Source organism: Hakea prostrata, chromosome 5 (assembly GCF_041222555.1).
Source record: "Hakea prostrata isolate BN-2017 chromosome 5, UWA_Hpros_2, whole genome shotgun sequence".
Lineage (NCBI taxonomy): Eukaryota > Viridiplantae > Streptophyta > Magnoliopsida > Proteales > Proteaceae > Hakea > Hakea prostrata.
In genome coordinates, this window is record NC_142604.1 from 57,445,325 (window position 1) to 57,589,503 (window position 144,179).

The window sequence follows — 144,179 nt, forward strand, 5'->3', positions numbered from 1 at the left end:
ATATATATTGAACTGCCTCCTTTAACAAGTCACATGATAAATAACTAAGTGTAGACTAATAGGACTGCATGTTCCTTGAAATCAAATTCTTCACCCAAATAAAATTAGAAAGTAACATTCAACTTGATTAATTAAAATTTTCTTTTATATCAAGGTAGTACCGATGAAGACATAAAGTACAATTCAAACCCAATATAAGTTCTTTACAAGATTTTATAATCAAAATGTTTTCCTTAAATAATTTTTAGTTGACAAATATAAAATATATTCTAATGATATATAGCACCAACCTTCTTACCCAAAAAAGATAAAACCAATTAAACTACGCAGATATACATGAAATATTGATTAATTATAACAAAGTCATTGTAATCCTTGCATTGACTTTCTATCCATGGCTGAAAACATACAACCCAGATGAATGAAATCAACAACAATTTAACCACGAAGTGAACTACCCCAAAGGCTAAAAACCCAGAGGGAAGAAGATTGCTGCTTTGTCGCATGATTATTCCTTTGCATCAATATTGCATCAACAGTGTCTTGATCTCCTGCCTTCTTAATATTGTTAATTTTCATAAGAGTACTATTAATTGGTACAAAAGTATTATTATTTTTTTGAGAAAAAAATTCGGCACAAGAGATGATCGTGAAGCCCTCTCAGAGATTTTGAAACCTCAGGGCTGTGGCATGAAGATGAACATTATGAGAGTCAAAAGAGTGTGTGTAACAGCAGGGGAACTCCATGCCGGATGAATTTTCAATTTTCACACTAATGTATGCATGGTTAGTGTTTTTTCAGGATTTGGAAAGTCAGATTATAGTCTTGCTTCTTGATTTACGAGATGTACCCTTTAGAGTTTGAAATGGTTTAGGGGTTTTGGATGCACAAAGTAATATGTGACACCAGCTAATAAGTTTTGGATTATGTTTGGGAGCAGCGCTGTCCCGAGCAGTTGACCACCCAGATGAATTTTTAGGTCCATATCAAAGCTGGACTGTTAACAAAACACTTAATTAAATGGTCTAGACTTGATCTGGACCCAAAAATTCATCTAGGTAGTCAGTTGCTTGGAGCAGCACTGCTCCCAAGCAATTTGCATAAGTTTCCTCGGAGGCCGATCTCCTCCAACTCTCAAGGGGAGTCTGGCAGGAACTTCGTAAATCTATCAATCTTTAAATAGTGGTAGTAACCTTCTATATAGACAGGGCGGAGGGCGGGCCCCCCCCCCCCGGGGCACCCCCCCATGGCCTCGACCACAAACACGGCCCAGAAAAAAAAATTAAATCAAAGGTTTCACCGGGGCCCCATTGGGGCGTGGGGAGCACTGTGCTCCCCGCGGGTCGCTGACCCGGCTCTTAGGGGCCATGCCCCCCCCCCGGATTTTTAGAATTTTTTCATAATTGCTTATATTTTCTCATTTTTTATGTTAATTTCTTTTATTTTTCCGGTTTTTTTTATCTTCTTACATGTGAAATTTCACTATTTGCCCCCCCCCCAATATTGAGAATAAATTTTAAAGGTAAAATAATGAGTATAAATGTCATCTCTATCTAAAAACTAATTCCTCAATCCCTATTTATTTTCCCCTCTTATCTCTCTCACATTTTTTCTTCCTATTTATTCTCTCATCTTTTTATAAAGTGGGTTAAAGGAAATTGTTTTTATTAAATATTTAAAATGTCATTTTTAATTAGAAACTCCTCAATCTCTATTTATTCTCTCATATCTCATATCTCTTCTCTCCTCTCTTTTTTTCCTATTTATTATCTTTAGTTTATTTTTGCATATTTATTCTTCTCTTTTGATAAACGTGTGTTAAGGAAATTTTGGAAAAAAATCTTCTCCACAATTAGGTACTCTATCTCTTTTTCAATTTATTTATTATTTATATTTTTCTCATTTGTTAAATATTTTTTGATTTTATATTCTCTATTTCTTTATTTTTTCTGTAATTTTATTATTTGATTTTATATTGTGAATAAAATGTCTATAATTAATAAATTAACTAACTACCACTAGTTTGCATCTCTTACCTTAAAAAAAAAATGGTTTGCATCTAACTTTTTAGGGTTGAATTCATGTGTAATTTTTTTTTTGTGCATTCTTTAATTTACCTATTTTTGTCAAATATGTGTGGGCCCCACAAAATATATGTGGACATATTCCTTAATATAGTAATATAATTCATAGGTGATATCCCCAATGGGTCTTATAAGTGCCAACACTACATGTGTGGCGAAAAAACATTGGTGCTTCCCTAATCCGAACTTCTATTCTTCGCCTCCCCAATATTGAATCCTGGTTCTGCCACTGTATATAGAGACAGTAGACCCAAGGAGGTCTTGAGATTTGAACTTCCTTTCTACCACACCTTTTCACTCTGATAGTATCCTCTACCCCATAGATGATTTTACATCACTTACACCTTCACAGCCACATGTTTTGGTGCGTTCATTTATAGTTTATTAATAGTTAAAAATAGACATTTTTTTATAACATATGATAAGAAAGGTGTGAAGAATCCTCCCCCAAAAAAAAAAGAAAAAAATCCCCCTCCTCCTGGGCCGGTTATTAAAGGTCAACTAATACAAATATAAGTAATTTAGATCCTTTTCACCCAAGCAGGTGTTTTCCCATCCTCCAAGGAGGACTGCACTATGAGCCATGTATCAGCCCAACTCAGATAGCGAGGGTACAAAGGAATGAGGAGTTTTTCAAATCCCACGCATCCTTTCCAATTAATTGATTCCAAAAAACCAGTTTTTGACAAATTACCTCGATCCATTAGGGGCAGACTTGAATGTTATGCGTTAAATGTGCAGCACTGTGCTGCCAACGGTCGAGATTAAAATCTATTTAATGCGCAACACTGAAGTCGATTCCCTGTAAAAGGATAAAATATTTTTTCTTGTTTTTAGTTCTCACCTCGTCACCCAAAAACAAGACAAGAATAAATAAATAAAATAAAGATTTATCGGTGAGATTCTCATGATCTCATTAATTAATTTAAAAATTCATTAGATTCCTTTTCTTCTTCTTCTGATTCTTCTCCCTTGAAATGAACCCTTTTCACCCTAACGGCCTTTTAGAACTTGTGTCACTCTCATCTCATCCGCTCTGAAAAAACATTAAAAATTTCATGATGAAAAGCTCCAACCACGGTTGATACCACAATGGTCCTATTCCAACCTCAACTTCATTTAAGTATTCACTGCTGTAGCGTCCAAAATCGAAACACTCGCCCGTCTATATACTCTCCTGAGCTCTCGATCCATTGCCTTCGTTTAATTATAGACCTCGATCTCTTCTACCTCTGTAGAACACAGCTAGAGAAGTCTACTTGTCTTCTCAAGCTGCTGCTGCAGCCATGGCGAGCGCTGTTCCTGTAGCTTACTTGAACAGTAACACGTCTCTATCGACGCCGGAATGGCTGAACAAAGGCGATAACGCATGGCAGATGATATCAGCCACCCTGGTTGGGCTTCAAAGTGTGCCGGGTTTAGTGATCCTGTATGGCTCTATTGTTAAGAAGAAATGGGCAGTTAACTCTGCTTTCATGGCTCTATACGCCTTTGCTGCAGTTCTCATCTGTTGGGTCACCTGGGCTTATAACATGTCTTTTGGAAATCAGCTCTTACCATTCTGGGGCAAAGCTGGTGTGGCTCTTGGGCAGAATTTTCTGATCGCCCAAGCAGTATTGCCAGCATCGACGCAGTATTTCCCCGACGGCAGGCTGGAGACGGCGATGGTGGCGCCGTTTTATCCGATGGCAACGATGGTGTACTTTCAATTTGTGTTCGCTGCAATTACATTGATTCTTCTGGCTGGTTCTCTGCTAGGGAGAATGAACTTCACGGCTTGGATGGTGTTTGTTCCTTTGTGGCTCACCTTTTCCTACACCGTCGGTGCTTTTAGTATTTGGGGTGGTGGTTTCTTGTTCCACTGGGGTGTCATGGACTACTCCGGTGGATATGTCATCCACCTTTCATCTGGAATCGCCGGCCTCACTGCTGCTTACTGGGTTAGTTTCTTTTTTCCTTTTTTCCTTTTTTCCATTTTCCCTTTCAGCTTTGACCAACAATGATGCTATGATTCACGCCTGTCCGTCCGTCGTATCTTTTTATCACGTATTAGGAGGGGGACCATCTCTGAGTTTTTAGAAGATAAATTAGAGATGGGACCCGAGTAGCACCCCTAATATGTGCGTGGTAAAAGGGGTGGGGGAACACAAAAGAACTTTACCTAAGAGTCTGGATCACCTTTCCGTCAATGGAGAAGTATGTATGTGTTTTCTTGATGTTTCTCCAACATATGACAACGGTAGTGCCCATGTGGGATCCACTAGGGCTCACCTCTAAGGACTAACAAAATAAATAAAAAATAGAATCCTAATAGATCCCATGTTGTTTGGCCCACTTTTATTGTATGGAAAAGAAATAGACTATAGATCCCCTCCACCCAATTGCTGGTCCTCCTATCTCCCCTCCTTTACACAGGGCCTGTACATGTAATACGAGCAAGCTCGTGCTAGACCAACTATGAGAGTGGGAGGATGGTTGGACAGCCGGGCTAGGTGGAGATGATTTGGATACTTACAAAACGTCAATGAAACACATACATTTCTCTCGTGGAAAGGTGAGTCTTCTACTGATTAGATAAAGAGTGTGGATTCTTCTTCTGCCCATTAGGTAATTAAAGAGTGTGGATCACCTATACTCATCTTGATGTTTCTTGATGTTTTTTTTCACCAAACATATAAGGGTGTCGCCCACCAGTAAAGGCTGAGAAAATGCAATTGAACTCCAGTATTGTGTATTTAATGCATAGCATTGTGTTGCTGCTCGATCGAGCATCAACACTGGAGTTTTTAACACTTTTGAAATGAAAACAGCACATGCTACACATTAAATGCACAACATTGAAGTCCGATTCGAGAAAATGAAGAAATAAGAGAGTCAAAAAGATGATTCGATTTGTTTTTGACTTAGTGTTTGTATTTATTTATTTAATAATAAAAGGTGGGACCGAGGTTGACAAAGGACAGAGAGAGATTTCCGCCGAACAACGTGTTGCTGATGTTGGCCGGTGCGGGTCTTCTGTGGATGGGGTGGGCCGGATTCAACGGTGGAGATCCGTATACGGCAAACACCGATTCCTCAATGGCCGTGCTGAACACCAACATCTGTGCTGCAACGAGCTTGTTGGTGTGGACAGTTCTCGATGTGCTCGTCTTCAAGAAGCCATCGGTCATTGGTGCCGTTCAGGGTATGATCACGGGGCTCGTTTGCATCACCCCTGGTGCAGGTATATATCTTCTTTTCGAAACTCACTCACATTTTTCCAGATAATTCTTTTAGCTTTCGTTTCCAATCTGTCGATCGAGTTCTAGGCAAGCCATTTCCATGATGTGATTTTTGACTTTCCTCACTGAACTGAACTGCTTTCTTCAATCATTAAATATGCATGAGAATGGGGTTGGGACAAGTTTGAAGGAATCAAGATGGTATTAATTGGACCACTGGTCGTTCCGGAATATAATTTTGAAAGATTCTGAATTGGATTTGGCTATCTTACCTAGAATTTTGATCCAGCATTTATTGTTGACACATGCAGCACTAGATATATATAGAGAGAGACCTAGCTCTCTCTAATTACCAGAAGAAAAGAAATCAGGTATGGTTTGGAAAGTGTTCTGAATTAAGCAGATGTGTTGGGGACTGATAAACCTAAACCCTAGTTTTAGACGGGGCCTTGTGAGATTTTTCCATTAGGGTTGTGCTAGAATTGTACGAGGTGCTAAAGAAACATGTCAAGGTTGAGTTCAATTAAGTGAAAAAGAATCAAATTCAGAAACCAGATGGAACTGTTGAACTAGATTTCCTTCCTTGTCTTCCCAAAATTGCAAAAACCCTAATTTCACAACATGAGTAAAATCATTTGCTCTTTCAACTAGTAGCTTCCATTTCCAATGTTGGCTAGGAAATCATCATCATCCTCAATAACAGCATTGGTTGCCGAAACAAGAATTAATCTCTGTGATAGAACCCTATATATAATTAAACATCTTTCATGCCTGCTAGATACATTCTTAAGGTGCGTGTATTCTTTCTCGACTTGTGAAAGTGTAAGTTGGAAAGATCCTAGCACAGTTTTCTTGCATTGGTAGAGGCGTTGGTGTTTCTATCTGTCGCCATAATGTTAATATTGAGCTTTGCATACTTGAACATGGAAATTGAACAAGAAGAGGAGGAATAGAGCTGGTGTGCACATATTATCTTTTCTCTCTCTCTCTCCTCAGTTAAGACATGCATTCTTGCATGATCCTTCCATAAACCCAAGTTCCCATTTTCCCAAAGTCAATGGGAAATTTAAGAGCAAATTACACTACACTTGCTATATTTGGGGCAAAACTCTTGACCACTCACTGTTGCCTCAATAATTACATGGCACTCACATGTAAATTACAAATTACCCACAATTAACCGGCATTGCTGTTAAAATAGATTATGAAATTATCCAAATGCCCTTACTTTTATTTAAAACATTTAAAATAAGCAATCTACACCCATTTTAATTCTCTCACAGCCAACCCTTAGGTGGGTGAAGGAAGAATCCATTCACTACACCTCACCGGACCACCATCGCTGAAAACAAAAATGGCTATGGCAGCAAACAAAAATTCAATCTTCTTCCCAGATTGATTTTTGTAACCAAGAGCAATCACATTGAGATGTCGAGGAGGTGGAGGCTTAGAGTTTGTAGAATTTGTGACCTTAGGGGAGATGGTTACTTCTTGCCATCGGGGCAGTGGTGGAGGCTGCAAGGATGACTATGGAGGTGGCGGCGGTGGTGGTGAAGGTGAAGGTGGTGGTGAAGGTGAAGATGGAGGAGGAGGGGGCTGCTAATTTCATGGGCTCACTCTCTTCCCTCTCGTGCGGTTCATGTCTCTCTCTAATTGCAGGCTCACCACCACTTTGTGGGAGATGAATGAGAGAGAGAGAGAGGATTTTCAGGTAGGGATGGTTTCCGGTGGTGGTGGTCCGATGAGGTATAGGTAGAAGATGGGTGAAAAGGGAATTCCTTCACGATTTTTTGAAAGGGACGGTTTTCAGCAGTGGTGGTTTGGTGAAGTATAGGTAGAAGATGGGTGAAGGGAGTCACACAACTAAGGGTTGGCTGTGAGAGAATTAAAATGGGGGTAGATTGGTTATTTTAAATGTTTTAAATAAAAGTAAGGGCACTTATATAATATCATAATCTATTTTAACAACAAGGTTAACTGTAGGTAAATTGTAATTTTAATGTGAGTGCTATGTAATTTATGAGACAATAACGAGTGTTCAAGAGTTTTGTCCCAAAAATAATGGGTGCCCTGTAATTTACTCATATAATTAAATTAACAATCACTCCAGTCTATAATTAGTAACCCTTGCATTGAAGAAACTATGAATGCTTAGAGTGCTTCTACCTTCTAATGGAAATCAATACCAATATGTGATGATAAACCATGAAAATTAACTGATACCTAATTAATTGATTCTAACTGGTTTAGTCTCTTTTTTATTTTTGTTTTTAGGTCTTGTTCAAGGTTGGGCTGCAATAGTAATGGGAGTTCTATCCGGAAGTATTCCCTGGTTCACCATGATGGTGATCCACAAGAGATGGACTCTGCTTCAAAAGGTAGACGACACTCTCGGCGTATTCCACACTCACGCCGTGGCGGGCACTCTTGGCGGTATTCTCACCGGCGTGTTCGCCGAGCCGGTGCTGTGCTCCATGTTCTTGCCGGTCACCAACAGCAGAGGTTTAGTCTATGGAGGGACCGGCGGCGTCCAAGTAGGCAAGCAGATCGTCGGAGCCCTTTTCATCATCGGCTGGAACGTAGTGGTGACATCTATCATTTGCTTGGTGATAAGGCTGGTTATTCCTCTGCGAATGTCCGAAGATCAACTGATGATAGGAGATGATGCCGTTCATGGAGAAGAAGCTTATGCTTTGTGGGGTGATGGTGAGAAATATGATTCCACCAGGCATGGATGGTATGGTGATGCTAACCATCCAGCTACATTGGAAATGGGAGCAACTGGTGTAACTCAGGTAGTGTGAGAGAATACATTGATGATCGAAGAGGATATGAGATTGACTACATGTCTATTTTGTATAATGCATTAATTCTTCGAAGGAGAGGATTGCTTGTTCATTATCAGAGATCGTAAGCTTATTGTTGCAATGGCTGATTAGTTTGTATTAAGACATTAATCATATAAAGTAAGGGAAGTCAAATTAATATATCATTAATTACAGTGTGAACTTGTTCAAAATGAATAGATTCCAGTAACTGGTGTGGAAAAGGACAACTGACAACTTCCCCCTAGTTGCTACATACCTATCAATGAAATGAGTATATAATTATCAAAATTAAAAATTAATTAACCATCCATCGAATTATTAATTATATTAAACTTAATTACGGAAAAATATCTTAATCCAAACCCTCTATAATTCACAATTAACCATTAAAAATGTGATATGTGGCAATTTGCAAATCAAAAGATTGAGGTCCATATACAAGTCACATAATTTTTCTTTTAAATTTAATCACAATTCTTTGATTTGATTTATAAATGTATTTCAAACCATTTGATGTGATGTTTGGGATACATGTTATACATTTATAAGAAAATTGATAAATTTTCTATTGAGAATTTGTGACTAAGTTGGAAGTCTGAACAGAAACCATTCGGTCAGCGGGCTCTTGTCACGTCTGCAGATAGTCACATAACTTTATCAATATTTAGTATAAAAATTAAATTCTGAGCCGAATTGAATAATTCGAATTATGCACATCAAAATGTGCAACATCATTGTTTATGGTGTAGTCCACAAAGGTGGCTGCTTTAAAATCAAAATAAATACTGTGCCTATGTATAAACTCCCCTGTTCTATTTTTTTTTTTTTGAAGTCAACTGCTCAACCCAATTTGAGAAAATCCATCCACGCACGAAAAAAACAAAAAAATCAAGTCATATGATCCGCCGATCTGTACAAAACACAACCCATGGTCAGCCTGCCTTAATAGACCCTTCTTTCAATTTGATCTTTGAGTCCTTAACCAAACAAAACAAAAGACAAATTCCTCTTTAGCAAAATTCTTAGTAAAAGAATAAGGATGATCAGATTCAGACCCCTGTGAGAACTGAGGAGAATAACCAACTGGAAATCAAAGCAATGTTCTTCAAGTTCGTGGTGCTTTTTCTTCTCCTTGGAAGAGCTTCTTTGTCATCACAACAAGATGATATCAGCTTCACCTATAATGGATTTCAAGGAGTTAACATGAGCATGGACGGCTTGGCTCAGATCACAAACAATGGCCTCCTTATGTTGGTAAACACCACCAAGCAACAGAAGGGTCATGCCTTCTACCCTCAACCACTTCACTTCAAGAATTCTTTCACAGGTAGTGCTGTCTCCTTCTCCACTACTTTTGTATTTGCCATGTTCTCCAAGTTAAGCGCAGTTGGTGGCCCTGGTATGGCATTTGTGATTGCACCCTCCAGAGATTTCTCAGGTGCCTTGCCAGGTTCTTATCTAGGCCTCTTCAATACCAGCAACATCGGCAACGGGATGTTTAAAAAAAATATATAATATAATATAATATACATTTAGATAAGTTCAAAACAAAAACCTATCTCCCAGTGTTTAGGACCGTCTAAGGACCCGGAGAATAGGGAAGATACCAATGCGTAGCCCACACGGATGGAGCGAAGATAAGAATATAACGATAAGCTCCAAGGGGGGACGGAGAGAGCAGGGGATCACGCGAGCAACGAGGACCAAGCGGGCGGGGCGGAGGGCCGAGACCCAGCAACCAAGCCATGGGGCACCAAATTATATAAAAAATTAAGTGCAGAGGGTCGGGGCAGGACAGAAGGGGCAGGACAAAAACCCGGCGGGCGAGAGAGGAGACACGACAACCCGAGAGACACGACAATGCAGCCCCCAAGGTGCCCACGAACAAGAGGCTACCGGGTGAAAAACAGAAGAAAACAGTGAGAAAACCTGCCATCGGGGAACCCGGACCGCAAGAGACGGAGGCGCCGGACAAGAGTGGATCTGGAGGAAGAACGCCAGGCAAACCCGAGCTAAAGGGGCGCAATACCAAGGAAAAGACGACACCCACCACCCCGGAAGTGACACACGGGAGGATGACAAAAGAATATTTATATATTTGTTTCTTCTTGATTCTGTAATTGGTCTGTCTGTACTGTGCCTCTGGTCTCTTGGTTCTAACAGCAACTCATCAAACCATGTCATCGCAGTCGAGCTGGATTGCATTAAAAATATGGAGTTCAATGACATCGATGGTAACCATGTCGGAATTGATATAAACGACCTCAAGTCTAATGCATCTGCTTCGGCATCTTATTTTAGCGATCAAGAGAATCAACATGTTAACTTGACCCTCTTCGGTGGTCACTCTATGCAAGTCTGGATAGATTATTCTGGTGCACAAAGGCAACTTAATGTAACTTTAGCTCCCATAACGGTGGTTAACAAACCAAAGAAACCTCTCTTGTCTTTGAAAATTGATCTCTCTCCGATTATGGTAGATCCTATGTTTGTGGGTTTCTCTTCTGCTAGTCATACCTTCGATATAAACCATTATGTGTTGGGTTGGAGTTTTAAGATGAATGGGAAAGCAGAAAACCTAACACTTTCCCAGCTTCCCAAGCTTCCTCGTTTTGGAACTAAGAAGAAATCCAAAATTTTCAGTATTGGAATACCAGTGATTGGTGTGACTTTACTGTTAGTCTTAGTCTTCTTCGTCCACCATATAATGAAAAGGAAGAAAAAGTTTGCGGAGGTGCTTGAGGATTGGGAACGAGATTACAGACCTCACAGGTTCAAGTTTAGAGATCTCTACATCGCCACCAAGGGTTTTAAGGATAAGGAGCTTCTTGGAGTCGGTGGTTTTGGTAGTGTATATAGAGGTGTTTTACCAAAATCCAAAGCAGAGGTTGCCGTGAAGAAAGTATCCTACAATTCTAGACAAGGGGAGAAAGAATTTGTTGCAGAGATCGTTAGCATTGGTAAATTGCGAAATCGAAACATAGTATCACTCTTGGGGTATTGCAGACGCAAAGGAGAACTCCTACTAGTCTATGACTTCATGCCCAATGGGAGCCTGGATAAGTTCCTCTTTCATCAGACAACAACAGAGATGACACTCAGTTGGAGTCAAAGATTTAGAATCATAAAAAATGTTGCAGCTGCGTTATTGTATCTGCACGAAGAATGGGAAAAGGTTGTGATTCATAGAGATGTTAAGTCTAGCAATGTGTTGTTAGACAAGGAGTTCAATGGAAGGTTAGGAGATTTTGGACTTGCAAGACTATATGACCATGGAACAGATCCTCATACTACCCATATGGTAGGAACACTTGGTTATCTTTCACCAGAACTTTGTAAAACTGGAAAAGCAAATCCCAGTGTTGATGTTTTTGCATTTGGGGTCTTTTTGCTGGAAGTTGCTTGTGGTAGAAGGCCTATAGAGTCAGAAGCACCAGAAGAGGGTGTGGTGTTGGTGGATTGGGTGATCTCATGTTGGAATAGGGGTATGATTCTTCATACTGTGGATCCAAAACTGGGAATGAATTATGATGTGAAGGAAATGGAGCTGGTTTTAAAACTTGGGCTGCTTTGTTCTCACTCAATTCCAACCGTAAGGCCTCCCATGAGGCAGGTTGTGCGCTATTTGGAAGAGGAAGTCCCTCTATCAGATCTTACACTGCTTGTTCTGAACAAAATGAGTAATAACACAACTATTGTGACTCCAGGAGGTTCTGGTAGTGCTGCTGCTCTTGGGTATCCAGATCTTGGGAACGCTATGACTCGGTCATCATCAGTTGCAGAATCAGTATTATCTGGAGGCAGATGACTTGAACTACAGTTTTGATAATTACCCAAGTGAGATATCAAGTCATTATCAATTTCTTATTGTATGGTTTTTGTACATGTAAGTTGTAACTATCTTTTAGCGGAAAGAAATTATTAATTTTTTCTTGCAACTCCCATGTTTAGCATCTGTTTCTGACTTATGTGTCAAGTATTTGGTGGTCTTTTCATTTTAGAATCATTTATATGTTTTTCAACACATACGAAATAACTATTTAACCATGGAAACACGATTGACCACTTACCAAGAAAACAAAAATGATGACCTACTATGGAGATTGGTGTAAACAATGTCATTTGACCTTCTTTTTTTTTTTGGAGAAAACAATGTCATTTGATCGGTTCCAGTATTTTATCTTCAATCATGGAGTTTCCAGTGGCAAATAGTTTAGTCTAGAAGGTCTGCGAATACAACTAAATGGCCAATCCAATTCTTGGTTGAGAGATATATACTTGCTCTGCTTGATTAAATAGATTTTTAACTCTAAAAAAAAATATATAAAGTTTCCACTCAACCGTCCTATTGTTTTCCTGACTAAGGTCCAAGACGGCAACTAGCTGTTACCATCCAACAAATTTTTCCAACACTTAATTCTTTAATTCCTTGGTAGCTAAGAGTCTAAATCAGCATTCTCTAACTAGAAATTTAAATTAATATCTTGAGGGTCAACAATTATGAGAATACCAGGAATTTAATTCCAATTTTCAAACATAAAAAATCAAACTATAATGTTTGATAGAAGGAAAGTTATGTCTTCCCTCTCACAATCTTATACAAAAGCAAAGCAAGAAGCTAGCTAACATCCAGAACAGAGGAGAAATCAAAGAACAGGGAAAAGATGTGCACAAAATACATCTTTCTACTGCTTTTCTTTATTAGATTTGTGGCATCACAACAAAGAGATGTAGACTTCACATACAATGGCTTTCATGGAGTCAACATGAGCATGGACGGCTTAGCTCAGATTACAGACAATGGACTCCTGACGCTGGTAAACACCACAAAATCAAAGGTGGGTAGTGCCTTCTATCCTCACCCAGTTAGCTTCATGAATTCTTCAAGTGGTAATGTTCTCTCCTTCTCTACTAGTTTTGTATTTGCCATGTTCTCCCAGTTGACAACCGTAGGAGGTCCTGGAATTGTGTTGGTGATCTCACCCTCAAAAGAGTTCCCTGGTGCTTTGCCAGGAAGTTATATTGGACTCTTCAACACATCTAACCTCGGCAAATCATCCAACCATATAATAGGAGTTGAGTTGGATTGCCTCCAGAACAAGGAGTTTAATGATATCGATAATAATCATGTTGGTATCGATATAAACGACTTGAAATCTGCTCAATCTGAACCTGCATCTTATTTTAGCGACCAAAAAAACCAGTTTCTTAACCTAAGCCTCATCAGTGGAGACTCCATGCAACTCTGGATTGAATATGATGGTTCAGAGAAGCAACTTAATGTGACTTTAGCTCCGATTACTGTCCCTAAACCAACCACCCCACTATTGTCGATGAACGTTAATCTTTCTCAGACTCTTGTGGATCCCATGTACGTGGGCTTCTCATCATCTTCTTCTGCCTTGGAGGTATCTCATTATGTGTTGGGGTGGAGCTTTAGAGTGAACGGGCGAGCGAAAGATCTCTCACTCTCCCAACTTCCTAAGCTTCCTCGATGGGGATCTAAAACAAAATCTCCAATTTTCAGGATTGGATTTCCTGTGATCGGTGCTAGTTTAGCTTTGGCGTCGATCTGCATCATCATATTTATTGTACAAAGGAAGAGGAAGTTTGCAGAAGTTCTTGAAGACTGGGAACTTGAATATGGACCTCACAGGTTCAAATATAAGGATCTCTACCTTGCAACCAAAGGATTTAATGAGAAGGAACTCCTTGGCATAGGTGGGTTTGGGAAGGTCTACAAAGGTGTATTACCAACCACAAAAGAAGAAGTTGCAGTGAAGAGAGTATCGCATGATTCAAGACAAGGGGTGAGGGAATTCATAGCTGAGATTGTCAGCATCGGCAAGCTGCAGCACCGGAACATAGTGACCCTCTTGGGGTATTGCAGAAGGAAAGGAGAGCTTCTCCTAGTGTATGATTTCATGCCCAATGGAAGTCTAGACAAGTTCCTCTTTGATCAGTCGACAACAAAGACAGCAATATTGAGTTGGAATCAAAGATTTCAAATAATCAAAAGCGTAGCATTCGCGTTGCTGTATCTTCATGAAGATTGCGAACAAATTGTGGTTCACAGAGATGTCAAGTCCAGTAATGTCATGCTAGACAAGCAGCTAAATGCGAGACTGGGAGACTTTGGGCTTGCAAGATTATACGATCATGGAACTGATCCTAAATCCACACATGTGGTGGGAACTTTTGGTTACCTTGCACCAGAACTTTCAAGAACAGGGAAAGTGAACCCTGGTGTGGATGTGTTTGCGTTTGGTGTTTTTATGCTGGAAGTTGCTTGTGGTAGGAGACCCATAGAACCACAAGCATCTGAAAGATTTCTAACGTTGGTAGAATGGGTGCTCTCAAGTTTGAATAGGGAAGCAATTCTTGACACTGTGGATCACAAATTGGAAATGAATTATAAAGCGAACGAAATGGAGTTGGTGTTGAAACTTGGATTGCTTTGCGCTCACTCTGTTCCAACTGCAAGGCCAACCATGCGACAAGTTGTCCAATATTTGGAAGGAAAGATTTCACTACCAGAGATCCAATGTTTGAGTTCGGAAGATTCTGGTGAATTCTCTCTTTGGTGGAGTGCTTCAATGACTACTACATCATCGATTGCAGATTCCCTACTCTCCGAAGGACGTTGACTTCATCCAATTTTATGTGGTTTTGATTTTTTTTTTCAATGAACATCAATTTGTTTCTAAATAAAAAATATTTGAGAGGAAATAAAAAATAAAAAATAAAAGATCCCCTGATGAGTGCGAAACCCTACATTTATGTATCTTCAATGAAAATGAAACTTCAGCTGTCTAATTGCATTATACTTAAAAATACATTTTTTCCTAAAAATACGATAAAAAAAATTTGTGGAAGAAACATATGTGAACTCAATTTTAAGTTTGACTTTCACCTTCAAAAGCTATAGACCAGTGGAAAAGGCCAAATTTGGTTGGGTGGTTGCTAATCAATTACTAGTCAATAAACAAAATTGACGGGAAAGTGTTCTTCGTGGTCCACAACAGGGACTTCAAGCATCGGTTGGAAGGTTCAATGGTTACAATGATGGAACAGTCTTGATTTCAACCCAAATAATTCAAGGATTTTAAATTCAATTTTCTTGAATAGGTACACTTAGAGAACATTCAACAAAAGTAAGGATTCATCAGGTGACTTATTTTCGGATTTGTGCTAATCATTCTTAGGGTCACAGCCTGAAATCAAGATTGAAATTTTGGCCATTCGTTATGCAAAAGTGAGTTTCAACATTTTGTAAAACAGACGATCGAAATCTCGATTGTACGCTACAAACAAAACATGTCATTCTTAAGTGGTTTATCTCGTTGCTTGTAGTGAGATCGATATTTTACTATTGTGTGATTACACCAGATGTATTGTAGTCAGTTGGTCTCTTGGTATCATTGTCCAAGTGGCCTCTAGTAATTGCTGGTGCTCTCCCAATTTGAAATTCTTGAATGATTCCATTCCAAAAGAATCCTAGGGTCCATCTGTCTCCATCTATTTCATCAGATACACCCTGTTCACATAATAAGTAATATTATTATTATTATTATTTATTTATTTTAGTATTCAATTCTTACCACATTTTTCAAAATTTTGACTAGAAAAATCAAATCCCAGTTTTCAATCTTGGGAGGGGCTAAATGAGTTTTCGTACATGGATTGATTGAACTTACATAAAGAAAACAAAGTCTCGTTGCCTCCTTGAAGTTTTTGGTTCAAAAAGCATTAGATATTATATTTCCGGTCTTCTAACCAATATCAAATTAAATGAAATACACGATATCTTCATGAAATTAATCAAGTGACTCATAAATAGTAATTCTATTTCCAAGGCATTTGGTTCCATATGGTTGACTCATTAAGGGTCTGTGTACAATTCAAACCCCAGTTTCCAATCTTGGTGGAAGCCAAAAAAAATGACTTTCACTCATGGATATGTCATTTTGAATGAAATTAGTTTAATGTGGTTCAACTCATGGAACCTTTTCAATGATATTAGTTTAATGTAGTTCAACTCATAGATCATTTTCAATGATATTAGTTTAATGTGGTTCAACTTTAGTGTTGTGCTTCCAATGGAATTTTGACTACGACTATCCGTCTCATTTTTAATCACCTGCAAGACGGACGGTCTAGATCGACATCTGTCTCGACCGTTGGTAGCAAGAGTTACACATTTAATGCGCAGCATTCAAGTCTAGAACGGTTCAATGCCTATGCATTTTGACAATGAGATGTATTAATAAGGCTAATTCTAAGGCTCTTAATTAGGAGACTGAAGAGGGATTGAAAATGCTTCTCAAGTTCAGCCTGGTGTGGTTGCTTCTCGTTGGGAGATCTGTTGCATCATCATCAGAACAAGAAGATGTTGGCTTCACCTACAATGGATTTCGAGGAGTTAATATGACCTTGAACGGCTTAGCTCAGATCATAGACGAAGGCCTCCTCATGTTGGTAAACACCACCACGCAACACACCACGCAACAGCAGGGTCATGCTTTCTACCCTCATCCTCTTCACTTCACAAACTCATCTACAGGTGATGCTTTATCCTTCTCTACCACTTTTGTCTTTGATACTTGGAAATCAACAAGATTTGGAGGCCCAGGAATGGCCTTCGTGATTGCACCCTCAAAAGAGTTTCCAGGTGCTTTTCCAGGAAATTATTTGGGCCTCCTCAACACCACAACCAATGGCAACTCATCCAATCATCTCATTGCTATCGAGTTGGATTTCCTTAAAAACCCGGAGTTCGACGACATTGATGGAAATCATGTTGGAATCGACATCAATGACTTGAAATCTATTCAGTCTTCACCAGCTTCTTACTTCAGTAGTGAAAAGAACTCCTTTGTGAAGGTAAACCTCACCAATGGACAATCTTTCCAAGTCTGGGTGGAATATTATGGTGCAGAGAAGCAACTTAATGTGACTTTAGCTCCTGTTAACATTCCTAAACCAAAGGTCCCGCTCTTGTCCTTGAGAATTGATCTTGCTCAGGTCATGGTGGATCCCATGTTTGTCGGCTTCTCTTCAGCTACGTATAGCTTGCCATTGTCCTACTATGTTCTGGGTTGGAGTTTTAAATTAAATGGGGAAGCAAGAGAACTCAATCTCTCCCAATTACCTAAGCCTCCTCATCACCACGGAAGACAGAAAATGATGCCTAGGCCATTAATTGTTGTATTTTCTGTAGTAGGTGCTACTTTAGTGTTGATTTTCAGCTTTTTCACTGTTGAATTTGTAATGAAACGGAAGAACAAGTACACCGAAGTTTTGGAAGATTGGGAACTCAATTATGAACCTCACAGGTTCAAATACAAAGACCTATACATTGCCACCAAAGGGTTCAAGGACACTCAGCTTCTTGGAACTGGTGGATTTGGTAGTGTCTTCAGAGGTTTCCTGCCTACAACCAAGACAGATGTTGCAGTGAAGCGCATCTCACACAATTCTAAACAAGGGGAGAGAGAATTCATCGCTGAGATAGTCAGCATTGGTAGATTGAGGCATCGAAGCATAGTAGAACTCTTCGGCTATTGCCGTCGCAAGGCAGAGCTTCTTCTAGTCTATGATTTCATGCCCAATGGCAGTCTTGATAAATTCCTCTTCAATGAAACTAAAACAAAGACCGTGCTGGCTTGGGATCAAAGATTTCGAATCGTCAAAGATGTTGCAGCAGCACTATTATATTTGCATGAAGATTGGGAGCACATTGTGGTTCACAGAGATGTAAAGTCCAGTAATATTTTATTAGATAAGAAGCTAAAAGCAAAATTAGGAGATTTTGGTCTTGCAAGATCATATGATCATGGAAGTGACTTGCATACAACCCATGTAGTGGGAACACTTGGCTATCTTGCACCAGAATTCTGTAGAACTGGAAAAACAAATCCAAATGTGGATGTGTTTGCGTTTGGAGTTGTTTTGCTCGAAGTTGCCTGTGGTAGGAGACCCATAGAAACACAGGCATCTGAAGAGTGCATTGTTCTGGTAGATTGGGTGATCTCATGTTGGAGCAAAGGCAATATTCTTGAAACTGCGGACCCAAAATTGGGGATGAATTATCGAGTGGAGGAAATGGAGTTGGTGTTAAAACTGGGACTACTCTGTTCTCACTCAATTCCAACTGCAAGGCCTCATATGGGACAAGTCATGCGTTACTTGAATGGAGAGGTTTCTCTACCAGAGCTAAACTTGCCTGGTCAACAAACAGGTTCTAGGACAATGACTCGGTTGCCATCAGTAGCAGAATCCCTACTATCTCAGGGTCGATGAGTTCAATAAGTTCTGGTTCTTGTAGCACTCCAAGTAAGGCTCAATTTACTTGTTTCATAGATTCTCTTGGTACTTGTTCGATGTCAAGAACTAAAATATTGCTCTGCATGTGTTTTTTTTTCTTTCTTTTTTCCTCCTGTAGCTAATGAACATACACCTGAGAATGAATCATTTAACTCCAATACTCAATAGCAGGAGACATTTGTAATTGATTTTTTTCTAAGGATAATTGTTCGAAATCCAAGATGCATGCCCTATAAAATAAAGGAGCGTGGGGATCTCATATTCACTCATACAGTCATGCTTTAACAATTACTGGCTTGTAAACATGGCATGAAAGCCAAAATTTGTGATCAAGGTTGATGTCGACAAATTCTTTTAAACCTTAAACTCTCTCTAAGGCAGCACCATAAGGTTATCTCTTCCAGATGAAGCTGCTGCCCTCCGACTTGCCTCATTCAAGCATGCTTTTCAATTGAATAATAAATATGCTCTCAAGGTTTTTTGCTTTCAGTTCTTCTCTATTTGCTGATCAATTCTCCCTCCCTCGAGAATAAAGACTCTTACAATCTGAGAGGAGTCTAAAAACAGTATTCAACATAAAGAGTCTTAAAGAAAATTCAACCATAATTTGATTGCAGCAAGCAACCCAGATCAAAGAAATGAAAATTATGTCATGCAGAATTACAACCCAAACCAAAGGCCTTGCTTCTGAAAGGGCTTCAACAGCCATGGAAGAAAGATCAATTACAAGCAAGGGAGGAAGGAAGCCATCCAGTCATCATTTTACCAAATGTACTGATGATTATAACACCAAAGGACTTTAGGAAGAAATGACTTGGGTTGCCAGATGACTTCCCATAATCTTGAGTTGAAGTTGTCTGTCCCCTCTGGATCAAGGTGGTGAATCCCAGTGAAATTGATCCCCTTCCATTCTGTCCCAAAAAAAGCCTTCTCTTTTACAATTCAACCCAAAACAGAGCTTTCAAAGTACCAAACAATAACAATAAATAAATGAGAAAGTTGTAATACAATGACCGAAGTGCTAAAAAGTATGAGAAATTTTCTAATGGAAACGGTGAACAATCATCAAACCAGTCACAAGGAATTACGATTCGTAGGCTTAGGATATAGGGCCTCTCTACATAGAAGTCTGCTATAAGTAAGTATAAGAGAAAAAAATAGTAATTGAATTGTACCATTTATAATTACAATCTATGTTAACAATTAAGCCCAATCTAACCCTAATTTATTTGAGTAGAGATAATCAATTTATAGGGCGGGTATAACTAAAATGGGTATTAAAATTTTCAAATGACTTAAAAATTACATGTTTGATCTTAACCATTTATAAGGTATAATCCAAGTGTCATGTTGTAATAGTGCACTGCTGTGTACAGCAGGAAGATCTATTCGACCCGTGTCTCATAAATTACTTATCAAGGGGTTAAGATTTAACATTTTATTCTGTTAAAACAAGGATTTTAATGATAACTATTAGATAATGATTCAAAATAACATTTATACCTATCATTTTTATCATAAATTTTTATTTTTAATTTTTGGAAGGAGGACAAATAGTGGTATTTCACATTAGAAGTGATTAAAAGATTCCCCGGCTCCAACGTGGCTCCGCCACTGTGCGTAGATTTATTATCGAATGGATGGATAATCTCGATTACATTAATTGCAGAACAAAGAACAACGAAAGAAACTCATGCAGCTAGCTAAGCCTTGTTCATTTTATAATCAAAATAAGAACAGAAGCTCAACAGTAGTCTTCTTCAAGCTTGATCCTTCATTGCAAAGGTCTTGATCCAAGCAGGCCTAGCCAAGATATCCTTAGCCCAAGCACTCACATGAGGGCGAGCATCGAACACCTCTTTGACCGATGGGATTCCCATCATGTACTGGAGCGTTGGCAAGTGATAAAGATCTGCCAAAGTGAATTTGTCTCCACCCAAGTACTTGGATTCTGATAGTCTGGTTTCGTATTTGTCAAGAACCTCTCCCAATTTTTTCATGTTCTCCTCCACCACTGCCAAATCTGGCTCTGCATTCATAAAAAGGGGCTTCATTATCTGCTGAAAGATCAACTTTGAAGCAACTGGATCGAAATGGTGAGATTCCACTTCCATCCACACCGCCGCCAACGCCATCTTCTTCGGGTCGAGTTCAACCAACTCGGTTCCCTTTCCATGGTATGCGTAAGCAACATAACCAGTAATTGCTCTTGATTCTACAAAATCAAATAAATAACGGGGACTAAATTTTAAGAATGAGTTCGATCAATCTATTCAAGATAATGAGAAGGGAGGTGATCTATAAATATATCTATACCAAATAACTTTAGATCTCCGTCTTCAAAAGCTGGAACTTGACCAAATGGCTGCAAATTGAAGAGAAAGGGTTGATCATCAGGATTGATTCGAAAGTTTGAATTGAAATGGATATATATATATAAGATTTTGAGACTTACGTTGAGAGAGAGGAAGGATTCCTTTTTGTGTTCTCCGGCTTTCATGTCAACAGGGACGACTTCGAATTCTATACCTTTCTCGTGGAGGGCAGCAAAGACTCTCATTGCTGCAGTGGACATGAAGGGTCCGTGGACCTTGAGCACCATGGCTGCTGATGGAGAAGAAGGTTTTGACGAAGACAATTAATGAAGACGAGAGCGACTATGGAAAGACAAGTTTGGCTTGGAAATGAATGTTGCCAAAGCTCTTCAAATCTTTATATATAGGAAAATCATGAGGACTGTGCTCAAGGTTTAAAGTATCCCACGATACCATATGATACTAGCCTATACATATCCATATTTGACTCAACCAATACAATACATCTTGATACACTTTTACACTAAATGCATTCGCTACAAAATCAACGATACGTCTCTTAAAATCACCTGACCGATACGATACTCGATACCAATACTTTAAACCTTGACTAGTCAAGATTTAAAAGTATCCCACGATACTATACGATACTAGCCGATACGTATCCATATTTGACCAATTTGATATGATACATCTTGATATGTATCTCCATTGAATTACACTAAAATACATTAGCCAAAATTATACAATACTTGATATAGGACGATACATCTCTTAAAATCACCTGACCGATACGATACTTGATACTGATACTTTAAACCTTGTTGACTATGCTACACTTTGCCTTCTCTTGATTTTTTTTTTCTTGGCCCAACAGCTATCTCTTGCTCAAGAATACAAATCACCTCTCTGGATGGGAGACACATGGTTGTTTGGTACTCGTACAGTCACGTGTAGCTCATCCTAAGAGGTGGGTGGATCAGTGAACACTCTCCTTAGGTAGAGAGGATATTTATTGCTTGCCAAACATTAGGTCAAGTTCAAGGACCTTATAATGCACTTGTTTAGGTTGATGTGGTTCCCGGCCATTTAGTTTCCATGATAGAGAAAGAATAGGTAAATATGTGTGGGTATTTGGCTTGTGTCTTTCCGGAGAAATTTCTCAATGAATGTCTAATAAGTTATATGATTCAACTACGTTTAATATTCTAATTTAAGGGTATTCATTAAATTTATCTAATTATTTGAATTAAGATATGCTACATATGACTGAATCCTATATATTTTATTAGACACTCATTGGCAAATTCCCTCCAATGAGATGCTTTGAACTATAGGGAGGTGAATACATGCTTTACACTTTCTTTTCTTTGTATATACTATTAATAACTTGAGGTTCATATATGGAGCAAATTCTTGGAAAATCTTTTCTTGATTTTTCTAGTAACATACATTTAGGGGGTTGTTGTTCCATTTTATTAGAGTTTGGAGGTGAACCTGTTTCAATGTGGGGTGAAAAAGGGCATTAAGGAAGAATTATCCTTTGCACGATAAGATTAAATCAATTAGTTTATGTATAAGATAGTGTTTTTGTGATAACATTTAATGTTGGATGGTTTGACCTTCAATAAGATTTGTTTTTTTTTTTTAATTTTTTGTAGAAACCTTGAATGAGGTTTGATAAATCATTTATAAATCATCAAGGCTCTACCCACCAAAGTGAATTTTCTAAGCATCTATATTGACTTTTTGAGATTTTGAGAGATTTAACAACTAGTTTTTATGGAATCAAATGGTTCAGTATATACCTTTAACAAAAGTTTAGGATATAGAATTTTTTTTTTTTTGATTAAAAAGGATATTCCTTCAATAAAAGGAGGTACGAGCAATGGTATTTACGATCCAAAAGCCAAGGTTGGGACATGCCAAACTTTCGAAAGCTCCACCAAAAAGGCAAAGTTACAAAAGGAATATGCCAAAAAAAATTGAAGTCATTTGGAAAAAATTAAACACAAATGATTCAAAAGCATTCTTGATGTGAAATTTTTTTTCAAAAAATAATTGAAAGTCTAACAATAGTAATTTTTTATACAGCAGAAGAAAATACCTTGGTATATATTTCATATGGAGAGAGAGTTACAAGAATATTTGATGACTATAGATTAGAAGATTTCACATTGCTATCGTGAAACTAATACAGTGGCAGATTTTTTGACAAATTCGGCAGCTAGGACAAGAAATTCTAATATTAATATTCTTTGGTCAGCTTCAATCCTTAATGAACTTGATGTGGATGCATCTAGACGTCCTAGATTTCGTTTATGAATTAGTGGTTTTTTAATCTGAGTAGGAACCAGGGTATATTGGGGGCAACAGTTGTTGCGGGTAAGGGAGGTTGGTTCCTCATAGGGAAGTTGGTTCCTCATAAGGTATTAATTGATGTATTTTTAATATTTCTTCTTCGCTTAATATAATGATCCTTTTAGCGAAAAAGTTATTTCTTATTCCAAGATTTTAAATGAGAAACAAAATTTGACACCAACAATTAAATTTTATTTTCTATTAGCCCTATAAATTTTATTTCTTGCGCTAATCTAGTCTTGAAAATGCAATTTGGTATCTATAATTTATATTTTTCTCCTCTTGATTTTAAGTGAGGAAACCGATTTTAAATTAATCTTCGCTAAGCAAGAATAAGTCTACAAACATTATAAACTTTTCTCAGACTTCAAAAGTAATGTCTTACACCCAACAACCTCGAAAGTTCAGATCTCTTTGGGGTTGGGGTCTCATTCCTTAATATATAAGCTCACCACCTCACCCTAAGATGAGTCAAGTGCACATATGTAGACAGAAATTTTTTATAAAGTCGAAGAAAAATAAAAGATTCCAGATCCTCTCCGTCGCATGTCGCTCTCTCCGTCTTGTCCGTTTAATCGTCAAATGGGCGATGCATTGACCGGTAAAATTACAACAGTCCGATGGAGAGAAATCACATATTTATTTGTTTTGTGATAGAACCGAAATCAGATATTTTAAAAAAGTCTCTCAAAAAAAATCTCTCCCGGGGGGGGGGGGAAAAAATTTTTTATAAAAAAAAAAGGGGGGGGGGGGGGGGGGGGGGGGGGGGGGGGGGGGGGGGGGGGGGGGGGGGGGGGTCTTCTCTCTTTGGGGGGGGGGGGGGGGGGGGGGGGGGGGGGGGGGGGGGGGGGGGGGGGGGGGGGTGGGTGGGTTGTTTTGATTTTTCTTTTCTCCCTCTCCTCCCCCCCCTTCTTCCCCCCTCCCCGTTGGGGGGGGGGGGGGGGGGGGGGGGGGGGGGGGGGGGGGGGTTGTGGTGGGGGGGGGGGGGGGGGGGGGGGGCAAGACCCATCCATTTTAGCCATTTCTAAAACTTGAGTACTATTTGTGATTTCTTTCTTTTTTTTTGTTTTTATTTTTTTTGGTGGGTGTGTGTTTAAATTGAGGAATAGAGATATTACATGGTACATCATTGGGAAAAAAATCATCTGTTGTGCACAGTGCACATAAATGCCAAACAATAGGCTAAAATTTATAGCATGATTTCAAATTTAAAAAGTTCAAAATAAACTTATAATTTTTTTGCATTTTCAGCCTATCATTTGATATCTATGTGCAGCAGAGTATTGTTTGTGATTTTCTAGAATAGAAAACCATATGAAAATCTAAAAGAGGCTGGAAGATACTTTTATTTGCAACCAAAAGCTTCTTACTCAGTCGGTCACAAGACCTGAAGACCAACTTTATTTTGTAAACCAAGAACGCCCTTTAAGCTTGCTTCTGCATCGCAACTGTCTTGATCCAAGCAGGCCTAGCCAAGATATTCTTAGCCCAGGCAATCACATGTGGGCGAGCCTCAAACACCTCTTTAGTTGAAGTTCCCATCAAGTAGTGAATCGTTGGCAAGTGATGAAGATCTGCTAAAGTGAAATCATCTCCACCCAGATACTTGGAATTCGATAGCCTTGTTTCGTACACATCAAGAACCTGACCCAGCTTCTTCTGGTGTTTTTCCACAATCGCTGGGTCTGCTTCCATGCCCATTAAGTAACGCTTCGTCACTTGCTCCCAGACCAATTTGGTTGCAGCTGGGTCATATTGATGGCCTTCCACTTTAATCCACACAGCCATGGTTGCCGCCTTCTTCATGTCACGGTAAACCAGTTCAGTTCCCTTTCCCTTGTACTCATACGCAATATAACATGTTATTGCTCTCGATTCTGCAGAATCAAGGAAGGACCCAGATCAGAATCAGCCCGAATCGTTTGATTCACTGAACTAGCAGTGTTGATTACCTACCGAAAAGCTTCAGGTCTCCATCTTCGAAGGCTGGAACTTGACCGAATGGCTGCAACAAAACAGGGGATTTTGGAAACACAGCTTTGAAGTAAAACAAAGTAGGAATTGAAAATGGGTTTTAGACTTACGTTGTAGGAGATGAAGGGTTCCTTCTTTTGTGCTGTCTAGACTTGATGTCAATGGGGACGAATTCGAATTCGACGCCTTTCTCGTGGAGAGTAGCGAATGTTCTCATTGTTGCAGTGGAATATACGTTTCCGTGGACCTTGGGAGCCATGGTCGTCTGATACTGATTAGGTTTTTTGAACAAAAGCAGAACAGGTAAGACTACGAGAGTGAAGTGGACGAAGAGGATGCAAGAAGAGAACTTCATGTTGGCTTTTTATAGAAGAAAAGATGAGGGACAAGTATGTCAATTTGGTACCGAAACAACCGGGCCCCATAGTCAAATGAGAGAAAGTGAAGTGGGGGATGTTAGGATTAGAGCGATCAGTTACACACAATTGAATAGAAAACAAGGAAGAAGGAGACATGGATTTTATCTTGGTTCACCACGTCCAGCATTAGGTTTTTTACTATATTCTTCTAAAAAAAAACCTATATACAATGTTCTGTTACAAGAGATCATAAATATGCGCTTAGAAACCCTATGCCACAGCTATTCATGGACTCAATCTCAAACTGTAAAGAAATTTCGAGGCCTACAAAAACATGGACCCTCTATAGGCTATGGGAGCGTTGCCCCCACACCCCCTCCGAGGCGGCCTCCTAGAACCCCGCCCGCTCACTAGAGAGTGGTACCCATGCCCATCAGCAACACAATGAATGAAGCATTAGCCATACTCAACAGGAAAGATGTGGAATGATTGATGGAGGTTTGATATCCAAAATTTTCTTGATCTTACTGTTTCTACACAAGAGGTTGATAGGGTGAGGTGAGCCAAGGTATGAAATGACGGATGTTCGAATTCAAGACTTTCTTGATGCTACTCTCTCTATATAAGGGGAAAAAATCCTCTGCTGTGCACAGCAGTGCGGCACCACAATTTGACACGTGGTGTATTCTTAATAAACGGCTCATATTAGAAGGCAGAGTTTTAAGTGAAACTGACCCACCTTATGACCCATTTAATAAAAAAAATAATCCGTTTTAGTAACCTAGTTAAAAGTAAGAACCATCCTTTGACTCAGCCAAGCTTTCCTCCATATGCTTATCATCAACGAGTGTTACTGAAGGATTATCCTCTGCCTTTTCTTCTTTCTCTGTCGTCAAGCCTGAATCGTGCTGATCAGCATCGACTTCAACTTGGGATTTATTTTCCTGCTCCAACTCATGTTTTGCATTCTCCACATGCTGACTATGAGTCATTGTTTCAGACATATGGATCTTGGAAACAAGAATTGGGGTTCATTCATATGTTTCTAACTGTTTCTTTTGCTGCTCGTTTTCTCACTGTTTCAGAAACAGAGTATATATATATATATATATATATATACAAAAACAAGTTACAAAATTCAGATTACATGGAGTTCTAACAAAAATCAAGATAGGGAAACTGAAACCCAGATTTTGAACAAAATGGGGCTTAGAGGAATAAAATAATTGCAACCAAAACCTCAGATTTTGAACCCCAGATTCACAAACAAAGGAGAAGAAGAAGAACGGGTTAATCAATCAGAGAGCTTCTAAGAAACAAATTCCTCCCAAGGTACCGTCCATTAGCCATATCAACTAGTGTGGCGGAGAGGAAGATCGATCAGCGAGTGTGGCAGAGAGGAAGATGAGAATCAACCTCGAGGGAAAACAGATTGACCGCTCCAAACCTAGAAACACAGCAAATCGATCTCTCTAAAGCTCTTCTTCCACCTGCAACTGCCACTGGGGCGACAGAGACAGAGAAGGAGGAAAGGGCACATCGCACGGTAACACGATGGGAGAAAAATGGGAAAAAAAATCTTGGCATCCATATTTAGAAGCGGGTCACGAAAACGGGTTTTTTTTTTTTTAATGGATCATAAGGTGGGTCAATTTCACTTAAAACCCTTATTAAGAATACGTCACGTGTCAAATTGTGGTGCCGCATTACTGCGCACAGCAGAGGACTTTTTTCCCTATATAAGAGGTTGTCACCTGCGCCAGAAGCATATGAGCATATCCACCTTTCAATGCTATACTAAAAGTCTAAAACATGAAAGATAATATCCTTAAAAGAATTTACCGCAAACTAAATAATAGTCAAATCTTTGTAGAATGGAGCGTGTCAATTCATTTACTTCAACATAAAAGATTAAAAGGTAACTCCTTATTTTAAAACGATGACGAAACACTCCACACAGGAATGAGATCATAAGTTTGAATTGAATAGAGGAACAATCTGTTAGTTCATCTTTGTTAAACAAGAATGAGATCATAAGTTTGATTTTCATTACATGTCAGGTCGTAGCATCAACCCGAAATCAAAACTCCCATGCACCCCAACGACGCAAAAAAATAAAAAAAAAAAAAAAAAAAAAGAGAGATGTTTAGAGGGGAAAAAAAAAAAAAAAACTGGATGAGTATGAATATTATTAGATAAATTTAGCAGCATGTTGAAAAATTTCTCTTTTGTTAAATTCAGGTTTATTATCAAATCTTCAAACTCTGCTGCATATAGTATTGTTCATGGAACAAATTTGTTTGTTCTTTCTAGGTTTTGGTGGTTTGTCCCACCTTATTTTATATGTTTAAACAATAACTTTTCTTCCAGGTTTATTACCAAGGAAATGTTAATATAAGATTAATAGTTGTTGGGCAAAAAAAAAAAAAAAAAATGGAAGGTTTGTTAGGTTAGGCTCTTTGGTGTGCATTGTTTGAACAGATGCAATTCATGTGGAGGGTGTAGGAATTAGGATGCTTTGGGGGAAAGGGTAATAGGTTGTTTGAAAGATTTGTCATTTTTGGATTAGGTTTTTACTTTTATATAGTAGATGTTAGTATGATACGATATATGTTGAACGGATAACTTGTTGTTTGAATATGGAGCTACATTGGGGCTAGGGGGATCATCACCCCTCCCCCTCTCAATTCTTAAATTTAATTTATTCCTTTCTTAAAATTTTGAAAATTTTCTTCTAGTCCTGTTTTATTGAAGAAAATTTTAACGATAAATATAATGGTGGAAAATTCATTGTGTTATGTGTAAAATATTGATACTTGACCTCTCTTGATATTAAATCTTGGCTTCCCTCCTGATGAAGTGGATGTTAGTAGAGAGTTATCCTCTACACGATCATATGAATTCAATTAATTGATGGGGTAATTTTCATCTGGACCCCATGAGGTTTGGTCAATGTCATTTTTAGTCCAAATAAATTGACACTTTGCATCTACCTTCCCTGAAATATCCAATAAGATCAACTAAGGACAAATTGTGATTTTTATGACGAAAATACATTTATGTCTATTCTATCATAAGATCTGCATCATGTCTTCACAATTAAAAACAACGGTAAAAATCGAAAGAGTGGGGTATTTGCTCCATTAAGCTCTCCATCAACTACAGTACTGCTCTGCTTTGCAATACAGATCACAACCTAACTCACAAGATTCGTACAAAAAAAAAAAAAAAAAAAAAACCTAACTCACAAGATGGATAGAAGGCTTCAGAGACTCAATTACAAACAGATGAAACATAGCCGGTATAACCTACCCTTCATTCGCCGTGAACTTCTACAGAGACGGTGACGGAAGATTCTGTCTTATTTTCTCCGGCAACGCGAGGAGGAGATGGAGAGGCAGAGGGAGAGGGAGTGCAGGAAGAAGGTGAAGCACACGGCGTCATAAACGGAGTACTCTCTTTTGTCTGTAGATTCTCCACATCGATTGCGTTGAGACCATCTCCACCGACGGCTCTTCTTGGGTAATTTTGAAAACACTCCCCAAGAGAAACCCTCTTCTTCTTGATGGTGTTGGGTTCCTCTCTGTCGAAGAAGATTTCTTTGACTCCAAATCCTCTTTGTCCTCTTCTTTGATGGTGAATAGAAGCCTTGATTGCTTGTACAGAACATGCCATTTTAATGGATTATCGTTTTCTTCCTGCTCCGCCGTGGAAGTTGTCGGAGCTACCGCGGGCTCAATGCGGGATTGTTTTTTCCAGCAGATGAAGTGTACTTGCTCCTTATAAGAGCAGCTACTGTTGGCAGTGGTGGTGGTGGTGGTCATCGTACGAGGTCCCCTTGAATTGTCAGACTCTACGGTGGCATTCTGCTGTCGAGATCTCGCCTTCACCAGAGAACATGGAAGATGCAAATACCCTTCACTCTTTTGATTTTCACCATTGGATTTAACTGTGAAGCCATGATGCAAATATTACGATAGAATAGATGTGAGGGTATTTTCATCACAAAAATCACAATTTGTCCTTAATTGATCTTATTGGATACCTCAGGGGAGGCAGATGCAAAGTATCCATTTAATTTTATTTGGACTAAAAATAACATGGACCAAACCTCAAGGGGTCCAGATGAAAATTACCCTTAATTGATGTGCAACTACCCAAATAGAAGTGATTGAGTTATATACGGTTACAACTACCATGAGAAGTGGGCAATCGTGTTAATCATGGAAATCGCTTCCACCCTTGAGAAAAGGGGAAAGACTCTACAATCGGATGGCCACCAAGAAGGTTCATGAATGAATCTAACGGTCGAGAGTGAAAGGTAAAAACTATATAAACCACAACCTACGTAGAAAGAAGGTAACTGAATCATATTCCAATTAATCGTATTCATACTTTAGCTCTGCAATTAGCCAGAGCCTTTGTAATTAGTTCATCAACTGACTTAGCCTTCGGAGGTGGACTCCTGACCCCCACGGTTGGGCCACATCTGACGATTGTTTTGCAGGTCATTCATTAATAATCTATATAAGGGTTGAGAAGATTTTGAACGCATCAATACCAAAATCATACCGTACCATATACCGAACTGTTCCGTTTTTGTTGTACCGATTTCATACCGAAACCGTACCGAACAGTTTTTAAAATACCGTTTTCATACCGTACCGTTTAAATTCGGTACGGTACGGTTTCGGTATGACGGTTTGAAATGCAATATCATACCGTACCATACTGACACCCCTACAATTGGGTGGTTAGTTTTGTAAAGAAAAAACTAAAAGTGGCTAATCCTATAGTTTTCCCAATGTTTTTAAGGTTGGGTCTCTTTCCTTAATATGTAAACTTACCTTGCAGATGAGTCATGCACTTGTATGCAGACAAATTGTATGAGTTTGAAGAATAAAATCTCCAATTGGAGTGGGATTTTGATGATCTCCAATAATATAGAAACTAATGTTGAGTACTATTTTTAACTTTCTAAAATGAAAAACCACAGGAAAATCTAAAGAGGCTGAAAGATACTTTTATTAGCAACGAAAAGCTCACAATACTAACTTTATTCTGTAAACTAATTAAGAACACCCTTTAGTTAGTTTGCTTCTGCATCGCAACCGTCTTGATCCAAGCAGGCCTAGCCGAGATATCCTTAACCCAATCAATCACATGCAGGCGAGCCTCGAACACCTCTTTAGTCGAAGTTCCCATCAAGTAGTGAATCGTTGGCAAGTGATAAAGATCTGCTGAAGTGAACTCATCTCCACCCAGATACCTGGATTTCGATAGCCTTGCCTCGTACACATCAAGAACCTGACCCAGCTTCTTCTGGTTTTCCTCCACAATCGCAGGATCTGCTTCCATGCCCATAAAGACAGGCTTCACCACTTGCTCCCAGACCAGTTTTCTAGCAACTGGATCATACTGATGGCTTTCCACTTCAATCCACACAGCCTCGATTGCCATCTTCTTGGTGTCATGGTAAACCAGTTCTGTTCCCTTTCCCTCGTACTTACGCGCAACATAACATCCTATTGCTCTCGATTCTACAGAATCAAGCAAGAACCCAGATCATATCAAAATCAGCTCGAATCATTTGATTCACTGAACTATCTATCATGCAGAGTTGATTACCTACCGAAAAGCTTCAGGTCTCCATCTTCAAAGGCTGGAACTTGACCGAATGGCTGCAAAAGAACAAGGAACTTTTAAGTAAAGCAGAGAAGGAATTTATAATGGGTTTAAGACTTACGTTGTAGGAGATGAAGGGCTCTTTCTTGTGCTCTCCAGATTTTAAGTCAATGGGGACGAGTTCGAATTCGACGCCTTTCTCGAAGAGAGTAGCGAAGGTTCGCATTGTTGCGGTGGAGTATACGTTTCCGTAGACCTTGGGAGCCATGGCCGTCTGATACTGAGGTAGACTGCGAGATTGAAGTTGAAGAAGTGGATGCAAGAAGAGAACTCCCAGTTGGCTTTTTCTTATAGAAGCAAAGATGACGGACTGGGCCCACGGTCACAGAGGACGGGAGAAAGCGAAATGCTACAAGGTGAGGAAGCACGAAGCTTTGAATTCAAAATTTTCTTAGTTTTACCGATTAAACATAAGAGGTTGTCACCATCTGCGACAAATATATTCACCAAATTAGGGTATCAATCGGTATGGTACCAATTTTGAATACTAAAAACCAGAACCGAATTTAAACAATACTGTACGGTTTCAGTATTTGTAAAAAAGGTTTGGTATAGTTTCGGTATTAAACCGGTGCGGGAAAATAGTTTAAACACAACATTCAATGCGGTACAATTTTGGTACGAGCGGACCCATGCCACTTTTGTTATTAGTTCATTAAGATCTCAGTGAAATTCAAACAATGGATAAAATTCGATATTAATAGAGACAAAGCAAGTAAATCTAATTAATAGAGACAAAGAAAGTAAGTCTAAAAAGAGGAGTGAATGACGAAACCAAAAACTAAAACAGGGAATCAAGGTAAAGATAAAGTATTTTAGTTGTAAAATTACATTTATATCCCTTAATTGGGCACAGTATCAATACGGTATATACCGATGGTATGATTACTGAAACCGAAAACCGAAACTGTACAGAAGAAATTCAGTTTCGGTATGTATCATACCTAATTTTGAACAGTGCAATTTTAGACGGCGTAGTTTAATACGGTTAAACGGTTTCAATACACAATTGACACCTTTACATCCACCTTTCGATACTATATACTAAAACCATTACGAATACCACCGCTAAATAATTTTGGCTTAAAATAAATAATAGTCAAATCTTAGCCTGCCAATATTTACTTTAACAAAACAGATAAATCCTTATTCTAAAAGGATGATGAAACGTTTCACACAAGAATGAAATCATTAGTTTGAACTGAATGGTGGAACAATTTTTAAAATCATCTTCGTTGAACATGAATGGGACTGCAAACCTAATGATTTTCATTTTATAGTCGCACGAGAAGCTCACTAGCTGCGTAATCAAGTTCTATCGAAAAGATTTATTCAAACTAAATTATCTATCTATTTTAATATATCTTCCTTCCATTGTTTCATCTTCCACAGCTGACTTTGCAAAATAAGTCATCTGACATGGCTCAGCCCAAGGTCGGTGAAGAAGATATTGTCAAAACCAAATCTGTTCAAGGCAAAAGTTAGGTTCTATCTCTCAGTATTCTGAGAATAATTTCCCAACAATCATCACTACAAAATCGATTGGGAGGAGACGGACAATATAAATAGCAATGGTGAAAGTATTGAATCAATGCACACAAATAAATGAGCAAAAATTCAAGAACAATTCTAAGAAGAGAGAGAGAGAGAGAGAGAGAAGAAGAGGGGGGGGGGAAAACAAACAAAGAAAGAAAGAATACCACAACTTAAAGCAGCTATTTACAGCTTTAACCTATATGGCGTACGGAATCCATGCCATGGTTACTGAGTTGAAGCACTAAATGCAGCTTCCATTGGAAAATGAACAAGCTACAAGTTCAGATGAACCCAGTTGAATACTGAACAGCCTAAATGAAACTGCGAGAAATGAATAAATGATCAGTCTTGATCAGCAATGCTGCAGGTGCTGGAGATGTTGTGGCGGTCCAGATCGAAGGATCACAAACAGGGTGGCTACAGAAGGGGAGGAATTGGGGCCAAAACTGGCACATAAACACAGATCTAAGGAATCAACCCCTATCATTTGAGGTTTCTGCAAGTGATGGGATCACTGTTACATCTTATAATGTTGCTCCCAAGGACTGGAATTTTGGGCAGACTTTTGAAGGAAAACAACTCCAATGATAGGAAGGGAATACTTGCAGCAAATACAAACACAGCACGAAAAAGGAGGGGAGTTGTTTACTGCTACAAATGGCGATTCTGCATCAACATTTTGGTCTGGCAGAGACTATCAGGAGGGATTATAGTTTAGAGTTAGTCTAGAGGGAAAAGCAACAAACAAGGTAAGAGGATATTTACCTATGGTTGAATATTAAGTGGATGGGCTTGGGAACTGCAATGGAAATGAACTAATTTTGGGGCGGAATATTAACTGGAAGAAAGGAGCCCCGCTTAATTTTCTTGGTTGAGTTTCTTTATTCTCTCCCAGATGTTATAACTTCCTCTGTTTTCCACAAATATAGAAGGCATAAAATGCTCTACCCAAAATAATTTTAGTATTCAATAATTTGAACTATATAAAATAAAATTAAAAGGTATTTATATCTTCTTAAACCTTCACATAAGTCAGAATGTTCTTTGTGGTAATCTGCAACAGGTCAAAATAATCAATGTGGAAAAATCAGTGGCATTCTGCACGTTGGCACACAGCATGGCAAGAAGGAACAGTATTGAAGACACCATGCATGTATTCTACCAAAAAATAGTAGTCTATGTGGACTCACATGGCAAAGCATTATTGACAGTGCAACCTGAGCAATTTTGGCCACAATATGACTTTCTTCTCATGAAGCACATTTGGTCCTCCAAATTGCTTTCCACAGGGATGTACTCTGCTCCCAGGTTGACCACCATCAGAAAATTCAGACTGACTTCAAGATTCTTCAGATTACAGTGGTGAGGTTGGACATCCTTGAGGCTCTAGCTCCAACAACCATTTTGTTAAGAACCAAAGAGTCAGATGGAAATAAGGAAATTGGAGAAAGAAAACTAGGAAAAGACTTCCACATAAAAATGCATTGATAAGCAAATGGATCCAGATACAAAAATATAGAATTACAGATTTTGGAATCATTGATGAACAATACTACTTTCCACGAGTAAGAACAAACAGTAGGTGCAATAAAGCAATTGGAGAAATAACAGTCGGGAAAGGGCCTTCATATGGTACACAGAAACATAAATGCACAATGGTGTCTCCGCTTTGCAGTTTTTTCCCCCTTTTTCATAAAAAGGGCAAGAAAGAACCCCATCCCACAAAAATAAAGGTTTATCTATGGGGGTGTACATCAGTTTCAAACAAAAAGAAAAGGGTATCTTCCCCAAACACAGCAAAGTTTACTATAAACTCTAACCCAATTAGCCAACATTTTCATGGATTCTCGGTGCCTTAAATCTTCATAAATTTATCCAAAATAAAGATCAGATCTTCAGCTTTAGTAGCTACCCTATATGTAAGCACTTGGCAAAAAAGTTCTTTAACCCAAAGAAAGAAAGAAAGGAAGAAAAAAATGAAGAAGAAGATAAGTTTTTGACTGTTTCCACTGGAAAAGAAAAACGACAGGGTTGGCAAAACGATTCCCATTGGAGAAGTAAGTGGGCATTAACCACCTGATATTCTAAGCCTAAAATAAACCAATCCAATATTCTTCTAATTTTGTCACCAAAAAACACAACCTGCAAATAAATCACTACGGATTTCATAGGTTAAGAACCATAAGAAACATCAAATCAGAAACACCTGATCCTCGGACTACTCTTAAGTAATTTTGCATAGGCTTACTAGCAACTCAGCATTTCAACCAATAGATAACCCAACATATCAGCTAACAGAAATGCGAACAAAAACATATTATCAACAGTCAAAGGAAGAAGAAAAAAATTGAACATAGAAGCTCAGTTTTAATATATCACACTATATTCCAGGCACCAATCAAAAGCGGACAAAGAGAACACCATCAAAATATAATAAAATGAACTGGTTTTTCAACAGCAAGATTAATCAAGAGATGAACCTCTGGGCGTAAGACAGAAAGATAACAGTTCCTTCGTAACCAGTAGAGAAAATATTTCCAAAATTTTCTTCTGTCCTTTACGTGAAGAATAGGGAATTTTACCCGAAATGAGTAGAAGTGGAATAGGAGGGAATCAAGGGATCAGGAATTCAGGAGGAGAGAACGTTGGGTGATGCAGGTGCCAATTTCGCCAGAACTTTTCCATCAGGATTATTTTAAAGTGTTGGTGAGCAGAATGCATTGACAATTGAGATGACCGAGTTGGTCCAAGGTGCCAGATAAAGGTTCTGGTCTGAAAGGGAGTGGGTTGAAATCCCACTCTCAACAAAATAAAATAAAATTTTGGAATTTTCAATATTTAAAAGCTAAAAATTCAATCTTCTATGTACAGCCAACCCACCAAATTAGGAAAATCATATAGGAGATTGAAATCATTTTTTCTTTTCCAAACTCAAGAGCAATTATCTCGAAGAATATCATTAGTCAGAGCAACTCCAAGTCAGCTCTATAGTCTTCAACTTTCCAACCAGAATAGGAGAGGAAGAAGAACAAAACCAGCTTCAAAGGAGAGAACCCTACCCATATCTATTTGAATTAGCAAATGATTATCATTGTGAATCCAACCAGTTTATCCTTTAAACCAGCAGTACAAGATTTAACTACAACTCTCTGATACAGGACCTAGTGGAACTAGGCCTAAGATTAATGGACTATTCAGTTTAAAAAGGATTAACTACGCAATGCCAATACTTAGATGACTATCCTCTAATCAACCAGAGAAACAGAAACCTACACTGGAGGAAGTACAAGACTTTGGACTGACAACAAACAATAATATCAAATGACTGATCACAATACATAGTGCTGATAGAAAAAGCCTCTTGTCAATCAACTCCGAAGAATAATGAATAAATGAATAGTTGATAGATAGTCTTAACCAACTGCAAAGGAAACAAAGAATTCTGCATATAAAGAAGTATCTCTATGCTCGAGTATGATTAGCATCAAAGTACCCTCTCTACTCAATTACCATAAGAAGAGGAATCCTCAATAAAAATATCTGATCGCCAAGAATGTTAATCTGAATCCAATGTTTGCAAAAATGAATGAATTGTTGAGTTAAGTAGCCCACAAGGACAAGCTAGGGTTTTCCCCCCATAGCTGATTCACCAATTTAAGTCGGTTATCAGGAGGCAGTATTGTAATTTTCTAGCCCTCTGTTATTATAAATAAAGGAGCATGGTGATCTCATACTCACTCATGCTTTAACAATTACTGGCTGTTAACATAGTATCAGAGCAAAAATTTGTGATCTAGGTTGATGTCAACAAATTCTTTTAAATCTTAAACTCTCTCTAAGGCAGCACTATAAGGTTATCACCTCAGAAAATGAAAAGATTAGCAACATTTTGGTGATTTTTTGAACTATGGTTAAAACATCCCTAGAAAAACTGTACCTCCAACTCATATACCACAGAGTTCTAACTTCTAAGAAGGCTCGAAACCTTCGAGAAATAAGGGTATGTTGCAATCCTTGGTTTGAAAACCTAGTCTGGCATCGTATGGGCTCACTAGAGAAATATAACCCAATTATAAGGTAGTGATGGTAACCTGATTATGAACTAGAACTTTCAGAAGGCAACTAGACAGGATAATACAAAGATGGATATCAGAGGGATTTATAATTATTCAACAGCACAAATTTGGAACAGATGATAATATCAGGACAAACATGGAAGGGATAATAAAACCAGGACAAAAGAGAAAAGAGAGAAAGGGAGTGGCAATTTTTGGAAATTGAAGAAAAGGAAGTTCAGGATAACCTCTGGCCCTGACAGATGTTGACTTCAACACTCATGCATGAGCTAGGCAGGAAACCAACAAGAATTCAAACAATTCCCTCCCATGATTATCAGTGAATCTGAAATTTTAGGAAGCTAATCACAACATGAAACCCTGTTGACAGCACCATCCTATTCCTAGCAGGTGAGGATAATGATTAAATGGCCTACAGCCAAACATGGCAGATAGGGAATAAAGAGGTTGAATCTCAAACTTTGATTGCACAACAAAAGGAATCCAGATATGGCCTTCTCAGGTTCTGACTCCGAAGGAGATGTAGTTTGTGCCTCACGCCTGGTCTTCTTGGGCTGTCTTAACCAAATCTGAAACTACTGACACAGAAACAAGTTGTGGCAAAGGGCAAGCTTAGTACGTCAAGTGAGAGAGAAAAAAATAAAAAGAAAAAGAAAAGAGAAAACAATTAGGATGAAATAAACTACAAAAGGAGGAATTAGAGGGAGAGAGAAGCTCGTACCTGGTGGGAAAAATTGTGATAGAGGAGAGCGAAGGCCTGAACTGCTGTAAACAAAACTCAACTAACTTCTTCCATTTCTGTATTCTCGTCGACCATCGCAAGTTACATGTAGAAATTTAATGAAAAAGAGTCTGCGAGTAGCAACTATTGGAACAACTTTATTCAAAATAGGTCAAGCAAAATAACTAGTACATTATACCCAACTAAAACAGATGATTGCATATTATCCCAATTAGAAATAAGCCTCCACCAGCCCTTCCTGGACCAAAAGTGGGATGAACAGGTTTCATCTCAGATTAGGGTTCCACAACAGGTTGCTCCATTCATCCATGTCAACACCACCACATCAAAGTACACCCTATACTTTGAATTTTACAGAAAATCCTGCTCACCTGGACTAAATCATTACTTTATTCCACAAAGAATTGTAGGTGATTCGGCCAAATCTGTAATTTTTTGGAGTCTATTCCCCTCTGATTGGCTAAACCACTCAAAACTCATAAAACAGCTGAAATTTCGATCCACTGCGACTGAAACAGCGCTTCTATATGCATTTCTTGTCCTGAAACTGAATCCCAAATGAAATGCCAAGCTTGCACAAAATATTATTTTGTTAAAGTGACCACTCCTTGTAGTAGGAAGAGAAACAAGGATACAAGACATTCATCCCCCCCCCCCCCCCCCAAAAAAAAAAAAAAGGGATACAAAACATTAAAGTTTTCTTCTCAAAAGTCTTTTTTTTTTTTTTTGGGTAAAAATATTTCTCCTCAGAGTCACCACCCCCTTAAGCCAGATAAGTCCAGTAAGACCCTCCAACTAATGTAGATGAGCAACCACATTTGGTTATGATAGTTCCAACTTCTAAGAGAGAATTCATAAGAAGAAAAACATCCACGTAATGCAAAGCTACTTCTACTATACTCCATTAATTATTGTTGGTTAAAAATAATACTCAACCGTGACTCCCAATATCTTCCATCAATAAACACGTGTCACCATAGTAAATATGTGTAATCCAAGACGTAATAGAATTAAACATGCTGGAAAAAAAACACATGAAATAAAGCTACCAACTTGAGGATATTTTAACATCGAACAACTATCTGGAATAGCTATAAAACATGCTGGAAAAAACACATGAAATAAAGCTACCAACTTGAGGATCTTTTAATATAGAACAACTATCGCCCGCTAATCCTCTATAGAAATGAAATAAATACTAGCAAATGAAGGCTTTCATCCACTGAAAAGCCTGAATATAATGTTCAGAGACATACTTGGTCATTGTGAATATAACTTGGAAACAAGGTGCATGCATTTTGAACATCCGTACATGGAACAGAATGTTAATTTAACATGAAGCTTACAGGCAAAGTCTAACAAGACCAGCAAGTATTCTAAATTACCAACAAAAGATGAGAATAGGTGTTCCCAAACTACAAAATTATGAGGTTATTTTCCTTATTCTTTCTTTTAACATAAGTAACTTCTTTTGAAAAGAAGCATAGAATCCCTCTACTAGATTTCAATAATGAAAAAGAAAAACAAATATAAAAAAGGAGTCAGCAAAACTTGCAGATACCAATATTGCTCTATAGTATTGCTACAAAACCTTGAACTGCAACTCAAAAAAAAATTCAAACAGGAGAGAAGCAAAATATATCCACAACTTCTGAATTGAGAAACATGTATGCTATAGGTACAATTTTTCAAACTATTCACCTCAAAATTGAATGTGTAAATATCCCATCCCCCTCCTCTGAACATAAAGTACAGATGAATATGAGCACATATCAATACAAGGGGGAAAAATCATTTCCCTTCTCCTTTTGCTATTATCCAGCCAAAGAAAGAAGGAAAAACAATTGGGGGAAAAAATCAATGCTAAACTACCTAACTGCTGGGGAATAGATGAGGAAACAAAAACTACGAGGTCCACCTCTTACAACAATCAAGACCTTAAAACTGAATGGTCACCCTCTAAGTGGAATTATTCATTGCCGAGGAAGATGAAAAGAATAGTTGAAACAAACAAATAACCATCCTCTTCATAGCTGGCTGATGAGTCACCCCCTTCAAAGCTGCTGATGAGATTCAATAAGCAATGCATTGAATATGATGTGAACTACAGCTTCATAGACTGCTTCATCATAATGCATCCCATCAACTGTACACCGAGGCCCACAATTTCTACTCAAAGATTGGACATCAAGTAGCAACAATGGACCCCCAGACTGACGCAAAAGCCTACTTTCATAAAGCTCTGCCTCATAAGCATCCTGCATCGCCGTATTCATCTTCAGCCTTTTCTCCTCTGTATTCAACATTGAATTCACCAATGTTGGCAATCCAAGCCAAAACATGTGAGATGATCTTATGGAAATGGAACCTGTGATAGACCCATCATTCACATAATCCCGAGCTATTGGCATTAGTGAACCCACTGATTTCCTCACCCATTCTAAAGACGCACCATAATCAGATGCATCAGTGATGTGCAGCATATGCCAAAGACCAGAACCCATAACCAAAACATCAGGATATTGCCGTTTGCCCTTGAAATCCATCAAAAGGTTAGTCAAGTTACGGTTATAAGGAGCCCATACGAAGTCCAATTTCACCCCAATTTCATCAATCACAGCATGGTAATCACTGTGCCGCTTAAAAAGATCTCCCCTAACTGATTCCAACTCTTCGGGATTCATGATCAAATTCAGCAGCGACAGAACAAACAGACGTGCTTGTGAATCCCCAGCTACAACAATCCAAGATCCATTAAGCAGATCAGAAGCATCAGAACGACTCAATTTCTGGAATCCACAATCAACCACATGCGCAGCTTTTGCCCAAGCCCATGACTTCTGATAACTATAGTTATTCATCAAAGATTCACTAACCCTAACTGGTTTCACATCCCAGACAATCTCATGTAGGAAAGAGATACAAGAATCACGATTCGCATTCACAGCAGACGATACAGATAAAAGAAAATCAGAAATTGAAGGGAAGTATGGTGTGAGATGGACACCTACAGCAAGTGTAATAAAGAGGGCTCCGCTGAAGAAGAGCATCTTGTTGCGACTCAGATGCCAACCCGCCATCCCCATGGGTACAAAAAGGACTATGCACGCTGCCAAGAGGCCAAACTGAACGGCCCCCATCATTGCCTTCGAAGCTCAGCCTCACATCTATAGGAAATCAGAAAAGATACACGAAAGAATACAGAAAACAGGAAAAATGAAGAACCAGTTTAGGGCTAAGGTTCTAGGTGTTCTCAATTGTTGTTGTGAGTAGTTACTTTCTCGCTTTCATACCAAGGTAGCATCAAACTGAAAGCAACAGGACAGCTGAAACTTTTATGTATGAGACTGAACTACAAGACAGATTGGAAATTAGAGAGAAGATGAACAGATTTAGCAAGTCCCGGATCATGCTAACGTGCGCCAGGTTTCTTGTTTCTCCAAACAAGGCTATAGTTGGAACTCTCAAAGGTGTACCATAAAACCCCCATATATATATACCGATCAAGCTGGTTAACTACCACATCAAGGATCTCTTGGAGAATGTCTTCACCTTCTCCAGCAATGGACAGCAACGGTGCCTACAATAGAGGGCTTGCCCTAACTGTGAACCACTCATCTGATCAGCGGGACAGTGTCACTAGCTCCTCCAAGCATGGAAAGAAGTCGAACTGGGATTCGTTTGCCCCCGGCGAAACGAAACCAGGGGCGAAACCGACATTTACCAGATATCGCCGAGAAATCGGCGATATCTGGCGATATATCGCGAAATATCGCGAGATATCGCGATATTTCGCGATATTTCGGAAAAAAATATTTTTTAAATTTTTTTTGTGTATGCTTTTTATACTATTTCTTGCACTTTTTAGGCGATTTCTCGCAATTGTATCACAATCTTACCAATTTTATCACAATGATTCAAGACTCAAAAGTTAATGTGTTAAATGTAATTCGGAAGAAAATCTACAGAGAATAACTTATAAATAGAAAAACTTTTTATAGTAAAATCATCAAGATTAATGAGCAATCTTACCAACTATATTCTAGTGATCTAGTCCTCAAAAGTCAACATGCCAAATGTGGTTAGGGAAGAATATATACATGAAATAATTTATGGAAACAATTTAATTATGAAGATATTTTGTAATAGAATCGTCGGTTAATCTTTTCAACTATGTCCGAATGATTTAGGCCTTAGAAGGTAACACATTAAATGTGGCTAGGCAGGAGATTTAAATGGAAATATATATTAAGAAATAATTTAAATTATCAAAGTCAACATGCCAAATGTGATTAGGGAAGAGTGTATACATGAAATAATTTATGGAAACAATTTAAATTAGTAATGAATCTTATAAAATAATCTTCAGAGTGATTTGATAATCGTTCCAATTATGTCCTAATGATGTAGGCTTTATAAGGTAACATATTAAATGTGACTAGGTAAGAGAATTTAAATGGAATAATTTTTAGGAAATAATTCAAATTTACCACATATTTGCATCAGATTAGGATAGGCATCAAATTTACCAAAATTATTGCCTAAAAATACTCAAAAAAAATTAGGGCGAAATTTCTATAGGGGGCGAAATATCGCCGAGATATCGGCGATATTTCGCCAGTTCGCCCCGTTCGCTGGGTAGCGAACCGGGCGAAATATCCGAAATGTCGTTCCCTGCCTCCAAGTACATGAGATTATTATCGGCTCCAGTTCTCACAACGTCAAGTTTCCATTGATCATTAGATTTTCACCACGTGGCTTATTCCAATCCAATGAACGAAGTTTCTTCAGAAAAGACAAGGAAAAAAAAAAAACTGATCTGTCGGCGATTGCCTCTCTCACCCGGCTCTCCACTCGTCCACCTTCTCCATCTTCGGCTCCGGCAGCACCATGTCTCCACCACCACCACTGCCTTTTTCTTACACCAGCAGCATTTCAAAGAAAAAATCGAAAGAAGAAAAATCACAGATGATAAACACAGGGAGATGCCCTTTGATGAACCCTGAACGACGATGATTCAAGCAAGTAATAAATAGTAACCTGTAAAACCCTAGAAAGTTTAACTAAACATCTCATTGAGACCCACTCTTCAAGTTTTGGGGCTCATGGACGAATTAAAAAGGAGAAGGAGAAAAAGGATTAAAAAAGAAAAATAAACAAAACCCTCTTAGCAATCTTTCATATCCTCTAAAATCCCTGTTTTTCTTTTACTCAGAAATCGTATAAGAACCCACAGCAGGAGTAGAACAAGATCTTCATCATCATACCCTAGCTTTCTGCAACAGGGGAGAGAATCCACATGGCTGTTTCCTTCCTTGCACGATTCAAGACCGACTTCAGAAAACAAATTCAAGAACTCATCCAATTCCAAACTCCTAAACCTTTGTTCATCCTTCTCGAGAACCTTGAGAAGTTGTTTAAATAACTCAACTTCGCAAGGCAAAACAAGTCCACCATGTGCTTGATACCCGAATTCCTCTTTGGCTTTTCGGAGAAGAGAAATGACGATCGGAAAGTTGAAGAATCAGGGTTGCCGGAGTAGAAGAGGGAAAAGGCAGAGAGAGCCCGAAGTGGAGAGAGAATACTTCAGGAATGAAATGGTTAAAAGATGGTAAATTTTCAATCATAGGATTAGAATAAGACAGGTGTTTGTCATCTAACGGTTAACTGATGAAACATGAAGGTGTCAGTACTGGAGGTGATAAAAATCAGTGCTGGAACTCGCTGAATCAGCAACCCAACCAGGTCAGTTACTTCGTCCTCATTTGGGCCCAGAAGTCCAGGAGACACACATTGGCCCATTCGGATCTCATACTTGCGGGCCGTGAAACGCTACTAAATATTTTGGGCCCAGATTTGTGTGTAAATGTTACACGATGTAGATTGTGAATTCCAGAGAGGAGAGAAAAGAGAGAATTAGAAATTGAGACAGGTTCGAGAGAAAACTTTTCTCTGGCTACCATTTCCTTTTCATTCCTTCCTTTTATACGATTCAAAGAACATCTCCTTCTAGAACTTGCATAAGCGACTTACTTAGGAACAAATCTCTTTCTTGAAAGAGCAAAACCTAAATCTTTACAATTCACCCTCCAAAAAGTGCAGGAAAAAATGGCTTCTTGAATAGCGACGAATCTGTCCTATGCCATCAAGAGAGTAAAAACACAACCATTTCCCCCCCCCCCCCCCCCCCCCCCCCCCCCCCCCCCCCCCCCGCGTCATACCCGAATGCCCGTGGGGGTGATACACCGCAAGATCTAGGTTCAGTGACAAATCCATACAAAACATGATATAGTATAATTAAATGGACAAGAATAAATCAAGTTTATCATACTAAGTTATCAAAACCGAAATAATGGTTACAATCATCCATTACTTCAAAATAAAAATATAACATCAGAGTTTTTAAAAGAAAAGAGAGTAATTTTCAACGCAGCGGAAAACTAAAGTATACTAGTTCTCTAATGGAATCCCACCCAAAAGAATAGTCTTGATACTGGCATGAGCTCCATGTGCGTCAACTTCTTCTTCGGTCACTCCTTCAAGAAGATATACTAGCAACGAATCCTCCATTTGGAAGAAGTCCTCATAACCTGCAGATAATCTAATAGAAAAAGACATATAAAAGGAATGAGTTCAACGGAACTCGGTGAGGTCAACTCAACATCATATCACACATTCATTTTCAAGATTTCACACCACACATATAACATGAATATCAATAATGTAATTAATGACAATGATATGATATGTGAATAATTATGCTCCTAACTCTATCATGAAGTCTCTATGGTAGACACGCATTAAGTCAAACACCAGTCTTCTTTGGGCAGCCTCATCACTCTTCCCTCACGGCACTTAAGCACGTCGTTGGGTTCTCCGCGGTTGTTGGGTAAAGTCTCATCGAGCCATGGTTGGGGATTAAGTCACCACTCTCTCACATCACCATTGGTATAAGATCCGGCGCGTGTCGGGGACAAACCTAAGCCCGGTGCGGTGGTCATACGGCCTCGTACTACAATGGTCCGGATATCTCCCCTCACGCCTAGTGCTCGTTGGTTCAATACCTTCCCACCTATGAATGTAATCCTCAACGGGAGGCATCCGCCGGATTACATCCCTTAACCCAGTGATCATCCACATATAATAGACAGGATGATCTCCATGTCCTCTCACGGGTCGTTTCACCGGTCTTGAGTGCCCATGAGCCCTTATCTGTTATATGCAACCCTACCTCTCAATGATGATAGTGGGCCCGCTCGACACGGGACCCAGCCACTACCATCACGGGTTAACCGGCTTCAATACCCCCGCCGGAAGAGTAGTAGTACTCAAGAGGTCACCTAGCCCAACACTTCTAGACATGCCCTAAATATGCCAACCAGTAGTTAGGGAAAGCGCCAAGGGCACCATAGGAATGCGTCCCATACCGCCTCCTCTGGTATCCTATGGCAGAAATGCCAAAAGGGCATTCCCCATTCTCCAACCACAACTAAGCAATCATATAACTAGGGCGATGGGCGAACCCACAACCCAAACAGATAATACAAGGTAGAAGAAATAATAATATTTCTCTTCTCCCTTCACATACATTCACATTCCATATCATAACAACATTAATATATTTCACAAGCAAGAAGCAACATCATAAGTAATAATGATAAACATATATTATGACAATTCATATTTATCAAAAGATATAAAACAACAACAATCAATTCAATATAATGGGTTGGTTATTCCTCACCTTTTACTTTGATATTTCTCCACAGATCAATATCTCTTCCCACAAGGAAATAACCTTTGGGTAATTTATCCTAATCATGCAAAAGGATTAACCAAATAAAAATAAGAGTTAATTTGGGTTTAGTAAAATATGTAAAAATATTCCCGTAACAACCCCAAATAGAACTCTAGGTTTTAACTCACCCTTTTAACCTAAATCGGCTAAAAGTTATAATTTTGTCTTTAATTGAAGTCGAAATGAAATGAAATTGTGGGGAAAAATTAATTGGAAATAAAGAGATCACAAGGGTGTTCTCAATTTAATTTAATTTGACCTAAATCAAAGTGCCCCAAATTGGCTCTCATAAATCACCCGTGGGTAACCTAGAGAGTCAAAATGAATCACCCTTATCATGGGATTGCACCAATAACTCATTTATTAGAAAGCGACATTAAAATGAAAATTGAGAAATAAGCTATCAACCTAAACATGCTTCCCTTTCAAGATTCCTCAAAAGGGAAGGAGAGAAAATACTCACAAAATTGTGAGGAAGAGAAGGATTAAATAAAACTAACCTTTCTTGAAATTTTCTTGAAGATTCGAATCACAGAATGCCTCCGGAAGAATGGAAATCGCCCCCTCTTTCGTTTCTCCTCTTCCCGCAGCCTCAAAGTCGTTCTTGTAAAATAAAATGCGGCTACGGATGAGTTAAAACATAAAATAGGGTTTAAGAATCCGAAATTCCGTTTTTGCCCCTAAATAGAAAATAGGGTGGGGGATTGGTTCACCCAACCGGCCCAACTTTCCGTCCATGGTTGGACCCCCAAACGAACTCCGATTTTGATGATCTTTGGCTCGTTGGAAAGGTCTTTCAACGATCTTCGATTTGATACCTTATTTACGTCAATTGGATTCTCCATCACTGATCTACAGATATTCCAAAATTACCCTTTTTACACTATCGAGACTAATCTTCTCTCTTCACTTAAACTTTAGGAGAGTTTTTGAGTCATTATAAGGGTCATCTACTAACATTTGTTTAATTTTCAATCCTTCGGGCTCGAATTGAATGGTCCACAATTGTCGCCGAATCAAGGCCCAGGTTCTCGGTCTTAAAACCATGGGTTAAAGGGGTAGAAATCTGGGGGATTTCACATTCCTCCCCCCTTAAAAGAAATTTCGTCCTCGAAATTGGGAGAGTACTAGGCTTCCAAAGAGATGAAGATACATTGCTTTTATCTTGACTTTCTTCTCCCAAAATCTACGGGAAACAAATAAAAATAAGTCTTTTGTAATAAAACAAGGAGTAAATCTGACATGCTTTGAAATCAAATCGAAAGTATGATCATGGCTTCATGAAGATTTCACAAGGATCATGGCTAAGATTAATATGAAGATCACAAAACTTTAAGAATGAAAGGAGATTGTAGAAGGGATGGTTGCAAGGATCAATATGTTGCAAGGATGCAACATCTACTTCATAATCTCAATCTCAAAGAATAAATCATAGCAAGAGTAGATCAATACAACACAAGAAAGATTAAAATTCTTTGATTGAAGAATAGGAGATGAAAAGCTTGAAGTCTTGAAACAATTAGAAGGAATAACAAATCATGAAGATCACACTTGATTTCTTTTCAAAATCATCGTGTGGAGAATTCACAAGGTTATAGAGTGTATGGAGATCCACTTTAGAACAGCAGGGATACAAGGATCAATCATGGGAATGACTTAAGATCACCCTCCTATCAAAAGGAATGGAAGGCACAAGAAGAACTCGAAGAGAGAATATGTCAAGTTTGGGGTAAACTTCTACTAAACGAAATTATGCAACTCATATGATAGAGAATAAATCGAACAATGTATATGGTAGGTATGCATTCGGCACAGCAGCAAGGTTAGGGTTAGGTGGGATTTTACAATCTCCCCCCCTTAAAATAATTTCGTCCTCGAAATTGAAAGCATACTTGAACTCCCAATAAGATGAGGAACTTCTTCAGGGGTGTGATTGTTCCACCGAATTTTTACAAAGGGGATGGAAAGTACAATGAAGAATAGGTCTAATGGGTAAAGAGCGCTGGACTCTAGGCTGACTTCTTAAACAGCTAAGAGGAACTCAAAACAACACTCATAGACACTTCATACAGATTATCAAGATCAACAACACAAGAAAACATTCATTCTTACCTATCTTTCTTTTCAATTTCATTATTAACAACATGATTTTCTTAAGCGGGAAATGCTTGCGATATTGGTTAGAAACATGCCTAGGGGTGTTTAGAAACATACTCCAACCAATTTCCGCACAAGCCAAGCTTCAACAAAAAGATTTCCCACACTTTGCACCAATTTCACTATTCACTTTACCAAAATCCCAACTTCACAAACACTTGTCCCATACATCCATCTCTTGTAATAACCACTAGCAAACCAACCAACCATTTGAGCTTAAGACAAGAATAAATATCAATTGAAGCGCTTAAAAGGTCCCCCCAAAAATTAATTAATTTTATATTATTATTATTATTATTGGAAATCAATAGAAGTGCTTGAAGGATTCCAAAATTTTCTTTTTAATAAATCCCATGGGGTCTTTGGAATAAGAGGGCCAAAAGAAAGAAAATAATAATAATAATAATAATAATTTCAAAAAAATTTTTTTTTCAAGAGTACTAGGGGTTTCTGAAATTAGGACCCAATTTTTTTTTTAAATAATAAATAAACACCCAGTCTTTGAAATCAAGGGCCCGAGAAAGAAAATGTTCTTTTTATTTTATTTTATTTTTTATTTTTAAAGGAATCAAATGTGGTTTTTGAAATCACATACCCAAAAGAAGAAGAAAAACTTTCATTTTTTTTTTTTTTTTTTTTGGTGGGACCCGGGAGGTTTTGAAATAAAGGGCCCAAAAAATATTTTTATTTTTTATTTTAAAAACCCAGGTGTCTCTAAAAAAACAGCGTCCCGAGAAGAAATTTTTTTATTATTATTATTTTTTTTATATTTAATATTTCTTTTAAAACACAGGTCTCTAAAAACAGCGTCCCGGAAAAAAAAGTTTTTTTTTTTTTTGAAAAACCATGGGGGATTGGGCCGGTGGCTTCAAGCGCCCGGCCACCCGCCCGGTAGGTCTCTGGAAATCAGAGACCTGCCACAACAGAAAGTTTTTTTTTTTTTTTTTTTGTATTTCCTTTCTGTGCGCGCGCGCGCGGGGCGCTGGAGTGGACGTGGCTGCTGCGCGCGCGCGTGCGCCCACATTTTTTTTTTTTTTTTTTTTTTTTCTCCATTCTTTAACCTTTTTCACATTCTCTCACCCTCACTCTTGCCTTGGGGGTGGTTCTACTACACTTCTAGGTTAGATCTAACCCCATGCGACGCTCAAACATGATATTTAACTACATCTCCTTCACGAAATCAAATGCAAACTTTCTCCACACACCATCTTCGCTTATATGTGAGGTATCCTCATTGATCTCACATATATCATTCAACATGCATCATCTCAAGGTACCCAACCTTGGGTACGGGTGTCGCTTGACCCGTATCTTCAGACACTTCAGAATGGATTTCACTAACACGGAAATTGAGGGAAAAATTGGAGAACTTCCTTCGTCCAAAATTTCTCAACCTCCACCCAAGCGTTAACAACCTTGACTCCACCTTCTACTATCACAGATGCCCAGAGTTACTTCACTCGGCTTTATTATGTTTCAAACATATTTTATTATGCGTGTTTGTCCACGCTCTTTCACTTGATATTGGGTTGTAATATTTTAGAACCTAAATATTTTATAAATTATGCACTTTACTGTTTCATATGCTTTATTGTGTTTTATGCTTTTGTTTAATTAATGATATTCATGACTTTGTGTTTCATATACTTATTGTATCTTATTCAAGTTGATTCATTATGCAACATTACAATAAATTTTCTAAGTTCATGTTGAGCCTATTATTCACTTCTATTTAATAGAGTCATTTTTGGATCGATGACTCAAGATGCCCCTACTGTATCATATAATGTTAGGACTTGTATGAACCTAGGCTCTGATACCACTTCTGTCACACCCCACCCAGCCGGATCCGGTCATACCCGAATGCCCGTGGGGGTGATACACCGCAAGATCTAGGTTCAGTGACAAATCCATACAAAACATGATATAGTATAATTAAATGGACAAGAATAAATCAAGTTTATCATACTAAGTTATCAAAACCGAAATAATGGTTACAATCATCCATTACTTCAAAATAAAAATATAACATCAGAGTTTTTAAAAGAAAAGAGAGTAATTTTCAACGCAGCGGAAAACTAAAGTATACTAGTTCTCTAATGGAATCCCACCCAAAAGAATAGTCTTGATACTGGCATGAGCTCCATGTGCGTCAACTTCTTCTTCGGTCACTCCTTCAAGAAGATATACTAGCAACGAATCCTCCATTTGGAAGAAGTCCTCATAACCTGCAGTATAATCTAATAGAAAAAGACATATAAAAAGAATGAGTTCAACAGAACTCAGTGAGGTCAACTCAACATCATATCACACATTCATTTTCAAGATTTCACACCACACATATAACATGAATATCAATAATGTAATTAATGACAATGATATGATATGTGAATAATTTTGCTCCTAACTCTATCATGAAGTCTCTATGGTAGACACGCATTAAGTCAAACACCAGTCTTCTTTGGGCAGTCTCATCACTCTTCCCTCACGGCACTTAAGCACGTCTGTTGGGTTCTCCGCGGTTGTTGGGTAAAGTCTCATCGAGCCATGGTTGGGGATTAAGTCACCACTCTCTCACATCACCATTGGTATAAGATCGGCGCGTGTCGGGGACAAACCTAAGCCAGTGCGAGGTCATACGAGTCTCGTACTACAATGGTCCGGATATCTCCCCTCACGCCTAGTGCTCTGTTGGTTCAATACCTTCCCACCTATGAATGTAATCCTCAACGGGAGGCATCGTCGGATTACATCCCTTAACCAGTGATCATCCACATATAATAGACAGGATGATCTCCATGTCCTCTCACGGGTCGTTTCACCGGTCTTGAGTGCCCATGAGCCCTTATCTCGTTATATGCAACCCTACCTCTCAATGATGATAGTGGGCCCGCTCGACACGGACCCAGCCACTACCATCACGGGTTAACCGGCTTCAATACCCCTGCCGGAAGAGTAGTAGTACTCAAGAGGTCACCTAGCCCAACACTTCTAGACATGCCCTAAATATGCCAACCAGAGTTAGGGAAAGCGCCAAGGGCACCATAGGAATGCGTCCCATACCGCCTCCTCTCGGTATCCTATGGCAGAAATGCCAAAAGGGCATTCCCCATTCTCCAACCACAACTAAGCAATCATATAACTAGGGCGATGGGCGAACCCACAACCCAAACAGATAATACAAGGTAGAAGAAATAATAATATTTCTCTTCTCCCTTCACATACATTCACATTCCATATCATAACAACATTAATATATTTCACAGAAGAAGCAACATCATAAGTAATAATGATAAACATATATTATGACAATTCATATTTATCAAAAGATATAAAACAACAACAATCAATTCAATATAATGGGTTGGTTATTCCTCACCTTTACTTTGGTATTTCTCCACAGATCAATATCTCTTCCCACAAGGAAATAACCTTTGGGTAATTTATCCTAATCATGCAAAAGGATTAATCAAATAAAAATAAGAGTTAATTTGGGTTTAGTAAAATATGTAAAAATATTCCCGTAACAACCCCAAATAGAACTCTAGGTTTTAACTCACCCTTTTAACCTAAATCGGTTAAAAGTTATAATTTTGTCTTTAATTGAAGTCGAAATGAAATGTAATTGTGGGGAAAAATTAATTGGAAATAAAGAGATCACAAGGGTGTTCTCAATTTAATTTAATTTGACCTAAATCACAGTGCCCCAAATTGGCTCTCATAAATCACCCGTGGGTAACCTAGAGAGTCAAAATGAATCACCCTTATCATGGGATTGCACCAATAACTCATTTATTAGAAAGCGACATTAAAATGAAAATTGAGAAATAAGCTATCAACCTAAACATGCTTCCCTTTCAAGATTCCTCAAAAGGGAAGGAGAGAAAATACTCACAAAATTGTGAGGAAGAGAAGGATTAAATAAAACTAACCTTTCTTGAAATTTTCTTGAAGATTCGAATCACAGAATGCCTCCGAAAGAATGGAAATCGCCCCCTCTTTCGTTTCTCCTCTTCCCGCAGCCTCAGAGTCGTTCTTGTAAAATAAAATGCGGCTACGGATGAGTTAAAACATAAAATAGGGTTTAAGAATCCGAAATTCCGTTTTTGCCCCTAAATAGAAAATAGGGTGGGGGATTGGTTCACCCACCGGCCCAACTTTCCGTCCATGGTTGGACCCCCAAACGAACTCCGATTTTGATGATCTTTGGCTCGTTGGAAAGGTCTTTCAACGATCTTCGATTTGATATCTTATTTACGTCAATTGGATTCTCCATCACTGATCTACAGATATTCCAAAATTACCCTTTTTACACTATCGAGACTAATCTTCTCTCTTCACTTAAACTTTAGGAGAGTTTTTGAGTCATTATAAGGGTCATCTACTAACATTTGTTTAATTTCCAATCCTTCGGGCTCGAATTGAATGGTCCACAATTGTCGCCGAATCAAGGCCCAGGTTCTCGGTCTTAAAACCACGGGTTAAAGGGGTAGAAATCTGGGGGATTTCACACCTCTACCATCTGCAATTTTCAAATTCCCCATTACTTTTTGAAGGAAAATTGACTCCTTATGCCATAAATTATGGCTTGGGCATCTTGATAAACAAAATCAGCTAACACTCATATCATAGAACCAATATTGTCTCCCTAAAGAACATGGAGGCCTGGGATTCAAAAGAATGGAGGATGTCAATATTGTTCTTCTTCTGAAACAAGGATGGAGAATGCTTACCAACCAAGAAGCAATGTGGGCCCAAACTCTCAAGGGTAGATACTTTCTAAATACCTTCCTCTTCGATCTGAAAGTACAGTCAAAAAGGGGCTCATGGACTAGGAACAACATCTGCAACATTTTACCCTTCCTAAAGAAAATGGTGGCAAGGAAAGTCGGCAATGGAAGACAAGCATCCTTTTGGTTCGACCCATGGATATAGCTTCATGGCAATCAACAAATTTTCGCACAAATCCAAGAACCACATAATTATGATGTTTGGGCGAAAAATGCTACGATTGCACAAGTCATAAACTCGGATCAACTAAAGGAGTATCTTCTTACCCACAATCAACCTTACCTTACTCTACACCTTTGAGAAATGACTCATGGCTTTCATTTCTTTCTTGCAATGAAAGCTTTTCGGCCAAGCTGGCAACAAAGGAGCTATCAAAACACAGAATCCTTGACCGAAATGGCTCTCTGTGCCCTTGGTGGAAATTCTTTTGGAAGTTGCCCCTACACCCTAAATTTAAAAGCTTCTTTTAGCGGCTGATACAAGAAGGACTTCCAACCAAATCGGTTCTTCCACAATGGACATCATCACAACCCAAATGTGTCCTCTGCGAAAATGATGCAGAAACAATTTGGCACATCTTCATCTCCTATGAATGGACCAAATGAATTTGGGCAGATATCCCACTTGGACTGTATTTGGACGAATTCACGCAGCAATCCTTTTTACAATTATGCACCACTTTCCTTTCTATCCATACCATTGATAAGTATTCCAAAAAGTAGGGTTGCAACTGGGCTGGGCTAGGCCGGGCTTTTGCAATCCCAAGCTCAGCCCTATATGTTCTAATATGAGCCAATTCTCGCCCTGACCCTAGTTCAGGGCCAATGATTATTGTCCCTGGCCCTAAGCCCTACAGGGCCAACCCAAGCCCATTCCCGCCCTAATTGGCCTTAATTAAGCCGGGTCGGGATGGTTGGCCTTGATTGGCCCTAGCCCTGACCCTAATTAGCCCTGATTGGCCTTGTCCCTAGCCTTGATTGGCCCTGACCCTGATTAGCCTTGTTCCTAGACCTGATTGACCCTATCTTGGCCCTACCCTTAATTGGTCCTATACTTGGACCTAAAATATCAAATGTAAATTCATAAAAAATAAAAGTATTATAAGTAAATTAAAAATAAAATTCATAGAAATGTAAGATGATTCAAGCTCATACAAAATGATAAAATAGTCAATAAGTTGATAGTGTTGTTTTAAACATAAATAAATTCATACTCCATAATTCTATATTGATCTCTGAAAGTCTCTCATTGCTTTGATGATGGAAATTGAAAACTTCTCTCATTACTTTGGTGATGGAAATTGAAAACCCATCCCATTGATATCATTATTCAAAAAAAAAAAAAAAAAATCATATTCAAAACTTTGTTAACAAGTAAATCAACAATAATTTAGTATTGATATTTTTTTCGTAGTTAAAGAAAATTATATTTTAGTTACAAACATAGATATTTGTCTTAATAATTTTTTTCCTGAAATATCACATTGGAGGCAAAAGAAAGATTTCAATATTCATGATGAGAAGTTGGGGTGTAAATTTGTTAGATATTAATTCTCTATATACTTATATTAATCTCGACTTAGTCCAAAAAAAATCAATGATTTTTTGGAACTAAAAATGACTTAGTTCGGAAAATAAAAATTATCTTAAAAATAATATAAAAAGTGAACTCATAGTTTAATATGATCAAAATGACTGAAGGTCAAAGTCGAGACTTATAGTTATATCAATGTTAATGTGAAGATTAAGGTAAAAATCTAATACATGATCAGGGTCAAATTAACATTAAGACTAGAGCCAAAATTAGAGTCAAGATCGGGCCAAAATCAGATGGATGCTTACTACATTGATAGTAAAGATATAATTTATTTTTATTAATTTTTTACAAAATATAATCATGTTTTTAAAATTTCACACTAGTACTATAATTTAGAAGGCAAGTCGAACTAAAACTCCTACTTGACTTTTAGAGGTTTTCGCTTTAAACAACCTGTGGTCCAAAGTCAAATTCATACTTGGACTTGGTTTTCTGAGAATCTTAAAGTGCCATTCTGTCCAAAAGGCCCAAAATAGGCTGTATACAAAGTTTCAGACCGAACTGCATAAGATACTTGCCTGAGATGGCCAAGTGTTCCCAACCCAAAAATGCACCAATTTGGCAGATCTAGGTCCAATTCAATTTTACGAGCCATTGAGTTGCAGTCAATACCAAAACATTGCAAAAGGTCTCATGTTTCTAGTTGCAACATAACACACTATTCTCATTAAGTTGCATACAGCAGAAATGTGTTGAGATTTGTAACAAAAACTGTACTTTCTGCTAATCTAAAACATAAATTTATGCAGATATAGAGAATCTAACTCTTGCTGGTTTTCCATCCCATACAAAGTTCACTAAATCATTTCCTGTTTAATTTTCATCAATCCTAATCAAGGAGGTAATGCATGCTATCCAGATGAGATCCATGTGTTGTCCTTGAAGAGCCTGGTAGTTACTCTTTTCGAACATCACATCATCTCAGACAGAAAAGGAGTCATAGCTCTGAGTTTTTTGCAAAAAACTGGATTCTAGAATCAATTATCATACGAAATTCATTTGGCTATATCTGCAACCTGTAATTGGATCCCTTTGAATGGGGTTTCTCCTAATGAACCTAACCACCTAAAATCTTCCTGGAGTTTAACCACTAGGGAAACCAATACTTGGACTTCAAACTCCAAGCACAATGAGCTACCTAGATCTCAAACACCAGCAGCTCAGGTGCCTGGACTCTAAACTCTGTAAAACTCTCTCTCAAGAGAAGGAAAGCAGCAGCCAAGCAACTTAAGTATGCTTGTCGTGAAATTCCTTCTGGGTTCAACAGCTTCTTGTTGTTGTTGTTGGTAGAACTCGTATACCATTCACAACCAAAAATTGTTTAATTGCAGTGGTTCCTGCTGTTAGATTTTGAAAGTAAATTATGACCAAAAATATCTTTATTTTTCAGATTCCTGAAGGCCCCTAAGAAGATTAACTCTGTGGATTTTTAGACTTACATCTTTATTTGAATTCCTGAAGGGTCCTAGTATGGCCAATTACAATTTTGTAACTCCCATAGATAGTTGACCCCTTCCTTAGACAAAATAAATAAAATATAGGCTAGTTTTTTAATGAAATCGTTAATCAAATAACATTTTCCAAAATAAAATATCGGCTGTTGAAGAATGGTAAATTTATACTAACATTCCCATCATCAGAATTGCTTCAAAAGAATGTTGCTTAATGGGGTCTTAAATTGATATGCTTAAACATTAACAGTAAAGCTAGGATTCTCCTTGAATTTTTCCTACTCATTAGTGTGAGCAATCTTAGGTCAACTGTTCAGGCATGTGTGAGACTTTTTATTAGTATCTTCTGCTAGCAATATCTGGGGCATTTGTTTCCATGGTTTTTAAGCTTTTCAAAATAATTTCTGTAATAGGTACTCCATTTTGTTTGCTATTCGCAGAACACAGGTGAATCTGTGTAAACCCTTTATGCTTGCCATGTTTATTGTGGTCTCTTATCATGTTGAGAGCTGTCAGGTAGGGTTCCTGTCCGGTTATATGTGCGGAATATCACGGAGGATCTTTATGATTTACAAGATTCTTCTCCTGTTGAAAGTTGGGACAACATTCTATACATAAACCGACCCGTTTTGATTCACAAGGAAGAAGGTAGTTTACATAAAACTTTTATGTCCTTAAAAAAATTTAACAGTGTATGTGATTGCTAAAGTGATCATATTCTTTCTATACTGTGTTACCCTTTGTCACGAACTTAGTTTTCACAGGCTTGGTGGGCCCACATTACAGACATTCAACTAGGGCGTATGACAGTTCCTCTCTTTGTCAATATGTTTATAATCATTAAAACAAAAATGTTAAACTAAACATTCTCAAGGACGAAAACAGACAGCCTGGTTTGACAGTTTGACTCATAAACATATGTATACAATTCAAAGTCCTGTTATGTTTACATTTGAGTTTTCAACAGTATCTAGTTAAGTATATAGTCTCAAAGGAAATATATACATCCATAGTTCAGTTAATCAAACATCAGTTGCAACAAAAAGAAAAAGTTTTCATCTTTTACTTTACAGGCATTGTCAAATGGCAACACCATTGCCTTTGTCATGTATTTGAGGACCTGTCAACATTTACAATAGTGAGTTTTGCAGCCTAATAAACAATATAGACAACCATATAAGTAAGTTAGGCAATTCATCATACATCAATTATCACATCAAAGTCATATAAAATCATGCATTCCAATTTTTTTTTCATTTTTCATTATTAAACCAGACCTAAGCGCTACCTGTGCACGTTGTCTCCATTTTCTCTCTTCTCTCCTCCAGTTTTCCTCTCTCTTCTCTCATTAATTGCTTCTCCCCTTGTCTCTTTCAATTTCTTCTCTTTCTCCTTAATTTTTCTTCAGTACTTCTCTTTATCTTTCTCTCACTTCTCTTCTCTCTACTTTTCTCTTATACCTCACGTATGCGCCCTTTTGTGAAAATCCACCAAGTAGGTGGGAGGGAGAGGGAAGTGTCAAGTGGAGATTTGACATGATTGACCTGTTACTTATCCATTATTCTGGTGGTTTTCTCCAGAACACCTGAACATTTGCATTGATTTTGCATGACTGGTCACTATTTACTTTGAACAGTGTCCATAACTAAGGTGAGTTTGAGGTCAGATTATCTACTTTATCATTGATTCACCGAACAGTTGGGCAGAATAAGAAATTCGTGACCTTAGGACTGTCTCAATACATTTCTTTACTTTATTACCTACTACAACATACCTTCACTCATTTTGTTGCAGGCAAAGTCTTCACTTCACATGATGCAATCAAATCTCTGCTGCCTGAGTTCTTCACTGATGAGCAAATTGCTGTTATAGATCCTGAGGATGGACAAAGCAATGCTGGAACCGACTTTGTCTCATTGCAATGAAGACAGTGGACGCGGGGGAAAAGAATGGAGATCTAGGGGGAAGAAACATCTGATAAAAAGAACCAGCTGCCCTCTTCAGCTAACAAGGCCGACATTAAGCTGATCCGTGTCCAAGGGATTAAACACTAAATGGGAAATACCCTTCTTTTGGGTCGTTAACAACTTGATGAACCCTGAGCACTTTCTTCATATTTGTGTTGTCAAACTTCCATTGAGGAATCTGGGTTTCTATTCTTTTGGGATCTCAAATCATTTTTCATTCTTTTGAATAGAAATGTACAGAAAGAAACATCTTCATTCCTTTATGGTAAAAGATCTAGTTCCGTTAATATTTGTTTGTCTATCATTGTTATCACATTTGAATAGCCTCTGGAATTCTAAAGAGTTCATAGACCAAAGTGCTCCTATCTCTGAGAATTGGCACGAATCATACGGATACCCTTAAACGAAAACAAATGCAAATTTGGAGGCGGATTTCGACTATCCATTTACATGATCTACCTTTACCCCCACTACTGTTAAGCCCCCAACAAAATTTTTTTTTCACAGCTTACCTGACATAAGTGACTTAGGGCTATTTTTATCGGGTGGACTTTAAGAGAGAATTTTGGAGACATGGGGGTAGAGGATCTGGATCCATCTAAAATCCCTTAAATGAGGCAAGTTACATTAAGACCCCTTGAATTTCGAATTATATCTATTACCTCTAGAAAAAAAATCAATTACAAATGTCTTTTGCCATTAAGTATTGAGATTAAATGATGAACTCATTGGTTAACAAATATATTGAATGCCCATTTTACCCTTCTTTTTTTAAAGGAAAAATTACATATAGACCCTGAATTTTGAATAAATTACACCTACCCCTCTTAACAATATATTTGTAATTTAATTACAAATGTCCCTCTACTATCAAGTGATGGGTAAAATGGTATTCAATATATTTGTTACCTAATGACTAATGATATCATCGTTTAACTCCAACACTTAACAGCATGGAGCATTTAAAAAAAAATTTTTAATTTTTTTAAGAATAATAAATATAATTAATTCAAAATTCAGGAGGTGTACACGTAACTTGCCCAACTGAATAAGTTCCATGAATCTAACCATCGGATTTCTCTGGTGGATCCAGATTCCATTTATGTAACCATATGCAACCACTGGGAAAATTCAGGAAGCTGTGAGTTACGTGGATAATTGCGAGGAGGAAAAGATAATGATTATCAAAGAGTGCAATTTATGCACAAAAAAACATTTTTTTAAATGTTCATAAGAAAAAGAAAGATATTAATGGAGAATATACAGGACAAATGATTCCCTCCCACATGTGGTTGTGTTTGGCCCATCTTTCCTTTTCAGAATTTTCCATGTGAAAGCTTAACCGGACCAGATGGCTTTAGATGTGTGGAGTAGGTGCGGTGATGACCCATATAAAAAATGGCAACTGGGACCACCCACGCATGATTCATTTGGTCATGACTGCTGTGTACAAGCTTACAAGGTGACAAATCATTCTCAGATTGCCTTTCTTTTTTACTGCTTGCCTTCATTGACCATAATATTCAACCTTTGGTCCCTCGGGAGCACAAATGGATTCAGAAGAGCACATTTAATTAATCCTTTCCAGGAAGAAAGATGGAAAATTGGGTCCTTTCCCTGTTGAGCAAGAAAAACGAGGGATGAATGACTGTTGAACTTGAATCTCTCTCCCTCTCTCTCTCTCCCCTTGATTAGGAGGAGATTCATGAAGAAGAAGTGACAGACGATGTTCTACTGGTTGGTGGCCGGATTTCTTCTCATCGGGATATCTGCTGCAGCTTTACAAGCAGAAGGTGTTGATTTCACCTACAATGGATTTCAAGGTGTTAATATGAGCTTGGATGGGTTAGCACAGATCACAGATAATGGCCTCTTGATGGTTGTAAACACCACCAATCAAGAGGTGGGTCATGCTTTCTACCCCCAACCATTACATTTCAGAAATTCATCAACTGGTGATGCTCTATCCTTCTCCACTGTTTTTGTTTTTGCCTTATGGAAAAAAACGAGATTTGGTGGCCCTGCTATGGCGTTCGTGATTTCAGCCACAAAGGAGTTCCCAGGTGCTTTGCCAGGCAATTATGTTGGCCTCTTCAACTCCACCGCCGAGGCAATCGGCGACCCATCCGACCATCTCATCGCAATTGAGCTGGATTGCCTCAAAAACGACGAGTTCAAAGACATTGATGGGAACCATGTTGGCATCGATATCAATGGCTTGATATCTCTTAAAGCTGCTCCAGCTTCTTACTTCAGCGAGGAACAGAATGGGTATGTGAACCTAACCCTAACCAGTGGAAAACCTATGCAACTCTGGGTTGAATATAATGGTGCAGAGAAGCAACTCAATGTCACTTTAGCACCCATTAATGTTCCAAAACCAAAGACCCCACTCCTGTCCTCAGAAGTTGATCTTTCTCAAACCATCGAGGATCTCATGTATGTGGGTTTTTCATCAGCTACATACGCGTTGCCAGTAAGCCATTATGTTCTGGGATGGAGTTTTAGCTTGAATGGGGAAGCAAGAGAACTCGATCTCTCCCAACTTCCTAAGCTTCCTAGTCATGAAACCAGAGATAAGCTATACACAGTTTCTTTTTCTGTGGTTGGGGGTATTTTAGTGTTAACCTCCTCCTTCTTCCTCCTCCTGTTTATAGTGAAAAGAAGGAACAAGTATGCCGAAGTGCTTGAAGATTGGGAACTTGAATATGAACCTCACAGGTTCAAATATAAAGATTTATACATCGCCACCAAGGGATTCAAAGACAAGGAACTTCTTGGAACAGGTGGATTTGGTAGTGTGTACAGAGGAATAATGCCCACAACCAAAACAGAGGTTGCAGTGAAGCGTGTCTCCCACAATTCAAGACAGGGGGAAAGGGAATTCATTGCGGAGATCGTCAGCATCGGTAAATTGAGGCACCGGAGCATTGTAACTCTCTTGGGCTATTGCCGCCGTAAGGAAGAGCTTCTTCTTGTCTATGATTTCATGCCCAATGGGAGTCTTGACAAATTCATTTTTGATCAAACAACAACCAAGACTCTGAGTTGGTGTCAAAGATTTCTAGTCATCAAGAATGTGGCAGCTGCATTAGTATATTTGCACGAAGAATGGGAACAAGTTGTGGTTCACAGAGATGTAAAGTCTAGTAATGTCTTACTTGACGAGAATTTAAATGGAAAATTAGGAGATTTTGGGCTTGCGCGATTATATGATCATGGAAGTGACCCTCAAACAACTCATGTTGTAGGAACACTTGGTTATCTAGCACCAGAACTATGTAGAACTGGTAAAACAAATCCAGGTGTGGATGTATTTGCATTTGGGGTCTTTTTGCTTGAAGTTGCTTGTGGTAGGAAGCCAATAGAGTCTGAAGCATCTGAAGAGTGCACAGTGCTGGTGGATTGGGTGATCTCATGTTGGAGCAGCGGCAACATTCTTGAAGTTGTGGATCCCAAATTGGGGATGAATTATGATCAGGAGGAAATGGAGTTAGTGTTAAAACTTGGGTTGCTCTGCTCTCATTGCATTCCAACTGAAAGGCCTCTAATGCGACAAGTGATGCGGTATTTGGTGAGAGAGATTTCTCTACCAGAGGTAACGCCGATTGCTCTAAGAACAGCCACGAATAATACTTCCTTTGGTCTTTCAAGAGGTTTTTCTGATGTCTCTGTTTGGAGTTACCTGAGCGGTTATCGTCGGTTGCAAAATGGGTCTCTTTAAAGGTGATCAATTGTATAAACAGTTTTGTTGCATTGACTACTTGTTTAATTTGACTGTAAAATCTTGTATCATTGAATCTTTGATGGATTGAAATTCCCGTTTAAGTGATTATTATGTCCAGGAATTCTTCAGATGTTATCCGACACATCATAATTCTCTGTAAACTCCTGTGATTTGGGAGAAATTAAGAGACTCTGGCATCTATAAATGGATATTTCTGACTAACCTCTCTGAATCCTCTGTTTTCAAAGATGGGCTTTCTTCTTTCTCTCTGTAACTTACCCTTCGTTTGCCCTTTCTCAGTTACAAGCATCTTCAATCTCATCTTTCCCATCCCAGTATTTTTTTATTACAAAAAAAAAAATCTTTACCTATTTTTAACAGAACATAGAATAATGGGAGGTCATTTCATTTGAAACTGGTGGACTACTAGGTCTCCATAGGGGTAAGAAAGTATAAAAGTCTCTGTTTTTTTTTTTTCCTCTTCAAAAAATATTAAGAACAAAACTATCAATTTTCTGATTCTCTCTGGTAATAATTCTACTCTTTTGCCCAAAAAAAAAGGTTATGTATTTGGGTATGAAAATGTGAAAGAATAGTTCGCTCTGTATGACAGTATTTCTGTATTTTACATTAGGATTTTCATCCTCTCCAATCACAAGGGCATTAGCCATCCCTTATTTTATAAAGAGAGTCCATCATGAGAATATTGACGGATCCAACAATTGAACATATTTCCTGAAAACAAGAAAGTGATTAAGAAAAAATTTCAATAATTTGGAGGAATATTATTGCCTTATTTTTAAGAAACATGTCGGAGATCCGTCAATTTACATGCGAGCAGATTCTCTTTAAAGGACTAATGGATAGTTGGTGCCCTTGTGATTGGAGAAAATGTGATCTTAGAACATCCGAGGGAATTTTACAAAATCCTAATTAATATATATAAAAAATTAGGATACAGTGTAATATTTAGAGGAGAAAATGCGTGTATTTTACATCAACGTGTATCGAAAAATATCAATCCAATAATTCGGAGGAATATTATTGCATTGACTGCTATGTTTAATTTGACTGCAAAATCTTGTACCATTGACTCTGTGATCTATTGAAATTCCCTTTTAAGTGATTATGTCCAGGCATATATGCTTTGATTTTTCAGATGTTATCCGACATCTTAATTCTTCTGTAGACTCCTGTGATTTGGGAGAAATTAAGAGACTATGGCACCTATAAATGGATATTTCTGATTAACCTCTCTGAATCCTCTATTTTCAAAGATGAGCTTTCTTCTTCCTCTTTGTATCCTAACCCTCGTTTGCCCTTTCTCAGTTACAAGCATCTTCAATCTCATCTTTACCTATATTTTTATAAAAAAAAAAAAAAAAAAAAAAACCTTTACTTATATTTAACAGAACATAGAATAATAGACCAAATTTGGGAGGTCATTTCATTTGAAACTGGTGGATGATTAGGTCTCCATAGGGTAAAAAAGTCTAAATAGTCTTCTTCTTCTTTTTATTTTTTTTTTTTTAATTTCTCTTTAAAAAATATTAAGAACAAAACTATCTGATAGACGTTCATTGATACTGTATGCAATATTCTATCAATTTTCTGACAAGCGATTTATCTTGTGGAATAATTCGCTCTGTGGTTACCACATGAATGCATTTTGGTATCATACAATAAGATTTTCATCCTCTGCAACCATAAGAGCGTTAGCTATCCATTAGCCCTTTAAAAAGAGTTGATCACACAGATATTGACAGATCCAACGGTTGAGCACGTTTCCTAAAAACAAGACTTTGAAAAGAGAAAAGTCCAATAATTAGGAGAAATATTACTTCCTTATTTTTAGGAAACATGTCCCAGATCCGTCAATATACATGTGGGCAGACTCTCTTTAAAGGACTAATGGATAGTTGGTGCCCATGTGAATGAAGAAAATGTGATGTTAGAACATCAGAGAGAATTTTACGAAACCCTAATTAATATTTATAGATAATTAGGATACAATGTAATATTCATAGCAGAAAATGCATGTATTTTACATCAACGTATATCAAAAAACATCAATTCAAAATCTGAAACCTCAATCATCCAATCTCTTCATTTTTTTCTTCGATTTCTCTTTCTAGTAGGGAAAAAAAGTAAAAAAATTAAGAAAAATGGATATCATAATGATTTATGATAGCAATCCCAAACCCTATTCTAGTCCGTATTGAAAACATCATTAATAATCCCAATAAATGATATAAGTTTACAAATTTTTAAGATAAACCTAGCATGTGAATCCCATTAACACCATAAACTAAGTTTGAAAAGCCCACTTCAATAATGGCAGTAATTTTTTTTCTTCCGCTTGGGCGAAAAATGCAGGTTTTTTCCTGTCTACCTTGGTCTCCGGTTTGAATTAGTTTCTTTAAAAGCGGTCGGTTGGAAATTGAAATTGCCACTTCAAATAAGTTAAGTTTGATCTTGACACTTTGACAGAACACGAAGATCGATGACTCATTGGATTCGTTTCCCATTTCTTTTCCTTCATCACAATCCAAAAGTCTTGACTGGATAGGATTTTCTCATTTTCCTTTCCTTTCCTTTCTTTGCAACCAACGCAAACCAAAGCAAAGCAGCCAAGCTGGCGTCACACGTCTATGGCTGGCTGCTCCATCGCATTAGAAAACAGAAACTGAATAGAAAAAGCCAACTAAACTGGGAAACACATACACCTTCAGATCATCAAAATTGAAAACCTTAATACCCAGATGATAGAGAGATATGTACTGACAATTCTAAATTTAGTATTGATCAATTCTGGAAGGAACTGAATAATTAAGTGGCAACTTCCACAAAACCATAGTTTTCAGAGTGGGGCCCACTTAAGAATAAGAATTGAAGTCTCTGTAAATTTTTCCTCACTCCAAGTTGTTGGTTGGTTGGAATGGCCACCTCAAGTTTGCTGGGTCGTTCTCGTTCATAGTAATAATAGAACCCAACATGGATCATGTTTTTCTTCCATTGCTTTTCTGTGGAATTCAAAGGTTTTGAATTGTTTTTCTAAGAAATATCATTCTTGCCTTTTCAACTACTTTCGCACATTTTTGAGGTTACTTTTTTTTTTTTTCCCCAAGAAATATCATTCTTTTCTTTTCAACTACCTTAAATATTACGGGTTCAACTTTAGTGTTGCTTATGGTCACGATCGAATCTGAGTGGTTGAGGTCAAAATCTCGACTACTCATCTTACATGGTTTTTTTTGTTACAGATAAGTATGGTTGAAAAAGTTGAAAAGAAAACATATGAAACGAGTGGTCGAGATTTCAACCTCGACCACTCATTCCATTCTCACCATACGCAACTCAGTGCCGCGCATTAATTGTGCAGCACTGAAGTTTGATGCTTCCATCCAAGGGCAAGTTGGTGTTGTTGGGTTCTATGGGCCATCATCCACGTGGGGCCCAAAACCTTCCTAGAAAAAAAGGCAAACACCAAAAAAGGATTTCGCCTTCTAGGTTTTTCGAGATTTTGAAAACGGGTTGAACTCCAGCCACATAACGGGAGGGAGAAAAAAACAAAGAAGAGAAAGAGAGAAAAAATAGAAACGAGGAACAGAAGAAAGTGAGGTCTTCTTGGCATTCTCTGGCGAAATTCGAAGGTAAAATTGCCGGAATGATGTGAAATTCGAAGGGAATAGTAGTAGTACTTAGCTTTTCATATCTAACAGTCATAATTTCATTCTATCACAGTTTACGGGAAGCTTTTTTGGTGACTTTTCTCCAATCTCTTAGATTTTCATTTATTTAATGATGTGGTTGTGACTTTGTGTTCCTCTAGTGTTATCCAAAGATGAAATATTAATCGTATACTCATTATTTTTATCATTTGATTATAGTTAAAGTTTGAGTAGATTCTGATAATAGTTCCGTAATTTTTTCTCTTGCAAAAAATTATTGTGTGTGTTGTTAAATGATTGATACATTGTTGCTTTAGTTTACAGTAACAGATTGTTTGCCCCCCAAGAAATGAGACGTTTTTGACACAAATGACTGCTAAAAGAAAGTTAATTTGAGGAAAGTGGGGGAAGATATATTTTTAAACGTGCCTAAAGTCAAGTAACCATGAAAAAAGCAAAAGAAATCAATTTGACTAACAGCAGTCGATGAAGAAAGTTAAAAAAAAGCTGAAATTTAAAACAAGAACAAAGACTTACCCAAAAAATAGAAGAAGAAAAAGAGATAATCAATAATATATATAGTTTAATTAAACCTGCCCAATCTAAAAGTCACACAAGTCACCGTCAGCCTGCCTAATAAGACCATTCATTCAACTTGCTTGCTTACGAATTTTTGACCAAATTCTGAAGACAAAGGAGATGAACGGGAACTAATAAGAAACAAATTTAGAAGCAGGAGAAAGGAAATTGAAGGGGGCAAGCCAACAATAATGTTCTTCAAGCTTCTTCTGTTGTTCTTCTTCCTTCTCCTTGGAAGCAGATCTGCAACATCACAGCAACAGGACCTTGGCTTCACCTACAATGGCTTCCAAGGAGCTAACTTGAGCTTGGATGGCTTAGCCCATGTTACAAACAAGGGCCTTCTGCAACTGGTAAACAACACCTTGGTACAGATGGGTCATGTCTTCTACCCACAACCCATTCATTTCAAGAATTCCACCAATGCTACTTCCCTCTCCTTCTCCACAACTTTCGTGTTTGCCATGTTCTCTGAGGTACCAACAGTTGGTGGCCCTGGTATCATGTTCGTGATTGCTCCTTCGCAAGAGTTTCCTGGAGCTTTGGCAAGCCATTATATGGGAATCTTCAACATGACCAGTCTGGGAAATTCATCAAACCATGTCATTGGAGTAGAACTTGATAGCTTCGAAAACATGGAGTTTGGCGACATCAATGATAACCATGTTGGTATTGATATCAACAATTTGAGATCCGTTGCTTCTGCTCCAGCATCTTATTTTACAGATCAACAACAGAACAAGTATGTGAACCTGAGCCTCACCAGCGGCGATCCAATGCAAGTATGGGTGGAATATGATGGTACAGAGAAGCAACTCAATGTCACTTTGGGTCGGACTACTAATCCCAAACCAGTAATTCCACTCTTGTCGGTGAAAATTGATCTTTCTCGGTACATGGTTGATCCCATGTTTGTGGGTTTCTCGTCATCTACATCTGCCGTGGAAGTATCTCATTATTTGTTGGGATGGAGCTTCAAGTTGAATGGGCAAGCAGAAGCTCTGTCTCTCTCCCAACTTCCCAAGCTTCCTGCAAGAAAACGATCTAAAACGGGCATGACGTTTTTGAATTTCGGGTTACCTGTGATTGGTGCGAGTTTGATGATAATTGCACTCTTGATTATCCAATTTATAGTGAGAAGGAATAAAAAATTTGCGGAGGTTCTTGAGGATTGGGAACTGGATTATAGGCCTCACAGGTTCAAATATAAAGATCTGTACATAGCCACAAAGGGATTCAAGGACAAGGAACTTCTTGGAATTGGTGGGTTTGGTAGAGTCTACAGAGGTGTATTGCCCATATCCAATAAAGAAGTTGCGGTGAAGAAAGTCTCCCATGATTCTAGACAGGGAGAGAAAGAATTCATTGCAGAAATCGTCAGCATCGGTAAATTGCGGCACAGAAGCATTGTTACTCTCTTGGGTTATTGCCGGCGTAAGGGAGAGCTTCTTCTAGTCTATGACTTCATGCCCAATGGGTCTCTTGACAAATTTCTCTTCGACAATTCCACAAACACGTCGTCGACGAAGCTCCAGTGGACTCAGCGATTTCGCATCATCAGAAGTGTGGCATCTGCATTACTGTATCTGCACGAAGAATGGGAACAAGTTGTCATTCACAGAGACGTAAAGTCCAGTAATGTCTTGCTAGACGAGGATTTCAATGGAAGACTGGGTGATTTTGGACTTGCAAGGTTATACGATCATGGATCTGATCCTAAGAGCACCCATGTGGTTGGGACTTTTGGTTATCTTGCTCCAGAGCTTTACAAATCTGGGAAAGCAAATGCTAGTGTGGATACTTTTGCATTTGGGATTTTTCTACTAGAAGTTGCTTGTGGTAGGAGACCTATAGAGCCACAAGCACCAGAAGAATATCTTGTGTTGGTAGATTGGGTGATGGAAAGCTGGATTAGAGGCTCCATACTTGAAACTGTGGATCCCAAATTGGGAATGGATTACAAAGCAGAGGAAATGGAGTTGGTGTTGAAACTTGGTTTGTTTTGCTCTCACCCTGACCCAACTGCAAGGCCAAGCATGAGACAAGTCCAACGTTACTTGGATGGAGAGGTTCGTCTACCAGAGTTATCATCTCTTTACCAATCTATTGGCACTGATGACATTGGTTTTGTGAATTCAGAAGGTTCAAGTGATGTCTCAGGATGGGTTCTTTATCAGGAGATGGATCTCACTCGGTCATCATCCATTGCAGAATCTCTACTCTCTGAAGGACGTTGAGATTGTTGGATCATCAGTTTGATATGTTGTTCTCTTTTATTGATTACTAGTCCATCAAAATAGTTAAATTTCTTGTACAGCAACTTACCAGAAAAGAAATCTCTGTATGGAATATGTCTCTTCCAACACTTTTACACTCACATTTGTGAGTGTTTTTATTCCTGTAGAAATTTGTGGGTGATTTGCTCTTGTATAAACTACATGAGATGAGAAGAAAAATTGCTGATGTCTCTACTTGGTATCCGAATGATTCAGATATCTTCAGTTGGAGAACAGAATCCATTGTCTCTGAAGGTCTCAGACTCCAATTTTTTAAAGGGATTGATGACTTCGACACTTCAACTAATGGTTTTAATTCTTCAACTACTAGTACGATCTCTTTGTTTTTACTAATAAGTGGTCCACTGCTTTAATTTCATTAAATTTGCGGTGGTTGGAAATTTTTTTCTATATTTTTAACGATGTCTAACTCAAGAAGGAAAGAAAAATGAGTCAAGAAAGCTTGGCATTATTAAATGCCATGACTGCTGGAATTTTTCTTATGTGCTGCATAATTAATGTACTGTGTGCTAGACAATCAGATGGCGTTCATCTTGTTTCAGTTAAATCACAATCTAAGAGTACATGTTCATCTTCGACCGCCGGAATTTAACCAAAATAAGATGGGCGCCATCTGATGGTCTATTGCACGGTGCTGTGTATTAAATACATAATTTAACTGCATTTTTAGGGAACTTAATCTAAAATTAAGCAATATTACCTAGATTTCTAAAACAACGCTAACATGCTAACGAATGGTAATGATAAAATTTATTGAGACGAAAAAATCAAAGGAATATACATACAAAGAGACTCCACTTAAGGAGAAAATACACAAGTCAACCACTTAGCCCTCTAGCTAGGTAATCAGCTACAAAACTGATCTCCTTAAAAATATGGCATAAACAACAAACCTCCAAATGCTGCCCTATGTAGACAATGTCATCAATTATTTTTTTGCCCAAAAACTAACAACCTTATACTAACATATCCCAAAAAGAAACCTGGAGTTATAGTCATTATTTACACAAAGAAATCAAAGTGGGACAAACCACCAAAGTCTAGAGAGAGCAAAAAGATTTGCTCAACGAGCAATGCAGCGGTATTAGATGACCTGTTGATAAACATAAACTCAGCATAGAAGAAATTAGCACATAGCTGCTGAATTTCTCTAATAATACTCATACTCACCCAATCGATGGGTTGATTACTACCATTTAAAACAAAAATAAGTGACTGACAATATGAAAGTAAAACAATTATATCAACATGTGATTTAAAGCTAAAAGAATTTCATCTCTAATAGCTTCAACCTCACCTGCAGTGGCTGATAAACTATAGGACAGCCATCTAGAACCATTTTGTGCCATTTTGTGTGTATGTGTAGTAGCTACACCAAAACAAGCAGGTGGCCCTCCTTTTGTTTTTTTCTTTCTATCTATTATTACTTTCATTAACAAAGCAGCTATTATAAGCGAGGATTTTTTTTTTGGTAATCTTATAAGCGAGGATTGAGTTGGTATAAAGTCTAAAGGTGGTGGGAATAGAGACACTCAATATTTTATTATAGCATAATAAATATTATGCACCCAAAAGGATAGAAAAGATTATAGCCAGATTTTAAGGATCCTTCAGATAATCCATCAAAGTATTTTTGTTTCGAAAAATACCAGGAATAATTTTGGTTGTTTCTATGAGTAGAAACATTTTTTTTATGGCTTGTTTGGTTACATGAATCAAGATATTTCAAATCTCTAGATTCACGAATCTGAAAATTATACCCGATTGGTTGTAAAAATCTCTAGATTCATGAAATCTAGAGATTCACCTTTTTACACTAAAAACGTGAATCTGTAGATTTATGGGTAAGGGGTGAAATCCAGAGATTTCAAACAAGCTATACATTTGCACATTCACAAAAATCACGTCGATCAAATATTTTTTTAGGATGAATCCACAGATTTCATTCCACAACCAAACATCTAATTTTGTAAATTATAACTCCAGAGATTTGAAATCTCCAGACTCATGTAATCAAACAGGCCCTTAAATGTTTGATAAAACTTGCTTCTGGAAGTGAAAACCCAGCAAGGTTTTACCAAAGTTTTTATGTTTAGAATGTCAAATTTCATGAATACCCCTCTAATTCATAACGACATGTGTCCAGCAATCATTTATTGTTGCATCAAAACTGTTTCTTGAAGCAGAAATTTTCAAAAATTCAATTTCAATTTATGTTTCAAAAATCACCTGAAATAAAACAAGTTTATCAAATAGTTTTCAGTCGATTTTTTCTACTTCTCAAAGCAAGAAACACTGCTGTTTTCAATGAATCATCAAACAAGTCCTAAAAGATTTTATACTCATTGGCTTAGAGAACCTTCACCTTTTTAGTTAGACAAGAAGTGGTAGTAGTTGATGAATAAGGTCGATGGTTCATAGTGCTGTGGCAATTTTTTTCTTTTAAGATTGTTTAACTACAAATTGACAGTTTGGTTGTGTGGGCCTTTGATGTTAATTGTTAAAAATATTGAATTTATAGACAAAATTGCATGTCACTTTATTAAATTTGTACGCCTTATCTAATCCACTTGTAATTGTTGGTTCTCAGAATTTCTAGAAAGAAGATCACTGTACAGTTTAGTAGAAGCTGGTTATAAAAATTAGAACAACTAAGAAGATAATCCACATGGATATGAAGAATTTCTTACTCTTAGTAAATAATTTGTCTAAATTCAAATTCATTTGTATTTCACTATGAATTTTTCGACAAGTAAATTCATTTTCCAAGCTTAATCTTCATAAAAAAAATTTGGTGAATCGAGGCCTGAAGATTTCTTCTTTGACTAAAATGTTGATATATAGAGAGAAGGTGGGGCCTATATTCACAAAATTTAGAGGAGAGCTAGAAGTTAATGACTGCATCTCTGAAGAGGAAGGAGAAGTAAAGTGGCAAATAATGTTCTTCTTCAAGTACCTGCTGATGTTTCTTATTCTCTGCAGATTTACAGCATCACAGGAAGAAGATGTTGGTTTCACTTACAATGGTTTCAGAGGAGCCAACATGACCTTGGACGGCTTAGCCCAGATAACAAAGAATGGCCTCCTAGAGTTGGCAAATACCAGTTCAAGGCAGATGGGTCATGCCTTCTACCCCACACCCAATTAACTTCAAGAATTCATCCAGTGGTAATGTTCTCTCATTCTCTACCACTTTGGTTTTTGCCATGTTCTCTCAACTCGAAAGAGCAGGAGGTCCTGGAATTGTTTTCGTGATTGCACCCTCTCCTAAGTTATCAGGAGCTTTTCCAAGCCATTATCTTGGGCTCTTCAACACAACCAACATCGGTAAATCCTCCAACCATGTAATAGGAGTTGAGATGGATAGCTTCCAAAATGAGGAGTTCAATGATATCAACAGTAACCACATCGGTGTTGATATTAATGACTTGAAGTCTGTTGTAGCTGCTCCTGCATCATATTTTACTGATCAACAACATGTGAACTTAAGCCTCATCAGTGGACATCCCATGCAACTCTGGGTGGAATATGATGGTACAAGAAAGCAACTAAATGTAACTTTAGCTCCGATTACCATCCCTAAACCAAGAATTCCACTGTTGTCCTTGAACATTGATCTGACTCAGACCATGGAGGATCCCATGTTTGTGGGTTTCTCATCGGCTACTTCTCTTGTTACTGTATCTCATTATGTCTTGGGATGGAGCTTTCAGAGGAACGGGCAAGCAAAAGAACTCTCTCTCAACCAACTTCCTAAGCTTCCCAGCTGGAGTGGAACCAAAAAAAAATCTAGAGCTTTTGACATTGGAATGTCTGTGATGGGTGCTAGTTTAGTTGTAATACCCATCTTTCTCATCCAACTTGTTATGGTAAAGATGAAAAAGTTCTCAGAAGTTCTTGAAGATTGGGAACATGAATATGGACCTCATAGGTTCAGATATAAAGATCTCTACATAGCAACCAACGGATTTCACGACAAGGAGCTGCTCGGTATAGGTGGGTTTGGTAAGGTCTACAAAGGTACTTTACCCACCTCAAAAGAAGAAGTTGCAGTGAAGAGAGTATCACATGATTCAAGACAAGGGGTGAGGGAATTTGTTGCTGAGATCGTCAGCATCGGTAGAATGCATCAACGAAACATAGTGAAACTCCTGGGGTATTGTCGACGTAAGGGAGAGCTCCTTCTAGTGTATGATTACATGCCTAATGGGAGTTTAGATAAGTTCCTCTTTGATCAATCCACACCAAACACGAAATTGAGTTGGAACCAAAGATTCCGAATAATCAAAAGTGTGGCTTCTGCATTACTATATCTTCATGAAGAATGGGAACAGGTGGTGGTTCACAGAGATGTCAAGTCGAGTAACGTGATGCTAGACAAGGAGCTAAATGGGAGACTTGGAGATTTTGGGCTTGCAAGATTATATGATCATGGAAGCAATCCTAAGACCACCCATGTGGTGGGCACATTTGGTTATCTTGCCCCGGAACTTTCAAGAACCGGCAAAGCAAACCCTAGTGTAGATGTGTATGCATTTGGGGTTTTTATGCTGGAAGTTGCTTGTGGTAGAAGGCCTATACAGAAACAAGCATCAGAAGAGTGTATGGTATTGGTGAAATGGGTGATGTCATGCTGGAGTAATGGGGCTCTTCTCGATGTTGTGGATCCTAAATTGGAAATGGAATATGAAATTGAAGAGATGGAGTTGGTACTAAAACTTGGATTGTTGTGCTCTCAGTATGATGCAACTGCAAGGCCATCTATGCGACTAGTTGTGAGCTGTTTGGGGGGAGAGGTTCCATTACCAGAGGTTCCATCACCAACAAATGATGAAGGTACTGGTCATAAGGTCTCAATTCATAGTCCTTATCTTGGTAGTGCAACGAGTACTCAGCAATCATTCATTGCAGATTCACTACTCTCCGAAGGACGATGACTCTCTGTCAGGAGTAAAATGTCTCATTGTATTGAAATCCTGCGTGTGTGTAAGAGAGAGTGGTTCAGTTGTAATTAACCTACGTCTATTGTATTTTAGGATTTTCTACTATATTTCGAAATAATGTATTAGACCCTTTCTTATAGAAGGATTCCTATGTGTTTTAGAATTTGGAGAAACCTAAGTTACTGAGTTAAATATGTCTTATATTGATAGGGTTTACAGGAGTTTGAATTTAATTTATCTTGAACTATACAAGAGTTGGAATTCATCTTGAGCCGTTATCATATGTAAGAAGATTCCCTTTAGCAGATAGACTGTTATCATATATATGTTACTACTGATTAGAGTCCGGACTTCTATCTTATGCAAATACTTCATGCAATGAGAGTCCATTAGGATTAGGGTTTTCAGAAAACAATACAGTACGTACTTGTCGAGACTTAACACACTGCAATCCAAGTGTGACCTGATTTTTAAATATTAGGTTAAACGTACCTGATACAAAACAGCGAGGCAATCAAGCCCCTTTCTTGATTGCATGCATGGACCTATCAAATTCTTGCCCAAAACCTATGGTTGTAAGCTTTGTTTCTTTGATAAAAGATTGATCATTATATAGCTCTTTAGTTGTTGGAGAAAACTGTGTTATTTTTGCATAGTCCAAACAAAGGAAATACAATTAAAAAAAATAATAATTCTCTGCTAATCTCACAAGTCAGTTGATGGTTTGACAAGGAAAGACAGAAGGGGACGGCCACAATAAAAGGCAGATCTCAAGTGGTATTAGATTGATATAAAAGAGAAAGGATTTTTATTTTTTAGTAAGAGAAGATCGAAGGGATTGAAAAGAGGGAATTGGCCCAGCTCTCAAGTGGTATTAGGTTGAATATAAAACAGAAAGGATAGAAAAATAGAAAAATATTAATGAAGTGAACCAAAAGATAGATGCAGTTTTTGTCAAAAGCATTGTGATTTCCACCTTGACTTCTAGGATTTCATTTGACAATTTGTCGACATCTACCTTACTGGGGACAACACGTAAGCGTTGTTTGCTTTAGAGAGGATCTAAGACAACAAAATTCAAACGTTCATACAGAAATTTGATAGGATGGGACAAGGATCCCCAACCTGAGGTAACTTATCTCCTCAGTTTTGGATTATCTTGGTTCTTAGAGAAGAAACCTAGAACATTGTAATATTCACACCCACCTAGACTATGCCACAAAAGCAAAGTCACAATTATCACTGTCAGCTTGTCTTCATAAATCAATTAAACAACAAAGCAAGGTGATACAAAAATAAAAACTACAGAGAAGACAATGTTTCTCGAGTTTTTGGTGTGGGTTCTTCTTGTTGGGGTTTCTGGAGCTTCACAAGATAAAGATATTGGTTTCACCTACCATGGATTTCGAGGAAATAATTTGAGCTTGGAAGGCTTAGCACAGATTACAGAAAATGGTCTTTTGATGCTGGTAAATACCACAATTCAACAAGTGGGTTATGCTTTCTACCCTCATCCAATTCACTTCAGGAATTCATCCACTGGTAATGCTTTATCCTTCTCTACTACTTTCATATTTTCCTTTTGGGACTACATGCATGACTGTGCCCCAGGAATGGCCTTTGTGATTGCACCTTCAATGGAGTTCCCAGAAGCTTTGCCAGGCAATTATCTGGGTCTCTTCAACACAACCAACATAGGCAAACCATCCAACCATGTCATTGCAGTCGAGCTTGATTGCCTCCTAAATATAGAGTTCAACGACATTGATGGAAATCATATCGGCATTGATATCAATGACTTGAAATCTGTTAAATCTGCTTCAGCTTCTTATTTTAGTGAAGAAGAGAATAGACATGTGAACCTTAGCTTCAGTGGTGGATACCCTATGCAACTCTGGGTGGAATATTTCGCAGATGAGAATCGACTTAATGTGACTTTAGCTCCTCTTAAGGTCCCTAAACCAAGGATTCCACTCTTATCCTTGAAGATTGATCTTTCTCAAATCATCACTGATCCCATGTTTGTGGGATTTGCATCAGCTACATTTGTCTTCCCACAACCACGTTTTATTTCTGGATGGAGTTTCAAATTGAATGGGGAAGCAGAAGAACTCATTCTTTCCCAACTTCCGAAGATTCCTCTTCAAAAAGTACATAAAACATTAAGTAGGGTATCTGTTGTTGCACTTTCTGTCATAGGAACCATTTTAGTGTTAATCCTGATCTTCATAGTTCAGATTGTATTGAAATGGAATAAAAAATTTGCGGAAGTAATTGAAGATTACGAGCTCGATTATGGACCTTACAGGTTCAAATATAAAGATCTTTACATCGCCACCAAGGGGTTCAAGGACAAGCTAGTTCTTGGAACTGGTGGTTTTGGTAAGGTTTATAAAGGGGTATTACCCACATCCAAGACAGAAGTTGCAGTGAAGCGAGTCTCCCACAATTCTAGACATGGGGAGAGAGATTTCATTGCTGAGATCAATAGCATCGGTAAATTGAGGCATCGAAACATAGTATCACTCTTGGGCTATTGCCGACGTCAAGGAGAACTTTTTTTAGTCTATGATTTCATGCCCAATGGGAGTCTTGATAAATTTCTCTTTGATCAAGAAACATCAAAGACGACACTGAGTTGGTATCGAAGATTTCAAATCATCAAAAGTGTGGCAGCCGCATTGTTATATCTGCACGAAGAATGGGAACAAGTTGTGGTTCATAGAGATGTAAAGTCCAGTAATGTGTTACTAGACAAGGACCTAAATGGAAGGTTAGGAGATTTCGGGCTTGCAAGATTATACGATCATGGAACTGACCCCCGAACCACTCATGTAGTGGGAACACTAGGTTATCTTGCACCAGAGCTCTGTGAAACTGGCAAAGCAAACCCAAGTGTGGATGTGTTTGCATTTGGAGCTTTTTTACTCGAAGTTGCCTGTGGTAGGAGACCCATAGAGTGTGTAGCAGCTGAAGAGTATATTGTGCTGGTGGATTGGGTGATCTCTTGCTGGAGCAAGGGCACAATTCTTGAAACTGTAGATCCCAGATTGGAAATGAATTATGAAGTTGAGGAAATTGAGTTGGTGCTAAAACTTGGGTTACTTTGCTCCCACCCCACTCCAACAGCAAGGCCTTGTATGCGACAAGTCATAAGCTATTTGGAGGGGGAGATTCCTCTGCCAGAGGTACTATCTTTGCCTTCAAAAGGTTCTATTGATGTTTCTCTTTCATCTTCTTCTCTTGGGAGTGAAATTATTCGGTCATCATCAGTTGCAGAATCTGTGCTTTCTGGAGGACCTTGAGTTTGTCTTATTTTGGTTTGATTTTAATCCAAGTATTGTCTAATTTTCTGGGCTTGGGTTTATCTATTGTAAATGAGCAAGGTAGGGTTTTTCTTAATCACAATAAAGAGAAGCCCCATGTGTCCCAAGAAGTCCAATAGGAACCTTGTTTCCTTATCAAAGTTCTCTTTCAAGTACTCATAATGGTTGTTTTAACCTTAGATTATTACATATATTTTACCTTTAATTTGTTTGTTATTTGGTGCTAAATTTGCAAAAGCACGGACACCCCAAAATTATGCTAAATTGATAGTTGTCTGCTTTTCCATTAGAACCGTTAGTTGGTTAGAGCAAATGACAAATATACCCTTAATAGTATTATTCTATATCTTAGAATATAAAATGAAAAAAAATAAAGAACTCATGGATGAGGAAAGAAAAATTATATTTAGGATTCTATCTTACAAAAAAACACTAATAAATTACTAGAAATTGAGCGTCATATAGGAATTATAATACTATTTGACCATGACTTAACAAAATTTTCCACCAAAATATACTATTGTGCAAATTTAAAAAATATTTGAAGATGTCATTATCAATTGGACATAATTTTGGGGCATTTATATTTTTTACTGATTATCTTAGGACGCCCTTTAAAAAAATTATTAGGAAACTTGTAGTACACACCATGGATGCCAAAATATATATATATTGGGATTCTTACAAACAACATAATATTTTGGGAAAATGCAAAATTTCTAAGGGGAATCTTTTAGTTTGAATATTTATGCAAGTTTGACTAAGGTATTAATTATATGAAGTTGATCTTCTACGGCGTTTAAATCAAAGCTACCTAACAAATCAGTCATCCTGCCTATATAGACCAGGCAACTAATTCAAGTAAATCATATGTTGATGCAGAATTGTAACTTCTCTGTTTCATATAATTTAAAAAAGATATGAATAAATGAAACCCAAATGTTAGGAGAACAGAGAAGCTAACTCGTATACAATGTTTCTCAAGTTTGTGGTTCTGTTTCTTCTCCTTGGGAGATCATCTCTAGCAGCATCACAAGAAGAAGATGTTGATTTCACCTACAATGGATTTCGAGGAGTCAATTTGAGCTTGGATGGCTTAGCTCAGATTACAAACGATGGCCTTCTTATGTTGGTAAACACCACTAACCAACAGAAGGGTCATGCCTTCTACCCTCATCTACTTCACTTCAAGAATACTGCAACAGGTAGTGTTTTCTCCTTCTCCACTACCTTTGTTTTCGCCATGTATTCTGAGTTCACCACAGTTGCTGGTCCTGCAATAGCATTCGTAGTTGCACCTTCAACAGACTTCTCTAGTACTTTGCCAAGCATTTACCTAGGCCTCTTCAATACAACCAACCTCGGCAATCCATCCAACCATCTCTTAGTAATCGAGATGGATTGCTTCCAGAATGTGGAATTCGGCGACATCAATAGTAATCACGTCGGCATCAATATCAATGGCTTGACATCAGTGAAAGCAGCTCCTGCATCTTATTTTAGTGATCAAGAGAACAGATATGTGAACCTGACCCTCTTTAGTGGACAAGCCTTGCAACTTTGGGTTGAATATTCTGGTGAACAAAAGCAACTTAATGTAACTTTAGCTCCTATTACAGTCCCCAGTAAACCAAAGACCCCCCTCTTGTCCTTAAACATTGATCTTTCTCCAATCATGAAGGATCATATGTTTGTAGGATTCTCATCAAGTACTGCTATCCTAAAAGCACCTCATTATGTCTTAGGGTGGAGCTTCAAGATGAATGGGCAAGCAAAAGGTCTCTCTCTCTCCCAACTTCCCAAGCTTCCTCAAACTAGGTCCAAAACAGTACCTAGAATGTTTTACATCGGATTTCCTGTGATCGGTGCTAGTTTAGTGCTAATATTGACCTTAGTCATCCAATTCATTGTTGTCCAGAAGAAAAAGTTTGCAGAAGTCCATGAAGACTGGGAATTCGACTATGGACCTCAGAGGTTCAAATATAGAGATCTCTACGTTGCAACCGACGGATTCAGTGAGAAGGCGCTTCTGGGCGTAGGTGGCTTTGGTAAGGTCTACAAAGGTATATTACCAACCTCAAAAGAAGAAGTTGCAGTGAAGAGAGTATCCCATGATTCAAGACAAGGGGTGAGGGAATTCATTGCTGAGGTTGTCAGCATCGGTAAACTACAGCACCGAAACATAGTGACACTCCTGGGGTATTGCCGAAGGAAAGGAGAACTCCTTCTAGTGTATGACTTCATGCCCAACGGAAGTCTAGACAAGTTGCTCTTTGATCAATCCACAACAAAGACAAAATTGAGTTGGAATCAAAGATTTCACATAATCAAAAGTGTGGCATCTGCGTTACTATATCTCCACGAAGAATGGGAACAAGTTGTGGTTCACAGAGATGTGAAGTCCAGTAATGTGATGTTAGATGAGGAGCTAAACGGAAGACTGGGAGACTTCGGACTTGCAAGACTATATGATCATGGAGGAAATCCTAAGACCACACGCGTCGTGGGGACATTTGGTTATATCGCACCAGAACTTGCCAAAACTGGAAAGGTAAATCCTAGTGTGGATGTGTTTGCGTTTGGGGTTTTCATGCTAGAAGTGGCTTGCGGTAGGAAACCTATAGGTGACTCACAAGGATCATCATCATCATCAGAAGAAGAAACTGTTGCATTGGGGAAATGGGTGAGATCATGTTTGAATAAAGGGACAATTCTTGAAACTGTGGATCCCAAGCTGGAAATGAATTATAAAGTAGATGAAATAGAACTGGTGTTAAAACTGGGTTTACTTTGCTCTCAATACATTCCAACTGCAAGGCCATGTATGAGACAAGTTGTCAGGTATTTGGAAGGAGAGGCAGCACTGCCAGAGCTATCATCTCTGAGTCAAAGCACTTCTATGACTTCAGAAGGCACTGGTGCTGATGTCTCTAATTGGTTCTCTAATTATCATATGATTGGAATCCGTTCCCGATCATCATCGATTGCAGATTCTGTACTCTCTGGAGGGCGTTGAGCAGTAATGCCTAAGAAGAAGTTTGCTTGTAACCTTGACTTCTGTTTGTAGCCAAAAAAGAAAATGATTAGTACCTTTACTATTGTAAGTTTTGTTTATTCAAAAACCAAAGCAGAAGCAATAATGTTTTCTTTACGGTAGTGAAACCTTAAAATTATTTGCTGTGTCTTGATGCTGTCGGATTTTCAATTGAGGAATATTGTGTTTCTGTAAAAGACACTATTGAAGCAACTTGGATTTTCTAATTAGTTCTAGGCTTATAAATTTTTTATTGTTTTCAGTTGAAAGTCTGGATCTTCAAGTGAATAAATGTTGGTGCCGAAGTACTGAACCTTAAAATATTCATGCAAATACAGAACCAAAATCCAATCTTTTAGTATGGAATCCAACATTTAGGGTTTCTAAAATCAAATTAGGAAGAACATCACGAACACCAACATTATTGCAGAGAGCAAGCTTGTTCAGGAGAACAAGAAGAGTAGCTTGGAATTCTTCTAGGGTTAGAAATTTTGATTTCAATTTGCGATGGAACAATATAGTGGGGGAGAGAGATATTTCCGGCAGGGACAGAGATTTCTCCGGTAAAGGCACGGTGACTCCCCGCGAAAATGAGCAGTTTCCAACGAGGTGTAGGTAGAAGATGTTCTCCCTTCACCCACCTAAGGGTTAGGTATGGGAGGGTTTAAATGGGGTAATTAGGTCATTTTACTTTACAGAAGGCAATACGGTCATTTGTCACATCACTTGACAGAATCTAAGAAACCCTAACAGTCTGCGACTTGTAATTTAGCAAGTGAGTGCGATTTAATTTAAGCCACTATAGTGAGATACCCAAAATTTCACCTCCATTATAGTGGGTGACATCTAAAAAACTCTTTTATTAATGGTGTTAAAAAAAAAAAAAAAATTTATAGAATGTCAAAATTTGTATTGATAACAGCCATCACAGTCTAGCTTACAAACGCTATGATAAGAATCTGTATCTGGTCTGCCTTCGGCATCCCTTTCCAACTCTCTTTGAATTGAGACAGCCAAGTTAACTCAATTGTCATGTTATCTTTGCATAAAGTCAATAACCATATAGATAGTCAACAAAAGTTTGCATTAGTATTCAAAAAGTTCTAGAAGCAAGACTTGTATTTTTCAAAATCGATGGCATATTGCTAAATAGATCATGCCAAATCTGTAAATAAACTTGAGATCTTTAACAATTCATTTCTCTTTATCAAAATTGATCTTCATTACTTGTTTCTCCTGAAGTATGAAAACTAAGGTATAAGTTTATGTGAGATCAGAACCATAAATTTTCATGGTTTAAGGATTAAAAAACATTTAATATTTCTCTCTGGGATTTAAAAAGAAGCATGGAAAAATGAACACTACAGTGTGTTACAAGAAATCCTCTCAGAGATTCTTGTTTGGTTTTATTTAATGAATTTTCTCATTTAACAAAAATGATTGGAATCTCTCTTCGTGGTCACTGGTCAGCAACCTTCATTATCAAAACAATTGTCGTCAACATCAAGTAAGAGAAGACTTTAATTTTTGGGTACAAGGTATCAAGTAAGAGACGGAAGCAAAAACGATGAATGTGAGTTGTGACTTAGCTTTCAAGCTCTGTTGGATTCAATAAAAATTAACAAGATAAGAGTAGGGAAATTGAAAAGACAAGTACACATTGACCCATGAGACAGAGAAATGTAGAATGCCTTCCAAGAAAAGTTACAGAAGAGCAATAAGAAAAGAGTGCCTTCCTAGAAAGTCAGAGAAGATGAATAAAGAAGATTCAGTGAAACAATAATTGAAGAAGAAAGGTCATGAGCTTAAACAACACGCCACTTTTTGGGTCCAAGAATTGGAAGGTAAGAAACTGAATATCAAAGACAAAAGCATGGCTGTTGTATTTCATTAATGCAATTCAATAGTTTATTCAATCCTATATGATACGGGAGTCAAAGTATTCATAGATGTGACAGTATAAAATGGTCTTACCAATGTATATGATCACAAATTATTGTCAAACCTGCCTTCATAGACTCTTCTTTTGTCTTCAAAGTCACCCTGAACATCATCCTGAACTCCTGAAATAAATGACTGAATAGAATGACAAGGAGATTTATAAAGCTTTTATTTTTTATTAATGAATCAAAGAAATGGAAACTCCATACAAGGATAAGTCAAGACTTATAATTACAAGAATGAGGAAAAGGAAAGCATACGACTTGAACCCAACACCTCTTCACATTTCTGCAAATGGTGCTAGACAGTTTCCCAGTTCTTTATTCTTAATGTTGCTTGAGTTGGAGATTGTGTGGTTACTCCTCCTTGGGAGATGTGTAGCATCATTACAAGAAGAAGTTGATTTCACCTACAATGGATTTCGAGGAGTTGAGCTGAGCTTAGATGGCTTATCACAGATTACAGAGAACGGCCTCCTCATGCTGGCAAATGAAACTAATCAACAAGTGGGTCATGCGTTCTACCCAAATTCATTTCACTTGGGGACTACATCAACTGGTACCGTTTTATCCTTCTCCACTACTTTTGTATTTGCCTTTTGGGGGGTAAAATTTTTTGGTCCTGCAATTGGGTTCGTGATTGCATCCACGAAAGAGTTCCCAGGTGCTTTCCCAGGTAATTATATGGGCCTCTTCAACAGGACAAACATTGGCAGTTCATCCAACCATGTCATTGCAATAGAGATGGATTGCCTTTATAATGCGGAGTTCAATGACATCAATGGAAACCACATTGGTATCAACATCAATAACTTGAAATCTGTTCAATCTGCACCTGCATCATACTTCAGTGACAAAGAGAACAGGTATGTGAACCTAAGCCTCACCAGTGGACAGCCCTTGCAACTCTGGGTTGAATATAATGGTGCTGGGAAGCAGCTTAATGTGACCTTAGCTCCTCTCAATGTCCCTAAGCCAACAGTCCCACTCTTGTCCTATGAAATTGATATTTCCAAGATCCTCCTCGATCCTGTGTATGTGGGCTTCTCCACAGCTACATACACCTTGCCAACATCCCATTATATTTTGGGATGGAGCTTCAAATTGAATGGGCAAGCAGGAGAACTCACTCTCTCCCAACTCCCTAAGCTTCCTACTCATAAAGAACATAAAACTAGATCTACGTTTTTTGGTGCTTTATTTTCTGTAATAGGTGCTACTGTAGCGTTATTGTCAGTCTTGATCATCCAATTTATGGTGAAAAGAAAGAGAAAGTTTGCCGAGGTGTTTGAAGACTGGGAAGTTGAATATGGATCTCACAGGTTCAGTTATAAAGACCTCTATAAAGCCACTAAGGGTTTCAAGGACGAGGAGTTTCTTGGAGCTGGTGCCTTTGGAATGGTCTATAGAGGTGTACTACCCAAATGCAAAACAGAAGTTGCAGTGAAGCGAGTCTCCCACAATTATGGACAAGGGGAGAGAGAATTCATAGCTGAAATCATCAGCATCGGTAAATTGAGGCATCGAAACATAGTAAGACTGCTGGGCTACTGCCGACGTAAGGAAGAACTCTTTCTAGTCTATGATTTCATGCCCAACAGGAGCCTAGACAAATTTCTCTTTGATCGAACAACAACAGAGACGACAACGCTCAGTTGGTGCCAAAGGTTTCGAGTAATCAAAAGTGTGGCAGCTGCACTATTATATCTGCACGAAGAATGGAAACAAGTTGTGGTTCATAGAGACATAAAGTCCAGTAATGTCTTATTAGATAAGGAATTAAATGGAAAATTAGGAGATTTCGGGCTGGCAAGATTATATGATCATGGTACTAACCCTCAAACCACTCATGTAGTAGGGACACTTGGTTATCTTGCACCAGAACTTTGTGAAACAGGCAAAGCAAAGCCTAGTGTGGATGTGTTCGCATTTGGGGCATTTTTGCTAGAAGTTGCTTGTGGCAGGAGACCCATAGAGACTGAAGCACCTGAAGAGTGCATTATGCTGGTGGATTGGGTGTTCTCATGTTGGAGTAGGGGAAGCATTCTTGAAACTGTGGATCCAAAACTGGGGCTGAATTATCAAGTGCAGGAGATGGAAGTGGTGTTGAAACTTGGATTGCTTTGCTCCCACCCTATTCCAACAGTGAGACCATGCATGCGACAAGTTGTAAGCTATTTGGAGGGTGTGGTGCCTCTACCAGAGCTAATATGTGTATACCAAAGCATGGGTACTGATGAGCTAACTAGTTTTATGCCTTCAGAGGAAGGTTCTCATGGGAGCGTACTAAGTCGGTCATCATCTGTTGCAGAATCTGTGCTTTCTAGTGGACGTTGAGGTTTTGATCGAGTTACAGGCTTTGATTGTAGTATGTACCAAGTATCCTGCAGCTTATATAGAATTAATGGGTTTATTTGACTGCTTGTGGGCGAATTAATTTCATATATATATATATATATATATATATATATATATATATATATATCCCGATTGTACATTTTATTTTATCTTTTAGTACAACTAATTTTTTTCCTAAAAAGATGCAGATCGACTCGCAGTGAAGGCTATTCCTGATCACATAAGCCAAACCCATCAGTCCCAATTAGTCAAACTGTAGCCTGCCATTGAATTACTTTGAGATCCATTTTTGCATTCTCTACAAAGGAAGGAAAGGGGCAAGCATTTCTTAAATCATCCCTTCCCATGGGAAGTTTTATTAGGCATGTGGGTAAGAGTTGGTTTAATTGGCACGTAGAGTATAGAAGCCCCTCGCCTTACTTAAATTTAATTAGAACCATGTTTGTCAAGACAATGAGGCAAGCGACGCAAGTTAGGCCAGTTGAGGCGATCAGGCTGGTTTTGATTTTGGGAATTATGACAGCTTATCTTGTTCCATATATGAGAGAGAGTGTAGTGGAATGCTAACTTAACCAACTGATGGTGTTTCTCCTTTACATTTCTGTTATTTATCAAGCCTAGTGTCCAACAAAATTGGTGCTTCTCCTGATGAACCATAAACAGAGCATACAACTTTAGAATATATTCCTAGACTTTGACCACTCAAAGAAAAGGTGATTGATATCCTCCCAATGGTTCCAAGCAAAAATATACATGGAAAACCTTGATTAACTGCTAGGTGTTAATCATTTGGGTAAATGGATAAATTCTATTACTCGATATCTCTATGGATAGTCAAGAAAAATATGCTTCAATACATAAATTCAAAATACCTAAAAGATGGCAATACCTAAAAGAAAGAGGAAACGACTGGGTAAAAAAAATAGAGGGCTAACTTGGGTATTTAAAAATATCAGGGGAGAAGAAGAGGTGAAAGTTTAGCAATCAATTTTGATCAATGTCACAAAAAAAGTGAACCAGCAATCAATGTCCATGGAGTAACAAATCTTCTCAGATCATCAAAACTGCCACCTCCACAAAGTAGAAGTAGCAGATATGTTGATTCTGAAAGTTTTCTATTTTTGGAGCTTAAAGTGTAGCATTGCATATAATTTCACAAAATTACAATCTCATCTTTTACTAATTGTAGATCTTTCCAGTTTTAAACCTCTAAGCTTTCCTACAAAAGTTGAAAAGCAAGTACTTGGTGTAATATAACTCTTTGCTAACAAGACAATCAACATGTAAGCTCCTCAGCGAAATACATAATATGACTTCCTCTCCAAACATCAAATCAACCACATAATCCTGATACAAGAATTCATTTAAGCATATACAAAATCATCAAGAGTTTGATAAATCACATACCTATCTTAATATAAAATCCCAGCATCTTCTACGAAAACCATAGGATTCATCACCAAAATATAATGGCAGGCATTTAGGGAGACACACCATCAAAGTGAGAACTCAAACTTCTATTCAAATATCTCTGTAAATGGTTGGGTTACACACATGTCTTTAAAGGAGACTAACAGGTATCCTTGTTAGACCATGAAATCAAAATTAATGTGCAACTCAATCCTTACTCTAACTTGTTCTAATTTACATAGGTAAGCTAAAACAATTGAAGTGCGGAGAATAAAATACTGAAACAACTTGACCAATTAAATCCAAACCAACAAATAAAGTACGGAAAATAAAATACTGAAATAATTTAACTAATTAAATCCAACCCTTGTCGGACCAAATCCCATATGACCAGTTCTTTATGGGTTGGGTCCCTAAATCCTAGCATGCTGGTCCAACCAGCCAAGTGGTTCTGCGTCAAACTAGGCTTCTTTATAGAGTAAGTCTAGGGTTGAGTTATTTATATATTGGATCTTTGATCTCATGGATTTTCCTTGTAAATAGGCCACTTTTATGGGCCTAAATTATAGGTAATTATGTTGCATACAGAAACAACCATAGCGGTCAAGGTGTTGTGGCTAGGCAACCATATTATTAAAGGCCTCTATCCCAATATATTCGATACAATCAGGGCCATTACCCAAGGGGTGCTACAGGATGTGGAGAAAGCTGCAAGAAGATTCATCTGGGGTGATTCAGAAAATCAAAGGAAAGCACATTTAATTAAGTGGGAAACATTATGTAGTCCTAAAGAGGAGGGCGGACTAGGCTTCAAGAACCTTGTCAGATCGAATGAGGCATTTCTAATGAAGTTGGTTTGGAGCTATCTAAATAAAGATAGAATTTGGGCTTCTATTATGGAAGCAAAATATGATGGAAATAGAAGGAATGATCGATTTACAGCCCTTCCTGGTGACTCTCCCATCTGAAGAGCGATGACTACAGTGGCACCCTAAGTACTTTCACATTGCCAATCCTTAATAGGTAATGGAATGACCATAAGTTTTTGGGAGGATAACTAGCTTGCACCTGGAATAAATCTTAAACAATTTGCAGTGAACCTGTTGCCATGGAGAATGGCTAGAGAAAAATCTGCCGAAATTCATCAATGAAAACAGAAGCTGGAGCTGGAATCTAATCAACAAATTTTTGCCTCTGGAGGTGAGCACTCAAATTCATAACCGGCAAGGGAGAAAGGTCAGGATATGATCATTTGGAAGCCGTCTGCAGATGGTTGTTTCTCCATGCAATCTGCATAGAGGTGCTAAAGCTAGGACAGGAGATGGATGTGGCTACCGAGATGGGAAAGAAATATTGGGAAGCAATCTGGAAATTAACTAAGAGTGTCGTACCGCATCTGCTACTTTTTATGGTTATTAAACTGGGATAGACTCCTAACCAATGACAGATTACAAAGAATGAGGCTCCAACACCACGGGATATGCAGATGCTGCCTCAAAGATCCGGAAAACACCATACACATCTTCAGGGATTGTCAATATGCTCAAGGAATCTGGAGTCGTCTAGTACCAAGGCAACACCAGGATTGGTTCTTTGGATGCAATAAAGAAGCATGGCCACAAGATTATATCTGTGAGGCAGCAGCAAGATGGAGTAAAAGATGGGCAAACCAAGTTCGCATGCACAACATATCTCATGTGGGGCTGGAGAAACCATGAGGCGCATGACAATAACTTTACCAGACCGGGAAATGGGATCGAAATCGTAAAGGACTATCAAGTTCAGGTTAATAATGCATGGCGAATGAATAGAGAGACCGAAACATCAGGGGGAAGCAGAAGACCAAAAGAGGGATGGCGATGCCCAGAGATAGGGTGGATCAAATGCAATGTTGATGCAGGCAGAATCGCACAGGGGTATGCTTGAGTGGGCGGACTCTTCAAGAATTCAGAAGGTACATTTATAGGAGGATTCGCAGGGCAAATAAATGGAAGAGATGTTGTAGAAGCTGAACTACATGCAATCTACGAAGGGGTCTGTGTAGCAGTTGAAAGAAATTTACTACCACTTATTGTTGAATCAAACTCATCCAAAGCAATCCTTCTCCTCCAACCTAGCAATCGATTGCACGGAAGAATGGCAGGCCTGATCCATGCAATCAAAGATATAGTTGACATAAGAGTATTGTCTTCAAACATGTGTATAGGGTATCAAACTGTGCAGCTGATTGGATAGCTAGGGAGCTCACTCATTAAGGACACTGCCTACTATTCTTTCAGGAACTTCCTCAAGGCTTAGAGGAGTTTCTCCAGGCTGATAATGGCTTCGCCATTCTCTGAAGTGTAATTTTCCAATTTGGGTGCTATACCCCATTTCCGTACCCCAAAAGGGAAAGGAAAAAAAAAAAAAAAGAAAGGCCTCCAACTATGGTTTGTAAATGTCTTGCCTAGGCATCCATGAGCACTTTTCTTGCCTTGTTTGTTGGTGTCATCTTCCTTCCTTTTTTTTTTTTTTTTTTAAACCCCCTCAAACGCCTTGGTTCTCTTAGGGCCTGTTTGGTTATGCGAATCTAGAGATTTGAAATCTCTGGATTCACAAATGGGAGATTTTTACCTGTTTGGTTGTGTGAATCTCTAGATTCATGAAATCTAGAGATTCACATTTTTACACTAAAAACGTGAATCTGTAGATTTATGGGTATGAGGTGAAATCCAGAGATTTCATCCATACTATCAAAGCGTTAAAGATTTGAACCATAATTCAATAAATATTTTTTTAGGATAAATCTAGAAATTTCATTCCAAAAATTCAAACTAACCAAACAGTTAATTTTACGAACCATGACTCTATAGATTTGAAGTCTATAGATTTGAAATCTCTAAATTTCTGAAATCTACAGACTCAAGTAACCAAACAGGCCCTTAGGCACAATGCCAACTATGCCTTCAATACCATATGTCGTCTAGATGTTGTGACAACTGTGACTCAATACAACTTATCACCATAAACTGAGTGCATATTGACTCCATTTTCTATGACTTTGGTAATGGATGAATTAACCAAAGACATTCAAGATGAGGTCCCCTGGTGTATGCTTTTTGCGGATGATATTGTGTTGATTGATGAGACCCAAGTGGGGATTAATACCAAATTAGAATCATGGAGATTAGCTTTGGAATCAAAAGGCTTTAAACTTAGTAGATCGAAGACAGAATATTTAGTTTGTAACTTTAGTCATGATCGGGCAGATGATGAGGTGGTGATACTTGACGATAAAGAGATTCCTCAGAGCGATTGGTTTAGGTACCTAGGTTCAATCATAAGTAAAAGAGGTGATTTGGAAGATAAAGTTTTCCAAAGAATTAAAATAGGGTGGATGAAGTGGAGAGGTGCGGTGCGTCTGGGGTCTTATGTGATCGGCGTATTCCATCAAAGCTTAAAGGAAAATTTTATAGGACTATTATTCGACCAGCTATGATGTACGGTGCAGAGTGTTGGACTGTTAAAAAGAATCATATAGATAAACTTAGTGTAGCAAAAATGAGGATGCTAAGATGGATGAGTGGCAAAACTAGGATGGATAAGATAAGAAACGATCATATTAGAGTTGGTCTAGGAGTTGCTCCCATAAGTGATAAGCTTAGAGAAAGTCGTTTGAGGTGGCACGGCCACGTTCAACGGAGACCTATAAATGCTCCTGTACGGAGAAGTGATATAATCCATATTGAAGGAACTAGAAGAGCTAGGGGTAGACCTAAGATAACCTTAGGAGAAGTGGTGAGAAAGGATATGTATAGCTTAGGCCTTGTATCTAGCATGGCCTCGAACAGAACTGATTGGAGGGCAAGAATCCATGTAGCCGACCCCATTTAGTTGGGACAAGGCTTATTGTTGTTGTTGTTGTTGTTGTTGTTTCTATGAATATTCACTCAAACAAATAATAAATAAATAAAAACAGTTATAAATTTCCCCGGCCAAAAAAAAAATGAAAGAATCAAATTAGTTAATAATAATAATAATAAATTGTATAAGACTCCCAATTCACTTTTACTTTGATATTCACATTAATCTTAGAAAGAAGATACGTGTGTTTAAACCCCTCAATATCCAAATCTGTCATATCATGCCTTGCACTTATCAAATAGAACTAGTTATGAAGCCAATAAATTATAGGAGACAATTCCCCACTGCTAGCCAACACCAGAAGCATAATAGGAGAGCTTGGCTGAGGAAGTTTAACTTAACAACAGACCAACACAGTTAGACAAATAAGCCAAAAGATAGAGAATGCATCACCTAACCAATTTGTTTGGCAAATCAACTTTAATCTGACATACCAGTATAACCATTAGCATGTAACAATCACGTTGTTGACATTTTAAGGTCTTGCACTCTCCATATAGAACTAGTGCAAAAATAATCCTTTCAGTAAAGAAGACAAACTATAGGGGACAATTCCCTACTAGCCAACACCACAAACATAAATAGAAGTTAGGGGACTTGGATTGAGGGAAGTATGACATAAGAAAACACTGAAGCAATCAACAAATAACCCAAATAATTAAGGAGGTTTAATCCAATCAATTTGTTTGGCACATTAACATTCTTGTCCAGAAGCCTTCCGTATCAGGTTCACCCTTTAACAACTTTCTTCTTATCATAATCTAACATCAGTCATATGACAAGTAACACAAAACAATCACACCATTGAAATTATAAGGTCCTGCTCTAATGTTTTCTGTGTGTTTTAGCATGTCCCTGATAGCATAAAGTATCAAAAGACCAACTGATGACATCATTTATAAACCAGATTTTGATAGAGGTAAAATCATTATTCATAAAAAAAAAATGAAGTATTACTTGTTACCACTTACCAGGTGTCTGTCTACCTGTCAAAACATTTTGTAGAGCCTTAACATCAGCCTGAAACCCAGAAGAGGCAATTAGACATTTGTCCTGTCTGCACGTCAAAAACGTAAAGATCATAGAAAATAAATAGAACTTCAACATAAGGAAATTAATTCTAAGCAAAAGGCATCACAATGACAAAATGGAGCTCGGGAAATGAATGCCCATTTGAAAAAGAGCGTACCCAGTATGCAAAGCTCCTGCCACTGTGGAGTATGGGGAGAGTCATAACGTACATAGCCTTAACCCAATTGTCAAGGAGGTTGTTTCTCATAAATGAATAACCCTTCATAATAGTTCATATTGGTTTCAGCCTCTAAGTTTTGTTTTTGTTTTCAAGATCATTGGGTGTTCATGGCTTCATTTTATTAATACCTGATTTTACTTGTAGCGCCTAATGGAATGAAAAATTTTCCAACTAGGGGGGTAAAAACTGAAGAAACAACATTACACTTCCATCCATGGTACCATGGCAGTGCTTCTATGAATAGATGGACTAGATCACCAGATTGGATATGACTGTTATGGAAAATCAAATGGAAATGCCCAATCATTCCAGAACTATTAGGGAATGTCCAGGTGGGATACATTGTTTATTTATTTACCAAAGGATTTTTATCGTCATTGGTGGCTTTTGCACCCCCCCCCCTCTCCCCGACTCTGCTTGTACAAAAGCCTCCGACACCAGGTTCACCCTTTTGGTGTTTCTGGTGCAAAAATCCTCAAGACACCACCCACCTTAACATTCTTCAAATCCAAAGATGGCAAACAGCTAGCCACTGCCCTTAGCAACTTTTCTGGCTCATTTTTAATTAAAGGATTTTTCCTGACAAGTCAGACAAGGAACCCATGAATTTGTAGCACATGGCCTCATAGTAAACAACTAAGGGTTTCTACCAAAAGGATTCAAAAGACATGCACATCGCCCCAAGTTCTCTTCAGTCCACAGGGACAAAATGTTAGTCCAACACAAACACTTCATCGTGTTCCAAGTTCTCCTATGAGTTAACTAAAGCTAATTGTTTCTAGAAAAAAGGGTTCAAAAGACATGCACAGGTTGCTGTTTTCAAAGCTGAAGACGCGGCAGTGGAAATCATACAGCTCCTAACGGAATTAACCCACAAGATAACAAAAGAAACATTCTTATCATACCACATCAAAACTGCCTTGGCAGATGTAATCAATAGAAAGCCTGCTCCTGAATACCCATAAAAGGGTGAACTTGGTGCCGAAGGCTTCCGCACAAGCAGAGTCCAGGGGACCGGGGGGCAGTTTTCCTACTAGCCTCACACAAGCAATTTTTTGCTTAGATACTATTTTGATGTATTGACCTCAAGCTAAACTGTGATGCACCAACCATTGCACCAAGGCCAGCCCCTAATTAATGCTTATACTTACGTGTTCCAATCTACATCCTTATTTTCATTCCCTTCTTTCACTTCCACCTCATCTAAGGTGCAAAGTTGAAAATTTGACCCTACTTCACGGTTTAAAGCAGCAAATAGGTCAGTTACCTATTTACGTAACTCAAACTCTATTTCTTTGCTGATGGGTTGACAATCAACTCAGCTAACAAATACTTAAAAGCCGCTCCACTACATGGTATTCACCATGTTAATTACCAGAAAAGTAGGTCCTAACAAGTATTTCATCCACAAAGCACTCCATGAAAATGAGCCATAACAAATTATAGATATTACAAACCCTAGTTTTCTATTGTGGTAAGAAAATCCAAGACCTTCAATTAGGACAAGAATAACAAGCAGAACAAAGGAATATAGATCAGAATAGGGAAAGGAGGATTTAAACAACAACAACAACAAAAAACCATGAATGATAAATTTACCCTCCATTGCTGTCGTAAGGAGACCAGTTCGCCTGCTGCTTTGATGCCACGGAAGTACATTGACAAAACTTCAACTGCTAAGACCCTCTGTCTTTCAATTTTGTCGCTTGGGAGGAATTCCGGTTTTTTTCTCAAATGAAAAACTGCATCAGGATCTTACCGGTCCTTCGGTCGGGTTATAAAGTAGATAACTGAGCCTGGGGAGAAAGACCCGATTCGCTTCGATTGGATTGGCATGGGCTGAATACTGGGCCCCATCGCCCATCGCCCATGGGTCAACCTATTATATCTAAGTGGGCAGCCCAGCCCGAATGAAAATCCCCATTTTGTTCGCGCATATATCCTTCGTAGGCCCCAGAAACAAGAAGGTATTACCGCGTTGATCAAGGAACAACTTATGAGGGCGAAACGAAACCCCTCCCCCCCCGGAAACGAGATGTGCGAGTCGGCAATATCTCTCCATTTATCGTGATATATCGATATTTTCATTTTTTTTCTCGATTTTTATGCTATTTCTTGCATTTTTTACAGAATTTTTCTCACGATTCCACAGAAAAATCTTTAGGATCAATGGACAATCTTACCAATTCTATTCCAATGATTCAAGACTCAAAAGGTAATGTACTAAATGTAAGTAGAAAGAGAATCTACATAAAATAATTTCTTGAAATAATTTTATGTAGATTAATGAGCAATCTTATCAATTATATCATAGTGTATCATAGTGATTTAGGCCTCAACCAGCCCATCCTGTTAATTTGGAGTTGGCCCCTATCATGCAGATATCAACACTTTAAAATCATATTTTTTGGATTATAAGTTTGTTGTAATTCCTAGGTCGGGCAATGCTGTTGCTCATGACCTAGCCCGAAAGCCAATGTCGATTAAGGGCTTGACAATTTGGCCTCTCTCCTCTCCTTTGTTGAATTCTTCAACATTGGCTTTTGCTCTAAATTTAAAAAAGATTCAGGCTTTAAAAGGCAACATGCCAAATGTAGTTAGGAAATCATATATACATGAAAGAATTTATAGAAAGAATCTAAATTATGAATGGATTCTGTAATGGAACCTTCAAGGTCAATGGGTTATATTTCCAATTATATCCGAATGAATTAGGCCTCAGAAAGTAACATGTTAAATGTAACTAGGAATGAGTATTTACATGGAAGAATTTATAGGAAATAATTTAAAATTATTAAATATTAACATCAAATTGGGGTAGATACCAAATTTAGTAGCAAAATGACAAAAAATACCCCCTGAAATGGGGGGCAAAATCTCGTCGATATTTCGCAATTTCACTCGATTTGCGGCTAGTGAATCAGGTAAAATTTTGCACCTTGCAAGAGAGCTTCTCAGATTTACAAAACTCTTTAAAAAAAATATGTTGCCCGCCCCTTATAATATAACTAAATTACTACTTTATCCTCTATACTTTTTGAAATTACTAATCCAATCTTAAATGTCACTTGTAATTATTGTTGTGGTCTTACCATAAAACTCTATTAGTTAAGTAATATTTTTGGTAAACTATTAGTTAAGTAATGATGTGACTTAAAATTTCAAAATAACCCTCAAGTTTTATTTTATTTATTTATACTTTATACTAAATTACATTATTACCTTAGTAATCAAGAAAAAATTAACCTATTTAGATAGCTCTTTATTTTTTAACTTTTTTATATTTAATTTTCAATTTGGTGTTGCTTTTTAGTTTTTATTTTTTCCATTTTAGCATTATTAATTTTAAAAGTTCCTTTTCTTAGCGGAAGAAAATAATTTAGGTAACATTTTTTTGAATTCAAAAGAATAATACAATTCTAGAATTGGTACTTGATATGATTTTTTTCTAAATGAGGTTAATATTATATTTTGATTTTAATTTTAGAAGGAGAAAATAGACATTAAACATTCAACTATGAAGGTTTATTAACACTGTTAGAATTGAAGGAGAACAACAATAATTTTATAAAAGGCAGGGTTCTTTTAGTAATTAAACTATAGTACAGGAAGATAATAATAATTATCTAAACATTTTTTTTTTTTTTTTGGTTATAGATCTGCATTCATATAAAAAACTACCGAGAGTAACAACCTGAAGGTAAGAAATCCACAGGGGAGAGGAAACGGGCCAAACAATCAAACTCAGCACAGACCGGGCCCTCCTAGCCAAGGTGTCTGCTAAAGCGTTAGACACTCTTGAAATAAAAAGGAAATTACAAACATCAATATTCTGATATAGCCTTAAAATATCTCCTAAAATAAGACTAACATCCCAATCTAAAAACAAATTAATGCCATTTAAGAAATGGATAATCAATTGATTATCTGGATGCATCTATATCCACTTCGAATTGCATCCTGAAGAGCATCACGAAGGCGTTGCAGCTTCACCCATTAAAGAAGATGAAATCTTTTTTGGATCCGAAACAGCATGCAACAGACTTCCACTTGGAGAAAGAAAAGCATAACCAATCCCATTTTGCTCTTCAAATGTTGTAAAACTAGCATCACATAATACAATAAGAACTGTAGATATAAATTGGAAAAAAAAAAAAAAAAAAAAAAAAAAAAAAGAAAGAAGAGAAGACACTTGATTTGAGTTGTTATCTTCTTGTAGAGAATGCATCGTATGACTATCAAAAAAGAATGAATCCTTGTAAGTGCTTGAAGGACCTATTCCACAATGAGTGCTTAGGGCAAATGAAAGAACATGGATATCTCTTGAAATTTGAGGGATAACATAATACCAATGGGAACAATTGTATTGTTTCTCTATGGAAAAAATAAATAAATAAATAAAAATGACATTTCTTGACAAGATTTGAAGTATTCTGCGAAACAATATGATATTAATCAATACCTATCTATATTAGGTTCAACTAATACAATACATATAGATACTTCTCTTTATTGAATTACAAAATAAAACATATTAGCTAGTATGATAAGAGAGGACCCTTTTTGTGCCCGGTCGATCTTGATGCCTTTTGTGTGGTTCAGGATATCCGCCACTTTCTCTCTATTGAACCAGGTTGGTCGGTTCGGTTTGTTTCTAGATGGGCTAATTCTGTAGCCGATTGTCTAGCTAGGAGGGTCCAGTCAGTGGCAAGTAGGACTGTTTGACCTATAATTCCACTCCTTGGCTTCTTGTAGTCTGTACTCACGATGTCTTGGTTTTTTCTTGCCATGCTTCTAATTAAAATCTAGTTTACTAAAAAAAAAAAAAAAAAAAACTCTCCTAAAATCACTCGACATATGTGATACTCTGATATGGATACTTGCCACCCATATGTAATTCTCCTCTTTCAAGACTCAACGACAATGATTCTGTCTTCTTTGTCAACCGAACCATATTGAAGAACTCGTCTATTGCCATTACAGAAGATCCCTGGTAGTCGCCTTCATCTCTAATAGCATCCTTCAGTATCTTCTCTACCTCACTAGCCCTTCTTCTCATCTCCTTCCCTCTCTGGTTCTCACCATCACCCATCACCAACTCTATCACCTTCCTTACATGTTCATGTCTAATCTCATCATGACTTCCTCTGGCAACCTCAATACTCACACCCAACTCTTCCTCCAGTAACTTGCTATTGTAGAATTGCTCTCCCCCAAGTGGCCACCCAATGATTGGGACGCCATGGCTCAAGCTCTCAATCGTAGAGTTCCAACCACAGTGACTCAGAAAGGCAGAAGTCGACCTATGAGACAGAATTTCCAACTGAGGCGCCCAGTTTCGCACTAGCAAACCTCTATTCATCTCCTTCATTCGAACTTCAAAAGCTTCAGGTAACCAGTCCTCTCCTCTGAACTGTGAATTAATGTCAAAACCAATCGGTGGCCTCACAACCCAGATGAAATTCTTACCACTGGCCTCCAAACCCATAGCCAATTCCATCATCTGTGAAGTTGAGATTGTGTCCTGAGAACCAAATGCAATGTACAAAACTGAACAGGGTTCATGTGTGTTGAGCCACTCAATGCAGAAATCCTGATTGCTGCGATTTTGTTGCTCTGTTCTTGTTCGGATTGGTCCAATCGGGAAGACTCGGCCGGTCGATTTTCTACTAAAATAAGCCAAGCCTGTACAGTCCAAAGCCTCCACAGAGTTGAACAAGAGAGCATCAGATTTCAATGAGAGGCTCAGTTGTTTCTGAATAAAGATTGACCAAGGATCAGACCCATTAGCATCTATGAGGGTCTCAGAGAGTTGAGTTAGGTGAAGTTTTGAGATTTCAGGGAAGTCAGGGAGAAGGAACTCGTCGGAATTTGATGTGAGATGGGGTAGATTAAGCCACAGAGAGAAGAATACAGCCATGCCATAAGCACCACCAGCGTTGAAGATGGCATGAGGGATGCCAAGGTCTCTGGCAACCTCAACACTCCATCCGAAGAACATGTCGGTGATAATGCAGAGAGGGGGGTGAGTGAGGTGGGAGAGAAAGTGATGGAAGGAGGGCCTGAGAGATAGAGAGGCATGAAAGAGACTACATATGAGTGGGTAAGGGAGGAGATTGGTGTTCTCAGAGTCAGGTGGGAGACCATAATCTGAGCTAGAGAAGGGGAGAGAGACAAGGTTGATGGTGGAGTTGGGAGGGAGGGAAGGTTTAAGAGATTTGATGTTGAGTGGGGTGTTGATGAAGGTGATTCTGAAGCCAAATCTCTGTTCTATATGGAGTGCAAGGGATAGGAATGGTAGAATGTGGCCTTGGGCCATGAATGGGAACATCACCACATGCTCTGCATCTCCATTTCTGGCCATCATGAAGGTTTCACTTGAATGCTCAACTGCTTAATGCTCCAATTGACTCTGCAGCTTGAGAGTATTTTGAGAGATCAGAAACAGTTGAGTAGAAATCAAACTCTAACTTGCAGAGGCGATGGTGCATGAGTTGAGTGATATATGTAAGAACAGAGAAGGAAAAAAATCTTTTGGGGTGATTGAAATTCTCCAGTCTAAATGAGAAGAAATATACAATTATGGTATATAATCCCTTACATGCCATATTTATGTAGATTGTGCTTATTACGGATGATTCAAATCTCTTTCCTATCAAAAAAATGAAAATTCTAAGTCTATTAGAAGAAAATAGTATCTAATACTTAATTGCTGCAATTGTGGGAAAACATACATAAAGCAAGTTCGACTTCAGTTAATGCGCAGCACCGTGCTCCGAATGCTCAAGATCGAGCGCCCGTTTTTCGAAAGTATGAAAACACACTTTTCGGAAATGAAAGGTCGAGATCAAAAATATCGGTCAATATAGAGTTTGTTATACGGTACCCCAAGCAATTTCCACATAAAGCACATGAGTGTAACAGTGTACGATTTGTATATTTTTAATTTTTTTGAGAGAACGTTTAGTAGGTGATAGTATTGAATTAATTACTAATGATAAAAAAGAATGAACATGTCACAGAGGTTACATGCGATGATAGACTTTAAGCCTTAGTAACTTTCTAATAAAGAAAATTATATAAAAAGAAGCAGCAGCCTGTGTTTGTGGGTTTAGATGAAAAAAATGTAGATCTTAAAAAGTAGGAAACCTAGGAGAGATGGAGAGTTCTGAGAAGTCGGAGAGACGGCTGCAGCCTGCATCCTACGAGAGAAAGAGAAGACGGAGAAAGCAGGAGAGAAATCAGAGAAGACAGAGAGCAAGGCTTCGTCCTGCGACCTAGTTCAGTGTTTCCTTATTCTCTCCCAGCATCCAACGGCACTAGCAGTTACCACTGGCAGAGAAATCGTCGATTTTTTGGTGAATTTTCGCCGACTTTTGGTTGCTGTTGTTTCAACGATGGGTTTCGTATAGCCGTTGAGCGACATGGTGATTTTTCGCGACATTTCTGCGACATAATTTACCTTGGTATCCAAAAAGACCAATTAAGGACAAATCATCACCTTTGTGACCAAAATACCTCTACATCCTTTCACCGTTAAGATTGTGCCATGTATATAACAAAAAAATCAACAGTTGTGAATGAACATGTGGGGTTTAAGTGCAAATATTATTTTTTTAAAATTTACATCATGAGATCTTCTAATTCTTCAGATTCATGTTTTCAAACCCAAAGGGTCGACCTTTTGTTCTCCTCAGCCAAGGGGCGGACTCACAGTGGGGCCAAGGGGCCATGCCCCCCCCCCCCTTTTTTTAAATATATTAGTTCCTTTATTTTATTTTTTTTAGTTTTTCCTTAATTTTTTGTTTTTTTTTCTCACATGTGAAAATTTACTATTTGGCCCCCTCAATATTGAGAACAATATTTAAAGGTAAAATAATGGGTATAAATGTCATTCCTAATTAAAAATTAACTTCTCAATCCCGATTTATCTCCCTTCTCTTCTCAGGGTTAAAAGAAAATTTAAAAAAAAATAAAAATGTTTATTAGATATTCAAAATATCATTTATAATTAGAAACTAACACTTCAATCCCTATTTATCCTCTCCTATCTCCTCTTTCTCTCTTTTCTACTTATTTATTCTCTTCCTTTTCTATAAGCGTGGATTAAGGATTTTTTTTTATTTGGAAAAAAAAATCTTCTATACAATTAAGTACTCTTTCTCAATTTATTTATTGTTTATATTTTTCTCATTTTTTTATTCTTTTTATTTAATTTTATATTCTCTATTTCTTTATTTCTTCTGCATTTTTTTTTTAATTTGATTTTTATATTATTGTGAATAAAATGTCTATATTAGTTAAGGGTGTCGGTCGGTACGGTTTCAGTATTTGTAAAAATGGTTTGGTACGGTGTCGGTATTAAATCGGTACGAAAAAAACTGTTTAAATACTGTATCTAGTACAATACAATTTTAGTACAAATGAACCCATGCCACTTTTGTTATTAGTGCATTAAAATCCCAATGAAATTGCAATCAAACAATCAAATAGAATATGATATTAACAGAGGCAAAACAAGTAAATTTAAGAAGAGTGAAGAACAAAACAAAAAGTTGAAATAGGGAATTAGGGATAGGGTAAAGATAAAGTGTTTTAATTGTAAAATTATATTTATATTCCTTAATTTGGTACGGTACCAATTCGATACAGTTTCGGTACATACCGACGGTATGAGTACCTAAAACCGGAACCATACAGAAGAAATTCGGTTTCAGTATGTACCGTACCAAATTTTGAACAGTGCGGTATGATGCGGTTTTAAACAGCGCGGTTCGGTACTGTTAAACGGTTTCGATACGCAATTGATACCCTTAATATTAGTACGGTAACTAACTACCATTGATTTGCATCTCTTACCTAAATAAATAAAATAAAATAAAATAAAAATTGATTTGCATTTCCTACCAAAGAAAATTTTGGTTTACATATAACTTTTTGGGGTTGAAGTTATATATATATATATATATATATATATATATATATATATATATATATATATATATATATATATATATATATATATATTGTATTGTTGCTTTAATTTATCTATATTGTGTTAGGAAAAAAAATATATCATTATCAATAATTTACCTTTTTTTTTCAAATTCTTTTTCTTTTTCCTGTTTCATCTCGAATTTTTTCATTTTTCAGATCTGAGATTTTTCCGCTTTCAGATGTACAAACTTCAAACTATTGGCAGTGAACCCTAGGATCCTGTCCTGCTTCCTAATTTCCCAAAATTTCCTCCCCAATGCTTTATCTCTTAGATTCCACTCGTTCCTTCTTCTTGGGTACACTTTTGTTGTGTATGCATCTGTTGTAGTTTCTTCTTCCCCTTACTCAAAAGTCTCGTTGGATCTGCACTATAAGACCATCAACCCTTATTGTTCCATTTTCATCAATAATCACCATTGAAGCTCTTCTAGAAGGAATGCCCAGATTCAAGGCAAAGACATCGTCTGTCATGTCTCTCCTTCATCGCTCCATTTTTCGAATCTTTCAATTATGTTCTAGCTATTTTACTTGTAAAGCTCTTATATAGAGACAACAAGGGCTTCTACACTCTAACTTTATAAAATGGTTGATAGTGTTTATGTTCAAACTCTAAAACTAGAGTGGTTTCGGTGGTTCCATTCTTCCATTGCAAGCAACTCTAGATCCTCTCATCAAAAAGATAATTAAAAGAAAAGGCTAAAAAAGGCTCTAATATTTTCTCCACTATTAAGACAAATCTGGAAAGACAAAAGAGACAGAGAGGGAAACTTAGGGCACAAAATGAAGGTCGTCTACATGGATTTGAAAAGTAAATTTGAACGTTCAAAAGCCCCTTGATATAAATTTAAAAAAATTGCACTTACACCCCATATGTTCATTTACAGCGGTTGATTTTTGTTGCACATGTGGCATAATCTTAATGGTGAAAAGATGCAAGAGTATTTTTTTTTTTAATAAAATTGATGATTTGTCCTTAATTGACCTTTTTAGATACAATAAGAGAGACAAATGCAAAGTATCATTTTATTTGGACTAAAAATGAAAATTACACTTATTTAATGTGAAATCAAATTTAAATGATTTGACTAAGCTGGAGAACTCTTTTAAGTTGATTTGCTTTAAATTTTTTCAAAGAACTTCAAATTTATTTTATTTTTTATATTTATTATTATTATTTTTTAATACTGGTGCTTTTTTAATATTGGAAATGTAATACCGTCTGCAAGGGTCGAATCCAAGACCTCTCCACTGAGAAGTATGGATCTTTACCACTCAACCAACACTGCATTGGCAAGAACTTCAATTTTGTTGAGCAATGGAAATCTTAATTGAAATCCAATCCTTGGTTTATGAATTTATGTACTTTAGATGTTGATATTTGTAACCGTTTTAATTCTCAATAAACTTGTTTCTTATTCCAAAAAAACAAAGGAAAAAGAAAGTAACTTTGTGAACTATTTTTGGGTTTCATGGCCCATGAAATAAAAGATAGGAACTTCTTGTCTAACTAGTTTAATATTACTTGAGAGCCCATTTGAAAGCCCACTACTGTTCCTTCAACATTGGTTTCTCTCTTCATTCATCCCATCCAATCCTCTCATCAACTAATGAAAGCTAATTTACTCGACAGTTTCTTTCAAGTTCGTGAATGAAGCTCTTTAGTTTCGTACAAAAAAAAAAAATGATGAATTTTGGTGATCATCCTGCATGAAAGAAAACTTTTCGATTTCTTCTTTTTTTTCTTCTCCATGTTGCTGTTGAGGGCTCGTTCTTCATCGTATCACTACAAAAAAAAGTCCTTTTTGGCAACGATTCAAAAACATCGCCAAAAATCCAAACTCTGTTGTCAAAAATAAAGACCGATATTTCTCATTTTGTCGTCACATCCGTAGTCTATACTGACGTCGTGGAAAATGGGCAATGGTTTTTGAGCACCAACGGGTAAAACGTTTTCGACAAAACTTATAACTGTTGCAATAAATGAATGTCTAGGCGATGGTTAAAATCCTTTTTCTTAACAGTGACCAATGTGTGGACCTATGGACCTTTGGCGATGGATTGAAATTGTCGCGAAAAATATTTATATTTAAAAAGAAAAACAATATTCATAATTTTGAACATGCAAATTTGTTTATACCTATTCATCCACCTGGTAATTTTATACAACATTTACACTCCTGTCTAGCACCACACCCAATGAAATAATTCATAATCCAAAAACAAAATATATTGTTCTCAGTTTGCAAAATAAGAATCCGAATGTCTGTATGCTAAATTCAAAATCCAAAAAAAGAATGTAAACCCCCTTAACATCATCAACAAACTCCAAATAAGAAGCTTAATGTCTAGGTAGATCATCCATGGACACCTCTGAACTCCCCTAACTACTCCAACATAAAATACGATACCTTCAACAGCCGAATCTAACCGGCAGCCATCTACAGCTGCCGCCATGATCAAGCACAAACCAGAAAACATAGAAAACCTAAGCACTTATTTTCACAGACCTTCTCTCCCCCCATCAAGAAAATCACAACTCTGTATGTTTTAAAAAGTAGCTTCATGATCAAGTTGAACAGCTAAAGAAAATAGATAATCTTTAATAGATCTCACTAAATTTTTAAGAGCTAGCTAAGTAGGTATTCCATATTGTGTTGGATCGAGCACAATAATTAAGAGTGTGAAAACTGAAAACACAGTACTTTTAACTATTTAACTTATACAGTATAATCCAATATTAATGTGATAAAGCACATGAAAAATCAAAAAGAGTGGTCAAAAAAGTCTTGATTAGAACCCACCATTGCCTTGAATGGATTCCACATAGTAAATTTCTAAATCAAAGATTAGCATGGTTGAATGATTCTCATTTTGTAAGACAAATGTATTTTGTTTTTAAGTGCCTACATCTTCAAAGGAATATTTTTGGGACCATCAAAAGAAAGAAGAAACATTAGAAACCAATATGAACCTTCACTTTGGCCACCCTATTTACAATTTATAATCTTTCAAATGATCCAGTTGCTTATGGGTTCTGGTTATATATCTTTCAAGAACATGAGAAAACAGTTAAAAATCCTTAGAATTCCCATGCCATGACATGTTGAGACTTGAGATGTGATACCAATATCTATTGATTTCCTTTAAAATCATGCTAAAGAGAGACAAGAGAATCCAAATCCCTCAGTGCATTCTAAAGTAATACCATTTTCTATCTACATTGACTTGCCTTTTTTCATTTGCCAAAGATCTGAATCCTAGACTTAGGTGGTATCCTTAAAGACCAACCTTCTATTTGTTTCACCTTTTAATGCTAAACCCATGTGAAGCCCATAATCCTTTTTATAGATTTGGTTATATAAGAGAGAACAAGAAAGAAGAGGTTAAAAGGGTTGGGACAGAAAGGAACCCACAAGGCTCCACTATCAAAATGTTCCACAGTGATGATATGTTACATCATAATGCCCTTAATTTGTTCTATATGAAAGAGTACTCTTGATTCTTCTCTAACCATTGGGGTTGAAATTTTACATGTAAGGGAGCTTCATTGGCTGCTTGCCTACAGTTTGGGGTTTGGGCTCCATCTATTCTATTCTATTCTACCATGCACAGATATCTCAGTTGTGTAGTAAACAACAGACATATCGAATATTACCAAATTTGTTGCAATGGAAATCCTGAAAAAGAATATATATGACCCTACATAGAAGACCAGTAGAGACCATAAGATGATGGGTAAGTGAAATCTTTTCTCTGGAGATGAATTCGTATAAAAGATAGGAAGAATATATTAATAAATGATTATATTAGAGTTGATTTCGGAATATCTCAATGTATGATAAAATTCGGAGAGAGTTACATGTATGCTTGAAGCAGCATGGCTGTGATTATTGAAGGTTATCATCAGTTGTCCTAGTTCAAAGGACATTTTTTATTAATTGAGGCTTTAAAAATGAAACCAAGGCCATCTCTTGTTCCCTCCCGCCTCAACAGCAGAGCTAGGTGCAGATACAGATCGTCATGCGAGATGATCCCAAACTGATTTGTGTGATAGCATCTACTATATCAGGAATATCAATGAACCCAATTATTGCAATTGCTCAAGATACCCTTTTTTAGCTTCTAGGGTATATTTCTTATTAATCCATTCTCCTTCTGCTTAGTTGTTAAGAAATCATAACCACTAATGAGTAAAATTCACTTGTGAAGACACCGTGAAAACCACGTAAGTTCAAACATGATGGATTACACGCTTGTGGTTTTACGATCTTTATTAGGAACGTAAATGGCTAATTGAAACCTATTTTCGAATGCAATTTTGTACTTGTTTAGGATAATCCGAACCTATTCGAAACTACTATGAATACAGATGTTAAGCCTTATTAACAAATTATTATTTGATTCGCTTATTATTCAATTAATGTTACTTGTTGATGTAGCTAGTATTAGGTCCATTTTACACTCAATTAAAAATTTAAAAAAATAAATAAAAATCAAACACTGAGAAGAGTAGAAGAAAAAAAAAGAGTACTATCCCAACTCATGAAAAAAATAGTAAAAATGTCGATGGAGAGTATAGAATACATATATTTGATATGCCACTTAAGAGAGAATATATATTTAAAAGGAGTTACCATCCAAATCTGTGTGATATCTTATCTGATGAATCCAAATATAGTTGGATACAAATATAATAATACCATAAAACCCTAATCTCTATGCATAAAGGTGGAGTGGATTCATTAGCTGAAGCACTCATAAGACACTTGGTAGGTGTGCATTGGGTGTAAAGAACCCACTCTATTGAGAGTGAGAGGTCACAAGTCAAGCCTCTATGTTTCTTCATCTTCTCTCTTCATCAGAGAAGAAATAGAAGCTCTTCAACACCAATACATGTTCCTACGGCCAAGCCTGACATGATTCTAACTGTATGGTATCAGACAAGTGATCATCACTTGCAATACTAATTGAGATATTTTTTCTTATGAAAACTAACAAGATATGAATATGATTTCAGAGACAATAGAACCCTAAATCTTCTTGGAAAAATATATTTTATTAGTGTTATCAGTATCATGCATCCACTTGCAAAACCATGTACTAACAACCATGAAATCCTGGATCACTCACCCAATAACCATGAGTAGTTTCCAGGAAACTGGTTTTAGGACCCATTGACATAACTGAAGAAAATTTAGTCAGTCACTATGACCATGTCAATCTCTCTCTCTCTCTCTCTCGGGTTGAGCAAGCAATATGTATATATATGAATGGACCACATTCCCTAGAAAATTAAAAGTTAAAGGAAGCCTTTTTATCCCTAATGCATTTTCCAATAGCAGCTACAAAAAGTAACAAAGCCAAGATTGGGGGAAGCGCATGCAGAAGACAGAACCAACTCCATAAGCAAAAACATTAAAGAAAGAAATAAATAACTACAGAACCTATCTCCCCTACACCACAGGTCCGGTCCCCATAAGCCCAGGCTCCAATATCAAGCTCCCACAACCCCAATTAAATAATCCAAGAGCATATATCAAAGAAGAAGCCCTTCAGATCAGACAGAAGAAGAAAACCAAATCCCAGTTTTCTTATTCAAGTTTTCACAAAACTTCACCCAAGTCAGCAGCATCTTTTGTCAATAACCCTTTCTTCTCTTCGTCAGTGGAAGTTGAGAAATCAGTAGTGACCCCATCTATTGCCATTTCCAAGTTAGTGAGCTTCTTGGCACGCGCGGCCTCAGCTTCCCAATCTGTCCTCATCAAAATCACAAACAAAATCGAAACAGCACAGGCTGCTTGTGCAGACAATAAGCCATACCAGAGTCCACCAAACCCAATCTTCAGCCAAAACGCAAGTCCAATAGCCACAGGTGTACCTATGCAGTAGAAGGAACCAAGGTTGATCCTTGCCCCCACGGCTGGCCTAGCTGTGCCCCTAAGTACCCCACAACCTGTAGTCTGGGGACAGTTTCCTAGCTCGCAAAGACCCATGATGGGCATCACTGCTACCACAAGTACACGAACCAGCTCGTCTGTTGTGAAGAAGCTTGCCCATCCCTCTCTCAAGATAACTGTCCATGTTACATTTATAAGCCCTATTATTAAAGCACAGCCTAGTGCCACCAGTGCTGCCAGCTTCGCCTTGTATGGCTTCCCTGCTCCCAGCTCGTTCCCTATCTGCTTGTGGTTGTGGGTGGTCGCCCCCAAATCATCACCAAAGCAGAGATTGTCAGAGAAAGCAGAGTAAAAACCCATTAATAAAGAAGAGGCCTAACATCACCCCAAATAATTTAAGTAGAGAAATCATCAAAGCAATACATCACAAGGGAGATTCATTTATTTATTGGATCCAATCCAGAAGCCAAATCAAAATTTGGGATTTGTTATCACAGCACCACGCCACACTTCATTAATTAAAATCCTATTCAACCCACCAACACTATTAGAAGAGTCACCCCTGGAATGCACATTCAATGGTGAGGTAAAAGAATTTCAAAAAGTTTCTTATTTTAATCACGGAGATCCAAAACGTGAGATTACCAGAGAGTTTTTCTGTGTATGAGGCATGCAGGCACTAGCTAGCATACGGCAACTAGCAGAGTAGAAGAAAGTTGAGAGAAATTAATTAAGGAACTTACCCTGGTTGAGACACAAGCAGCCAAGGACATTGGAACTGTGTACATGAGGCTTGTAGTTTGAATCAAAATGGCCGTAGCAGCAACAGCAACTTTTGGATTAGGTAAATACCCAGCAAGAACAGTCATAATCTCATACCACCACCACTCCAAACAGATTCCCAAGCAACTTGGAACAGCTAATCCCAGCAGTGGGCCCAACCCACCAAACACTTCTGCAATCCCAGCCGTCCATCTTACCCGGCAGACCCCAGATACATAGATGTAACCCGTCATGAACAAGAGCATATTCAGGTTGGTCAGTACGGAAGCCATGGCCACCCCTGGTACTCCCAGTTTCAGAACCACAACAAACACTACATTGAGAGGAACATGAAACAGAACCGCAGCAAAAGAAGAGTACATCAATGGTTTGGTTACTCCCTGAGACCTCATGTACACTCTTAATGGCTGCAACAACGTGTTTGTCAATAGGTCTGGGAGTGAGTAGAGACAGTAGGTAGCAGCCATTGCTGTGATTTCTTTGTCCTGACCCATGGAGACCATGATTGCCTCCATGTTCAACCACAAAACGCTTATGGGTATGCTAGCAAACAACAGAATCAGGACTGTCCTTTGAAGGGATAGAGAGATTAAGTCCCAGTTCTTGCTTCCATAAGCTTGGCTGCAAACGGGTTCAAGCCCTGAAGTGAGACCAACCAGAACAGAGTAGCCAGTGATGTTGGTGAAGCCTATGGAGAGTGCTCCACCTGCAAGCTCTAAGCTTCCGAGTCTACCCAAGAAAAGGACTGCAACCATGGCCCTAATGTAGACGAGACAGTTCATGCCTGTTATAGGCAAAGCCATGCCCCACAGCTCCTTTAGCTCCTCTAAGACCTGTTTGATGATCTTCCAAAGGGTAAGTAGAGAAACATGAAAAAAAGTTATACCAAACAGAGCATACGGGAAAGCGACTTACCTGAGTTGGGGAAGGGAGTTTTTGCAGCGAATAATCTGTGTCCTTTTCAGCCATGGTAGATATTTGACAGACTTCTCTAAACCCCACAAAAGATCTTTCAGAAGTAGCAAAGTTTCAAGAATCCCGGAGCAGAAAAGAAGCTCCGGCTCAGTTTCTGGGTAAAGAGTACAAACAGAGTAGCCAACTAGTTGTCGTGTGGTTTACAAAGAAGAAAGCCGAACTAAGAAAAATATAAAGAGTACTGGAAAGAACAAGAAGGATATACGCAAGTAACAACTACTCCTGAGTCCTCTATTCTAGCTAGTCAGAGGGTAATGGAAGATATAAATAGAGAAAAAAGCAAGGTCTGGTAATGGCGGCTATTGGCAGCAACGTTTTTGGGCTCAGCAAAAGGGTACTCAAGCAATACCTGGAAGAAAAAAAAGATGCTGCAGAGAAAGTGACTGTGAAGAGGAAGAGGTAAGCATTTAGCTTTATAAATAAGAGCAGGGAAACAAGAGCTTAGTTTCTTTTGATAAAATGCAACAGAAACATGTAGAGAGAGAGAGAGAGAGAGATTTATTCCCCACCCACACAAAAGGAGAAAGAAAAGAGATGGGGTCCAAGGCCCACCAAGGATTTAACCCAGGCACCCAACCATTCCTGGTTTAAAGACATAATTCGCTTGCATGGGCTTAATGTTTGTGGTGGCAAGGTCATACAGATAATTAATTATGGTTCAGACATAACCCAGGCACCCAACCATTCCTGGTTTAAAGACATAATTCGCTTGCATTGGCTTAATGTCTGTGGTGGCAGGGTCATACAGATAATTAATTATGGTTCAGACATAACCCAGGCACCGAACCATTCCTGGTTTTAAGACATAATTCGCTTGCATTGGCTTAATGTTTGTGGTGGCAGGGTCATACAGATAATTAGTTATGGTTCAGACATAAACCAGGCATCCAACCATTCCTGGTTTAAAGACAGAATTCTCTTGCATTGGCTTAATGTCTGTGGTGGCAGGGTCATACAGATAATTAATTATGGTTCAGAGTTTGCTTGGCTTTTTTTTTCTTCTTCTCAATTTGTTAGAATAATTATTCTCCCAGGTTGAGACTTGAGAGGTCCGTAGTAATTCTGAGCCAAACATTATTGTCCCTATTTAAGCCCTACATGGCTAAGCTAAGTCCATTTCCACCTTGATTGGCATTGTCCCTGGTCTTGATTGTAGGGCTGCAACATGGACAGGTTAAGTCGGGCTTTTGCAATCCCAAGCCTAGCCCTATGTATTTTAATATAAGTCTATTCCCGCCCTGACTCTAATTCAGGGCCAAGGATTATTGTCCCTAACCTAAGCCCTACAGGGCCAAGCCAAACCCATTTCCGCTCTGATTGGCCTTGTTTCTAGCCCTGATCGGCCATATCCCTAGCCTGATTGGTCTTATCCTTGGCCCTAGCCCTGATTGGTCCTATACTTGGCCTTGTCCTTGATTGGCCCTATCCTTGTCCATGTTCCTAATTCATTGAGATCAAACATCAGGGTCATAATTTAGGGTCAGGATGAGAGCCAAAATCAGGCTAGGGTTAGGGCAAAAAATCAAGGATGGCTCAGAACAGGCCCGATAGGCCAAAGAGTAATCACAGGCCCCCTCTTGACCTTAGTCAGGGCTAGAATATTTTGGCCATAACCCGCCCTCAAGGCCAAAATCTTGAGCTCAAGCCCTATTTGGGCTCAGGGTAGGCATAGGGTGGGTCAGGGCCAAATTTGCACCCCTAGTCCGTACTCTCTTCACGTTGCTTCATTATATATTAGGAATGGAACTCATTTCTGAATTCTTACAAAAATGACTCAGGATTTCTAGTGAGTCTTTGTAAGCCGTCCTTCTATTATATAACGAAGAGATGTAAGGAAACCACAGACCTCTATCCTCACCGATTAAAGATTCAAACTCTATTTTGTTCTCTTCTTGTTTATTTAACCATGAGTTCTGTTTTCTATTGACAAAATCCCATGGGATCATATTTTCAAATTATGTTATCTAACTTAGTTTGGATTCTTCAAAAATATCTGATGTGGTATGAAACTATTTTAAAATCAGGTTGTAAAATTGACAGTCCAAAGTCCAGCCAAACAAGTCTATATATCAATCAATTTGCAGTGTAGGAACCGAAACCAATCCAGTGACTAGTAAGTGGAGCATATATGTATAAAGGATGATTTCCTTCTTTGAAGGTTTACGTTTTCTCTCTTTTCATAAAAGGGGACCAATGCACCCAATGAGACACCTGTCTTGTTTATTCCTAAGCTTTACATGTGATGCTTCAAATGATGCATTTGGAAATTGCTTCAATCCTACGCATTTAATGTGCAGGCCTGTCAAGCGAAATTTCAGATTGTTGAATCTGAAATTTTGATCAAGAGTTCAATCTCGACAATTGAATACCAATGACCGAGATCAAAATATCGACCGAGATTTTGATCCAGCGGTCAAAAATGTTTCACTTGACAGTCCTGCGCATTAAATTTGTAGGACTGAAGCAAAGTCTCTCCGAATGGAACCCAAATGGACCCAGTTGATCAGTCTCTCTCCCTCTTTAATGGAAGAATTTCCATTTTCCACATTCATCTCCAGCATCATCTATTTTGGAAGTCACTGTCTTTTTATATCATGAAAAAAATGGTTTAATTTTGCATGTTTTGAAATAATTAACAGCCACCAACACATAAAATCCTTTGCAGTACTTAGCCATGTTTAGCTATTTGCTAATCACCTAGATTTGGTGAGATAATTTATTTTAGAACACAGAACCAATTAATTAACCCTTTTCTCTCTCTCTCTCTCAATAATTTTCAAACTTTCTTTCTGCAGCAGAAGCGCTCTGAGCCATGCAAACCATCAGAACAAGTTCCACCACAGCTTGCCGATATGGTTAAATTTGCAGAGAAAGAATGAAACAAAGCACGATTCAGGTGATCTCATCATTTCCATGTTGAATGAAACACTTTTGCTTCTCAATATGAAGTTGTCGCGACTAGGGACACATTCTATAAATTTCTGAAGCATTATCTCCATTGGCATTGACAGTGGAGAAAGCACTTATTTTTCATCAGTGACCTAAACTGCTCAACAGTCTTATCAGTGCATAAAGTCTTTCCTGATCAATTTCAGCCATCTTTCCTCTCAAAGTTAAAGTTGGGTTGCATGGAACCCATCCATGTTTATCTGTAGTTTCATACTTTTTAAAGGAGGAGAGAAACGACGAAAAAGAGCATAAATTACATAGCATATATATACATCAATCTTGTCAAGGAAATCAAGAAAGTTTTGACCTTCCAGATTTTATCCATCTAAACTACTATTATCACTGAATCACACTCAATCCGAAAATTCCACTCATTTGTAGATGAACCCAAAAATCCAACTTCAAAGTCTTGTCGCTATCAAAACTGAAAATTTTGAGATGTGTGCTTGTTTGGAATAACCTCAAATGTGCAGGCAGGATAAAGCATAAGGAGAGACGAGAGGCAACGGTATACTTGGTTCGATCATGTGATCTACATCTAAGGATGAGTTCAGAGGACTCAAGATAATATGTGCAACTAAATGAATGTAAACAAAGAGACTCTCAAATAACATATACAGCATCTATATCATAGGAACCCTTAAGAGATCAACTAAGAAGACATGATATCACGACCAAATATCAAAGAAACAATCTCACATGGAACATGCACAATAATAGCACATCGACTCATAGCACACGAAGCTAACATCGAAGGCTAGAACACCATTGAATCATAGAAGGAGCCAACCACAAAGCTTCAAATCAAAGAGCAAGAGAACCAAAGAAGAATCGCAACTCAAAGGGAAAGAAAACCCAATGTTGAACATATCTCTAACCCAAAACAAGGTTTTAAATATGCACCACTAGAAAGGACTGCAATGCCCCTCTAAATGAGCATACCAATGTGTAGGCCTTATAAAGATCTTTCAAACCATCTAGAAATATTGACCGGACTGGTCCAGCCGCCTCCTGCCCAGTTCGGGGTAAAATAAGTATCTCGGGTTTTAAAAACCTTATTTTATGTTTCCACTCCTCATAAATGTATTATTTATGCTAGAGAGGTGCTGAGGGCCTAGGAGAGGAGAAACCCAAGAGATTTGGTGATTCCTTCGCATGTGGTGACTCATTAAGGCCCAAATCATTGTAACAATGCTTAGAAATGTGAGTATTCTTGAAAATCCCTCTTTTCTAACCTATTTTTAATGGTGTTTATTAGCATTGAATGTTAGGTTTTGGTTGTTGGAGTTGTTAGGTTGTATTGAATGCTCCCCCTTGATTTTCTTTGTGTCTCCCAACATCTTTAAGAGTTGGTTGTGCGAATCTTTGCACTCGAAACCATTTTGAACTTCTTTGTGATGCTTGCGAGCAAACACGAAGAGCCAAATTTAGGGCTTTTCGTTTGAGACCTAATTGGGATGTTTGGATAGTACAATGGGGACCCTAATACTACTAATTTGAAGACCTCAAAGTCCCATTTCGAATTGATTTAAAATCGGAGTCAAAATCGGGGTTTTTGCTCATGACTATTCTGGCGGGGGGGGCTGACTGGCCAATCAACCGATCCTGTAAACCTATCCAATCTGCCATATTCAGGGTATGCATTTTGGCCCTCTTTTTTACTCCCATCGATCCTCGATTGTTACTCACTCACTTTCTTATGCACCTAGGGTTTTGGTCTAATTGCATTCTCTTTGGTGAATCTTTTGAGACTTGAAGAGCATTATTAACTTTAAGAGGTGAGGAAAACATTTAATCATATCCTGTGTAATTGTAGGTGTTATTTGAATCTTCATTTATATTTCTATTGTGTATTCTATTATAAATTGTGTGTGACTTTGTGCGAATGGAATGTAATATTATTCTATGTTTGTTTCTACTTTCAAATTTCATGAATTGTGATATGAGAATAATGTGAATGTGTGAATTTGATTGTGGGACTATGTCCTCTTGTATGTATATACCAACTAAGGTTGTGGATTCGCTCGGCCATTACCCCTGGTGACTCGTATGTATATACACTTAGACCTAAGTACATGGATATTAGATGTCTAACTGTGTTGGTTAGGTAACCCCATGGGTGCTACTACCCTTATGGCAGGGGTATTGAAGCGGGGTAACCCATGATGTCAGTGGCTGGGTCATGTGAGCATCAAACAGGCCCACTACCATCATGAGATGGTAGGGTTGCATAGGTATAGTGTCACACCCCACCCAGCTGGATCCGGTCATACCTGAATACCCGTGGGGTGATACACTACAGGACCAAGGTTCAGTGACAAACCCACACAAACATATGATATAGCATAATCCAAGGACAAGAATAAATCAAGTTTAAATACCAAGTTATAAAATATGAAATATCAATATTCACAGTCATCCATTTACTAAAGTTAACAGTTAACTAATGTTGATCGAAAGAATATTAGAGTCTGAATGAAAAGAGTAGTTTGTTTGTTGTGGAAATAATCTAAGTAATTATCTACTGGAAGCTAACTCCATAAGAGCAGTCCTGACACAGGCATGAAGCTTCATGCGTGTCTACTTCTTCTCCAATCGCTCCCTCATGATAATCTACTGGCGATGGATCTTTCATTTGAATGGGGTCCTCATAACCTGTAGAATAATCTAAAGAAACATACATAAAAAGAAATGAGCTCAACAGAACTCAGTGAAGTCAACTCAACAATCATGTTATGCATTCGTTCACAAATTCCACATCACACATATAAGATTATTAATTAATCACAATAGTATGATAAATAGATGGTTATGATGTTATGGTCCTAATTCTATCATGAAGTCTGTATGGTAGACACACATTAAGTTAAACACCAATTTCCTCTATGCCTGTTACTCTCCCTCAACAAAAAACGTCTATTGGGTTATTCGTGGTTGTTGGGTAAGGCTATGTCAATGCATGGTTGAGGTATAAGTTACCACTCTCTCACATCACCATTTGGCATGAGATTTGGCGTGTGTCAAGGACAACTCTAGGCCAATGCATAGTCATATTGTCTCGTACTACACATGGTCCGGATATCTCCCCTCATGCCCAGTACCCTTTTGGTTCGATAACCTTCCCACCTATAAACGGTCTCAATGGGAGGCATCTGTTGGACCCCATTCCTTAACCCAATGGTCATCGACATATAATGGACAAGATGCTCTCCATATCCTCTCACGAGTTGGTTATCGGTTTTGAGCGCCCATGAACCCTTATCTATTATATGCAATTCTACCATTCAATGATGACAGTGGGCCTGTTTGACACTCACAGAACCCAGCCACTGATATCACGGGTTAACCGGCTTCAATATCCCTATTGGAAGGGTAGTAGTGCTCTTAGGGTCATCTAGCCCAACATTTCTAGACACATAACATTCATGTACCTAGGTGTAAATGCACATTCATATAAGGTCACTAGGGTAATGGGTGAACCCACAACCCTAGTTAGTAAATAGAAATAAGAGAACCAAGTCTCAAACCAATTCCATTCATTCTCATATCATCTAAATAAGATTCGAAAGGAAAAGAAAAGAATCAACCTTACATTCTTACCTTTCATTCACGCAAAGTCACACACAAGCATATGATCTTAAAAAAAAATAAAGCAAGATATCAATAATGAAATTGAAATAAAAATATCAAGCATACAAGACATGGTTAAGTATATTCCTCACATTTAAAATTGATTTTGCTCTCCAAAGTCCCACAAATCACACTCAAGAGTAGGTAATTATGCTCAAAATAACCCTAATTATATAAGAGAAAGAGTAAGTATTAGTTGGGAACCAATTGGGGTTCAGTAGAGGTCCAAAATACACTTCCCAGACATGATCAGTTGAATGGCCGGTTGCATAGGCTTACAGAACTAGTTAAACAGCCGAACCCCCCGTCCTCAACCTAGTTTCGGGAAAAATCCATGTTTCACCTCCAATTTGAAATTGGATCAAAGCAAGACTTTGGGGTTTTCTAATTAGCAATAATAGGGTCCTAAAAGTACAAAAAATTCATCCCAACTAGGCCTCAAATGAAAAGCCCCAATTTCGGCTCTCGCAAGTGTCTGCAGGTGTCTCTAAGAGGTTCAACATGAAATCGTTTGCAATAAATCGCATAAACAACCTTCAAAACAAAGGAAAGCATAAAGGAGAGTACAATAAGGCATTCATTGCAACCTATTAACTCCAACTATTAGTATCTAACATTCAACTATGAAGAAAACACCATTGACCTAGGTTTAGAGTAGAGAGGTTGAAGAACACTTACATTTCTCAACATTTCTGTGATGATTTGAGTCTCGAAATGTCTTCGCATGAATGGAATTTGGAATCTCTCTCGGTTTCTCCTTCTCTCCAAGCCTCAGCCCCACTCTAGCATTAGAGAAATACGTTCTAAACTGAGTAGAGGCATAAAATAGGGTTTTTAAACCCAATTTTCAAAACTGCCCCGAAACTGTGGATGGGCGGTCGACCCAAACCTATCAAACGGTCCGATCAACTGGCCCTTGGTTACCCCTTAACCAAGGTCCAATTCCTGTGTTTTTTAGCTTGAATGAAAATTCTTTTAAGTACCTACACTTGGGTATATTTACCTCGTCATTGGATTCTCCTTCATCGATTTTTGGAAGTGCCAAAATCGCATTTTAATGCCTTTGTGATTGACTTTCTCTCTCCTCTTAAACTCTAGGAGACTGGTCGAGTAATCACCAGGATCATCCAATAACATTGGGTCCATTTCCTAACCTTCGGGCTCGACTCGAATGGCCCACAGTTGTCCCCTAGTCGAGTTCTGGGTTCGTGGTCCTGAAACCATGGGTTAAAGGGTTAAAAATCCGGGGGATTTCACATATAGTGTTTGGGCTCGTGTCACTTTTAGTGCAATATGCGATTTTTGAGGGGAAGCCACGAGAGCGTCCACTTATACATATGTGGATGACCATAGGGGTGAGAAATGGAATCCAATAGATGCCTCTCATTGAGGATCCCACTTCTAGGTGGATAAGGATATTAGACCAACAAATGCCTCCCGTTGAGGAATGATATCCGAACCATATGTAGTAGAAAACCATATGACTATGCATTAGGCTTAGAGTTATTCTAGACATGTGTCAGTTCTTATACCAAATGGTGATGTGAGAGAGTGATGACCTATCCCCCAACCATGGATTGATGTGACTTTACCCAACAACTGTGGAGAACCCAATAAATGTCTCTTGTTGAGGGAGAGTGATTGAGACCACCCAGAGGAGGCTGGTGTACAGCTTAATGCGTATCTACCATAGAAACCTCATGATTAGAGTTAGAAGCATGATTGTATATTCATTTAATTATTCATCTTATTATTATATTCTTTTATATTCGTTGTGGAAATTGTGAATGGATGCTTGATATATAGTTAAGTTGACCTCACTAAGTTCTATTGAACTCACTTCTTTGTATATATATGTCTTCGATCTTGTCACAAGTTATGAGGACTCCATTCAAATGGAGGATCTGTCGCCGACAGAGTATTTTGAGAGAGTGACTTGTGAGGAGGTGGACTCGCATGGAGCTTTGTGCCCATGCCCGGATTTCTCTTATGGAGTCAGATACCAGTGAAGATTTGGTGATGTCTTTGGAGAGGATATCACCCTCGTAGCCCTATGTTATGTTATTGCCATTAAGCCTATAAAGAGGGACGATGCCGCTTTCCATCGAAGAACCTAGATTTCCACTGCAAACAATTCTTTCTTTAAACTCCAATGATTTAAACTTGATAAATGTTGGATAATGATTTAACTTTAAATTTTTGGATGACTATAATCATATTTGATAATTTGATAACTTTAAATCTTGATACCTTGATTTATTCTTATCCTTTGATTATGCTATGTTGTATGATGGTATGGATTTTTCCATGAACCTTGGTCCTGTAGTGTATCACCCCGATGGATATTCGGGTATGACTGGATTCGGATGGGTGGGATGTAACACAAGTCCTATATCTAGTAATGTCATTGTCTTCACAAAACTCAAGAAACTTATCATTACAAAACTGAAGTCCATTATCCGTCCTAAGTTTCTTTACTTTCTTATCAGTTTGATTTTCAATCATCACTTTTCACTCAAGAAAATTACCAAATATAACAGATTTATATCTAAGAAAATATAAGCAAACTTTCCTAAAGTAATCATCAATAATGGATAAGAAGTATTGAGCACCCCAGAGAGATGGGGGAACATTAGGAGAGCCCCATAAATCCGAATGTATATATTCAAGTATATGAGAGATCTTATAATTAGAATGTGAAAACTTAGCTTTTTGAAGCTTACCCATGGTTCATATGTAATAACCCCCATAGTTCCTAAACCGAAACCCAAATTGCAGGACTGAGTATTCGAAGCTCTAGCCGGAAGAAGCTGTGGGCCATCCGGATTGAAGCCCATGTTTAGGCCTCAAAGCCCATGGATCTGGATATGGTGGGTGAAGAACCTGCGCACCTTACTGGGAACCAGAAGAAGATCAAGTCGGAACCCGGATGAAACAGGTAGATGGATATCCAATGTGAGAAAGATAGACTTGGAAGGTGATGTCAAGCAAGGTAAGAGCCCTCCACATGTTGTTTAAGGTTATAGTGGTGCTAGGGATCAATCGGAAGTGCAAAATGCCCAAGTACTGAAAAGTAATAGGGGTGGTTGCTTAAGGTGGTCGATGACCAAGCAACCATCACTCCTAACAGTTGATTGGAGGTTTCCACTGAAAAACCCTAATTTTCCCTCGGCACCATATTTAAAGCATTCCACGACCTAGTTTTGTATTATTTCATTCTTGAAGCTGCTATGGACTAAGTGCAAGTAAAGAACATGTGGTTGGTGGAAGGGAACCTCTTTTTGCGGAGAATCTTTTGAACTCTCTTTGACTTTTGGATCTAAGTGGAGGTAAGTTTAACCACTCCTAATCTAATGAATTTTGTCTTATTAGAGAGTAATTATTCCTCCTCTAGTTTTGTTGTGGTGGTTTGGATGAGTTTATTTCCTTCCATCGATGATCTTGATTAGATCATGCCAAGAAGGATGGATATATCTAATTCAATGGTGGAACTTTTTGAAGAAGATGATGTAGTCTAAATTTCTCCCTTCTGAGATGTGTTGTCTAAGTGACCTCTCTGGAGTTCTAAGAACATACTTTAGACTTGGATTAACCCAAAAATAGATTGAGACATCGGACTTGGAATTCTGCCGGAGACTGGAGCGGTTGCTTAGGGCAGTCAATCCACTTGACCAACCGCCTTAACCGACCGATTGGTTTCCAGAGACTATGTTGAAGCTATCTTTGCCTAGTTTGAATCTCAGACTTTAATGTAACTTTGTAATCTTAATCTAGGGGTTTTCTTGAATTTGTTGGGGTAGTTGCTTGAGAGATCTAGCACATACTTCAATACTTTTTCCGCTAAGTCAGGTAAGGACACTATTACATATGTAATTGAATAGCTTATTATGATAATTCGATATTTGTTCCAAGCATGTTAGTGACTTTATATCTTGTTGTAGTTGTTGTCTTGTTTGTTACTCAATAATTATGCATTGTCATTAATGATTATTGCTCTTTACTTCTTTTATGGAATGTTTTTGAGTGATGTGACTATAATTTGGGGAATACCTGGCATGATACTCCTAGGTTGGGATATCAGAGGTTGTGGTATGGGACACTGTCCTTTATGCCCCCAACATGGTCACCCAACATGGTCATTGTTGTTGTCCTTCATTATTAGGAGGTCTAAATGCATGGTTAGGAACCCATACATGCTACTACCCTTTCGATAGGGGTATCGAAGCTGATTGACCAGTGATGGCAGTGACGTGACTCTATGTTGTTCAATAGAGGTAACCAGTCTGTGAGAAAATACAGTGGTCTACTATTTATCATATAAATGGTTGGGTTGCATATGTAAGGTTGGGCTCATGGGCATCCAAAAGACGGCTTGAGTGTCGAGAGGAGAGATGAGAGGCATCCGCCCAAACAATATGTGGATGACTATAGGGTTAAAGAATATTGTCCAACAGAGGTAATCAGTTCGTGAGGATTTACATTCCTAGGTGGAGAAGGGTACTAGACCAAAAGGAAGCTAAGCATAAGGAAATGTATCTAGACCACATGTAGTATGTTACCATATGACTTTGCATTGGGGTTTAGAATCTCCAACATGCGTCAGTACTCAAACGAATGGTTGTGGTGAGAGAGTGTGGACCTGTACCCCAGTCATGGTTGATGATGAGGACCGTACCCCCTTACCCCATATCCCAATAGAGGTAGCCAATTTGTGAGGGATCAGAGAGACGAGACCTACCCAGAGGAGGGCTGGTGTTTATCTTAAAGCATGTCTGCCTACTCATAGACTCGCATAGTTAGATTTTTAGATGCATTCATAACATAACATTTCATCTATTCATCTGTTACTTACTGTGTGATCGTTGTATACATATGAAATTGTTGTCTTATTGAGTTTTTTAAAACTCATCCTCGTGGATTTTTTATTTTTTATCTTCTTCAGATGCCTTTGCAGAAACAAAAGAAGTTCCCTATGCGTGAGAGAATCTCACATAATAGATATTGGAGGCGTCAATGGGACCTGGTCATGATCAACACAAAGTTTTCTGCGGGTACATGGAGTGCTCTTACGATACCTATTGATGGGAAGAGAGTCCAGGTTGCCCGCCACTTAGATCAGGTGATGAAGGAGGGTCTTATGACTCCTTTCATAAAGAGATATGAATTATAATACCCTAAAAAGCTGTAGAATAATAATAAACCATGTTGAAACTTATTTTTGATAATTTTTTCTGCCGATACTATTTGATTTGATTCATTCAATATTCATTCTTGGACTTTGGAACTTTATTTCTTTAAATTAAATATTGATTTTCTCCATTTGCTCTTGATTATGGGATGTGTGTCTTATTTATTGTTGATAGTGTGACTAAGGATCTTGTAGATGTGGATCACACCCTAGGGTTGTCAGGGCGAGTTTGATATCGTCGGGTGGGGTGTGACAACATATGTCACAAAACTTTAAAGTTTCATATTATTCAGTTTCAAGTGATCATTTCTACACAAATAACCTAGGCCTTTGCTACTTATATGACCTAGCCTTCTATGCCATAACTCCACCTCACTTAGCTCTTCACTTGCAATAGAGGCGGTACCAAGAATCAGGGGCGGACCCAGGATTCAATATTGGGGGGGGGGGGGGGCGAAGAATGAAAGCTAGGTAACCTTCCTGTTGGGGAAACACTAATGCTTTTTTGCCACACATATTGTGTGGGCTCTAAGACCTATGAAGGATTCCACCTCTAAATGATTTTATTATATTAGGGAATAGCCAACATATATTTTGTGGGGCCCACATATACTTGAAGTAAAAAAAAGGCAAATTATTGATAATGATATTTTTTCCCCACAAAATATAGGTAAATTAAAACAACAATACAAAAAATACATATATACACATGACTTCATCCCTAAAAAGTTGGATGCAAGCCAAAAAAATTTTTGGTAGGAGATGTAAACCAATTTTTTTTTAGGTGAGAGATGCAAACCAATGGTAGTTACCTTACTAACTATAGATATTTTATTCACAAATCACAATACAAAATCAAATAACAAAAATTGCTGAAGAAATAAAGAAACATAGAATATAAAATCAAATAAAAAGAATAACAAAAAAAAAAAAGAGAACAAGATAAACGATAAATAAATTGAGAGAGAAAGATGACCTAATTGTGGAGTAAATTTTTTTTCCAAATTTTCTTAATCCACACTTATAGAAAGGGAAGAGAATAAATAGGAAGAAAGGAATGAGAGAAGAGATAGGAGAGAATAAATAGGGATTGAAGAGTTAGTTTTTAATTAGAAATGAAATTTTGAATACCTAATAAGTTTTTTTTTTTTTAACCCTAAAATTTCCTTAACCTTATAGAAAGAGAAGAGAATAAATACAAAGAAAAGAAGAGAGGAGAGAATAAATAGGGATTGAGGAGTTAGTTTTTAATTAGGATTAGGATTGAAATTTTGAATACCTAATAAGATTTTTTTTCTTCAAAATTTTCCTTAACCACGTTTATAGAAAGAGAAGAGAATACCTAATAAGAAAATATGAGAGAGAAGAGAGGAGAGAATAAATAGGGATTGAGGAGTTAGTTTTAATTAGGAATGACATTTATACCCATTATTTTACCTTTGAAATTGTTCTCAATATTTGGGGGGCCAAATAGTGACATTTCACATGTAGGAAGAGAAAAATACCATTATTTTACCTTTGAAAATTGTTCTCAATATTTGAGGGGTCAAATAGTGACATTTCACATGTAGGAAGAGAAAAATCAGAAAAATTAAGGAAATTTATATAAAAACTAGAAGAAAAAAAAATAAAGGAATTAGTACTATTTTCAATATTTTCAAAAAATCGGGGGGGGGGGGGGGGGATGGCCCCCTCAGCTCCTCTACAGGTCTGCCCCTGCCAAGAATCAAATTCCCATTGAGAAAATAAAGCTCATTTTTCAATTTAGCAATTAAAACCACATTATTACCTTTAACAATCCTAAGGGAACCATCCCCTTTGAACTAAATTGATTCAAAGACAATAAATTTCTTCTTAAACCAGGAACATGTCTAACTTGTTCTATGTCCCTCACTTTAACATTATCCAACCTCAACCTCAGAAGCTTGATCATTCCCATAAGGACTTTGTCACATTTAATGGGCTTAAAGGTCATAAACCACTCTCTCCTTAAATCATATAAAAAGTACAACCCGATTCAAGTATTCAATTCTAGGTTAGTCATAAGGGAAACAACTAGTGCATCAATAGTAACATCATTTAGCTACTAATGTACTAACAAAAGAAAATTGGTGGGTGAGAGAAGTGAGGCTACTAATGTAGCTGATGTTACTAGTGTAGTGATAACTAGTAACATCAGCTACATTAGTAGCCTCACTTCTCTCACCCACCATTTTTCTTTTGTTTTTTCAATCCTTCCCAACACTTCTTCTTAATATGTCCATCCTTTTTACGATAATAATACACCTTATCCTTGGTTTTGTTGTTATTATTTATCTGATTATTGTGATTAAATTGGTTATTATTGTTGTTATTCTTCACCACAAACTTCTTCTTTTTTCTTATTAAAGAATTTCTTCTTATTCTCCATGTTATTCTTATTTTCAAAATTCCCATAAAGCCTCACCAGCAAACTTATTCTTCTTTTCAGATTTTACTTATATATCCCAAATCTCAAGAGCTTCCATCACATCATCAAGTGTCACAGATTCTATATCATATTTTGTATTATTCTTTACATTGGCATGCATTTCAGGAATAGAGTTCAATAATAGGACATCAAGGGTATTATCAGTAAGTTCTTTATCAATATCCGTTAAATCAAATTATAATTTATACAAATCCTTTATATTTTCAAATAAAGACTTAGAAGCATCCATTTTGAAACTAAACTATTGCTCTTTTAACAAAGTAATACTAGGTAGGGATGTGGTTATATACGATTCTTTAAGTTTAGTCAAAACTTTATCAGATTCAATACAATCTCTTACTCTTCTCATAGCATTATTTTCCAAAGGCAAAATCAGGGTACTATAGCACAACTCCATCATATCAGTTTTTTCTTCATCAGTTATAGAGGTTGAGAATTTATTAATACCTTTTAAAACCTTATGGCAGTGATTTTGCACAAGAATTGCATGCATTCTGCTTTTCCAAACAACAAAGTCACATTTGTCTGTAAATTTCTCAAGCTCATATCGGGTAAGAGGCATAACATAGAAATATAGAATAAAAGAAATGAGAATTAATTTCAAACAATAATAGAGCAAGCAAATAATTTCAAATGCACCAAAACAATACAAGAATAACAATCTAGAAGTTATATTGACATAGGATACAATTTTAGATAACAACAAAACACCATAATATATATATATATATATATATATATATATATATATATATATATATATATATATATATATATATATATTTATATATATATATATATATATATATATATATATATAGAGAGAGAGAGAGAGAGAGAGAGAGAGAGAGAGAGAGAGAGAGAGAGAATTAGGTAAAAGCAAAAGCCCCCAATTTTTAGACAGTTCCAAGTAAACGAATATGAGAAACCTCAAAAACAAATAGGTTGACTGATCAAAGCAAGAAACGTAAATTGATGCAATAGGCAAGCAATTGAAGTCTTATTAACAAGGTTTTACCATCAAAACCTAAATCACAACATCAATTTAACAAACCCTAACCGAATTAGTTAACAGAGATTTGAGGGTTTTGAGAAACAAGAATCACACAAGAAATAGAGAGCATAATAGTGACATATTATTCAAGAAATTAACAAAGAAATAACCAATTGAGAGAAAAAAGTGCATAGAGGTAACAAACAGCCAACAACCATGACTACCAACTAAAACTTTGATGCCAATATGTTAATGATACGGAAAGATGAGCACCAAACGGGTATAACCCGAATATTATATATTGTCATGTTAGCCGGGTTCCACCCGATTTCAGCAGGATAAAACCTGATCGGGTCTCGCCCGAATGGGGCTCCACATGACAGTTAATCGGGAAGGATGCCGATCATCCATGACCAAAAGCGCAACATACGCCACATATATAGCAATCATCCTTGTTATAGAAGGTCAACTTAGCAGCTGATTGAATGGGACCAACGATAAGGGAGCATGATCCGAGGAGAAACATCAGCCCTTGTTTGGCTAACTTACCAAATACATAAAAGGTAACACCCACACTATAAATGTACAGATCTACCCCTCCGGTAAGCAACCAATACATTTTGAGCATAATCTTGTGTAGCTTTTGCACGAGACCTCATTCGGTTCATCATCTAACTTTGCCATCGGAGGCGGCTGCCCGGCACACAAGCCGGCCCGCATCTAACCTTTCTTGCAGGACTCATCGTCCCGGATACGAGAGGAGGCTCAGTCGGATCCAGAAGCATAATTGATCCGCATCAGTTAAAAATGACCTCAAATGCGTAGCAAAATTAAGCATAAAAGAGAGACAAGAGACAACGATATACTTGGTTTGGTCAAGTGACCTACATTCAATGATGAGTTTAGAGGACTCAAGATAATATGCACAACTAAATTAATGTAAAATTGGGTAAAATTGAGACTCTCAAATGACATATACGACCTCTCTACAGAAGAAACCCTCAAGAGATCAACCAAGAAGACATGACATCACCATCGAATACCAAAGGAACACGAAGCTAGGTTGAGATCAGTGGTGGACACTGGACACGAACATAAATGTGAGAAACATGCTTCATTAATGATGGTGGTAGTCATTATTTGCCTACATATAATGTTGTTACATGTTAGGAAGGTGGGGGGTTATGCATATACACTGATATGACCTCTTTGTTAGTGTGATGATGTGAAGCTTTATGTTGCCCATCTTTCATTTTTTTCTTTGCGGGCCATGCAATTAATATAACTAATTGGGTGACATGAGATATTTAAGTTGTATCCCAAAACCATAACATATATCTCTACTGCTTTATCCTCAGTGCCCATAGATGCATCACTACTGTCCACATCTGTATCTACTTCCCCCATAAAACTTATAGAACACATAGACTTCCAGGTTTCCAGTTTGCTTAATGGCTTCAATAGCCATTCGAATGGAATATTTTTCATCATCTAATAATTGGGTTGTTTTGGGTTCATGACTTAGAAAATCCCATGCTCAGTGTATTTACAAACAATATGTACTTGATCAACTGATCATTCTAATAAATCACTTACAGAAGAAGAAAGAAGAAACTATAATAGATTAGGTCGAATGCCACCTTGTTAGAGGTCCATCAACATCAAAGCAATATTATATACCATTCTCAGAATTTGGTCATGACAATCAAGAACATCCATTTCAATTGCTTTATCAACCAGAAGTATCCAATTTGTGCATTTCCTATGTCAACAAGCAAGTAATCTAGACAGAATGTACTTCAAATTAATTTCTTCGAAACTGTGAAAAAAGTCTCATTTGGAAACCTATATTTCCATGTATACATGCAAGTTTATTCTTTTGAAAAGAAATGCTTAAATAATCTCTTAAACTGAGTTTGTCTTGTTAGATTTTTTTTTTAATTTAAATTAATAAAATTAAGATTTTAAGTTCTCATAATTATGATGTGGCCCAAACATGTATTATTGGTAATTACAACTTAGTTCAAGGTAATCATCTTGATAATTGTTTGGCAATTACTTAGAAGTGTTTGATGGGAATACCGTTTCTACAGGTCTCATATGAACCTGTGTTCTAAGAAGAAAATATTACGGCAGATTTCTGTGAACTCTAGTCCCTAGTTTAATTAGCAAAAAAATTTCATGTCTTTCCATCATTCGGTTACTAAGGAAAAACTAGAAGAGTTGGATTTCTTCGACGTTGAAGAGGACAATCTTCTTAGAGAGAAATTTACAAACGACTTCTGGAAACAAGTCTCCATGGCTGGAGGTAAGTACCTTATTTTTGTCTTCTGCAGGATTGAACAAAGAACATGATTAGTTTGGTTCTTGAGTTTAATAGTAAGTAAACTGAATACTCTGTTATGTAGTTCTTCTTACATATCTGTGTCCATATGATGAGTTAATATATTTTGAAATTGCTTTATTTTTAATTTAATTAATAATAATAAAAAATTCTTAAGTTTTTTTCTTTTCTTTTTCTTCTTCTTCTACTGATCTAAGTTGATCTTGATTCCTTTCTTGATTGAATTTAACTTCTTAAAGTTACAAGATGTGAACACATCCTTTTGGCACATCATCCCAACCTTTAGGGTTCTGAAGAGCATCATCAAAAATTAGGTACTGACATAGAACCTTACAAAAATTTATCTCTTATCATATATAATAATATAGAGAAGAAACATTAGAATATAATTCCTTAATTAAAAACTCTCATTAAACAAACTTTATCTTCAGATACATATAAAGAATCAAATGGTGATGTCAACAAAAACCATATACTATGCATCTTATGAAAGTGAAACATATATAATCATGTGTCTCACGATCCTATATAAAGGTTCTACTAAAAAAAAATCCTATATAAAGGAATCCATCCATATATCTTTATGAAGAAGAGATAGCTTTTTGATCATTCGATTTCATTCTTTTGTGGTTACCTTTCCTATGATATGATCAATGTTTTTTTATTAGGCTTAGGTGTGATAAATCAATTTCTGAGCCAACCCATGAACTACCCCAAACCAAACCTGATCATGTTGCTCAATCTTTGAGTTGGTACGCAATTTGAACCGATCACGAGCTAAAAACCAGACCGATACTAATTTTCATCATCTATTATTAATAACCCACTTGTTAAATGCCATGATTATCAATTTCTTGTTAATTTATGGACCAAATGAAATGACTCTAGGTGTTCTTAAATAAGATCCAGGTACCATTTCATACATAATCTCTTCATGTTAAGCTTGGTTGGATTGAATTATGTTGTGGGTCTTCATGAATTCTCAAGCCTTTAACAGCACTAGCAAGAGGTGGTCCAATGAAGTTTCTATATGATGTTGCTTGTCGGGCATCTTGTGTAGGATTTGCAAGTGCAACTAGCTAGAGACAGAAGGTATTTATTCTTTTCTGTAGCACCACTTACACTTAATTAAATTATATATAATACTTTTTTTCATGGGAAACTACTATAGTATTTATTTCTTTCTTTTTTAATGTATTACAACTAGCCATAAGACTAGTGCATGTATTTGTTGGATTATGTGATGATTGATAAACAATGTGAACCAATCATTTAGCACTTAGGGTGACAAGATTAGATAAGGCTCTATACCTCCCTAAACTATAGATTAATTGAAATCTAGGGCTTGTAATCACTAATCAGTACCAAAAAAGGATAAAAAGAGGAACCCCCACTTTAATGTCCACTGTTCCTTACCCAAATTAAAAATAATTTAATTAATGATGATTATTATTAACACCACTAAGTCTTAAGATATGTATGTTTATACAACTTGCTACCTTAGTAGTGATAATCAAGATTACAAAATTTTGTATTTTGTATTTTTATTTTTACTTTTAGAAGAAAAATCAATTAATTAAAGGCAAAATCAGAAGGACAAGCTTGCCAAATAAGGTAGATATCCATAGAGCCAGGTATCTTAATCTTTTTGTTAAAAAGGATATTCCCCTAACATGCTTGCGAACAAAACAAGGCTTAGGATTAACACTTAAACTTTTGATTAGTAAAGGCTTGTCTAGCTACACCATTTCCATGTTTTGTCTACTTAGTAACATTTTTTAAAAGCACTAATAATTTAGCTTCTTCCATGCATATTGTTTCTCCTTTTAAGACCCAAACCAGCCCATATATGTGGGCTAGGATTAGTAGGTGAGTTACTCGAAAAAAATCCTATGTTGTGCACATCTCTCTACTGTGCATAACAGTATATTTTGTACCAAATGATTGGCTGAGATTAAAAACTTAATTTTAAATTTTAAAAATCTTCAGTAGTTTTGTATTTACTTTGTTTTTTCAGCTAATTATTTAGTATATATGTGCACTGCTGTGCACAGCAAAGGATGTTTTCCCATGTGTTACCTGATTCTCTAGAGCTACTTTATAGCCATGGCCCTAACTCAAGCCCATGCAATGCCTATTAACGAGGACAAGAGTTTGAATCTTTTTGGGGCCAAGAAGAAATCCCGTTATATATTTAAATAATATAAAATTATTCCTCTGAGGATGAAGTCAAGGTACATGTAAACTGACCTAGATGAACCTCAATTTTAAAAATAAAAAAATAAAGGGATAATTACTATTGGCCCCCTGTACTTTGATTTTATTACTACTGTATTCCCTGTACTTTTCAAAATTACTAATCCAACCTTCAACTTTGTCTATAATTACTATTGCCCCCCTACCGTTAAGTTTCATTTGTTAACGGATGATGTGGCATCTTTATATTTTCTTAAAAACCCCAAAATACCCTTATACTTATCTCTTTACTTATTTACCTTTTTGTCAAGTTACAGTAGTACCCTTAATCAATTGTGAAAAAAAAAAACTATAATCCATTTTATTCTAAATAAAAAAATAATTAAAAAAAAAAAAAAAAAAAAAAACCACCAAATAAAGAAAGAATGATTGAATAAAATTCAAATAGAAACCAAAGAGGAAGGAAAATCGAATTCAACTCAAATTGGAAACTGAATATCACCTAAACTTTTTTTTAAAATAAATGAAGTTTAGTGAGGATGAGAAACCAAATTGGATTTGGATTTGGATTTTGTTCATTTTTTTAATTCGAAATAAATGAAGTTTGGTGAAGGTGGGAAACCAAATCGTATTTGGATTTTGCTCATTTCTTTAATTCAAAATAGATGAAGTTTTGTGAAGGTGGGAAACCAAATCGGATTTGGATTTTGCCCATTCCATTAATTCAAAATAAATGAAGTTTAGGGTAAAATTGACATTTAATCTGGTTTTATAAATGGGGTAGCATCGTTTTTTGATTTCTTAATTTTAATGAAGGGCAAATTAGACATTACATATTCAAACTTAACGGCAACTTAACACCGTTATAAGGAAAGGGGGCCAACAGTAATTTCGTAAAAAACAGGGTTTTATTAGTAATAAAAGCAAACTACAGGGGGGCAACAGTAATTATCCCAAAAATAAAATAACAAGCATGTATACAATTTCCCTACTTGTATTGGCATCTTACATAGGTAATGAGCTAAATAAAGGAAAAAGTGTAACAAATATTATATATTTAATTAAGAGAAAGAATTGAATAAAGAGGCACAAATCTTTTGGATATTGTTCATGTGATATCTGACTTATATCTCAAGCTTAATTAATTCCATGGAATTTCATCATGTGCTATTATTATTCATAAAAATGCTAAAAAAAGCTTAGAATTGATCCAACTAAAGCGAGTAGATACATGCATGTATTATCGTCGCTGTCACTCTAACATGAATGTCTTTTCTCATAATTTCTTCAAAGATAAGTAAATGTTATGTGACTAACAAAGTGACACGCCTACACCTGATATATGAATTAACCTAAAATTTCCATACTTTTAAACTCATTCATGATAATTTCATGAAGTCCAATCATTAAACAACCTATATATATATTTAAAGTTTCTCTTTTTTTTTTTTGAAGTGGATATATCATATATGTTGTGATCATCAATAGCTCTTTTTGAAGCACATTGTAAATGTTTTGGAAACCACTCTCTTTTTTTAATGTTTTCAATTATATCTGTTCACAACTGAAAAAGATACCCACTAACAAAACAAATAAAACACCTACACCTATAACATAAGAAGTCATCATCTCTCTCTCATGGTGCCCCACTGTTCCACCATTTTTGGTCCTTGTTGTTTGAGTTGGCTTTTGTTTAGGAGGAAGCAGCAACATGAGAGTGGAAAGTTCATGAAGGATGATGCATGGTCTCTTTAATAGTGGCTTTATTAGTCTATGCTATTTTTAGGTACAATAACAAAATGGCATTTCAGTTTCAAATTTGTAAAGCTTTCTAGATCATTTTAAGATTTTTAATGGATGGGATAAAAAGCTAGCTAAAGCATTTGCATTTGGCTTGCATAGAGCATTTGATATGAAAAGGATCTACTGTGATCTATTGAAGGTGGAGCTGTGAGAAGACTCCAAAGCTGGAGTTCTTTTTATAGTTCATACGAGGACAGTTCAGACCTAAGCATCACCTTAAGAAATTTCCAAAAATCTTACATACACCAGAAGACACTAGACTCCCAATTAACATTATATCTGACATGGATTCATTTCAATTCAATGACATCGAAGAAAACCCTTTCACATTCATAAGATTCTATGATTTAGACTTCAAATTTTCTCCATATACTTCACCAGCATCTTCTTTTTTTGTTGGGTAAAACTTCACCATCATCTAACACCTTTCATATGGAGCACTTTGAGATTCCATTTGTTTGTGATTCATACATGGAGAAAGACTTTCTTCCATCCCTACCCAATTTCAAATGATCTTAATTGTAATTTGTATGCATATCTGTTAAAACAAACACCACGAAGTAGCGAATCAAAATAGAAATAAAATGAAACACACAGAGATTTAACTTGGTTCACACACTAATGCGGTATGTTAGGTCAATGGACTAAGATGAAGAATTTTTCAATGTGTAGAAGAAAAACAGAAGAAGATCTTGTTGAAACCGGTTGAGGAATCTGCACAAACACTTGAACACTTGTTCTCACAATACTTCTTTAGAGTTGAAACCTACCAAAAGTACTTTCTTTAAGGTATTTAGACACCCCGATATGTGCAATACATGTTCTACAATGTCTTCACCCCAAGATTAGTCAGCCCAAACCTTTAAGGTTGCACCCTAAAAAGTTACTAATCAGGTTATGTTCACTGCTTAATAGAATAACAATAGGGAGAGAGAGAGAGAGAGAGAGAGAGAGAGAGAGAGAGAGAGAGAGCCCCAAAATGGGTTTATATATCCGTACTTAGAATGAACTCGAAAATGGGTTTATATAGAGCCTCAAAGGCTGTGGGTGAAAGGGTAAGGTCACTTCTTTTTGTGAGGGTACCTTTCAGCTCAACTCCCTTCAAGAAGTTACCTATCCAACTGACTTCCCTACAGGAGAGTGCCTCTCTAATGGCATCTCCACGTTTTCACCCAGCAGTGTCCCAAATCCCAAGTTATATATATATAGCAGGGTTACAACAGGGTTCATGCTCGGTTCGTGTCGCACAAATTAATATTACATGGGCCCTTACTATATATAAACGATATAATCAGCTCCTCTCAACCCGATGTGGGACTAAATAAAACCATAGGATAAAAGACACGATTAAAACATATATTTATATATAATAATATTAATTTTTAAACATATTTACAACATATCTAACAACCAATCACCAATAACAACGTTAAAAAAACTCTCACCCAAAACCCTAACTGAAAAACTCAAATATCTCAACAATAATGGTAGGCAAATATAAGATACACATATGATACACACACACACACACACACACACACATATATATATATACTCCAATTGGGTAAATGGGTCGACCCATCGGGCTGGATCATGGCCCAAGCCCTCCATTTCCACCATTGATTACTAAAAATAGGTCATTCGAATTGCCCACCAAAATATATTGGTGCGGGTCAATCTTTCAAATTGGATACAAGAATTCAGGTCACAACACAACAATATCCTTTGTCAGTTAATTTTTCCACAAAAACAAAGATCCAACATTTATTTATGATCACTATAGAGAATACATATATCAACTGAAGTGAACTAGCTGTGTATCTCTTTGAAGAAACTAGAAAGCCCATTGAAGTTCCAACATGGTATTTAGGCTGTCTAAGGTCAACTGCCTTAAGGTAAGATTAGGAGAGTTTAAAATAAAAGGGGGTGGAGATTGCTACCAAACTCGACTAAGGAAGAACTTTCAAACTCTCTTCTCCAAGCAAGGTACCAAATTTTGTTAGCACAAGGGTGTTAGCGGCTGGCATAACTACTAAAACCCTAAAACGTCGGCAAAATTTCGCCAATATTTGGGGCGGTTTCGGTTGGAAAAAAATGTTTGGTTTGGGCCAAGCTAGATGGAAAATATATGGTTTGGGCTTGGACAATATTAATTGAAAGAGTAGTAGGGGGTTAAAAGTTAAATTAGAGAGCAATGAGGGCTGTGGGCCTAATTGGATTAAGGCCAGTTGGGTTATGAACTTGGCAAGCTAAGATGGGCATCGCGAGATTTTGAGTTTTTTCGCAATATCCTCGAATTAACCAAATTTCGAAAGATTTTGAGTTTTTCACGATACATCTCACCAATTTCTTGGGGATATATTGCAGACATTTGGCCAATCCTGTTTCAGTGGGAGTGTGTTGTGTCGGTACTTATCGACACGGCTACATATTGCCGACATTGCATACCTTGCTTGCAAGATAATCAGCTAGCCTATTATCTAACCTATTTACAAAACTCAAAACCATTTACAAGATTGAAGAATTCCATCTGATAGACTGCAACTAGCCCAGTGAATTGAACTTGGTAGCCTATTAAGGGCGAGCACAACAGATTTGCAATCTGAGAAAACCTTCATCCGTTCCACACTGCATGCTACTAGCTTACTTGAAAACCTCACTTCTGGAGACTCCTGTACAATTAGAAGTACTAGATGATTTGCTTTCAATTTTTCTTTCTTATCCATTAGCCACTGCTAGTTTCTGCAATGAAAGGGATCAGCAGAAGATTGAAATTTTTGAATAAGTGAAGACCATTAAGAAGTAACACTTTGAAGAGTATATTGTTGCATGATAACGTCAAGAAATAATGAGTTTATAACTAATTAACTAAAGAAGCAAGACATCCAGTTAACTTCTTGACCTAGCAGGGATACAAATGGAGCTATTTCAGGTCGAATATAACAGCTATATCTGCATTTCATTGGCTTTCAAAAGGACTAAATATTTTCCAAAGACCAACTTTTTGAATACAGATTCTATAAAGTGATATGAACGCAGTATTCCTACCTAATCAAATACATAGTTTTGAGTACCACTTATATTCCTACCTATTCAAAACTTAGTCTGAAAAATGCTATCCTTTAGTTTCAATTCTTGAGCTTTGGATTGTCTAAGGGCCTTTCGGTTATATGAATCTACAAATTTCAAATCTCTGGATTCATGAATGGAAAATTTATACCCATTTGTTGTGTGAATCCCTGGATTCATGCAATTTAGGGATTCACCTTTTTACACTAAAAACTTGAATTTGTAGATTTATGGGTATCAGGTAAAATTTAGAGATTTCACCCTTACTATAAGAGTGCTAAATATTTGCGCATTCACAAAATCACCTTAACAGAACTCTCCGAATCATAGATTCAAGTTAACCAAACAGTTAATTTGTCACCACCACCTGGAAGCTTATTTGGTTAAAGAGAACGAGAAACCGAAATTATGTTGATCTCCCCATCTCCATTCTTGTTTCCCAGGGTGGAGGGAGAGAAACTTTTACCAAAATGCATTATCTTGAACCACAGATGCAGGGATAAGCTAAAATAAAATTCAAAACAAGCTCACATAAGGACACCCCAAAATTCATAAACCACAAACTAGTTGAAATTATTCTTAATCATAATAATACAACATGCCAGCAAGGGATTGAATGCCATAATACAGAACCTATTATGAAAAACTTCACTCATCAAGCAGGCACCGGGGCCTTGAGTAGGGCCAAAGCTTTCCTAATCTTCTCCATAGCTGCTTGCAGTGTCGAAAGTGCTGCAGCATATGAGATACGGATACAGCTATCATCCCCAAATGCATCTCCAGGTACAAGTGCAACCTGTGAATTTAATAACAAGGTCATTCTAATGACAAGAGCCTTTGTTGTAATTCATATATCAGACTAGATGGAAAAAAAATGTCAACGACAAATTATTCATAATGATTAATACCAGAGATAGGAACCCATATTGAAGGGAACCTTCTTTAAAGATAACAAAATGAAATGCAGGATTCTAAGGGACAGTGTGATTCATTAAAACAACAAGTTCACTTAAGCAGATTGATGATTGTGGCATGGACATTTCTCTATGTGAGTCGATAAGTCCACAGTCCAGATCCTTGTGTATGCACCCCCAATAAGTCTGCTAAAGATACATTGACCATTACCTGTGCTTCATCAAGTAGATACCGGCAAAGAGACTCAGAATCCTTGATAACGCCAAAACCTTTGGCCTCTGTCCCATAGTAGAAGCTGAAATCTAAGAAGAGATAGAAAGCACCCTGCAAAATCCAAAGAATTTTGATAGAGATCTCAACAATGCAGGAAAATACCTCAAAAAGGGACAGATATAATCTGCTACCTGAGGTTCTGATATTTTCACACCATCCATTTCTTTAAAGCTTTTAACCAAGAAATCCCTCCGTTCCCGGAACGCTTTTACCATAGTAGACACTTCTTCACCTCCAGCATAGCCCAATCCCAAAGCAGCAACTCCTGCTTTCTGTGAAATGCTGCTGGCACCCGAAGTGGACTAGGGAGAAAACACAAATTAATGATGCTTCTGTTATGCTGGACAAAGGTCAACCAGACTCAGGTCATCATCTTTCACTGACCTCCCAAAGGGTCTCTGGAAGTTTGCCTTGGCAAGTGATAACATAAGCCATGCAAGAGATAATATTTTAGATGAGGAATGTTTCCTCAAGGATGGTATTATAGCTATCATCAACCACAAACTAATTAAAAGGAAACATATGACACAAGTGCGACATCCCTCTATGGATTTGAAGGACCGAACAGAGAAGCACTGGTTTCTTCTATCCCAAAATGCAATTGGTCAATGGCCATGACCATTGATCTTCATGGATAAGTTCGGTCAACAAGGTTTATATACCATCAAATAGTGGGTCAAGAGAGAATGAATTCGTATAGATGTATTTAAGGATTAGACCCACAATTTTGTTCAGATCAATTAACTTAGAACCCTGGAAATTCTGTACAAGAATGATTTCAGTAATCCAATCTCCTGGAATCTTCAAACATAGTAGTTTTATCAGGGAAAGGGGAATATGACTAAAGGAGAACATCATTCAACTTGCAGGTGTACTCTATTGCTTGTGGTAGGATGACAATAATGTGACTAAATTGACATTGAATAAATTAAGTTGATCAAGATCTGAAAAAGCGACTCTATACCTGGCTTTGAATCTTTCCACATGCAGCAACAAAGTGTTTGGGGCCCGCAATGTATCCCAGCCGCCAACCAGTCATTGCGAAGGCCTACAAATGGGCCGAAACTAAAATCAACATTCAACCATATATCTTATGCATTTTAATATAGCTGTTTAATGCCATCAAGTATCGTGAAGGAAACAAAAAATGGCTGTAGTAAGCACAGTTGTCAAGGCGCACTTAGACATCCAGGCACTCTAGTTGCATTTTATGCTTTGGATGCCTGCCTAGGTTGCTATTGGTGTCACCTAGCATCTAGGCACCCTCAAATGCCTTAGGTCGCCTACTCACTATTAAGTAAATGTTAACCCTTGACGTGCTGGGTTCCTTGCTTATTATCATAGTTCATTATCACCAGAAATCAAGATATCAACCAAACAGAAATACAAGTGTGAAGCTGAAAACAAAAAATTATTGTTTTGGGCCCATTACCAAATCAAAGATAGTAAAGTTACCTTAGAAAACCCATTGACTGTAAGAGTTCTCTCCCACATACCAGGTAAGGACGCGAAACTTGTGTGAGTTGCCGGTGCATAAATGATGTGCTCATAAATCTCATCAGATATTACCTAATAGACAACAATATTGATCATTCCAGATTCAAATATTAGCTTCAGTTTAGTTCTTTTGTCTCTAGTTTAGGGGTCACAGATGTAAGATCATACCAAAAGCCTGGGATATTTTGATATTACGTCAGCAATCTCCTCAAGCAGTCTTTTGGGGTAAACTGAGCCAGTTGGGTTGGATGGAGAACAAAGGATGAGCAATCTTGACTTATCACTGAGTTTGGATGCAAGAAGCTTTGGGTCTAAGAGGAAATTGTTCGTGATGGGTGTTGGGATAATCACAGGAGTTGCATCAGCTAGCCTTGCCATCTCTGGGTAGCTGACCCAGTACGGAGCTGGAATTATTACCTGAAAAATCAAAAGCACTTTGAAGAGCCCTCAAAAGTAAATCATGTGAAATACCTTCACAAATTACAGTATGCAATCATTCAGAAAACAAATCTCCATTGGTTTCACGTACCATATGCCTTATTAAAATAGTTCTCAAATGATTTCAACTGCAATATAATTTCATGGTTGTTTTATAGGTATTGTTTGCCAAAGAGACAAAAAGCCATCAGTCAATCACAAGGAGTTTTGGTCAGAAAGTCTGAAGTTGTGTCAACGTAAACAAGCATGAATGACATAAGAAAAACATTGAAGAGCCCAGAACCTATAGGCATTATAATTCAAGTACACAATGACAACAATGACAATAAGCCTTGTCCTAACTAAATGAGGTCGGCTATATGGATTCTTGCCCTCCAATCAGTTTTGTTTGAGGCCATGCTAGATACAAGGCCTAAACTATCCATATCCTTTCTCACCACTTCTCATAAAGTTATCTTAGGTGCAGCCCTAGCTCTTTTAGTAACTTCAATTTTGATTATATTACTTCTCCGTACATGGGCATTTATAGGCCTCCGTTGAATGTGGTTGTGCCACTTCAAACAACTTTTTTGTAGCTTATCACTCATGGGAGCAACTCCTAGACCAACTCTAATATGATCATCCCTTATCCTATCCTTCCTAGTTTTGCTACTCATCCATCTTAGCATCCTCATTCCTGCTACACTAAGTTTATCTATATGATTATTTTTAACAGCCCAACACTCTGCATCATACATCATAGCTAGTCGAACTATGGTCTTGTAGAATGTAGAATTTTCCTTTAAGCTTTAATGGAATACGTTGATTACACAAAACCCCGAACGCACCTCTCCACTTCATCCACACTATTTTAATTATTTGGGAAACATCATTATCTATATCACCTCTTTTATTTATGATTGAAGCAAGGTACCTAAGACAATCACTCTGAGGAATTTTCTTATGTCAAGTTTCAAAAGTGTAGTCCTCACCTCATCCCCTGGGGAACAAACTGCCATTACAGCTTGCAGTATAGCTTGCTTTGCTCCATTACTGACCACAATCTGATCAGGTGTGTAAGTCAGCCCATTCTCCTCTGATACAAGAACACATACAGTTAAAACACATACCATTCCAAGAACCTAGATAGATGAATAACTCACCCTTTAGCTTATGACAAATCGCAGATCGAAGCTCCAAAGTGCCGGCATTAGGGGTGTACCTAGTGTGACCTTCACGGATAGCATTGATCCCAGCCTAAATTTCCAATACACGAACAGACCAGTTAGAATAGTATCAACAAGACAAGAAGTAATGCAGCAGGCAGAGCATTGAATACAAGGAAGAAAATGGCGCCAGAAGAGGAGTGAAGAGAGAATAAACAACCTACCTCAGCAATCACAGATGGGGTATCAAAATCGGGTTCTCCGGCCGCTAATCGTATAACAGGAACACCAGCTTGCACAAGTGCAGTTGCCTGATCTGTTATAGCCACCGTCTTCGAGGGCTTAACAGAATTTACTCTCGGACTGAGACCAGTGTCGATGGAAATTTTATCGATGCTGCTCTCTGCTCTTACAGCTGTAGACATTCTAGATGGTTGTGCCTGTAACCTTTGCTCCGAAGATCTATGTTAAAGAAATACAGAAAGAAAGCATAAGAACGTAAGAGAGATTACAAGGAAAATAAGAAGAGTAATCGAAATCCATAAAAAAATTTATTTTGATTAATACCCCACTTGAGAATTATGCGTTCATCATTGAAACAAGTTAGAACGCAAAACCCATTTGGAGTACCCTCAGACGGACGAAGAGAAAAGCATATAATCATACAATATACCACCAGCAAGATAAACTCAGGGAAAAATGAATAACAACTCAATAACAGAACAAGCAAAACAGAGTAACAAATAAATGACAGAATAAGTATAGAAGAGACGATTGAAAAAGGGGCGTACTTGAAAGAGAGAGTGCGGAGATAAGAAGAGAAAGAGACGGATCTGAAGGATTCGGTTTCAGAAGGAGCGAGACGGGAAGGTCTCGAAGTGATGCCGGGAGAGCAGGAACCTTGGAGATAACACGCCATTTGAGAAGAAAATTTTGATGGATTCGATTGATTCCTGAACGTGAGCCGTGAGGTGAGATTCTGTGTTTTAAACTTATAAGCAGCTGCGATCAGATATCATAAATTTGAAGCCAAAGAGGAGAGGAGAGGTGTTTGGTGAAACAATAGGACTTTTTTTTTTGGTAGAACTTTTTAGCTGACGCCTACCTACTCCTATTACTGGACTTGAAGTTGCACAAAACAAACCATGTAGAAAGATTTGGCACGAAAATAACATAAATCCTGTCTTTGATCCTACCAAACACTACTTTTTGACCGGACAATCTAATTCTTCAACTCAATAACTTTTGGAATAGGCTAAAAAACAAATAGCTCTTGAAAACTTGATTGATCTCCATTCACTGAATGGAATTTTAATGGATGGGTTGGTGAGGCATGTGCTTGTCTTTTGTGACCATCAACAAAATTCTGGAAGCAGATAACACAGTAATAGCCTCCCTAGATCTCTACCTATTGGGGTTTTATAAATGGAGTTATTGTTGTTCTTGTACAAGGGTTGAGCTAAATCAATTTCCAAAGTCACAGAAACCATTCTTTCCAATTATGCCACATCTGCTAGAAACAGATGATTAAAAAGAGGAAGAGACCAACACTGCTTGGCATAATTGTCTCTTTGCAAGTATACAACCTCTCCTGCTCCATGAAGAATGTTGACTAAAGATTCACAATCTGATACAATGGATCTCTCTTGAAAACCCTGGTGCTTCACCCACCAGTGCTTCTCCAAAATCCATAAGCTTAGAGATAAGATGGCATGCCTGACCTCTATAAGTCATAATGACAAAGCCCACACCTCCTCCAATTTCTGTGCATCCATGCAACTATTGCAATTTACTTAAATGTGAAATTTCCGGTTCCACCTTGATGGTATTCTCCACCATGCTTTAGCTCTTTCCCTATCAGTCATTAGCACAGTTTTCCAAAGGTCTAATGTATCTTCTTCTCCCAGACTCTATTGTGCCAAAGCATCACATATAAAGAGAGAAACTTGGGCCAGATGTTGACTTGCCAAGAGAATACAAAGTCCTTTGAACAGTCCCCATGACATTAACTTAATCCCACATGTTTGACATGCCAAGAGATGACTCGTTTATTTTTGGCAAAGCAAATGAGAACATGCAATGGCCACCTTTGATAGACTCTTTATAGGATTCTCTGCTCGATCTAGACCTCACCAGGGAAAAATCTCACATGCTAGTGCAATATCCAATGAGGGTTCTTGGCCAATATAGATCAGATATTGTTTTTAAGAAAAAGGGCCCCCTTTTTTTTGGTTAAATTAAAATGAGAAACCGAGTTAATGAAGTAACGAATCGGTATATCCAAGAATCATTTGCTGTAACAAGTTGAGTTGATACAGACGATCGGTAGAGCGAAATCGGGGTGCGAAGCCGAAAGAATCTCACACAGCTCCGGAGCGACGGGGAACTTTATAGGCTCTCGCAGTCGCAGCCGAGGGAGGTCGGCAATGGCAGCTGCATCCGCAGGGACATCTCCTCCTGTCTCTTCTTCTTTTCCTCACCAGCCCTTCCATTTCTCTCCTGATCCTCCGTCGAAACTATGTCTCTCACCGGACCAGATAAGGTACTGCTCTGAAGCGCTCTCTCATCTCAAGGAGAAACGGGGGGTGCCGGAAAAGATTATTCTGGAGTTCCAGCTGTTGCAGGTAAGGGTAAACCCGGATGGGTTTATCCATCTTTTCTTTTTTGCTGTTCTAAAATTTTGATGTGAGCCGTAGTTGAAGTATTTTCTGAAGCCGGTGTGGTATCCCAGTGCTTAAATGTCTAACCCATTTATTTGAGTTTTATTATAGAATCAAACTCTATTTCGTTAAAAAACGTTGGCTTTACCTATGCTCACCCTGGTATTGGCTGTTGACATGAGACGCATAGTCCAATGCTTGGTATTCTTTTGTTTTTAAATATTATTTTTTTCTGAGAGAAGCAGGGCATTTAGCTGTATGGTTGGTTTCACTGACAATTGCTTCGATTATGTAAAAGGGTTGATGATTGTGCGATGTGATTGCTGGTTTGATGATTCATCAATTCATCAATATGGTACACCGTAAACAGTCTCATAACAGCATGAACAATAGGATTAGTATTTTTCTTATTTCTTTTTTTTTGGGGGGTTGGGGGGGGGGGGGGTGACATGTTGAATGGCCCTCCCAGAACAGATTCTTAAACCGTTAGGTGAAGAAGTCGAATGGTGTTTGAAGGCATCCAAGGTCCCAAAGTGTGCCAATCTTATGTGGGTATTTCTCAAAACTTCCCATAGTGTTTGGTTAGGGTGGTTGGTTTGATGACTTTCTTTTCGTTTGTGCCTTTGTGAACCCTCTTTCAAGATGGCTAATGAAAAATGTTCGGTTGTCCAATTTTATCATGGTAAAAGTGTGAAAACAATGACGTTTAGTTTGAGATATCAGACAACCTAGATCCTCTGGAGCAGAGATTTGTGTAGTCAAATACCTGGTTTAGTGGGTCTATTATTCTAGAAGCCTTGTTAAAAGTTAGCAGTTTTGGGGAGAAAAGGTAGGCAACCTACTGGATACAAGACAACAAAACAGGAATTGTCAGGCTGAAACATGAACACCAGTTATCATCCAACGAGTAGTGTATGTTGGGGTCTCTAGGGCTTGTTCTTTTCGAGGGGATTATATTTATAGGATGTCTACTCATAAGGTTTCTAGAGTTCACATTCAAAATGGGTAAAAATATAGTGCCGCTGTGAACCACTTACAGAGGTGTAACCACTGAACCGTGCAACATATGGTACTGCAAACCACTGATATATCTGATCTGAATCTGGACAGCACTACATTATATGAAATTGTGAAAATGTGATATGGTAGGAAATACAAAAAGCCATTTGTCTTCCTTTTGAGGCTATATGGATTTGACTCTCTAGAGGTTCATGATAGATTCTTAAATCATCGCAAAACATATTTGATTATTTCTGATGGTTGCTAGATTGAAATAATGTGTTGAGTCACTATGAAACCTGAGGCTGTATCTTGTCTGTGGAAGTTCTAATCTTCTGTCAATAACTTAATATTTCTGTTGAGCTAACATGCTGTTGTCTTCTCATGAGAGATCTTTCAGCATGGGGTATTATACTAAATCTTTTGCTCCTTGCTTTCAGGCCAATAGGATAAAAAAGATTGATATGCGCAACAGCTGCATGGCAGCTCATGCAAACATGGAGAAAAACCGTTATGTGGATGTCGTACCATGTATTTATTACTTCAATGCTTTCCATTTACTCAAAGTGAAATTATTTTACATCATAGCTTGCTTTTGTGACTTTTGCTAATTAAAAGCAGGAATGATTATGTTGTGATTTACTTTCAGTTGACCGGAACAGGGTTGTTCTCAACTCATCCGAGGATCGCAGATCATCCGGGAGGGACTATATCAATGCGAGCTTTATTACGGTGAAGTTACCCTTTTCTTGGGATAAACTTGTCATGCTACTAGTTCATATTATTCTCTTATAGGAAATTGTATATGGTACTTGGAAATCAGAATTATAGCTTGCTGACTAGGAATGCTCTTACTTATAGACTTCTTCCACTGAAAGCATTTCAAGGTTCATAGCCACACAAGGCCCACTGCCCCACACATTTGAAGACTTCTGGGAGATGGTGATTCAGCATCATTGCCCTGTGATCATAATGCTTACTCGGTTGGTTGACAATTACAAGGTACTTCACTGTGTTGTATTCAAGGTTGTCTTCATGTTATAATTTTGAGTGCATGAGATGCTTATTTAATCTGTCAGTATTGTAACTTTGCCCCCCCCCCCCCCAAAAAAAAAAAAAAAAAAAAAAAAAAAAAAAAAACTATGCTGCTCTGAGTATTTCATAGGATTTCTTCTTCCTATTTGGTTTCTAATCTGCTCTCTAATGATTTATGTCTCAACCATAATGAGGAGACCTTCCGTTTTCTACAGTTGTGTAATTTGTAGGAGCTTCTAACCTTCCCCCCCCCCCTCTCCTGTGTGGAAATCTTTGTGCTTTCCATGAGTGGTTGAAATCATTAATTGCCTCCAAACCTATCATATCAATTTGGATTATGGCATTATATCTTTTTTCATGCTGAACCAGGAGGAATTGTAGTAAGAATTTTGCTTGATATGCATGTATCTGGATCTCAAGCAAACAGCCTTCATTGTATCGTTAGCCAATTTTGCTACTAATTATAGTGTATGTTGTATTAAAATAAAGATCACCGGGTCTGCTTTTTGTTTATTGTTTCTCCTTCCTTTACAAAGCTAATTTTTATCTAATAGAACTTCCCCAGAAGTTTTTCTTCTTTATACTGGTAATAATGACTGGATAATTTCAGCAAGATGATTAACTTAGTTTCTCTTCAGTAACTCAGTTGATAAGTTGATTAAATCCTAAAGTGAAATAAAAGGGCACACCTTTCCAAGTTACTTGATGTGTCAGTGTAACTTAGCTCTTCATGGGCAGTCTGTGATTTACTGCCATATGTAACATCATTGTAATTGCTTTATGCTTCAACTCACTAGCGGCTCAGATGAATGATTCCCAAGGCGTCACAGCTTATGTATCTATAGAATTTGCCAGAGACTCAACCTTTTTGTCCTTTCCGATAAAAGTCCCATAATTAAAATCACCAAATTTAGAGACTTATACCCGCTCACAGTGTTTATTCATGCAGTATGGTTTTAAAGCCTTTGACTTATTCGTGATTAATGTTAAGAATTAGGCAACCACAGTACAAAGATATACCTGTAATTTTTTATGGCATAGATCTAACGTGGTACAGAATCTATGCGTAGGCTGATTTTACTTGTACAAGTTCTTTGACTCAAATGCTTTACAAGTCCAAATAAATTCGTATCTGAAAATGCTTACCATTTTTAAGTGTTTATCACTTCTCACTTCTCATTGAGAAGTAGTACGAGACCAGCTTGCATGGTTGTCAAGGCAGCAAGGCGACCAAAGCGGTTGGGTCAAAATTTGCAATACAACTACTTTCCATAATAAGCTAAACAAAAATTCAATAATTACATTCATCGAAAAAAAAAGCATTCAAGAATCATAATTATGAAAAATTATCCAAAAAAGAATACAAACATAAGTTCATCTCATCAAGCATCATAACAATGACTATGTACTATATCAAATTATAAGTGTGAAAGTGGAAGTAGTAATTTTGCATTTTTACTTACCTCTATGATATGTCCCTTTTTTTACACTTTTTTACCCAACATGATAAATTAATAAATCACATTATTTTGATTTTCAAGTCATTCCATTTAAATGATTCATTGATTCTCGATTGACTATTAAATTTATATAGTCTTTGTAGAATAAATTTTAATTGAAAAAATAAACTCAAGAAAAAAGAATATTGTGTACAAAATGTCAAAAAAATTGTTGCTTTAGGGTCTAGGCGGCAATAAGGCACACAAGACGACAAAACAGTCAAAAAATTGCACATCAATCAAGCGGTTCAAAACAAGGCGGTTGAAAAACGGCCTTGCCACCTAGACAGACACTTTGACAACTATGCTAGCTTGTCATTTCAATTTCCAATTTGATTATTCTTTAACTGTTGATTAGAAGAGGCCATGTGTCTTTCAAGTACATATGCTCCCATGCAGATAGAAGAAGCTTGACAACCTTATGCCATTGATGAACTAGTACATATGCTCTCACTCTCTCCCTCTTCCCCCCTGGGCGCTCCCCCAATCCCCAAAAAAGAAAAAAAAAGAGCCACAATTGGACTGTTTGGACCATAAGTCTTGGATGGACGTTTCTGGAGTGCCCTAGGCCGCAATGGAGTTTGTATAAAATCCTTGACTAGTTAGTGATGTAGGAGAAACCCTAGAAACTAGGGGACCTACAAAGTGGGCTACTAGACTCTTAGAATTAAACACCTATTCTTAACAGATAGTAAAGAAAGGAATTTGCAACACTTGAAATCTGATTAATCATGCATTTAAGACAGCTAAAGTAGAGAAATAAACACAATAGGTCTTACTGGTAAGCATAACTAAACAATAATCAATAAGGAAACAAGGGAATGGGGATCTTGGCACCATAACACTAAATTGAATGCAAGGGAATTAAGAAACTTAAAGAAAAATATCAATATTAGATTTCTAACAAGGAATTCAACAATTAACAATGTAAATGGAGTCTTGTGAAGTTTTTGTTTTAAACAAAATTACTGCCAAAGCATAAATGAGAAATATTTTGGGAGAGATAATGTTACCTGCTGATCCTGGCTGCAAAACAGGGGTTAGAAAGCATCTAGGAACATAAATAAGAGAGAAAAAAATATATTTTGAAGTAAAGGCGTATCCTAGGAAAGAGAGTAGGTGATAAGAGAAGGGAAGGGAGACTAACAAAAGACAACTAGACTACCGTATAAGGGAAAAAGGGAAGAAAAAAAAAAAGAAATGCAAAAAAAGAAAGAAAGAAAGAACCGTGGGGTTTGGGGAAGAAGAAGATTTCCAAGAAAGAAACTAGGTCCTTTTTGAGAAAAAAAAGAGTAGATCTTTGTAAAGGAGAGCGAGGGGAATTTTTCTAGTGGGAAACAAGGGTGAAAGGAGGAGAGAGATATTACCTAGAGAGAGGGAAAAGTTGTTGGTTCCGCCGAAAAACGAATTCCATACAAGCTTTAAATAAAAAAATTGATTCCTCACAACCCTACATGTTTAATTCCCAAAATAACCCCAACTTATGTTGTAAATATAACCCAAACTCAAAATAATTCAAAATTGGGCCAAAATAGACTAAGCCCAGCCCATAAAGACTTAAACATGAAATTAAAATAGTTTAATAGTAAACTACTACCCAACCCACTAAGACTAAGGAAAATAACATGACAAACTGCCTATAGGCAGTGTTTCTCATCGAACCATAGGATCCTAGCAATCTGATAACCTCCGAACTCATCATCGATCCACATAGATGCTATCGTGGGATGATCTCTACGTTGGCGTTGCTAGTAAACTCGGAACTGCTCACTGATGTCCTCATCAACTCTCCCTGACTTTGAAGAATTCAGCTCCGGTGAATAAAGGCTCTGGTATTACTCTAGCATGTCTGGGTCAAGTCGTTGTAGCTCCGCCATCGTGATCCAAGTGTTGTCGATCTCAAGATGTCCCTTCCACTTAACTAGGAATTCTCTGTAACCTCCCTCTTTTGTAGTTGTAACTCTCTCATTAGGGATCTCTTCAACTGTCTCAACTCTGTTGTGAAATTTAGGCATAGGTGGTACTAAAGTAGTAGGGAGTGAAGGGGTCTTACTAGCAGGGTCATCAAAAACAAAGGGAAGGGTGTCAAGGTCATCTGGCTAGAAAGATGCAGTAGTAGGAGTGCCATGGAAAGGGACAAGGTCCCCCACATTGAAAATATTGTTGATCCCCATATTAGTTGGTAGATTAAGAACTTAGGCATTAGCTCCTATTTTCTTCAGAATCTCAAATGGTCCACTAAGAGCATGTAGCTTGCTCGCTTTACCTTTAGTGAAACGCTGCAGTCTGATCCTAACCATCACCATATCTCCTTCTTGAAACTCTTGCAGTCGTCGATGCACATCAGCTTTGAACTTATATTGATCATTACTCAGTGCTATTTGCTGTCTTATACTTGCATGTAAATCAGATATGTGCTGCGCAAAAGACTCGGCTGATGGGGAAGTCCTAGAGCTGGACACAGCTGGAATAAGGTCTATAGGAGCCTTGGGCTAGTATCCTAGACAAACCTTAAAAGGTGATAGACCAGTGGTTCGGTTCTTAGAGCTATTATAGGCAAACTCGGCTTGGGTAAGGACCCGGTCCCAACTGGTAAGGTACTCTCCTATAAGACAACGCACCAAGTTCTCCAGACTTCCATTAACAAATTTGTCTGATGTGTGATGTGGATCTGAATTATTTACGAGGCAACTAGAGCAGAAACAACTCTTGACT

General features: G+C 37.6%; 8 protein-coding genes, 1 long non-coding RNA gene and 10 pseudogenes across 11 annotated transcripts in view; 11 read left to right on the forward strand and 8 right to left on the reverse strand.

Annotated features, from left to right (window-relative positions):
- The first annotated feature begins 3,115 nt into the window (after positions 1-3,115).
- Positions 3,116-8,292, forward strand: LOC149016741 (ammonium transporter 3 member 1-like). Its single transcript, XM_089156018.1, has 3 exons — positions 3,116-4,025; positions 5,023-5,308; positions 7,581-8,292. The coding sequence occupies exons 1-3, from the start codon at positions 3,372-3,374 to the stop codon at positions 8,108-8,110; spliced, it is 1,470 nt and encodes a 489-aa protein (XP_089012144.1). The 5' UTR covers positions 3,116-3,371; the 3' UTR covers positions 8,111-8,292.
- Positions 8,293-9,213: 921 nt separating this feature from the next.
- LOC149016742 (L-type lectin-domain containing receptor kinase IV.1-like) lies at positions 9,214-12,067 on the forward strand. The gene is made up of 2 exons (XM_089156019.1): positions 9,214-9,630; positions 10,298-12,067. The coding sequence occupies exons 1-2, from the start codon at positions 9,233-9,235 to the stop codon at positions 11,940-11,942; spliced, it is 2,043 nt and encodes a 680-aa protein (XP_089012145.1). The 5' UTR covers positions 9,214-9,232; the 3' UTR covers positions 11,943-12,067.
- Positions 12,068-12,707: 640 nt separating this feature from the next.
- LOC149016743 (L-type lectin-domain containing receptor kinase IV.1 pseudogene) lies at positions 12,708-14,879 on the forward strand (annotated as a pseudogene).
- A 1,534-nt stretch (positions 14,880-16,413) lies between these two features.
- Positions 16,414-18,599, forward strand: LOC149016744 (L-type lectin-domain containing receptor kinase SIT2 pseudogene; annotated as a pseudogene).
- A 1,428-nt stretch (positions 18,600-20,027) lies between these two features.
- On the reverse strand, positions 20,028-21,130 carry LOC149016745 (glutathione S-transferase-like). Its single transcript, XM_089156172.1, has 3 exons — positions 20,916-21,130; positions 20,777-20,825; positions 20,028-20,675 (listed from the first exon to the last, which is right to left on the reverse strand). The coding sequence occupies exons 1-3, from the start codon at positions 21,060-21,062 to the stop codon at positions 20,221-20,223; spliced, it is 651 nt and encodes a 216-aa protein (XP_089012298.1). The 5' UTR covers positions 21,063-21,130; the 3' UTR covers positions 20,028-20,220.
- A 3,292-nt stretch (positions 21,131-24,422) lies between these two features.
- LOC149016746 (glutathione S-transferase-like) lies at positions 24,423-25,429 on the reverse strand (annotated as a pseudogene). Its single transcript, XR_016173533.1, has 3 exons — positions 25,221-25,429; positions 25,093-25,141; positions 24,423-25,013 (listed from the first exon to the last, which is right to left on the reverse strand). The product of XR_016173533.1 is annotated as a glutathione S-transferase-like (transcript).
- A 4,899-nt stretch (positions 25,430-30,328) lies between these two features.
- Positions 30,329-31,572, reverse strand: LOC149016747 (glutathione S-transferase-like). Its single transcript, XM_089156223.1, has 3 exons — positions 31,216-31,572; positions 31,102-31,150; positions 30,329-31,009 (listed from the first exon to the last, which is right to left on the reverse strand). Exons 1-3 carry the CDS (start codon positions 31,360-31,362, stop codon positions 30,555-30,557), a joined length of 651 nt encoding a protein of 216 aa, XP_089012349.1. The 5' UTR covers positions 31,363-31,572; the 3' UTR covers positions 30,329-30,554.
- A 6,671-nt stretch (positions 31,573-38,243) lies between these two features.
- On the reverse strand, positions 38,244-43,070 carry LOC149016748 (Pmr5/Cas1p GDSL/SGNH-like acyl-esterase family protein). Its single transcript, XM_089154825.1, has 2 exons — positions 42,187-43,070; positions 38,244-41,154 (listed from the first exon to the last, which is right to left on the reverse strand). The coding sequence occupies exon 2, from the start codon at positions 40,649-40,651 to the stop codon at positions 39,563-39,565; it is 1,089 nt and encodes a 362-aa protein (XP_089010951.1). The 5' UTR covers positions 40,652-41,154; positions 42,187-43,070; the 3' UTR covers positions 38,244-39,562.
- A 15,680-nt stretch (positions 43,071-58,750) lies between these two features.
- On the forward strand, positions 58,751-61,314 carry LOC149016749 (L-type lectin-domain containing receptor kinase IV.1 pseudogene; annotated as a pseudogene).
- Positions 61,315-65,306: 3,992 nt separating this feature from the next.
- On the forward strand, positions 65,307-67,744 carry LOC149016750 (L-type lectin-domain containing receptor kinase IV.2 pseudogene; annotated as a pseudogene).
- Positions 67,745-70,930: 3,186 nt separating this feature from the next.
- LOC149016751 (L-type lectin-domain containing receptor kinase IV.1 pseudogene) lies at positions 70,931-72,517 on the forward strand (annotated as a pseudogene).
- Positions 72,518-73,801: 1,284 nt separating this feature from the next.
- Positions 73,802-75,790, forward strand: LOC149016752 (L-type lectin-domain containing receptor kinase SIT2 pseudogene; annotated as a pseudogene).
- A 912-nt stretch (positions 75,791-76,702) lies between these two features.
- On the forward strand, positions 76,703-78,868 carry LOC149016753 (L-type lectin-domain containing receptor kinase SIT2 pseudogene; annotated as a pseudogene).
- A 1,105-nt stretch (positions 78,869-79,973) lies between these two features.
- Positions 79,974-91,422, reverse strand: LOC149016754 (uncharacterized). Its single transcript, XR_016173365.1, has 3 exons — positions 91,308-91,422; positions 89,428-89,513; positions 79,974-80,908 (listed from the first exon to the last, which is right to left on the reverse strand). It is a non-coding gene; the product is annotated as an uncharacterized LOC149016754 (long non-coding RNA).
- Positions 81,078-83,212, forward strand: LOC149016755 (L-type lectin-domain containing receptor kinase SIT2 pseudogene; annotated as a pseudogene).
- Positions 91,423-94,554: 3,132 nt separating the features above from the next.
- On the reverse strand, positions 94,555-96,072 carry LOC149016756 (UDP-glycosyltransferase 92A1 pseudogene; annotated as a pseudogene).
- A 7,909-nt stretch (positions 96,073-103,981) lies between these two features.
- On the reverse strand, positions 103,982-106,807 carry LOC149016757 (protein DETOXIFICATION 54-like). Its single transcript, XM_089154827.1, has 3 exons — positions 106,301-106,807; positions 105,346-106,218; positions 103,982-104,884 (listed from the first exon to the last, which is right to left on the reverse strand). The coding sequence occupies exons 1-3, from the start codon at positions 106,352-106,354 to the stop codon at positions 104,309-104,311; spliced, it is 1,503 nt and encodes a 500-aa protein (XP_089010953.1). The 5' UTR covers positions 106,355-106,807; the 3' UTR covers positions 103,982-104,308.
- Positions 106,808-131,434: 24,627 nt separating this feature from the next.
- On the reverse strand, positions 131,435-136,490 carry LOC149016758 (bifunctional aspartate aminotransferase and glutamate/aspartate-prephenate aminotransferase-like). The gene is made up of 10 exons (XM_089154828.1): positions 136,063-136,490; positions 135,496-135,733; positions 135,269-135,362; positions 135,098-135,201; positions 133,857-134,105; positions 133,647-133,760; positions 133,156-133,239; positions 132,323-132,493; positions 132,129-132,242; positions 131,435-131,799 (listed from the first exon to the last, which is right to left on the reverse strand). The coding sequence occupies exons 1-10, from the start codon at positions 136,188-136,190 to the stop codon at positions 131,659-131,661; spliced, it is 1,437 nt and encodes a 478-aa protein (XP_089010954.1). The 5' UTR covers positions 136,191-136,490; the 3' UTR covers positions 131,435-131,658.
- A 1,045-nt stretch (positions 136,491-137,535) lies between these two features.
- Positions 137,536-144,179, forward strand: part of LOC149016759 (protein-tyrosine-phosphatase PTP1-like) — a 40,754-nt gene continuing 34,110 nt past the window's right edge. For both annotated transcript variants that reach the window (XM_089154831.1, XM_089154829.1), the window contains exons 1-4: positions 137,536-137,895; positions 139,371-139,461; positions 139,580-139,662; positions 139,792-139,932. In XM_089154831.1, the coding sequence (XP_089010957.1) occupies positions 137,698-137,895; positions 139,371-139,461; positions 139,580-139,662; positions 139,792-139,932 (513 nt within the window). In that variant the 5' untranslated portion in view covers positions 137,536-137,697. The remainder of the gene's footprint in view (positions 137,896-139,370; positions 139,462-139,579; positions 139,663-139,791; positions 139,933-144,179) is intronic.

Excerpts from the sequence above, each read along its gene's own strand:
- LOC149016742 (XM_089156019.1), top strand. The coding sequence starts at position 9,233 with ATGTTCTTCAAGTTCGTGGTGCTTTTTCTTCTCCTTGGAAGAGCTTCT. Across the intron at positions 9,631-10,297 it reads AGCAACATCGGCAACGGGAT|CAACTCATCAAACCATGTCA; the intron begins GTTTAAAAAAAA and ends TGGTTCTAACAG.
- LOC149016757 (XM_089154827.1), bottom strand. The coding sequence starts at position 106,354 with ATGGCTGAAAAGGACACAGATTATTCGCTGCAAAAACTCCCTTCCCCA. Across the intron at positions 106,219-106,300 it reads AACTCCCTTCCCCAACTCAG|GTCTTAGAGGAGCTAAAGGA; the intron begins GTAAGTCGCTTT and ends ATCATCAAACAG. Across the intron at positions 104,885-105,345 it reads CTGCTTGTGTCTCAACCAGG|ATAGGGAACGAGCTGGGAGC; the intron begins GTAAGTTCCTTA and ends AACCACAAGCAG.
- LOC149016747 (XM_089156223.1), bottom strand. The coding sequence starts at position 31,362 with ATGGCTCCCAAGGTCTACGGAAACGTATACTCCACCGCAACAATGCGA. Across the intron at positions 31,151-31,215 it reads AGCCCTTCATCTCCTACAAC|CCATTCGGTCAAGTTCCAGC; the intron begins GTAAGTCTTAAA and ends GTTCTTTTGCAG. Across the intron at positions 31,010-31,101 it reads TGGAGACCTGAAGCTTTTCG|AATCGAGAGCAATAGGATGT; the intron begins GTAGGTAATCAA and ends TTGATTCTGTAG.
- LOC149016748 (XM_089154825.1), bottom strand. The coding sequence starts at position 40,651 with ATGATGGGGGCCGTTCAGTTTGGCCTCTTGGCAGCGTGCATAGTCCTT.
- LOC149016741 (XM_089156018.1), top strand. The coding sequence starts at position 3,372 with ATGGCGAGCGCTGTTCCTGTAGCTTACTTGAACAGTAACACGTCTCTA. Across the intron at positions 4,026-5,022 it reads GCCTCACTGCTGCTTACTGG|GTGGGACCGAGGTTGACAAA; the intron begins GTTAGTTTCTTT and ends TAATAATAAAAG. Across the intron at positions 5,309-7,580 it reads TTGCATCACCCCTGGTGCAG|GTCTTGTTCAAGGTTGGGCT; the intron begins GTATATATCTTC and ends TTTTGTTTTTAG.
- LOC149016745 (XM_089156172.1), bottom strand. The coding sequence starts at position 21,062 with ATGGTGCTCAAGGTCCACGGACCCTTCATGTCCACTGCAGCAATGAGA. Across the intron at positions 20,826-20,915 it reads AATCCTTCCTCTCTCTCAAC|CCATTTGGTCAAGTTCCAGC; the intron begins GTAAGTCTCAAA and ends TTCAATTTGCAG. Across the intron at positions 20,676-20,776 it reads CGGAGATCTAAAGTTATTTG|AATCAAGAGCAATTACTGGT; the intron begins GTATAGATATAT and ends TTGATTTTGTAG.
- LOC149016758 (XM_089154828.1), bottom strand. The coding sequence starts at position 136,190 with ATGGCGTGTTATCTCCAAGGTTCCTGCTCTCCCGGCATCACTTCGAGA. Across the intron at positions 134,106-135,097 it reads TTTGTTCCCCAGGGGATGAG|GTAATAATTCCAGCTCCGTA; the intron begins GTGAGGACTACA and ends TTGATTTTTCAG. Across the intron at positions 132,243-132,322 it reads TGAAAATATCAGAACCTCAG|GGTGCTTTCTATCTCTTCTT; the intron begins GTAGCAGATTAT and ends TGGATTTTGCAG.